The sequence below is a fragment of the Engystomops pustulosus genome, chromosome 1 (assembly GCF_040894005.1).
Source record: "Engystomops pustulosus chromosome 1, aEngPut4.maternal, whole genome shotgun sequence".
NCBI classification, from domain to species: domain Eukaryota; kingdom Metazoa; phylum Chordata; class Amphibia; order Anura; family Leptodactylidae; genus Engystomops; species Engystomops pustulosus.
Genome location: NC_092411.1, coordinates 135,558,029 through 135,702,207, shown reverse-complemented (window position 1 = coordinate 135,702,207; position 144,179 = coordinate 135,558,029). Strand labels below are relative to the sequence as shown.

At 40.6% G+C, this 144,179-nt stretch overlaps 2 protein-coding genes across 2 annotated transcripts; one reads left to right on the top strand and one right to left on the bottom strand.

Moving 5' to 3' along the window:
- Nucleotides 1-6,878: 6,878 nt before the first annotated feature.
- On the bottom strand, nucleotides 6,879-18,922 carry LOC140088201 (prostaglandin reductase 1-like). Its single transcript, XM_072126535.1, has 10 exons — nucleotides 18,785-18,922; nucleotides 16,637-16,750; nucleotides 16,115-16,160; nucleotides 14,009-14,068; nucleotides 13,734-13,901; nucleotides 13,328-13,445; nucleotides 12,987-13,142; nucleotides 12,144-12,249; nucleotides 10,440-10,564; nucleotides 6,879-7,069 (listed from the first exon to the last, which is right to left on the bottom strand). Exons 2-10 carry the CDS (start codon nucleotides 16,740-16,742, stop codon nucleotides 6,959-6,961), a joined length of 996 nt encoding a protein of 331 aa, XP_071982636.1. The 5' UTR covers nucleotides 16,743-16,750; nucleotides 18,785-18,922; the 3' UTR covers nucleotides 6,879-6,958.
- Nucleotides 18,923-47,493: 28,571 nt separating this feature from the next.
- Nucleotides 47,494-129,743, top strand: LOC140120064 (atrial natriuretic peptide receptor 1-like). Its single transcript, XM_072139427.1, has 24 exons — nucleotides 47,494-47,674; nucleotides 48,288-48,393; nucleotides 52,051-52,183; nucleotides 53,185-53,308; nucleotides 53,397-53,501; nucleotides 54,984-55,086; nucleotides 55,837-55,982; nucleotides 56,513-56,585; nucleotides 59,053-59,182; nucleotides 63,066-63,152; nucleotides 63,284-63,427; nucleotides 64,988-65,109; nucleotides 67,304-67,445; nucleotides 68,772-68,820; nucleotides 80,096-80,193; nucleotides 82,366-82,411; nucleotides 86,088-86,207; nucleotides 95,035-95,128; nucleotides 96,503-96,590; nucleotides 101,279-101,418; nucleotides 105,088-105,240; nucleotides 116,025-116,123; nucleotides 117,463-117,554; nucleotides 124,027-129,743. Exons 1-24 carry the CDS (start codon nucleotides 47,621-47,623, stop codon nucleotides 124,186-124,188), a joined length of 2,610 nt encoding a protein of 869 aa, XP_071995528.1. The 5' UTR covers nucleotides 47,494-47,620; the 3' UTR covers nucleotides 124,189-129,743.
- The last annotated feature ends 14,436 nt before the right edge of the window (nucleotides 129,744-144,179 follow it).

Sequence of the window (144,179 nt, the reverse complement as noted above, 5' to 3'; positions counted from 1 at the left end):
TGTGGTGGTAGGTGCCCTTTAAGGCCAAGTTGGTGAGAAGTAAATAAAGAAAAAAAAATAAGTTTAAAACATTAAAATAAACAAAGCAATAAATTAAATATAAGCCCCTAAAATAACACATTCCCATAAAAACACTTAATAAAGTATGAAAACCCCAAATACAGAAAAAACACATATTTGGTATTGCTACATCCCTAACAATCTGTATATTAAAACAGAATTGTTATTGGACCCTCAAGGTGAATGCTGTAAAAAAAAAACTAAGCCCTTAACCTGATTTGTCAGCCAAAAATAAAAAAGTTATGCCTCTTAAATTAACAAGATGTTATCCAAATTAGTTTTTATTCAGTAAAATTGGGGGGGGGGGTATTAAAAATCCATATACCATAGGTATTTTCTTGAACATGAGGACCCATAGAATAAAAATAACATTATATATTATGGTATGGTGAATGGCTAAAAAAAAGGCTAGAAGTTTTGTGCCTCAACCCTTCCCTCATGCACTTTAGCTTCCTACCTTATACTGCCGGTATAAGGTGAGGATACTATTTTTTTTTTTTTATAAACCCTTTGTTTTCCTTTTTTGTCTTTCAGATCCATGCCAATTTAGATCCAATTCATGGATTCAGTGAACTACTAGTTGACCAGGAATTATTTTTAATAAAATGGGTAGCCAGGTTGTTTAAGGGATATACTATCTATTGAGGGTTATGGCTGTATATACTGTTTATGAAGGGGGGGTGTATATACAATCTAGGTGGGGGTGCTGACTGTATATATTATCTTTGGGGGGATGCCGGCTTTAAATACTATTCTATGGGGTTGCAGGTTGTATATACTATGTATGGGGATGATGACTGTATATACTATCTATAGGGGGTGTTGGCTGTATATACTATCTATTGGGGTGCTGGCTGTATATACTATCTGTAGGGGGTTTCTGTATATAGTATTTATGGTGTTTTTGGCTGTATATAATGTCTAAGGGGGTGCTGACTCTATATACTATCTATGGAGGGTGCTGGCTGTATATACTATGTATGGGGGATACTGAATTATATACTATCTATGGAGAGGTTTGTCTGTATGCACTGTCTATAGGGGCTTGCTGGCTTTATATACTAGCTATGTGGAGGGTCTGGCAGTATATACTATTTATGTGGGTTCTTCTGGCTGTATATACAATCTAGGTGGGGGTGCTGACTGTATATATTATCTATGGGGGGATGCCGGCTTTAAATACTATTCTATGGGGTTGCAGGTTGTATATACTATGTATGGGGATGATGACTGTATATACTATCTATAGGGGGTGTTGGCTGTATATACTATCTATTGGGGTGCTGGCTGTATATACTATCTGTAGGGGGTTTCTGTATATATTATTTATGGTGTTTTTGGCTGTATATAATGTCTAAGGGGGTGCTGACTCTATATACTATCTATGGAGGGTGCTGGCTGTATATACTATGTATGGGGGATACTGGATTATATACTATCTATGGAGAGGGTTGTCTGTATGCACTGTCTATAGGGGCTTGCTGGCTTTATATACTAGCTATGTGGAGGGTCTGGCAGTATATACTATTTATGTGGGTTCTTCTGGCTGTATATACTATATATTGGGGAGGTACTAGAAGTATATATTATATATGGGGTTCTGGCTCTATATAGTATCTATGGGGGATGCTGCCTGTATATAATATCTATGGGGGGTCCGGCTGTCCCCAAGCCCAAAAAGGTTAGCCACAGTGGGGGATGTTGTCCATAGAAAGGCTGATGCTGGCAAAGGAGGCAAAGGTATATATATTTAGTATAGAATTCTTCTTTTCCATCCCCCTGACCTGAGGTCACCTCCTTTTCCATACATTGGTGGAACTTGATGCACCTGTCTTTATCTACTATACTCTGTAAAAAGCCTTAGTGTTATACTAAAACTACACTGTAATGCAGCGTGACTGACCTAAAAAAAAAACCTTTGTGTTTATCAACAGTCCTGTGTGAACTTTAGACAGCAGTACACACATCATGAGTTTTGCTGCTTCACATGACAAAATTATATTTCTTGCCTCTAGCCTTATACCTGACTGTTTATACCACCCCTCCCTCATATGCCCTATTACTGCACATGGTATCAGCTTTGTAACCTGAAGTCTTCATATATAGGTTTACTCATATCATTACTCACAAATATCCTTAAAAGATTAAATTGTTTTGTTCAATATGAAATGTTAAAGCAAAATATTAAAACTAAGCATATAAAGTTGTGCATTCATTCATATATGTAAATACAGTATATAAATGAAGAATCCAAAAAATGTTGTACACATGCATTTCTTGCTTCAATAAATACTGAATTAAATTTTTTTTTTATCTGAAGAATTTTTTCAGACATTGTAATCATTACACAGTAAATTGTTATTTTATGAATCTGCTACAGGCACCTATTTATAGCATTACCAATTTACACCAAGCACAGTTCATCCTATTTAGCCTATAACCTGAACCTATGATGCTACACATATGCAAGCAGGACACCCACCAGGACACCCAAGAAATGTCACATGATGCATAGGGGCCATTTACACATCACTCAAATAATGGAACAAGTAACACACACACATATTGGACACACAGGGGCAGATTTTCTCATAAAACATCACACAAAACAGTGTTGGGCTCTGGAGACAGGTGTGGCCCTACACTGTGGTGGGATCTGCAAGTTCACCAGCCTGGCTTTTATAATAACAAGTGGTTTAGGGATCCAGGGAAGTATAGGTTGAAGATTTCTGTCAACCCTTTGGTGTGACACTCTCCTCCTTCTTATGCTCTTGATCTACAGTATTGCCTGACATTGCCACACCAAGGGACAACGTTTTGAACTGGCTTTGTATTGAGGTCCTGTGCTGGGCTGAGCTAAGAGGGTGCACAACCCAGCACAGTCAGGTAAAGAAAAGTGGCAAGAATACAATGACAAGTGCAAAAGTGTGAACAATAACAATTACAAAAAAAGTTATAAACCCCTTAATCCCCCTTTTCTAGATGCATTAGAACTCGGGGAAACTCCTCTAAACTTCTTTTCCGCCTTCCTACACTCTATTAGGAATCCCATCAGCATGCTGGAGATGTGGAGATGCGGAGGGTTCCCTGTTTCACATGTGGTGGACAGCCAAATTATTAAATTATTTTGGAATAAAGTTGTATCAGAAATAAATGAGACCTGCTCAGTCTGTCTCCAAAAGACCCCTGGTCGTTGCTACTATGGCAACCATCTAGCACCTTTAGACCAAAAAAGCATGATCTGACCACACTCCTGATGGCAGCTAAACTGTTGATACCAAAGATCTGGAGACAATCACTGCTTCCAACAATCTCTCAATGGAGCTAAGGTTCACAATTATTTATAGACTTGACGAACTAGTTTATTGGAGTCAAGGGACCAGGTGTAGATTTCTGAAGCTTTGGGACAAATAGATAGTGCACACTAAAAAAGAAACTGAAGGTAGTTTGCAAAATTCAGAAGTAGTATAGCGCTTAATACCACCTCTTTGTCTGATTATCACTCACCCCTCCACCACCCATTCTTTGACCCCCCCCCCCCCCAATGTGGTTCCTGAGTTTCCAAAATCTGTCATCCTCCTATTGTATATTATAACATAATGGTCTCATCGAGAGCATAGTTTTAAAATATTAACTCCAATATATCGGACGCAAGTGCTTCCTGCTACTCTGACGTCTCGTGACAGGGTGACGAGTGTTAGGGGCAAGTGGGGATTACAAGTCAACGCCCACCCACTGACAACACAGGACCAATTTAGACTGCCCAGTTACAGTGATCTCTTTCATGACAGATCGTGTCATGTCTGATCTGACACACACGTGTCTCTGCATGCGGCACATTGTCTTTTTTTTGTGACTTTTGTTGGCACTATTCAAGTGCACCTCGGTTTGTACCTTTTGCAGTGTGCCTCATGTATCTTAACTTTCCACATGTTCAATGCGACATTTCACTTTTTTGCGACTTTTAGGTGCAAATCTGCATCTGGTCCATGGCAGGTGCAAAGGAAGTTTTTTTTTTTCATGGACCCAATTTTAACATGTAAATTGGAATTATTTCACATGCTTTAACTGTTTAACATTTTGCACAGTAACCTCTTTCGTCAAAATTCTTAAATTTTTGCATTTTTTTTATTGATTACTTCTAAGGGCGCGTTCACACGTTGCGTTTTGGTTGCGTTTTCATTGCGTTTGAAACGCATATACAACAGCTGATGTGAGGTAATTTGCCTAATTACATTACCGTTTACGTTTGTTAATGCAATGTTAACGCATGCGTTTTGTAAACGGAAATGTTAACAGCAATGTAGTTAGGCAAATCACCTCTCCACAGCTGTTGTATATGCGTTTCAAACGCAATGAAAACGCAGGTCAAAACGCAACGTGTGAACGCGCCCTAAGGGTGAGGTCACACACAATGCATTTTGAAACTAATTACAACAGCTGAGGGGAGGTGATTTGCCTTATTTCATTACTGTTAACATTTGTGTTTACAAAACGCAATATAAATGCCACGTTAACGCATGTGTTAACATTGTGTTTACTATGCGTTTTGTAAATTTAAATGTAAAAAGTAATGAAATAAGGCAAATCACCTCTCTTCAGCTGCTGTAATTAGTTTCAAAATGCATTAAAGGACACCTGTCATCAGGTCTTTGTCACTTGTCCTGTCACTACTACCTGTTGGAGCAGCTCACAAGGATCCCGTCCCAGCCTTTATCTAGTTATTTCATACATTAATCATTGTAAAATCATCTATTCTTTATCATGTAAATGAGGCTGGTCACATGGTCAGAGGCAGTGATGTCACCCCTGTTCCCCCTCCCCTCTCCTCCCCCTGCTCATGTCTGTGTGTAATGTATAGTAAAGTATGGCTAGTGTGTACTGTATCTGCTGACATGCTGCATCCTCCTAATATACAGGTGAGAGACACAGACATCAGCTACACATGAATCTGACATGTTCTGCTGTAACATGGCTGCCTGGAGCTGTTGTATCTCTCCTATACACACACACATGCACACACAGGCTGCAGGGGGTGTGGCCACCAGCACCAGCAAGCACATCATTATACAGCCTCACATCATTATACAGGCTGTCAGTCATGCACTGGGGGTGTGGCTGTGCCTCCCACTCATGAATAGAGTGGACAGCTTGAATATGCTAATGCTTCATTGGACATTTCACAGGTCGTTTGCATACAGCTTTAGGACCTCATTGCTTAGGTTTACAGGCATGTAGAGGGACAATGAAGGGATAGAGGCAATGCTCTCTAATGGCAGTTTATGAAAATATATTTAGTTTAGGGGGGTTATTTTGCATGACGGGTTCTCTTTAAAAATGAAACATGTTCAATCCCAAATTAACAATAGTGTCCACTCCTGCATATAACCCCCTCACATGGCTTGTATCCTTTCCTGTATATAACCCCCTCACATGGCATGTCTCCTCTCCTGTATATAACCCCCTCACATGGCTTGTATCCTTTCCTGTATATAACCCCCTCACATGGCTTGTATCCTCTCCTGTATATAACCCCCTCACATGACTTGTGTCCTCTCCTGTATATAACCCCCTCACATGGCTTGTATCCTCTCCTGTATATAATCCCCTCACATGGCTTGTGTCCACTCCTGTATATAACCCCCTCATGTAGCTTGTGTCCACTCCTGTATATAAACCCCTCACGTGGCTTGTATCCTCTCCTGTATATAACCCCCTCACATGACTTGTGTCCTCTCCTGTATATAACCCCCTCACATGGCTTGTGTCCACTCCTGTATATAACCCCTCACATGGCTTGTATCCACTCCTGTATATAACCCCTCACATGGCTTGTATCCTCTCCTGTATATAACCCCCTCACATGGCTGGTGTTCTCTCCTGTATATAACCCCCTCACATGACTTGTGTCCTCTCCTGTATATAACCCCCTCACATGGCTTGTATCCTCTCCTGTATATAACCCCCTCACATGGCTTGTATCCTCTCCTGTATATAACCCCCTCACATGGCTTGTATCCTCTCCTGTATATAACCCCCTCACATGGATTGTGTCCTCACCTGTATATAACCCCCTCACGTGGCTTGTATCCTCTCCTGTATATAACCGTCTTACGTGACTTGTGTCCATGTGGATTTGAAACATCTGCAACAAAAGTCTCAAAAAGAAGCCAAAATTTGCACCTGCCAGGATAGGAAAACTGAACATGTATCACAAGTAAAAAGACAGGATCATACATTAGGGGAAAAACTAGCCGCAAAAACTCTCTAAAATTCACCTCAGAGAGACCAAACTATGATACATGTGCCCCAATAACAATCATTTGGCCTAGATCACAAATATGTGTGGTGGATAAGTTGCAATGCTAGTGAGGCATATTGGAAATGATAACACGGAAAGGCCAAAGTCATAACCAACGTCTTATAATATGAAGCACTGGACAAACCTGAAAGAGTAGCAGTTATTCAATAACAGGAGCCATAATCATTTCATCCAAGCCAACTCTGTACAGGACTGTATTTGGTGGCGTGCCCCTGCATTGATTGTTTGTTTATGTATATAACTTGCCTGCCATGTCTTTTATTTACTATGCCGCATACAAAATAATAAACAGAGTTTAAACAAAGAAAAAATACTATCACTCTTTATGAACTATTCCTACCTGACCTTTAACATAAACCTTGTAAACACTTTGTTGTTGAGATCTTATGCAAAGCTTCCTGTATTAATTATGGTACATTGATAAAATTGCTATCTTGTTGCATTTAACATCCTGTCACTTTTGTCTTATAGAAAATAGCAAGAATCGAAAATGACAGATATTTAAAAGATGTGGTTTATTTCATAGAGTCAGGCAATACATGAGTCAGTTGATTACTGAAATATTTGTCCTGTAATCTAAGCTTTTATAATTGCTTTCCCTGTGTTCTCTCCGTTGAGCATTCCAATAAATCCAGCCGGCATGTTCTCAAAGCCATTGGTGATGTGTTCATGATATTTCACCTTACCCTATTATAAAACATAACAAGTTTAGGCATCATATAAATAGTTATAATATACTACTTCAAACGTCAAATACCCAAGAAGAACAAAAAAAGAGGAAAAGAAGATAAGGCTACAAATGTAACTAGTGAAAAAAGTCATATTTATTACAAATGGAAATAATAAAATATATTTATAAAATAAGTGCATCACAGGACGAGACACGCAATGTACGCCAGGTCCTGAATAAGCAAAATATAAAGAAAGTTGTATAAATAATGAAGTACAAAGTCAGAAGAGCCAACATAATATGGCCAGAAGCAGCACAATACAAAAACCAGTATACATGTAAATGCTGAAATAGCAATGATGTAAAAAATGTATGAATGCTATAAACAGATATAGGCCAAAAGTCACAGAAACACAAAACGACCAGTGATAAACAAATAAATGCCAAAAGGTGGCAAAGATAGAGTTAAAGTGACAGAAAAGGGGACAAATGATTACCTGGCGTGCATTGTGTGTTTTGTCCTGTGATGCACTTTTTTTATACATATATTTTATTAGTTCCATTAATAATAAAGATTACTTTTTTTTCACTAGTTACATTTGTAGCCTTGTCTTCTTTTTCCTCTTTTTTTGTTCTTCTTTTTATGTTATCTCTTAAAGAGGCTTTTTTTGGCTTTTCTGGTATATATTATTGTCACATGACCTAGAATATGTATTAATGTGTGACTTATTGTTTTTTAGCTTATGTACGGTACTTCAAACCTCTACTAGGAGGCCAGACCTTGACAATTAAAAAAGTAGGGCTAAGTTCACACCAACACTAGGGGTGTCCGTTAGTCTTTTCCATTATCCCTTCTCATGTTCTATCTTTCCCCGTTCATATGGCAGTGGTTATGGCCACTCCCTGGCCAGTGGTTATATTCTGTATTTTACTTATGTGTATATTATATACATAGGACACTGGACCAAAAATTAAGTTCAATTGTCCATGTTTAAAGGGCACCTACCACCCCGATTCTACCTATAAAGGTAGAAGGGGTGGTAGGTGGATGAATGGGACGTGAGGATAGCCCTTTTGTGGGCTAATCCTCACGTCCCGGCTATCTTTTAGAAAACTTTATTGCAGGCACATGAGGCTACAAGTCGCGGCTACTCCATGCCCCAGTAGCCACATCACTCCGCCTACCATTTAATCTTTGGCGCGCAGCTCCTCGTAGCTGCACACCCTCGTCCAAGTACTCCGGCATCTGCAGCCTTCTGCGCATGCACAGTAGCTCCGTCCACGGAGGCGGAGTAACGTAGCTACTGGGGCGTGGAGTAGCCGCTACTAGTAGCCTCATGTCCGCGTACTCCACGCCCCAGTAGCCGCATAAAAAAATTTACATATGCCTGCAATAAATTTTTCGAAAAGATAGCCGGGACGTGAGGATTAGCCCAAAAAAGGGCTATTCTCACGTCCCATTCATCCACCTACCACCCCTTCTACCTTTATAGGTAGAATCGAGGTGGTAGGTTCCTTTTGAACTCCATGAATGAAAGAAAATCTACCACCAAATTTAAGCATGATAAACGAGGGGCTACTTGCTCATAGATCCAGTGACTGTGGCAATCTTCTTATAATTGTTATAAATGACTTGCTTCGTTCTAGAATCAACTTTGAAATTTATGGTACTGAGCTTGAAGGGCTTTGGGGGTATTGTCAGAGACCATTAGTGCTGCAGATTTACAGGCTGTTACAATGAACAGAACATGTCTCACCCAATTTTGCAGCAGCAGGAAGTGCAGGTGGTTGGGAGGCTTGCTCTGCTCATTGTAACAGTCTGGTAACACCCCCCATACCCCTTCAGGCTCATTAGCATAAGTATATACAGTACAGACAAAAGTTTGGACACACTTTCTTATTCAAAGGGTTTTCTGTTTTCATGACTATAAAAATTGTAGATTCACACTGATGGCATCAAAATTATGAATTAACACATGTGGAATTATATACTTAACAAAAAAGTGTGAAACAACTGAAAATATGTCTTATATTCTAGGTTCTTCAAAGTAGCCACCTTTTGCTTTGATTACTGCTTTGCACACTCTTGGTAATCTCTTGATGAGCTTCAAGAGGTAGTCACCAGAAAAGGTTTTCACATTACAGGTGTTCCTTGTCAGGTGTAATAAACGGGAATTATTGCCTTATAAATGGGGTTAGGACCATCAGTTGTGTTGTGCAGAAGTCAGGTGGATAAATAGACTGTTATAATTTGTATTATGGCTAGAAAAAAGTAGCTAAGTAAATAAAAATAAGAGGCCATCATACTTTAAGAAATGAAGATCAGTCAGTCCGAAAATGTTGGAAAACTTTGAAAGTGTCCCCAAGTGTAGATACAAAAACCATTAAGGGCTATAAAGAAACTGGCACACATGAGGACCACCCCAGGAAAGGAAAACCAAGAGTCACCAGGATACTACCACACAGAGTTTTAGCCGCAGACACATCTCTACAACAACTGTTAGGAGGAGACTGTGTGCAGCAGCGTTCATGGTAAAATACCTGCTAGGAAACCACTGTTAAGGACAGGCAATAAACCTGCTCTTTGGACTGATGAGTCAAAATTGGAGATCTTTGGTTCCAACCACCGTGGCTTTGTGCAATGCAGAGAAGGTAACCAAATAGACTTTACATGACTGGTTCCCACTGTGAAGTATGGAGGATGAGGTGTGATGGTGCGGAGGTGCTTTTCTGGTGACACTGTTGGGGATACTAACATCGTTACCACAGCATATTGCAGGAGTAATCTATTTTATCTGGTTTGCACTTAGTTGGACCATCATTTATTTTTCAACAGGGCAACGACCCCAACACAGGTAGTGTAGAGTGATGGGGTGCTACGCCAGATGACCTGGAATCCACAGTCACCAGAACTGAACCCAATCGAGTTGGGGTGAGCTGGACCGCAGAGTGAAGGCAAAAGGGCCAACAAATGCTAAGCATCTCTGGGAACTCCTTCAAGACATACCTCTTGAAGCTCATCAAGAGAATGCCAAGAATGTGCAAGGCAGTAATCAAAGCAAGAGGTGGCTACTTTGAAGAACATATTTTCAATTGTTTCACACTTTTATGTTCAGTTTATAATTTCAAATGTTCCACATAGTTTTAATGCCTTCAGTGTGAATCTACAATTTTTATAGTAGAATTTTTCTGAAAATACAGAAAACTCTTTGAATGAAAAGGTGTGTCCAAACTTTTGGTCTGTACTGTATGTTGATTTTAGACAGAAGGATTCCATGGGTAACAAATATAAGATTACCACAGTCACAGTACCTGGATCTATGAGTAAGTGTCCTTGGTTTATCATGATGGATTTTGGTGGTCGATTTCCTCTAAGGCTATTTGTACCTCTAGTATCCACTCCAAGAGCTGCTTCTGTGCTTCTTCATAGATGGGCTTATCTTCATAGCGGAATATAAGAAACCCTTCCATGCGCAGTTGTTTAAATAGAAGAAGCGGCTGAATATAAGGTCCTAGAGGTAAATTATTACAGTTACTTTCTGGAAATAAGATGTGACTAAAATGTAAGCATTTTAATTGGGTCTGATTGATGTCCCCACCAATCAGCTACATGCAGTGGTTCCAGAGTGGCACTTCTTTCTGCTTTCTGCTTCCTTTATGTATCAGATTGGAGGAGGAGCAGACATTGCCAACACACCCATAGACAACTAATGTACTATCCTATGCATGGGTCTCTACTCCTTTGTGATTTCATATTAACCCCTTGTTTGGCATCTTTTAACACTGTGCAGGTGACAGATTCCAGAGGCAGAACCCATCTAATGGAGTCAGTGGAGTGCATTATTTTGTTTTTACTATTGGCTTTCATCACAAGAACCCCCTTTCTATGTACTGAACCACCAGCAATATACATGGTAACAGAATATGGCTCTCCAGATTAAAGCAATGTACTTATACTACAGCAATAACCCAAAAAGAAGCAAAACCAGTCATTGGATTTTACATAGCCTAAAAGGGCGTAAGATCCAACAGTGTCCTAAGTTGCCTCATATTGTATACACATGAGAATAATTTTTATATTCAGGTTTGTCATCTGTTTAACTGCAGCTGAAAAACTTGTAGCAAATAACAATGGAAGTATACATGGACCTTCTAGACATACCCTTTGTTTAATAGTAAAATTAACTTTTTGGGATCATGTTGCAAATCCTAACAATAATTATTTCACTCTCTCAATTGCCAGAAAATACAAGAATAGGTTATTGATCAATAAAAGTAAAACTGACCTCCCCTTGTGGCATTGCTTCCTGCTCCGATGCCATCTGCTAAAAGCCAACTTTGTTAATGTATAAATGTTATTGCGATTAGGTTGGAAATTGCAATTGAGGGAACAGAGTGAAAGCATTATGTGTTATGTAACATTATCCATTACATGACCCCAGTACATTCACTTTAATAATTGTGAAGGTTTGTCTGCAGTTTCACATTAACCTTGCAAGGGCAGTACAGCTGATAATGTCTGCAGGAAACAAAAGTATGGGGGAGATTAAAGGGGTTATCCGGGTTTAAAAATTTTTTTATGGCCGGGCTGGGGAGGGATAGTTAAACATAATAAACATGGACTTACCTCCTCAGGCGCCGCCGATGTCCCGCCCCGCCGTCACTTCGGGAGCTTCCGGTCCGCGTTGTGGACGGCTCCTCCCATCCGTCCCTATCTCTCAGCGTTGTAAGCGCTGGGAGATGGTGCGCATGGGAGCTTCCGGCCGGCCGGAAGCTCCCTGTGCGCCCTTGTACTGAAACCGGCGCACGAAGAAGACGGGCCGCGGCGCGGGACATCGGCAGCACCGGAGGAGGTAAGTACATGTTTATTATGTTTAAATAGCCCTCCCTAGCTCGGCCATAAAAAATTTTTAAACCCGGATAACCCCTTTAAGTCATATGTTAAGCCATTGTCCTTTCAACTTCCAGACATCCTTGCCAGAGAAGGGGAAAATTGGATCAGTATTTCTGAATACATATCAAGACATAGTACTGAGAGTTCTTTTACATAACATTAAAAATAAGCAGCTTATTGTTAAAAACTAGAGTCACCTGTTTGAGGAATGGTATCATTGTACATTGAGATGCATCCGCAAACTGCTATTCTGCCAAAGTCTTTCATTTGCTGATGGGCTGCATCCGCAAATTTTCCACCAACCTGTGGAATGACATTGAGAAATAATAGTTGTGGTAATAATATAGCATAGTAGTAACAGTAAATAATCAATTAAAAATAACAACGAATATATTTAATGTACAGTAAACTCACAAGTATGTAGGACCATACACTATACAATGTCTATGCTCCAGACAAAGCTGCATACAGTATATTACAGGCAGTCCCCGGCTTACGTACAGGATAGGTTCTGTAGGTTTGTTCTTAAGTCGAATTTGTGGGTAAGTCGGAACTGTATATTGTAACCACAGCCAGAATTTTTTTGGTCTCTTTGACAATTGGATTTTAAACATTTTGGATTGCCATAAGAACCAGGATTAACAATAACGCTTAGTTGCAGACACCTTTAATAACTGTTATAGATGTTTATTGTAGCCTGAGGCTAAAGTACAGTAAAGAGACATTAAGAGGTCTGTTTTTAACTAGGGGGTCATCTGTAAGTCAGGTGTTCTTAAGGAGGGGACCACCTGTACATAGACACAGCTCCATATATCAGCTATGCTTTGCACCTTTTAAGTTTTAGGATTGAGCTACAATATGCTGAATCAAAACTAGCCACCATGAAATTAATAGGAGTGTCCTTGGTAAATGACCAGGCCACCGGTGATTGGACACCTATTGGCTATTATGTAGTTGGCATATACTATATACATATTCTATATACTATATATACTGTATACTATACTAATGTGTCTGTTCAATATTAGTTTTTAACTTACATGCTCAAAATAGCAGTCATAACCTTCCGGAGATGCCTTCTTCAGAGCTTCTTCCAAAGAGCCCACCGTCTTGTAGTTAAAAGCTTCATCAAACCCAATGCCCTTTAAGTATGCAACTTTATCATCAGACCCAGCCGATCCAACTACTTTACAGCCCTGGCGATAAGTGTTTATACATTATATTTTAGGTTTATACAACATTATTTTTCACAAATAGGAAGTCAATGTACAATACATGATCATACAGTACCAGGATGACAACCCCTACATTCATATTCCATCTAAACATGTACTGTATGTAGAATAGTGTACACCATCTGTGTGCATATAATGTAACATACCTTAATTTTAGCAATTTGGCCAACTATTGTGCCAACAGCCCCAGCAGCAGAGTTCACAAGCAACACCTCCCCAGGTTTTGGATCACAGATTTGCTTTAATCCAATATATGCTGTTACTCTGTTCAGAGAAAGAATTTTAACTGGATTACATAGGCAAAAATGTAACCCTTATCCAAAAACTTGTGCCCCTGGATTTCTCTTTGCTGCTATGAGCACCTGTTTATAATTGGTATTTTACACGGTTGTGTTTTATCCCTTCCCTTACTTGTGAAATCTCCCTAGTAGAAATCTCTGCTTTTGTATATTGAAAGGATGGCCTTTATGGCTTTTGTTAAATCTGTTCAACATATAGGAGACATATTAGGGATGAGAGCATAAGGCACATTGATGAATTATTCAGGCTTACCCAGGCATGCCAACAGCTCCAAGTGCCAGCGATCTTGGGAGTGATTCAGGCCAATTTGATGGTAAAGCACGGAGTTTCTTGCCATCTGATATGAAATGTGTGGTCCAGCCAGACTGTGCAACATAATAATCGCCAACAGTAAAGGACGGATTTTTACTTTCTGTTACCCTACATAAAGAAATATAAGTGTATATTTGTGTTGAAGTTTTTGTTAAATGTACAGTGTTCATATACGGAGTACACATAGCAAAAAAAATGGTTGAAAAGGATCTTACCTGGCAACTTGAGTTCCCATCATGACATCACCTTCTTTCAATGCTGTCTTGCTATATGGTCTGAAAAGTGGAAGTTAGTTTAAGTACTATAAATGCCTTCTCTTCATAGCAAAACAATAACCATGGTCTCTCACCTCTTGCACAAAAGTAACCTACCAACCCTCCTGAGATGTCAGTTTTAAGAAAGACTACTATTCTCCATAAATTATTCTGCACTCAACACTCAACACTGTTTTGCCATATATGGAATGTATATACACTCACTGGCCACTTTATTAGGTACACCATGCTAGTAACGGGTTGGACCCCCTTTTGCCTTCAGAACTGCCTCAATTCTTCGTGGCATAGATTCAACAAGGTGCTGGAAGCATTTCTCAGAGATTTTGGTCCATATTGACATGATGGCATCACACAGTTGCCGCAGACTTGTCGGCTGCACATCCATGATGCGAATCTCCCGTTCCACCACATCCCAAAGATGCTCTATTGGATTGAGATCTGGTGACTGTGGAGGCCATTTGAGTACAGCGAACTCATTGTCATCAGATGTTGGGTAACAAAACACATTGAGCGTACCGCTCACTCACGTGAACCTTGAAGAGCCGCAGGAAACACTTGTGTAGTCCGGTGCACGAATCCACAGTGGGCTTGTCGGAACGCCCCGGTGTAATCAAAAAACAAAGGAAGGTAGGGGTCGGCACTCCAGGCTTTCTAAAACATGAATCTTCTTTATTCAAAATCCATTAAAATATAAGAAGTGATCATAGTGCATAGTCCATAGACCTACGCGTTTCGAATACTAACATTAGTTCTTACTCATGAGTAAGAACTAATGTTAATGTTCGAAACGCGTTGTTCAAAGTTCAGAGATGCTCTTCTGCCTACCTTGGTTGTAACGGGTGGCGATTTGAGTCACTGTTGCCTTTCTATCAGCTCGAACCAGTCTGCCCATTCTCCTCTGACCTCTGGCATCAACAAGGCATTTCCGCCCACAGAACTGCCGCTCACTGGATGTTTTTTCTTTTTCGGACCATTCTCTGTAAACCCTAGAGATGGTTGTGCGTGAAAATCCCAGTAGATCAGCAGTTTCTGAAATACTCAGACCAGCCCTTCTGGCACCAACAACCATGCCACGTTCAAAGGCACTCAAATCACCTTTCTTCCCCATACTGATGCTCGGTTTGAACTGCAGGAGATTGTCTTGACCATGTCTACATGCCTAAATGCACTGAGTTGCCGCCATGTGATTGGCTGATTAGAAATTAAGTGTTAACAAGCAGTTGGACAGGTGTACCTAATAAAGTGGCCGGTGAGTGTATAAATGCACAACATAGTGTTTCCATTATTTAATGGGTGTGTCTCAGCCTGTCAGCTCTGATTGGACAATTACAATATTTGAATGGACACACCGCAAATAATAAACACCCACTTGTCAATTTCAGACACTTCTAGAAGTAATTTCTAAAAGACTGTATCAACATAATATTACCTATGATTTTATCTGGTCATTAAAGGAAATCTACCACTTTTCTTAGTAGATCCAGATGTAGATTCCCAATGTCTTCCTCACCCTTACATCTTTTATCTTGTATCTATCGGTTTTTATACTTTGTGTTGATATGCAAATTACTTGCAGAGGCTACTTGGGGCATGAAGTACACTGTAGCCTCTGTGAGTATCCTTGCAGATTCGCCTCCTTGCACAGCCCACACAGGCACAGGCCCACACTGCGCAAGCACAGAAGCTCCTGGTCTCCTACCGGCTTTACTGAGCCGTGATGCATAGGGGACGCACCGTGCTTGTGCAAGCCGTGCAGACACATTCTCAGGCAGCATGGCCATGCAAGGAGGCAGATCTGCAGGGCGACTTGGGGCATAAAGTAGTCTTAGTCCCAGGAGCTCAAATGGGGCTACTGCATGCCCCTAATAGCCTCAGCAGGTAATTTGCATATCAGTACAATTTAGTTAGGCCAGTTTACAAGATACAATAAAAACTGTAGATGTGTAAGGCAAACATCGGGAATCTACCTCTGGATCTACTAAGAAAAGTAGATTCCAGACAGTAGATTTCCTTTAAGGTATATATTGTGCACATCTCATTTCTTACCTCATGTATGGATCTACACTCCAGAACACGGACTCCAGCAATACCTCTGCAAGTGAAGAATTACTTAATTATCAATAAACATACTAGGACCTTGTAAAGCTGCAGTAATTAAATATGTTTTGAGTATGTAATATTTGATTTTATATTGTAGAGATCCTAGAAATGAAAGCTGAACTCTAAATTCTATAGTATAGTTACTATAGACAATGGGAGAGTCTGACAGTTCATGTACATAAGGCATATTCTATTTACAGTAGAGGCTGTGGCTCTTCACATTTCTAGACAATTACTAGTGGTCTTTTTAAGTATAGGTTATGGAGCACATATAAATATATGTTAACACATTAGTTTGTTGACATTTTCTCTACAAGCAACTCCATATTGCTCCATATGAGTTTTGTACTGTGTAGTGTCTTATTTTATTTGTATATGTCCCCCATGATTTGTCTATATAAAGATTATTATTATTATTATTATTATTATTATTATTACATACTGTGTGTTTTAATAAAGGTACATTACCTCCATCTTCAAGTGGTGGCAACTCCTTTTCAATAAGTTTGAAGTCCTCCAATTTAGGAACACCATCGAAGTGTTTCACCATAGTCCATGATTTTGATACAACCATTTTAGACACTGTACAGGCAACAGATAGAGAAGACCTGGTGAATCAGGGTTAATAATGGCTGCACCTCCTTCTGATTACCTTTAATACTCAAGGATCTTATAAAAAAATGTTTAGTTAAAATGCAAGTCCCTTTAATAACAGGTTTCACCTTATCTGCTGGGTGTGTACAGCTGTAAAAACTGGCCGACACAACCAGGTCATGATTTAGAAATTAATCCAAATTATAGCAATAGCAATGTGCATTAGACACAGAAATTTTATTTGGTAAAACTTCTTCAAAGGTTTTTGTGGGACTTTTGCAGATTAGGTGGGCCCCATTACTGGCCATACATAGCCGGCATAGTTTTTATCATGTATATGGTAGCTATATGTGTCCCACAAACCCATTGGCTGGGGTTCATAGCTCGGAATTGCTGTAGAATCTCCACAGCGATTCCAACTGTGACCGTACCAAAACAGGTGGTTTCCACTTCAGTTTAAAATTTTTCTGCATTGTAAAGTAAAATTCTGTTAACCTGGACTATATTCGCATGAAGCAATTTAGGGTTCATGCGAATATACGGCCTTCTATTCTTGAGATTGTTGGGGTACTAGCAGTACTGGGAAAAGAACATAAGTATCTTGGGCCATACCAGAGTATACCCTGGGGATGAACTTCCCAGGCCATACCAAACCCCGGGGTGTAAAATAGCCTAGGTCAAATGATATCCCTCCAGGCCCTAAAGTTATCATTTCATTTTTGCCACATTTATAAGTTAAGGTTTCAAGATTTTATGACATTGATTATAGTTCTGGTTATACAAGTAATACCAATCCAATGGAGAACTTTATCATGGCTTGTGCGCCAGTTCCCTTTTTTTCCCCAATGCCACTCAAGTGGGCCTGGTTGACACATTTATTATAGCCTGTGCAGTGATTATAGCACAATTCTACACCAAATAGGACCTTGACTAGAATTAATTCAGGCCGGGACCTCTTAGTATATTGGGTACATCCTGCTTCAGTGGGACTGGAGGAAGATGTGCCCAGTCATGATGAATTCCTCCTATATGTTTGAAGTTTTAAAACTAATTGTATGTAATGTAGTCAGGCACTAGGCTTCTTGCATAAACAAAATGTAAATGAAATGTGACTGTGGCAGAAGCCTTTTAATTGCATTTCAAAACCCAATAAAAACCCCACATGTAAAAGTGAGCCCTGTCTACACATGCGCAGTAACTTCTTCGTCTTTTTGACCATGAGCTGAGTAACTGCATATGCATTGGCATGGCGGAATAGCTGAAGAGCATTGCTGGGACGCACATGGCTGTAACCCCCAGCACTCGGCCAAGGCTATTCCACGCCCCAGTAGCCTTTGAAGTTAATCTGCATAAAGAATAGATTAAGTTTTAAGTTAGTTTGATATGGTTAAAAGTTTAGGTAAAAGCAGTGTAGGAATTAGTAGACAGAAAGGATTCTACCATTAGGATACCTCATTTAGTGTATTTCTGATGGTAGGTTTCCTTTTAAGTTTAGTTATGCATTAAGCTTTTTCATGAATGCATGTGAAAAACGGAAAAAACAAAGACACAAAGCACAAATATGTATATAAAACAATAGATTAACCAAACGAGCCTTAAAGGTTAAATTCAACTACAATAATATCAATTAGGTTCTGGGGTGCACACATATCTCACCATATAATATTTATCAAGAGGAACAGAATTACAGCAGCTCCTCTGAGATCGGATAAGCATAATCTTTTTGTTCAAAAGGTGACATCAGACCTGCACTAAATTTACTATATTATGTCACTGAAATTATGCATGCGCTGTACATATACCTGCAATCCCCCAATATCCATCCACCACATGCCTATTGTGACCAGGACCTTGCCTAAGGTGTTGTGTAGTTTTCATTACTTTCTACCTAATGTGATTATCCAAACAGACATGAAAAGATGAGTTTCCATCATGCAGTTATATCAAACAGGATGCTCCAAGATTATCAGAAAGTACCAGGAGATTAGTAGTTGGTTAAGACCCAAATACTGGGTGATTTACCTTTCCAGAACGACTTCAGGAGGATTACAGTTTTTTCCTTTATTGACTAGTCTGTGTTTCCGTGTGTACAATCCTTTTACTTGGTCTTGTCTCCCCTCCCCCTCCTATTCTATCATCTCACTGTTTTGAACACTGGTGGAACCAAGAAAAGAATGTGGGGTGGAGGGACAGAGAAAAGATTTTCTTCAAAACATAACTTAACTCTTTGTGTCACAGGAAAAACATGGTTATTTTTGATCATTGATGTGAAAATAACATGGCATTAAGAAATATTTAACTTCTATTTGATTATATGAGAGAATTGTTCAAAGCTGACAGGCAGTAGCACTGGCTTTGAACGTGAACATTGTAACATTTGGCACACCTTGTTCTAAGGAACATACTCCTATAAAAAGCCTAAGGAAATAATTATGTATAATCATAGAGAAACAAATTGTATTCTGTTGAGAACAGTTTTATGAAATAAATCATCAGCTATCCAGCACTGGCTCCACCAGTGCATGAGGATGGAGGCAGATGGTTCTGTTCATGATTCACTTACTGCAGCTTAGTTCCCATTCACTTCAAATACCATCTAAGCCCTAAGTGTATTTGTGCCATGTTCTGTATTATAGCAACTATAAGGTTTCCTTGTTTATTATTTTATAGGATACAGTCACATCCAGGGTGGATTAAAGGTGGTGGAGACCCCAGGGCAAAAACAGGTGAGGGCCCTTTCCACATTTTTTTCAATAAAATAAATAATGTTCCCGTCAAATAATAATGCTTCTCCAGATAAAAGAAGAAGAGTAAGAATTTACATTTATATTTATATTTCAAACTTCCTAATTACCTAGTGTTTAGCCCAAGGCAATCCGGGGGAACAGTTATGACTTACTTGCTTTGCACAGTGGCACGTAGGACTGACTAGACTCCAGGCTTCCATGCGAGTAATATGCTGCTCATTATTCAGACATAATTTTTTTTGGGGGGGGGGGGATGGGCAGAGTGATTTGTGATCAAACATACCCATTCTATCCTATTTGCTAAAAAACACAATCACACTGCTGGCTAGGAATATATCCTGCTTTATTCTGCTCACTGAATTAACTACAACCAGATAAAAAAATACTGACACTAATACCAATACTTGATGACATTCTCACTGGCTAACAACCAGAAGGCAATGGCTCACTGACTCCACACATGCTGATGCTAACTCACACACAACTATGGAACTCTGTTCCATCAGAGACTTAATTATTTATTCTCCCTGGCCATGGCTTATCTGCTGCCAGATTCACCAGATGTCTCCTGCTCCCTGCAGTACAGCTCTCATACTGCGCCCATAAAAACATGACAGTCACTTACACTATAAGGTCAACTGGATAACAATGCTAATAAATAATATATTCCTTTCACATCACAACCACAATATGTAATAAAATATATTCTAGAACCACCATGAATAAATCACCTGGTAGTACCTCCAGTAGATTATTAGTAATAATGCCCCACATATGTTTCTAAGTACACAACACATGATGCATTTACAATGTGTTGCAGACGTCATTTGACCCTACTCCTTTATTCTTAATTATTCTTAATTTACATACAACACCATTTATTCTTAATTTACATACAACACCCTATGTACAGTGCACCTCTGGATAATGTGTTTAAATAATTAATTAATTTATATTTGGCCCTCGTGAAAATACCTCAAATACCATTTAAATGATTGAATTAATTAAAATATAGCCCCTATAATTCCTCCAAAGTTTAATAATATACACCATATAGACACTATTAAAATTACATAACACCCTCAGTTTAACAGCATTTTACCAAAAACAGATCCTTGAATTTAATTATATACAACCCCCCCCCCCCAGATTAATCCTGCCTCCATATACAGATACTCCTCCAGTCTAATTAGACAGAGCAGCATTTATCATGCCCACATATTCAGAGAGTACCCTGTGGTACAATTATATAAATTCCTTAATATACAGCTCCCCCAGTGTAATAATATGCAGATCCCATATACAGCTCCCCTCTGAATCAATTTATGTATATACAGCCCTCTCCAGTTTTATTAAAAGTTTGCCCCCATATAGACATTACCACATGTAAAGTTGTACACGGCCCTTTATAGTTTAATTAAAGTTCTGCCCTCTACACCTGCTTCCTATAGACCTCAAGTAATTTTATGTGGACAGTAGCAAAATAATAAAAGTTTATACTCTCCTCACCTTCTAGTGCTCCCATGCCACTGCAGATATCTTCTCCCTACGGGCAGCAGCCGCAGGCCTCAGTGAAGGGGCGTGATGTCCTCACATACTGCTGGTGTCCCACAGAGGATACAGATGGGACCGTGCTACGGACAGGCGGAATGTGAGTCAATGGCTGTCTGAAACTGTTGGAGGCCCATTTATGTGTAAATTGGGGAGTAACATAAAATACATATCATTCATTATTTAGCTATATATTTTGCAGCATGGATATAGAAGTTACTTCTCTTGTTTATCTTCATGCTGCACACTAAACTTACATTATAGTTATATGGATACCTAGTAAATCCAGTTTATTTATTTTTTTAATAAAGTATAAAAGATCTCAAAATGGCACTATAGATCATTTCAATTTTAAGACACTACTGTAAATTGCCATTTTCCAAATGTTTGCTATATTTTCGAAGTAGTAGGCTACGTTTCTAACCTCTGTTCCTTACCTCAGTTAAAAAAGTAAAGAATGGAGGTTTAACATATCAAATAAAAATCAAACAGTATTTGAACAGTAGTGTGAACATAGCTTTACTATGCCCTGGACTTATTTACTTATATGTAACATATTTACTGAATATTCACACCAGGGGTATAACTAGGAGAGGCAGGCCTCCATGTTAGGATCAGTGAATCCTCTGGACCACCGCGGGAGATGTAACTAGCCAACACCCGGAACCGGAGCCTAGCGGCACCTGGTTTTCACCTGAGCCCGCCGCAAAGCGGGTTGGACTTGCTGCGGCAGGATACCACTAGGTCGTTCCCAGGTGTGACTAGCCCACGGTGGCAGCCGAGGTCGAGGTACCTTAGCGGATGACAAACTCGTAGTCGGGTCCAGGCACAGGGTCAGGGCAGGCGGCAGAGATGCATCGTCAGGTTCAAGTCCGGGGTCAGCAACAGGAGGTCCAGGCAGGTGGGAACGGGAACACAGGCACACAGCAACAGGGAGGAACACAGGTAACACGGCAACACAGGACTCAGGAACGGGAACACACAGGAATACACTGGAACGCAGGAATACAGGAATACGTAGGAACACAGGAATACTTGCTAGGAAGCTTTCTCTAAGGCTAAGAGGCACAAAGATCCGGCAGGGAATGATGGGAAACAAAGGGTTATATACAAAACAGGAAATGACCAATACTAATCACCTGTGCGCTGGCCCTTTAAATCTTGAGACAGTGCCGCGCGCCCGCCCTAGGGAGCGGGGCCGGAGGCAAGGGTGCACCCGCGATCCGTGGTATGGATCGCGGGGGTGCCAGTGACAGTACCCCCCCCCTTCGGCCTCCCCCTCTTCTTCTTGGTCCCAAGGATCTCTCCTCAGGCCCGAACCCCTTCCAATCTACAAGGAAGAACCGCTTACCCCTTACGAACTTCATGTCCAGAACCTCCTTGACTTCATATACATCTGGAGAATCAGCCTCAGGAGCCGGAGGAGGGGGTTGCTGGGTGAAGCGGTTCAAGACGACTGGCTTCAGGAGGGATACATGAAAGGAGTTCGGGATGCGCATAGATGGAGGAAGGCGGAGCTTGTATGCCACTTAATTAATGCGCTTGATTACCTCAAAGGGGCCAAGGAACCGGGCCCAAGTTTATATCTGGGTATCTTAAGCCGGACGTATCTGGAGGATAGCCATACTTTGTCACCAGGAGAGAAGACAGGAGGAGCTCGACGTCTTTTATCAGCCTGGGTCTTGGTATGGTCTGAAGCTCGTAGAAGGGACTGGCGGGTCTGGTCCCAAACAGCCTTGAGATCCTGCACCAGATCCTCCACCGCAGGGACAACAGAGGGAGTAGACAGCGGGAGAGGTGGACGAGGTCTATGGTGGGCGAGTCCATAGACCACGAAGAACGGAGCCGAACCAGTAGATCCCGAGTCCAGTGAATTGTAAGAGAACTCAGCCCAAGGTAGAAGGTCAGTCCAATTGTCTTGACGGGCTGAGACGAAGTGGCGCAAGTAGCAGCCCAAAGTCTGGTTCACCCTCTCTACTTGACCATTCGACTGAGGGTGGTAAGCAGAAGAAAAGTCAAGGATGACCTGCAGTTGGTTACATAAAGAACGCCAGAATTTTGACACAAACTGGACTCCTCGATCGGACACAATGTGAAGTGGAAGGCCATGCAGATGGAAGATATGTTTGAAGAACAAACTGGCAAGCTGTGGTGAAGACGGAAGACCTGGAAGGGGAACAAAATGGGACATTTTGGAAAACCGGTCTGTCACCACCCTGATGACAGTATTGCCCGAGGAGACAGGCAGATCAGTAACAAAGTCCATTGCCACGTGAGACCACGGGCGACTGGGTATCGGCAACGGGAGTAACAGTCCAGCCGGTTTGAGACGAGAGGCTTTATTGCGGGCACAGGAGGAGCAGGATCCCACAAACTCCCGAACATCTTTGACCAGGTCTGGCCACCAGTAATAGCGGGAGATGAGGGCCAAGGAGCGTTGCACCCCAGGGTGCCCAGCCAGACGAGAAGAATGTCCCCAAGACAGAATCCTCTTCCTGAGAGCAGGTCTAACATACGTCTTGCCAGGAGGCAGCTGCCGTAGGTCCACCGGAGCTGCAACAACAAGCTGATCAGGAGAAATTATGTGCCGAGGAACTGGTTCATCTCCAACAACATCTGAAGAAAGGGACAGAGCATCAGCCTTGACATTCTTGTCTGCCGGACGAAAATGAATCAGCAAGTCAAAGCGGGAGAAGAACAAAGACCACCGGGCTTGCCTGGGATTCAGGCACTGGGCTGTCTGGAGGTACAGAAGATTCTTGTGGTCAGTGTACACACAAACAGGATGGAGAGCTCCCTCCAGAAGATACCACCATTCTTCAAGAGCAAGTTTGATGGCTAATAGTTCTCTCCAATGGAATAATTTCTCTCAGCTGGGGATAAAGTCTTGGAAAAGAAACCGCAAGTCAAAGTTCGGCCCTTGGGCCCTTTCTGAGTGAGCACCGCTCCAGCTCCTATGGAGGATGCGTCCACCTCCAGAAGAAAGGGTTTGTCCGTATCTGGCCTAGAGAGTACGGGAGCCGAGGAGAAAGCAGACTTTAACTTGGAGAAGGCCATTTCAGCAGCTGGAGACCAGGCACGTGGATTGGCACCCTTCTTGGTGAGCGCCACGATGGGGGACACCAGAGTGGAGAAATGGGGAATAAACTGACGGTAATAGTTCGCAAACCCCAGGAACCTCTGTATGGCTCGGAGACCCTCTGGACGTGGCCACTGAAGAACTGCAGACAGCTTCGCGGGGTCCATCTGGAGGCCTCTGTCGGAAATTATGTAACCGAGGAAAGGAAGGCAGTGCTGGTGAAACAGGCATTTTTCTAACTTGGCATAGAGGTGATTGTCACGAAGTCGACCTAGAACTTGTCGTACGTGTGCCTGGTGGGACTCAAGGTCTGGAGAGTACACCAAGATGTCATCGAGGTAGACCACGACACAAGTATAAAGAAGGTTCCGAAAAATGTCGTTTACAAACTCCTGAAAAACAGCAGGGGCATTACACAGTCCAAAGGGCATTACTAGATACTCAAAGTGCCCGTCACGGGTGTTAAACGCCGTCTTCCACTCATCACCTTTGCGGATCCGGATGAGATTGTAAGCACCACGGAGGTCCAGCTTGGAGAACACCTTGGAACCACGTAGGCGATCAAAGAGTTCTGTAATCAACGGCAGGGGGTAACGTTTTTTTACCGTGATCTTATTCAGCCCACGATAGTCTATACAGGGACGTAGGGAGCCGTCCTTCTTGGTAACGAAGAAGAAACCTGCGCCAGCCGGAGAGGAGGACTTGCGTATAAAACCCCTCTGCAGATTCTCCTTGATGTAGTCGGACATGGCTAGAGACTCAGGTACAGAAAGAGGATAGACACGACCTCTGGGAGGAGTGGCGCCAGGAAGAAGATCCACAGGGCAATCATAGGGACGATGTGGTGGTAGAATCTCCGCCTGCTTCTTGGAGAAAACATCCGAAAAGTCCCGATAACAAGCTGGCAGACCCTCCAGAGACTTGGGAGCCAGAGTCGGAGTCCTCACAGGTAGCGGACGGGGAATCTGCATACAACGTGAAGCACAGTTCGGTCCCCAACGGAGGATATGCCCGGAGGACCAGTCCAGTACAGGGGCATGAAGCTGCAACCAGGGGAGACCCAGCAGTAGAGCAGATGTGCTCTGGGGCAGCACAAAAAAAGAAAGTCTCTCTTGATGTAGGGCACCAACTTGCAGAAGCAGGGGCTCTGTGCGAAACCAGATGGGCACGGAGAGAATCTGACCATTGACCGAGGCAATAGACAATGGCTTCTCGAGAAGAACCACCGGGAAGTGATGCCGAGAGACCAAGGCTGCATCCACGAAGTTCGCTGTAGAGCCCGAGTCCAGGAAGGCAGTAACCTGGATCTGGGTACCGGTGCCAACGCGGAGGAGCACGGGAAGAGTCAGACGTGGAGAAGCTGTACTTACACCTAGGGACGCTTCTCCCAAGAAGCCTAGGTGCTGGCGTTTCCCGGACGTTGAGGACGGACAGGACAGGAACCGATGAAGTGCTCTGGGCTGGCACAGTACAGACAGAGGTTCTCCTGTCGGCGTCTTGAACGCTCTTGTAAAGTGAGCCGGGTTCGGTCAACCTGCATGGGTTCCTCAGCAGAAGATTCAGGCGGGACCTGGAGCGGCCTTTGGAAGACTGGCGCCAGGCGAGGAATGCGTCTGACACGGCCTTGGGGATACTCGGAGCGTAGTTCCTCAGCTCGCTCCTTAAACCGAACATCAATTCGAGTGGCCAAGGTGATGAGGTCACTCAGAGTAGATGGAAGATCCCGAGCTGCCAGTGCGTCCTTGACCTGCGCAGAGAGCCCTTTCTTAAATGTAGCGATGAGGGCTGCATCGTTCCACGCAAGTTCAGAAGCCAGGATGCGGAATTGAACTGCGTACTCTCCCACCGATGAGTTGCCCTGACGCAAGTTCAACAATGCAGACTCCGCAGAGGAGGCTCTTGCTGGTTCCTCGAAGACTGACCGGAACTCTGACAGAAACGCAGTGAGGCTAGACACAACCGGGTCATCTCTGTCCCAAAGCGGAGTAGCCCAGGCAAGACCTAGTCCGGACGGGAGCGGGAGCCAGGAGAGGTGAGTGCACAGGAGCGGGACCGGGGCAGCGGAGGGAGGCGATCCGCGATATGGAGCGCGGGGGTGCCCGCAACGGAGGCACGGGTGCACCCGCGATCCGTGGTATGGATCGCGGGGGTGCCCGTGACACTCCATAGAAAATTTCTGAATAAACACACACATTTCAATACCTATATACATAAACATACAGTTCTTCACTCATACACACACATTTATACACACATATGCACACAAATAGAGCATATACACATCACATATACATACATATATAGTTCCATATACAGACGTACCACATATATACACACATACACTCCATTCTTTAGTAAGACAGGTCGGATGATGGGACCCACACGCTAGCTAGTTCAGCTCTGAGTACTGTAGTACTGTAATATATTTGCTTCAGATCTTTCCTCAGTCCCAGGCATGAGTCTCTCTCTCCTCTGTTCTTATGATAGGTTCCAGTCTTTTTCTTGTTCTATGCAGCAGATCTTAATTGTTTCCTTCCATATACAGTTTATGGCATAAGTTGCCTAATGTCTGCAGTGAATACAGCTCCTGCCCTTGTATTAAGTCTTGAGATATATCAGTGACATGAAGTAACATCCCCAACGCCATAATGTAGCTACAGTATGCAGGGAGGTCCGTGATGGAAGCAACAGGCTAGGGGGGCACATACATACAACAAGAGGAGTTCTTGAATCAAGTCACTTGTCCCCCCACTTACACCAGACAGAAATGTCACTGACTCTCTGCTGGGAGCAGGGGCAGTGTGAGGTGGCCAGCCTCATACTGAAGGAGTGAATAAATTTAAACACAGCAGAGCATGGAGGAGCTCTGTTGATGCCCAGAAAGCCCCTCATACTTATTAGCATACTCTTTTTTTTAACAAATTCCAGTTTATAAAAAACACACTACAGGAGTGCACTGGATGAGACTAACAAGTAAGTGTTAGTGGGCTACCTCCAGCAATTCTGATGGTATGTCTCCTTTATTGAGGACAATGGCTTTTAAAGGGGTGATCCAGCCTTAAAGGAGCTATGAGTATGAAGGGGGAATGGGAGAGCTGGCCAAACTCTCTTCAGCCAATCATAGGAACCTAAATGATTGTAGAATTTAGTAAAGGACCATCCACCAGGATGTTACAAAGGAAGGACATTATCAATGACGGTGGTCACTGGTTAGAAAATGAATTGGTCCCATTACACATAAGTTCTAGAAAATTTGGTCTGTATAGAGAGTCCTCAAAGAGTTGGTAATTAAGGAAAGTTTAACTACAGCGTCGCTAACACGTGTATTGTTATGCTGTAACCTTTCCTCCAAAGCAGTGGCGTAACTAGGAGAAGCAGGGCCCCATAGCAGGCTTCTGCATGGGGCCCCCCTTCTCACTAAAGAAATATACATATTTGCATACTCACACATGCAAGTTATAATCACACATTTATACACACATATAGAGCATATATACATCACAAATATGTTATATACATGTTATGCTGTGCAATGTACAGCATAATACGTATATAATGGTGCACATCCTCCACTCTTTAGTATGTCAGGTAGGATGACGGGGCCCCCTGACACTGATTTAGTGGCTACTATGACTGCTACCACCGTAGTTACCCCCCTGATATACACATATATACAGACACATATACACACACCATATACACATATATACAGACACACACATATACACATATTCACACACACCATATACACATACACACACCATAAACACATATATACAGACACATACACACACACACCATATACACATATACACAGACACACCATATACACATATATACAGACACATACACACACACACCATATACACATAAATACAGACACATACACACACCATATACACATATACAGACACATACACACACACACACCATATACACATAAATGCAGACACATACACACACCATATACACATATATACAGACACACACACCATATACACATATATACAGACACACACACCATATACACATATATACAGACACACACACCATATACACATATATACACACACATACACACATATACACACGCACCATATACACATATATACAGACACATACACACACAGGATATACACATATACACACACACACACACCATATACACATATATACAGACACATACACACACAGGATATACACATATACACACACACACACACACACACACACCATATACACATATATACAGACACATACACACACACCATATACAGACACATACACACACACCATATACACATATACACACACCATATACAGACACATACACACACACACACCGTATACACATATACACACACACATACACACCATATACACATATATACAGACACATACACACATATACAGACACATACACACATATACAGACACATACACACATATACAGACACATACACACACACCATATACACATATACACACACACATACACACCATATACACATATATACAGACACATACCCACATATACAGACACATACACACACCATATACACATATATACAGACACATACACACACACACACACACACACACCATATACACAAACATATACACACACACACACACCATATACACATATATACAGACACATACACACACCATATACACATATATACAGACACATACACACACACCATATACACATATATACAAATATACATAAACAAATACAGATAACATTACTTACGTTTTTGGTCCTGGTGGGCTGGTCGTGCCTCCTTCAAAATCAGCAGGCTGTGTAGGGAAGGGAGTATGCATCGGCCGGCTGGCGGGGGGAAGTGCAGGCCGGCGAGAAGAAGTGCAGGGCGGCAAGAGGACGAGTCGGCCAGCAGGTGGGAGGAACGTGACCATGAGTGGAAGGCAGTGCCGGCCGGCGGGAGGACGCATCGACCGGTGGGCGGGAGGAAGACCAGGAGATATTGCCAACTGCCGAGTGGATGGAAGTTCCAGCCAGCGGGTGAATGTGTCAGACAGCAGGTGGGGGGAACTGCCGCACAGTGGGAGGACATGTCGGGCAGGCAGGTGGGAGGAACGTGCCGGAAAGCGCGTGGGAGGGAAGACCGCAGGGAGGAAGGATGAAGAGGGAAGAGGACGTACCGGCAGGCTGGAGGGCGGGTCATGAGTTTGGGGTGGGTAGGAGAGTCCGGGCCACCACAAGTGGGCAGCTCTCTGTTCAGCACAGCAGACGGGGCCCGGGAGAACGGCAGTAATACATTTTGGTATTGCCGTCCTTCCCGGGCCCATGTGCAGCACGGGCCCCGTAGCAACCGCTACGGCTGCTACGGCGGTAGTTACGCCACTGCTCCAAAGCTCAGGGCAGTTAAGACTGGAAAACTGCTGAGTCACAGTGATCTAGAACTGTCAGTGATATCATATCTCCAGCTCCCATAATATTTCTCCTTTATGATAAAAAACAAATTCATTTTTCATAAAAATATTGGATCTATATTGTTGATTTTATATTTTTGCATGGATTTAATTGCATTCTGTGCAAGGTATTTGTAATATGCCCATATTTTAATGACATATCTCATTTTTTAAAAAGAAAATATATACTTTTTGTGAAGTTCTGCAACACATAACAGTGGCCGGTGAGTGTACATTCCCCGTACGTTCTTGTGAGTGTACCCCTACACGGACATATTTCTACAAGTACACAAATTTATACACTGATACATACACACCTTTATATACACATAAAGTTCTACACGTATATATACATCACACCCATATACATACAAGTATACACCTATACACACACATTTATGCACTCATATACATTTATACACTAATATAGAGTGTAAACAAACTCACACAGTATATACACTGACCATATAAACACATACATACAGTATAAAAGACCAAATACACACATTCAGTATATACAGCATTTATACATACTGGGGGTCATTTACTAAGGGCCCGATTCGCGTTTTCCCGACGTGTTACCCGAATATTTCCGATTTGCGCCGATTGTACCTGAATTGCCCCGGGATTTTGGCGCACGCGATCGGATTGTGGCGCATCGGCGCCGGCATGCGAGCGACGGAAATCGGGGGGCGTGACCGAACGAAAACCCGACGTATTCGGAAAAACCGCCGCATTTAAGAACCGAAAATGTGTCGCTCGGGACCCGCTTACCTTCACTCAGACGGCCTCGGTGAATTCCGGCGCGTTAAAATGCTTTTCAGCGCAGCAGCGCCACCTGGTGGACGGCGGAGGAACTACCTTATTAAATCCCGGCCGGACCCGAATCCAGTGCAGAGAACGCGCCGCTGGATCGCGACTGGACCGGGTAAGTAAATGTGCCCCACTATGTACACAATATACACAGTATATGCATATATACACAATATACACAGTATACGCATATATACACAGTATACGCATATATACACCATATTCACCGTATACGCATATATACACACCATATACACCGTATACGCATATATACACCATATACACCGTATACACAGTATATACACCATATACACAGTATATACACTATATACTGTACACAGTATATACACCATATACTGTGCACAGTATATACACCATATACTGTACACAGTATATACGCAATATACACAGAATATATACGCAATATACACAGAATATACATATATATACATATACGCAGTTTACACACTATATACGCAGTTTATACACTAAATACACAGTTTACACACTATATACGCAGTTTATTCACTTTTGTGTGCCTAAGTGTAGTAGTTGCGCCTAAATTCTGGCGCACTTATTTGCCAGAATTATCACAAGCTACAACCATCTGTGATAAGTATATTTTCTGCCTCTTATTAATCACTTTACTTTAACCCCTTAACGCTCTGCGCAGAGGTATAAGGGATGTATGAAGAGGGCTCACGGGCTGAGTCCTCTTCATACAGAGGTGGGGGTTTTTGCATTTTGCAAAAAAACCCCACCGCTAATAACCGCGGTTGGTGCTTGCACCGATCGCGGCTATTAACCCTCTCAACGCCGCCGGCAAAGTCGCCGATCGCCGCGCCCCCGAACGTCATCGGTTACCATGGTAGACTCGGGTCTTCTTTTGACACGAGGCTACATGGCTTATGCAGGTTCGTTACAATGAGTCAGTGGCTCATTGTAATGTATGACCTGCAAAAATGCCATATATTGCAATACTGTAGCATTGCAGTATATGGTAGGAGCGATCTGACCATCCAGGGTTAATGTACCCTAGATGGTCTAAAAAATAGTGAAAAAAAAAAGAAAAAAAAAGTTTAAAAAATAAAATAAAATAAATAAAATATTAAAAGTTCAAATCACCCCCCTTTCCCTAGAACGGATATAAAACATAATAAACAGTAAAAATCACAAACATATTAGGTATCGCCACGTCCCAAAATGCCCGATCTATCAAAATATAAAGACGGTTACGGGCGGCGGTGAGCTCCGAGGCGGGAAATGGCGCCCAAATGTCCGAAATGCGACTTTTACACCTTTTTACATAACATAAAAAATTAAATAAAAAATGATCAAAATGTCGCACAGACCTCAAAATGGTAGCAATGAAAACGTTGCCTCATTTAGCAAAAAATGACCCCTCACACATGCGTGCTCACACTCCGTGCGCCAAAGTATGAAAAAGTTATTAGTTAAAAATCTTTTTCTTTTTTGTACACATTCGTTTAATTTTTGAAAATGTATTAAAACACTATAAAACCTACATAAATTTGGTATCACCGCGATCGCACCGAACCAAAAAATAAAGTATGTGTGTTATTTGGAGCGAAGAGTGAAAGTCGTACAAACTGAGCCCACAAGAACGTCACGTGCGTTTTTTTTTTTCAATTTTTCCACATTTGGAATTTTTTTTCAGCTTCGCAGTACACGGCATGTTAAAATAAATAACATTACGGGAAAGTAAAATTTGTTACGCACAAAATAAGCCCTCACACAAGTCTGTACACGTAAAAATGAAAAAGTTATGGATTTTTGAAGTTGGAGAGCGAGAAATGAGCCGAAAAACCCTGCGTCCTTAAGGGGTTAACTAGCCGAAACCCTTCTTTTAGCTAAAAATCATTTCCTTTACAAGGGCCCGCACTGGCATGGGTATACCTGGGCAAGTTTCAGGGCCCAGAGCTTTGGGGGGGGGGGGCATAAGACTATATGTTAGGAATCCATTGGTAAGGGGGGGGGCTGTATCTAATGAATCCATGGGGTGTTATTGATGGTTATATAAAATAACCATGAGGCGGCTGTTTATAAAATAACCATGAATAGGGAACAGGAGACTGTTTTAGTTTCAGAATTTTTAATGCAGCCATGTGAGTTCACTGCAAAGGGGCCTACTGAAACCTTGAGCCATCCCTGCCTTCACATCCCCATAAATCAACTTTTCGGCAGGCCCCTCCCATCTCCTCCTCCTCATGGATTATGCTCTTCAGCAGTTCATGTCATGTGACCAGGGTGATGTCGTCGAAGGTCCTGTACCGGTTACATTGTACCCCATGTATGTATCCATTGACATGAAATCACAGCAGCCTCCATGGATTTCTACTCCTTCCCATCTTCCATGGAGGCTTCTGTGATTTCATGTCAAAAAATACATACAGTACAGTACTAGTTCAGTTTGCTAATGTTAGGAGGCTAGAGGACCTGAGATGATGTCACTCTGCCCCCCTCCCACTGTAGCCACACTGCCTCCCTCCCAATGTAGCCACTCTGCCCCCTCCCAATGTAGCCACACTACCCCCTCCCCCTGTAGCCATACTGCCCCCTCCCCTTGTAGCCACATTGCCCCCTCCCCCTGTAGCCACACTACCCCCTCCCTTTGTAGCCATACTGCCCCCTCCCCCTGTAGCCACACTACCCCCTCCCCCTTTAGCCACATTGCCCCCTCCCTTTGTAGCCATACTCCCCCCTCCCTTGTAGCCACACTGCCCCCCTCCCCCTGTAGCTACACTGCCCCGATCCGACTGTAGCCACACTGCCCACCTCCCCCTGTAGCTACACTGCCCCCTTCCCACTGTAGCTACATTTCTCCCTGTGAAGGAAACCGCAACGTTCTGGACCCCTGAAGGGTACGTAAGGTCACTCAGTTATCCTTTTACAGACACTCCCAGAACGCACGGGCTCTGAGAGGCGCAGGAAGTGATTTAAAGTTGTCCACACAATTTCCGGATATGGCACAACCCTAAATCAAATCCCTGAATGGCTATAAGATCCCTCTCACTAGCCGCAGTGAGACAGAATATTATCAGCCTTATGCTGCCACCAGTTCTCCTTTAATATAAGCCCGGTCCGTAACGGGATTATATAGGGTGAGGAACCAACCCGGTAGCATGTATATAAGCGAGAAACCCGGACGTAAGATTCGTGATCGAGATAAAAGAGCAACACAGATTAGATTTTATATTTAATTGCCTTAAGGGCACACTAGACAATACAGTACACACAATAGATATATACAGTAAACAGAGTACAAATTACACAGGTAGCACCACAAGTCTAAGCAGTTTAGTTAGTTAGTTACCTTTGTGTGTGGCCTAATGGGGATGGATAGTCCACACCTTTAGATCCTCCCTGCGCTTAGTTGATGTTAGTTTCCCCCAGGGCAAAGACAACCGGCCCCTTCAATGGTGCCCGATTATATCAGGTGTGGACACACCTCTGTCCACCCTAATGGTGTGGTCAATGGTCACTCCTACCTGATATTACATCCAGAGCCCTGGAGAAGCCACAGCTACCCCAGGGGAAGTCCTAGGGTCATGGTTCTGGTATCATTGGATCCGGGTGAATCCTAGGATCGCATTGATACCAAACCTGACCCATTTGCTATGGTCCTATCCAGAGATATTGATATCTCGGGATCTGAGTATCCTAGAGCAATGAACAATGGGTTGTTATGATGTACGGAGAATAACCAATCCAAAAATGTATTTGGTGTTCTGGTGAGATGGACCATAACTTCATAACGGTCTCTATTCAACCTGGTGATTCAAAAGTTTTAATGGCTCTTTGTTTGACGAGTGGGGGTGATGCCTGGAGTCGGTTTGTCTGTATAGGTCTTTGAAGCCTGGCCACATGCTGGTTTTGTCAACAAACTGGCTCATTTAGGTTAATTTACTGAGGCTGGGGGATGGGGGGGGCTTGATGACCAAGACAATACCTGCAGGTTCCTCACACCTCCCTCCTATAGAGGGCGCTAAGGGGTAATACCTTTGTGTTTCCCCATGCGCCCACTCACTACCTCTCTATGCCTGAGAGATACCCAGCTTCAGCATCACGTCAGTCACCCAGCTGTGGCGCTGTTGCACCTCAGGAGGCACCCGGTATGCTGAAAACTGGGATGGGGTTTGGTCCCCGGGGTCCATGTGATGGACTGCCAACGGGTTCCTCCCAGGTTGGTTGCTGAGCAACTCCCGGAAGGGGTGAAGGGTTGCCCACAGCTGGGACCTTTGGTCCGCCCGGAGCTGCTGGCAAGCCTCTACATCCGCAATGGGTTCCTCTGCCCAAACTGGACAGGGTACCATTGCATGTGGGTCACTGGGCCATACCTCTGGTGTACCCTGCTGAATTGTCCTCTGGTACAGTCGCCCATGGTCCCAGGCCCGCTTGGAGTCGGAGTCCAAGGGAGACTCTACCACCTGCTTCTCCTTAATTTTCAGGCAAGCGTCAGCGGCTAACGCTGCCGGAAACTCCTGGCTGGACGTGGCAAGAATTGGTGCAACTGCCCCATCTTCTGCTGGCTTCCCAGGATCGATCTCCTGGCCTCTGTCTGACTTGGCAGCCAATTGGTCGGAAGGGAGGAAGGCAGTGGACCCCCAAAGGGCCTCGACGCTACGCCTGCACGTCACCGCTGCGATGGTCGCCGTGACTGCAGGTAGTGTCTGCTTCCTCTCAGCTTCCAACCCAGTCTCCAAGGCAGACAGACTGACCTGGTGCTGTGACATTCCAGTTGGGGATGGGCCATGTAGCGAGTCCTTGCCGTGAAGACCTACCTCTACCGGCACTTTCCCGTCCTCGCTGACAGGCCCTCCCTCCTGAGACCACTGACTCGACGTGGTGAGAGTAGAAGAAACCCCCACGCCTTCTGCCAGTTCCTCCGGATCTGTCTCCTGGCCTCCATCTGACCTGGCAGCCACTTGATCAGAAGGGAGGAAGTCGGCGAGCCCCCGAGGGGCTTCAACGCTCCAGCTGCGCAGCCCAGCGGCGATGGTCGCTGTGACCGCAGGTAGCGTCCGATTCCTCACTGCCTCTGACCCAGTCGCCAGGGCAGACAGGTGGGCCCTGTCCTGAGACAGTTCAGTTGGGGATGGGCCATGTAGCGAGTCCTTGCCGTGAATACCTACCTCTCCCGGCACTTTCCCGTCCTCGCTGTCAGGCCCTCCTTCCTGAGACCACTGACTCGATGCGGGGAGAGTAGAAGAAACCCCCACATCTTCTGCCAGCTTCCCCGGATCTGTCTCCTGGCCTCCATCTGACCTGGCAGCCACTTGATCAGAAGGGAGGAAGTCGGCGAGCCCCTGAGGGGCTACAACGCTCCGACTGCGTGTCCCAGCGGCAAATGTCGCTGTGACCGCAGGTAGCGTCCGCTTCCTCTCATGCCCCTCCCTGCACCCCAGTCCAAATACACCTTGGCAATGGGCAGTGCCGGTTCTATTCCTCCAATTCCAGAAACCGTGAGGGCTTTCCCAGGTATCAAATCCTGTGGTGACACCAGTTCAGGCCGTACAAGGGTCAATCCAGCACCAGTGTCTCTCAGTCCCATGGCCCTAGCCTGGCCTATGGTGACGGGTTGCAAATTATCAGGGGACCTCCCACCACCCCCACCCACAAACAAAACAGGAGATGGTGTCAGGGACGGTCCTGGGCCTCTCTGGCGCTGTGGACACATGGCCTTGAAGTGTCCTGGTTGTCTGCAGAAATTACACAGATGGTTCTCGCCCACTGATGTGAAGAGGGGAGCATGGGCAGGTGCCCCCTTGGGTGCAGGGGCAGGGGTAACAGGGATGGTGTTCGTCTTACCCCCTCTCCAGCTAGCAGGTCTCCTGGCCTCCAGAGTCCGGTTGTTGCTGTATTCATCTGCCAGGCCAGCTGTTTCCAAAGCATCTTTGGGTTTCCGGTCACGAAGGTGCTGCTGTAATTCCTCCGGGCAATTCCACAAAAACTGCTCGATGGCGATTAGCTGCTTCAGCTGCTGGAAGGTGGTAAGTCCCAGTCCTGAGGTCCACTGGTCCACTGCTCGGAGAAGAGCCCTCATGTGATCAGTCCAGCTGTCAGCAGACCCCCGCTGCAAACTCCGGAGCTTCTTCCGGTAAGTCTCAGGGGTCAGGTTGTACTGACGGACCAGAGCCTGCTTGATATCATCATAGGTGAGGGTGGTCTCACTGGACAAATAGCCAAATATCTCCAGGGCCTTCCCTCTGAGACGAGGGGTAAGGTACCGAACCCACTGGTCCGCAGGCACATGGTACTGTTGGCAAGTTTTTTCAAAAGCCAGCAAAAAAGTGTCCAAGTCAGTACCTTTATCCAAAAGGGGAAAGTCCTCAGTCCGCAGCTTTGGGACATGGTTCTCCGGCAACACTGGACTAGCAGGAGCAGACTGTTGTAGCTGGAGCATCTGTAGCTGGTGTTCACGCTCCCGTTGCCTTTCTGTGGCCTCTGCTTCCACTCGCTCCCGCCGTTCTGTAGCCTCTGCTCGCTCTCGCCTTTCTGCCGCCTCTGCTTCCATTCGCTCTCGCCGCTCTGCAGCAGCCATGAGGGTCTCGTATGCAGCATGGTTCCCCGCCTGTAAACTGGACAAGGCAGCTTGCAAGATGGCCGCCAAGCCCATCAGACCATGTGGGTGGGCGGGCAGTGGGCGGTCCAATGTGGGACTGACCACTGGCGACTGGCACCTTGGGGAGTCTGGGCAGAGCTCCCCCTCGCCTTGAACAATAGCGCCCCCCACCTCCTCCTGGTCCAACTGCGGTACTGCATCGTCCTCTGTAATGTCCACAGCACTGGCAGCATTCTTCCTGCCTTTGTTCCTACCGGCCATTATCACAGCTCTTGGTAACTAACAAAGAACTGCAACTTGATGTACCTCACACCTTACTGTAATTGCACTCTGCTTGTGTCTAGTGCTGAATTGGTCTTAAGATCCCAACACAAAAGCTGCTGTTGGCAATCTTTAGTATTTGAGAGTATGGATTACACAATCAAACACTATTATCTCGATTATCCCACCGCTTGCCACCAATGTGAAGGAAACCGCAACGTTCCGGACCCCTGAAGGGTACGTAAGGTCACTCAGTTATCCTTTTACAGACACTCCCAGAACGCACGGGCTCTGAGAGGCGCAGGAAGTGATTTAAAGTTGTCCACACAATTTCCGGATATGGCACAACCCTAAATCAAATCCCTGAATGGCTATAAGATCCCTCTCACTAGCCGCAGTGAGACAGAATATTATCAGCCTTATGCTGCCACCAGTTCTCCTTTAATATAAGCCCGGTCCGTAACGGGATTATATAGGGTGAGGAACCAACCCAGTAGCATGTATATAAGCGACAAACCCGGACGTAAGATTCGTGATCGAGATAAAAGAGCAACACAGATTAGATTTTATATTTAATTGCCTTAAGGGCACACTAGACAATACAGTACACACAATAGATATATACAGTAAACAGAGTACAAATTACACAGGTAGCACCACAAGTCTAAGCAGTTTAGTTAGTTAGTTACCTTTGTGTGTGGCCTAATGGGGATGGATAGTCCACACCTTTAGATCCTCCCTGCGCTTAGTTGATGTTAGTTTCCCCCAGGGCAAAGACAACCGGCCCCTTCAATGGTGCCCGATTATATCAGGTGTGGACACACCTCTGTCCACCCTAATGGTGTGGTCAATGGTCACTCCTACCTGATATTACATCCAGAGCCCTGGAGAAGCCACAGCTACCCCAGGGGAAGTCCTAGGGTCATGGTTCTGGTATCATTGGATCCGGGTGAATCCTAGGATCGCATTGATACCAAACCTGACCCATTTGCTATGGTCCTATCCAGAGATATTGATATCTCGGGATCTGAGTATCCTAGAGCAATGAACAATGGGTTGTTATGATGTACGGAGAATAACCAATCCAAAAATGTATTTGGTGTTCTGGTGAGATGGACCATAACTTCATAACGGTCTCTATTCAACCTGGTGATTCAAAAGTTTTAATGGCTCTTTGTTTGACGAGTGGGGGTGATGCCTGGAGTCGGTTTGTCTGTATAGGTCTTTGAAGCCTGGCCACATGCTGGTTTTGTCAACAAACTGGCTCATTTAGGTTAATTTACTGAGGCTGGGGGATGGGGGGGCTTGATGACCAAGACAATACCTGCAGGTTCCTCACACTCCCCCAAACCCGGGAAAGAAAAAATCCTCACCTTTCCTCGTTTTCCCCGATGCAGCACCTGGAACCACCTTCTTTCTTCCGCATAGTTTGGAGCTCTGCTTCAGGGAAACGAGGAAAGGTGAGTTTAGGTTTCTGCCTCTATGCTGCGCTCTTAAAGCGACACTGGTACAATTGATCTGGGGCCCGCGTGGGCCAAATACGGCCAAAATATGGTCCATTTCGCTAATATCTTCTGGATATCTTCAGCCACTTTCAAATAGGGGGATTTGTTGTTCTCTCCATATTTCCATAGGTTTCCTCCGGGTCCTTTGTTTTTCTCCCACACTCCAAGACAAGGACCAATTTGGCAAGCTCTGTGCAGTGCTGCGTAATCTGTGTGCCCTATATAAATAAAGGAAATAATATTATTTGTTGCATTCATGTGTATTAAACTGAACCCCCTCTATATAAATGTCTTCAACAAATCTAAAACAAAACATTTCTCGTGGAAATAACATACACCACTAAAACCATAGCTACAAACACATATATATATATATGCAACATCCCTGCCAAAGCGCATGGCAGAGGAGTAGTTGTGAATAAGCCCCTTGTACCATACAGTACATACAGAGGTAATTATGCAGCGGTAGATACTGCCTGGATAGGCAAGGGTTAATCTTATTTAATGTTATCATCCAATAATGTTCCAATAGTAGTAACTAAAGAATAAATGCAGAATTAGCCAAGATGGAAGGGGATGTGTCTCTTCATGCATTCATGCATTTAGCCACTAGATGGCAATCTTAGACATTGAATAATGAATTCTTTACTTTTTGATTCACTATAGAGAGAGGTTTAGACCTGCATGTCCAGATGATAACGACAAGCAAGTACAATAAGCAGTCAGAGATCCATACTCACTTTTCTTAGAGCTTTTATTGAATATTTTTAGTTTCAACAAAATGTTATTGAAGGAAAACAGAATGGTACCTTACAATAGGTCATGGCAAAACACATACCCCTCGCAGGGGGAATTCACAGAGTTTGGTATGATACTATACCAGCTATATTTTTGAGTTACAGATTGGAAAGGTGTGCTGTATGCAGGTAGTTTCCGCATCAAAAAACATGTGGGAAAACAACAGGCACAATTATAAGTAATGTAATCTAGTTGGACTCTCCAAGTATCAGATGGCAATTACAGAAATTGTAAAGTGATTAGGAAAAATCAAGGAGACTAAACTAAATGGAACAAGTTCATACCTCAGAGTCCCAACCATCATGGATCCATCAAGACATTCCCAGAGTCCCAGAGCGGGATGCATTGCTATGGTGATACAGAGAGCCATCATCTCTCTGTATCACTGCTGGGTCTCTGTATACAGGTACAGTCTTTCAGGTGATTACAACGTGCCTGCTAGGCGCTGCTGCAGCACAGATGTGGAGAAGGAGAAGGCACAACAGCAGCGGGGGTACAAGGAAAGGTGAGTACAGTCTAATATTTTTTAATATGTAATTTTATGTAACATTATGTAATATTTTTTAATATGTAATTTTAATGTAACAAAAGAGGTGCCATAGAGAAGGGGGCACAATAAGATGGGGAAGCAGAAATGGGGGCATAATATGGAATGAGAGGGAAGGGGGAGGAGAGAGGGAGTTCATAGTAAGAGGGGGAGCAGAGAAATGGACCACAATAATAGGGTTGTGGGAATGGAGTATCGTTCAAGTTGGTGACATGTTAAAATATGTGTGGACCACAGAATAGTGGGCATTATATAATGTAAGGGTCATTAATCCAGGGATTATACTGTGTGGGAAAAATAAGGTGGAATAAGGGGTCGGGGCAAGAGGGCATTATGCAAAAAAGCACTCTTTTTGTCCCTCTTTGTCCAATTGAGTTACGCAAGTTTTTCTGTAGTTACTTGTACTACAGATTTTTACAAAGTTTGTTGAAAAGTTCCTGACCATTCAAATGGGAGCTAAGCAGCAGATATTGGGTTCAGCTAGTACATTGTATGCCTGCTTCATGTTCTATTCTGGGTTGATTCAGGGGAGTAGAGAATTGTTAGTTTTGGAACCCTATCAGTTTATTACTGAGAAACTTCATAGGTCCTTAAAGGAAACCTACCAATTTAAAATTGTACATATAAGCATCAAATACCTTGCACCAGCTCAGGGTGAACTGGTTCCGGAGCATATCTTCATTATTTCCATAAAGTGCTGTAATGCTTTTAAACAATTTTTACATTTTTATATTCGAAACACCTTCGGCGCAGGAAGTTGCGGAGAGCTGGTGATGTTACGCGCACACGGCCGTGCGCATGGTGCGCCGAGCTTGTATCACCGTGTGCCGAAGCTGCTTCAAATATAAAGATTATAAAATTGTTTAAAAGCATTACAGCGCATTATGGAAATAATGAAGACCCTGAGCTGGTGCACGGTATTACAGTGGTAGTTTTCTTTTAATACTTGTAGTTTTACTACTTAACAGCTGATTGACTTCATATACTAAATCTGTAGCAATGACTTTGCTTTAGCACACTTATTATCTTGTTATCTTTACACTTTTTTCTCCTTTGTCTCTTTACCAAGTAGAATAATGTAGTCAGACAACATGTTTGGAGCACTATGTAGTGACACAAAGGGGGTCATTTACTAAGGGCACGAATCGCGATTTACCGGCGGGTTACGCAAACTTTTCCGTTTTGCACCGATTTTCCCTGTATTGCCCCGCGATTTTGGCGTACGCGAACGGATTGTGGCGCATCGGCACCGGCATGCACACAACGGAAATCGGGGGGTGGCCGAACGAAAACCCGATGGATTCGGAGAAACCGCCGCATTTGAAAAAAAAAGTGTCGCGGGATACGCGATTACCTTCACCAAGTATAGGATCGTGCACTCCGGCGGGCCTCGGCGGACTTCAGCGCAGCAGCGACACCTGGTGGACGTCGGAGGAACTGCCTTAGTGAATCGCCGGAAGACCCGAATCCTCCGCAGAGAACGCGCAGCTGGATCGCGAATGGATCGGGTAAGTAAATGTGCCCCAAAGTTCCTTATTTATGAATAGTGAGTTGACTACAGCCACAGCCAACAGCAGTATGAATTCTTGGGGGTGAAATTTATCTCAAGTGGTTGAATAGTGCGCCAGTTGTGATACAGCACACAATCCTCCAAATATTGTCTGACTTCTAGGTATATCAATTCAGACTAGAATAATAAAATAGCCTGCTCCAGAAGAAATTCACCTGGCTGGAGCATTGCCATTCCGGCCCATTCACCACCACTGCCCTCCCCACCAACTTGGCATAAGAAGTAGGGGGGAAAAAGTTGCAATTCCTGGCCATGCACCAGAATTGCGAGTTTTTCATGGCTTGTACGCCATGTTAAATTCCCCCCAATTTATCTTTCATGAAACAGTTGTCTATTGGTTTTTTGCTTATCTGTCAATAGAAAATTGGTGACAATAACAATATGTATTAACGGCTGTGCACCAGTTTTCTGGTAGACTTTGCATGTTCTTCTAGGTGCAAACTGCTTGCACAGGTATTTTTGTCACAAATAACTGTTTTGTGGCGCGGCTGCATTATTTTTCATGCAACACAAATTTCTGCACTGAAATAAGCGTTCCAGTGCTCAGTGTTCAAGCGCCACATTTCAAAAGCAAAAGTCTGACAGAAATGTGTTGCATGCCCTATGTTAAAGGTGCACCACAAAAAAAGGGTTGCATTCTGTCGGGGCAGTGCAGAGAGCGCTAGATTCATGAAGAACAGGCGACCTCTGCACACTACACAGGCAAACTGCATTTAGTGCAGTTTTTACTGATTTAGTAAATGTGGGCCGTTGTCTTCCGGCATTGGAGGCAAACACTGCATCTTCCACTTCCAGGTATATAGAGGTCAAATAAGTAAACAGGTCAATCCTGTCTGTTTGGATTCCTAGAATAAAAAAAATACAATCCTAAATGTACTTGTGATGTTTTCATTCCTGTCATATGTTACCGCTCATAAGTATTTTCCCTTTTGTTTCTCAAATAAAAGGGCCTCCTGGACTGTGGACATTTAGTATATACCGTATATACTCAAATATAAGCCTACCCATGTATAAGCCAAGGCACCTAATTTTACCACCAAAAACTGGGAAAACCTATTGACTCGCGTATAAGGCTAGGGTGGGAAATGCATTGGTCACAGCCTCCCCAGTATGTATCCAGCCAGCCCCCAGAAGTATATAGCCAGCCAGTCCCCAGAAGTATATAGCTAGCCCCCTGTAGTACATATCCAGCCAGCCCCCTTTAGTAGATAAAATCCCCCTTTAATATATACCCAGCCATCTCCCTTTAATATATACCCAGCCAGCCTCCTTTAGTATATAGCCAGCTACCCCCCTTTAATATATAGCCAGCCGGCCCCCTTTAGTATATAGCCAGCCCCCTTTAGTATATAGCCAGCCAGATCCCAGAAGTATATAGCTAGCCCCCTGTAGTATATAGCCAGCCCCCTGTAGTATATTGCCAGTCAACCTCCTTTAGTATATTGCAAGCACCCTTTAATATATAGCCAGCCAGCCCCCTTAAGTATATAGTCAGCCCCATGTAGTATATAGCCAGCTGCCAGTGGTGTGTAGCCAGCCAGCCCCCAGTGGTATATATAATATATAGCCAGACACTTTTAATATGCAGGCAGCCAGCTTCCTTCAATGTATAGTCAGCCAGACCCCTTTAATATATAGCCAGCAAGTCCCCTTTAATATTTAGCCAGCCCCCTATAGTATAAAGTATACTGCCAGCCCCCTTTAGTATATAGCCTGCCCGCCAGCCCCCTTTAGTATAAAGCCTGCCAGCCCCATGTAGTATTTAGCCAGCCAGCGCCCTTTAATATATAGCCAGCCAGGTCCCTTTAATTTATAGCCAGATACTTTTAATATATAACCAGCCAGCCAGCATCCCCATAGATAGTATATACAGCCAGCACCCCAATTGATAATATATACAGTATATACTATGTAGGCATGCTGGCTGTATATACTATCTATGTAGAAGGTATAGTACCTTCCCCTATATGTAGTATATACATCCAGAACAAGCACCATAAATACTATATGCTGCCAGAACCATTTCCATACATAGTATATACAGCCATACCCTTCTCATAGTGTATACAGCCAACATACCCCATAGATAATGTATACAGCCAGCACCCCGCATAGATAGTGTATACAGCCAGCATACCCTATAGATAGTATATACAGCCAGCATATTCCTATACATTGTACTGTATATACAGCCAGCACCCCCTCCTCATAACCCCTGATAGATAGTATATACAGTTATCTTCCCTCCACAGATAGTATATAGAGCCAGTACCCCCATAAAAAGTATATACAGCCAGCACCATCCTATTGGTAGTATATAGAGCCAGTACCCTCCCCCCCATGGATAGTAAATACATGCAGCACCAAATAAAAGCATGCACCCGCTTTAGTTTTCCTTAAGTGCTGTTTGACTTTATCTTTTTCTCTATATATATATATATATATATATATATATATATATATATATATCCAGAAAAATGAAACACGGCAGCACTCCAATGTTGTGAACAAACAACATTTTACAACACTTTATTCCACCTCCAGCAACGTTTCAGCTGTTAGCTCAGCCTTAGCTAACAGCCGAAACATTGCTGTTATATATACGTTGGAAATGTATATTTGTCACGGGTGCTCCCGCGATCTCGGATCGGATCGCGGGTTCAACCGTGCTCTGCTGCCTGCCGGTCCCCGTCCCCCTGCCCTCACTTACCTCTCCTGGCTCCTGTCTGTGCTTCATGTCCTGGCATGCAGGCTGCACGCCTCCTGCCTCCAGGCTGCGCGCTCCCGCTGCTAGGGCGCGCGCGCTCACTTCCCTGAACTTTAAGCACCCTTCCCATTGGCGCTGGTCACTTCCGGGTTTCCTATATAACCCGGTGGCTTCCTTGACTCCTGGCAGGATCTTCAAGTCTTCCCACTGAAGTGAAAGCCACCTGTGTGTATCCAGACGTCCTGTTCCTGTGTGTTTCCCGAGGTCCCGTTTCCTGTTCCTTTTCAGATGCTTCCCTGTTCCTGTTCATTTCCAGATGCCTACGTCTGTGCTGTCTCTTCCTAAGAGTTTTTTTTTCTTTGACAGCCTAACTTTTTTGACATTTACAATGTCCCTAGACAAAGGCGCATACATGCAATACATACAAAAGTAATTGTTGCATATAGTATTATTATTCCAACAGTATCCTGTGCTCCGTGTCCTGTGGTTCATATCCTGTGGTCCGTGTCAGTTGGTCTGTAGCCTGTGGTCCGTTTCCGGTGGTCTGTATCGTGTGGTCCGTGTCCAGTGGTCCGTATCCTGTGGTCTGTGTCCTGTGGTCCATATCCTGAGATTCGTGTCCGGTGGTCCTTATCCTGTGGTCCTTATCCTGTGGTCCATAGCCTGTGGTCCTTGTCCAGTGCTCCGTATACTGTGCTCAGTATCCTGTGGTCCATGTCCTGTTGTCCGTTCCCGTACGACTGTGCTCCTACTGTGCCATTCAGGGTTCCAGCCCAGTGTTGACCTCCTGCCTTCCTGTGCTTCTGCTGTGCCTTCCAGGGTTCCAGCCCAGCGGTGTCTTCACTCTGTACCAGCGTTACCAGTGCTCCTCTGCGTTCCTGCTGTGATCTCAAGTTGTGACTATTTCCCGCAATGCATTGCCTTGGCTGCCACCGCGGTTCTCATACCTACCCCCGCAGTGGTCCAGAGGGTCCACAGACTCTGCCCTCAGAGACTATCAGATGGTACGTTCCTATAATTGTAACTCCAGACAAATTTTTTTGGTCTCTGTGACAATTGGATTTTAAAACTGTTGGATTGTCATCAGAACCAGGATTAATAATAAAGCTTAATTGCAGACACCTTTAATAACTGTTACAGCTCTTTATTGTAGCCTGGGACTAAAGTACAGTAAATTACTAATTACCAGAGGTCTGTTTGTTACTAGGGGTGCTTTGTAAGTCGGGTGTTCTGTATAAGTGCTTTTCAGCACAAGATGCTGCACTACATGCTATAAACTTAGACTACAGAGTCTAAAAATGCACCAATTTTATCATCAGTCAATGTAATATATCTGGGACATTTTCAGACTGCATTGTCCAAGTATGTACTGTTTTTTTGAAAGTAAGAGCAGATTATGCACTGATCATCTCACTGGTATAATAAGGATTACATTGTTTAAATATATACTGTAGTATGATGATTGTGAACTACAGGCGGTCCCCTTCTTAAGAACGACCCCTAGTTACAAACGGACCTCTGGATATTGTTAAATTACTGTACTTTAGCCTTAGGCTACAATAAACAGCTATAACAGTTATCAGAAGTGCCTGCAATTAAGATTTATTATTAATCCTGGTTCTCATGACAACCCAACATTTTTAAAATCCATTTGTCACAGAGACCAAAAAAATTCTGGCTGGGGTTACAATTATAAACTATACACTTCCAACTTACATACAAATTCAACTTAAGAACAAACCTCCAGAACCTATCTTGCATGTAACCCGGGGACTGCCTGTATAAGCATCATACACACATGGATCCAATAAGTTTTGGGCAGATCCCAATACCCAGAGTTCACATCCCTCATCTGGTTGATGTAGCTTGGAATATCCAATTCACGGAAGATCAACAGCTGCAGATAAATAGTTATTGCATAAGGATACAGAATGTGAATAACTGTATTCACAAAACAAGGCCAAAATATGGCCTCACTGAAACCCATTTGTCAAATTATTATCATTTGTATAAAACTTTAACCTTTATTTCATTATATTAAAAACTGGTAATCAATTGTATGATACAGCATTTGTCCTACATTGAATTAAAAATCTACAACCTTTATAGGACTACGTGAGGACTGTTATTATGTATATAAATTTATTATGTGTTCATTAGGAGTGGTATAGGGTGGTGAGATACACATTTCTCAAATTTAATAATTTGCATAACCTGGCACAGTTTTATATGGAGTGGTTCACATACTACAAGTAGCTGTTGTGTAATACCTATTGAAATTAATAACCGCTTATTACAGGCATTCCCTGGGTTACATACAAGATAATTTCAATAGGTGTTACACAACAGCTACATGTAGTATGTGAACCACTCCACACACAAAAAAACTGCCAGGTCTCACCACCCTATACCACTCCTAACAAACACATAATACATTTATATACATAATAACACCCCACATACAGTCCAATAGAGGATGTAGATTTTTTATTCAATGTAGGACAAATGCAGTATCATACAATTGATTACCAGTTTTTAATCTGATGAAATAAAGGTTAAAGTTTATACAAATGTTAATAATTTGACAAATGGGTTTCAGTGAATAAAGTTTTGTCAAATATGGACCCAGTCATGAAATATCCACATTTGTGTAGTGAAGAATGAGAATAAGTCCCCATCCAGACCACTTCGCCATGCGTTTCCTTTCCTTGCAGTGCTGTCTAGCAAGTGTATGCATGCAGGATTGTTATGCGAGTTTTTATTTTAAGATGGAAATGTGAGTACAATAAAAAAAAGAATTTTATCTGATTTACTGTAGGGCTACATTGTATGCATTCATTCTTTTCTATAGAAAGGACAGCAAGGAGCTATATAAAATATCTCATTCTTTGTCTGCAATTTTGCTAGTTGGCTATATATTTAATCAAGTTTTATTGTTGGAGAATTCCAGTTAAGACTTTATAGCCGCTAGCAGTGACACACAGTTCCATGCATCTACATATTTGTCCACTAGATGGAGATCATGTTGAATAATATACACAATGCAATAATTCCTTGAAAGTAAATTGATTTTCCAGCTGAGCACATCCAAGTTTCCCCTCTAACCATCCAACAGTCAGTCCTAGGGGAGAAATTACAGCAGCAACAGCAAGAACAGCATCACATCTGGCTGTGTATCGCAGGCACAGCACCATTTCTAAAGAGCTCCCTTGAGACCATTAAGTAAATACCTAGAACTTGGATGTAATAATCTGCTCTCCTATGAAAGGCTTCAAATCATTTCTTTTTCAGGTGCATCTCATTGGAAGTTTAATGGTAGGTGCATATATTATGTGGACTAAACTTTGTTTGATGTATATAAACTATAACAAATTGGTATATACTTTTGTAACTTACAGATAGACAAACAACAAAAAATAAGACCACAGTAATGGAATTTCCTAACATATTGTAAGATGTTATAAAAATTTTGCTCTTTTTTTAATTATTTCTAAATAAAGTGCGGAAACCTGTCATATCCTCTTGCACAGTTGTAAAGCTTTCAGGTGTTGCCAATATTTCCTTCATAAAAAATATTATATATTTTTACACAGCTAAATCACTTCATTCAAAGTAAACTGCTCCATTTTTCTTAGGGCAGAAATCATCATTTTTGGAATATAGTTTATTTTGTTTATAATTACATCGTACATACAGTTATAATTTTGGTCACTAATATAAAACAATATAAAATGATATACAGTATATTGCAGGGAGCAATGAAGTCTATTGCATCTGCACATGACGAATTATTGATACATTTTTCAAAACAGATTTAATCCACAATTAAGAAATAATATAGTATACCGTTACTTTAAGTTTGGCATGATTGGCATTAGGCCATTATTTCTATTATTTAATTCAATTACTTAGAATTTCTGTTGTTTAGGTGATGATATCGAATTTAACACATGCTTGGCATGACTTGGACAACACAGAATATGACTGCTGGCCACTGGAAAAGCCTGATGAAGTTAATATGATTGACTGTGGGGGTAAGGTCACCTTAAAAAGCAATGATCTGAATCTATAAAAACTGCAAATTTGCAAATTTCCCACGAATGTAGAACTGGTCACAATGTTATTCTGTTTCTCAATGCCTGGAACTGCACTTTGTTTTATTATTTGCAGGTTTTTCATCCCCAGGCATATACCTCTTTATACCATTATATTTTAGGACTATATTTTCACTGCAATTAATGTAAGGTAATGTAAGCATCAGAATAGCCTCTTTTACAGTGGATGAAGTCTGGTAAAATCCCTGCATGGCTGTAGGGAATAAAAATATCTGTCATCAGCACAATACCAGGGAAAAGTTACACAGCTGTGAAAGAAATATTTGCCCCCTCCCTGATGTCTGCTTCTATTGCTTTATCGTAATGATTCATTATTTCTTGTTTCTTAATAAATAGATACAAATAAATAGATACAAATAGGCACAAAGTTACCTAACAAAGTAAATTATCCTTCACCCATGTGAAACTATTAAAATAACTTGAACAACTTTTAGGTGCAAGAATGTGAATTATCAGTACTAATAGTTCAATAAAAGTCTTTCAGACCAGTGGTGTCTTTTGCAGGACCGCATTCCCATTTCAACAAATAAATGTTATTGTTTCAATAATGAAAATGTACACAATTTTCCAATATACTTTCTGTACCAATTTCTCACAGCTTTCTAGATCTCTGCTTGCTGTCCTGCTATAGAAATATTCTATGTTTACTTTCAGTGGATCTTAATCTGTCCAATGGCTTGTGCACATGTGTGACATGACCATGGACAGATTTCTATCCACTGAAAGTAAGCATAGAAGCTTCCTACAGCAGGACAATAAGCAGAGATCTAGAAAACTTTGAAGAATTAATGCATAAAGTATATTGGAAAATTGTACAACTTTTCATTACACAAACAATATCAAATATTTGCTGAAAATGGATGACCCCCTTTAAGTTTAGGCACATTACTATGTTTTAATAAGCAAGTATGCCTCATTACCCCAAATAAAAGAATATGTAGGGAAGGGAAAGGGTAGTAAGTGGTAGTAATGTCTATAAAGTGTTTCAGATATCATGTAACAGTTTCAATATATTAGAGCAGATAAGAACATGTAAGAGTTATGTGTTATTTGCTTCTCTTTAACCCCTAGGGGACACAGCCTATTTTGGCCTTAAGGACGCGGCCCCATTCTTCAAATCTGACCTGTGTCACTATAAGTGGTTATAGTTTTGGAACGCTATGAGATATCCATGGGATTTTTAGATTGTTTTCTCGTGACACATTGTACTTCAAACTAGTTTAAAAATTTGGATGATATCTTTTGTGTTTAGTTATGAAAAAAAACAAAATTTGGAAAAAATTTGGAAAAATTCTTTATTTTCAACGTTCTAAATTCTCTACTTTTGATGCAGATAGTCATAGCTCCCAAATAAATTCATAACTTACATTTCCCAAATGTCTGCTTTATGTTGGCATGGTTTTTTAAGATTCCACATATTTTACTAGAATGTTATGAGGCTCAGAATTTAGGTATCATTTTTCACATTTTTTGTAAAATCACCAAAACCTGTATTAGATGGACCTGCTCAACTTCTAATTGACACTGAGAGGCCTAAATAATAGCGAGACTCGTAAATTACGCCATTGTGGAAACTACACACCTCAACGTATGAAAAACCACTTTTAAGAAGTTTGTTAACGCTTTACGTGTTTTATAGGGGTTAAAACAAAATGGAGGTGCAGTCTGCAAATTGTAATATTTTTTCACAATACACCCATTTTGGGTGGAAAATTAAACATTTACAATGGATTAAATAAAAAAAGGCTCCACAAAGTTTGATACCCAATTCCTCCCGAATGCACCGATACCCCAAATGTGGTGGTAACCTGTTGTATGGGCGCACGGCCGGGCATAGAAGGGAAGGAGGCGCCATCCAGATCAGATTTTCTATGTCACATTGTACAGGCTATAATTTTTTTCTTTTTTTTAATGTGGACCTATAGGGGCTTATTTCTTTTGCCACATGAGATGCACTTTTCTGGTACGTAATTTAGGGGAATCTATAGGCTAATTGGTGAGATTTTATTAACTCTTTGTTGGTGGAGGAAATGAAAATCATCACTTTTCAGGAAGATTTTTATGGGTTTTTTTTTTTGCCCGTTTACCATACCATAAAAATAGTATATTATTTTTATTCTATGAGTCGCCACGATTACAAAAAGACCTCATTTATATAGATTTTTTATTTTTTTCCCATTTTTACTACATAAAAAGTAATTTGGCAAAAATGTTGTTAATTTTAGCATCACCGTCTTTCATATGCATAACTTTTTTATTTTTTGCCTCACAAATCTGTTTAAGGGCTTATTTTTTGCGAGAAGGATTGTTCTTTTTAGTGGTCTTATTTTAGAGTGCATAACATTTTTTAAATCCCTTTTTAGAGCATTTTTATAGGGTATTAATTGAAAATGATCTTTTTTATGGAGCTTTTTTTGGTTTTGTTTTTTACGGGGTTCACTTTGCGGAACTAATAACGATTGTGTTTTATTATGCAGATTGTTACGGACGCAGGGATACCAAATATGTGGGGGTTTTGTGTATTTTATTCAATTGTACTGAATAAAAACCAATTTGGAGAAAATCTTGTTCATTTTAGCATCACCATCTTTTCATATGCATAACTTTTTTATTTTTCGGCTGACAAATCTGGTTAGGGGCTTATTTTTTGCGAGAAGAGTTGTTCTTTTTAGTGGGCTTATTTTGGAGTGCATAACATTTTTTAAATTACTTTTTAGAGCATTTTTTGATAAGGTATTAATTAAAAATTATCTTTTTTCGGAACGTTTTTGCGTTTTTTTTCTACGGCGTGTACCGTGCGGGTCCAGTAATGATTCTGTTTTATTATACAGATTGTTACGGACGCGGCAATACCAAATATGCGGGGTTTTTTGTGTTTTTGTGTTTTTTATACTTTATTAAGTGTTTTTATGGGAAAGTGACATTTTAGGGGCTTATATTTTTATGTATTTATTTTTTATTTATTATAATGTGTAGTGTTAAGTGTTTTTGCATATTTTTACTTCTACATACTTGAACTTAAACTAGTGATGCTCTGATCACTGGTTTAAGTTCAATACACTGCTCTACAATACTATTTTATTGTAGAGCAGTGTAAACTGTCTGAGCAAGCTTGCGCATGCTCAGACAGTTTACAGCCAGACCCGGAAGGGGTCTGGCTGCCATGGAGACCGGGCAGCTCCGGGGCACATGCCAGTCCTCGGAGCTGCCCAGAAGTGGATCGGATCCCCCGGTAAGCGGCACGGGGGATCCGATCCACAGCGCAAACACCCTTACACGGCGCGGTCATGTTTGACCGCGGCGAGTAAGGGGTTAACACCCGCGATCGGAGTTGGCTCCGATCGCGGGTGTTAGCGCAGGCTGTCAGCTGTACTAGACAGCTGACAGCCGCTGCTTCTGGTACCGGCTCCGTTCGTGAGCCGGTGCCAGAAGCAGGACGTTATAGAACGTCCCCGTGCGCTAAGCATCTAGCGCCGGGGACGTACTATAACGTCCTGGTGCGCCTAGGGGTTAATATATGTAATTGATATTACTTTGGATTGTTTTTTAGTTGTTTATTTATTTCTCATTTTCAAGGTCTGGAAATGGCATGGGTGCTCCGGCCACCTGCCAAGGTGTCTACAGGAGAAACTTTTGATGTCATCTATTCTGTGACAGCTTCTGATGACTTTTATCAGTATGCTGTGACTAATGGCATCCTATCACACAGGTAGATGATACAACTATATAATCTGTGTATTTTATTCAATATTATTTCATATGTAAGAGGTTAAACCTTTTAACGCCTTTCACTTAGGGATCTTTCACATTGGTGTTGGTGCTCAGCTTGCATTGCAATTTGTCTTCATTGTGTCTGTTTTTCTTCTGTTTTGTCTCCATGTTCGCAAAAGAAACTGAAGGTTTCACATTGCTTTGAAAACATCATACCTAGGTTTTCAGCCTCAGTGCAAAAAGCGGATACTTCATCAGTTTTTTTCAGTTTTTTTTGCGGACCCATAGCCCTCTATTCCTTCCATGATCCACACCCATGAAAAAAATAGGACATGTTTCATATTTTTTTCCACAGGCAACAGATCAATGAAAATACAAGACTTTGTGAAAACACCCGTTGAAAACAAAGGCTTTGTTAGGCATTCATGACCATTTGTCAGAGATAATGACATCCTCTTGATACATTGAGCGCCAGGGCCCTCTCAGCTCTAGGAGCCAGTTTTATATCAGCAAGATGCAACAAGATGATTGGTGATCGGGGTCTGTAATATGATTGAGATTGTGGAGTCCAGGAGGAATTATGTTGATTGGGTAGATGCTATATTTAGATGTCAGCCAAGTCTCAAATATTATGAAAAAATTGTCATGATATATAAAGTTGGTCCAAAGATATAAGATATTCAAAGAGGAGCATAATGTAACTGCAAAAATTTTGTGCCTCAGGATGCAGATTACATTAAATCTTATACAATTTAAATTGAAAGGCAGGGGACATGCAAAACCACTCTGCTATTCCAACCTTACCTTATTGAGAGCACATGGAATAGAGGGGACTTAGGACCCACATTTTATTGATCAATGGGCTTTCAGTGGTGGGGATCCCAGGGATGAAGGAACATACTGGATGTCAATGTCAATTTTACTGATGAGGAATTAGTAGTCAGCTAACATAAGTATAACACAAGATTACCATATTTTATATTTTTATACATTTATAAGAAATGCTGAGTCTGCAAAAAGATTTTGTGAGGAGCAAGTATGCCCAGCAAATTGGAAAGATGTGAATGGGGAAAACTGCTGCATCCATCATGCTAACATCCATTCTTGCCCTATGTCTTTTATGGTAAGTAGAACTAGATTTGTTCCATATACTTCTAACACAAGCAAATGCTAAAATATGTTTACATCTTTTTATTAATTCATACATTCAGGGAAAAGGTGGAATCTGTGGTCCGTGGATTCCAGACGATGGACAGATATTCACACACACCTTATCTACCTCAGGAAAAATAACACAAGGGAACTGGTCCGCTAAGGTACATTGTTGAACATTGCATATTATTACTTTCATATTCCTATAGTCAATTATTGTACCATGATGGGAAATGATTATTTGTGTAATTTTCAGACCCCTTTAAATTTTTCACTCTTTTTTTATTGCAGCCAATTGGTACGATCAAAACATTATTGTACACTCTATATCCCATTTTGACACAAAAAAAACATAAATGTAGATATTTTTGCTAATTTATTAAACAAGAAAAACTAAAATATCACATGGTCATGAGTATTCAGACAATTTGCTCAGGATTGAGTATTCGGTACTGTATTGACTGTACTAGTATTGAATTTGTACATTCATGAGTCTTCTTGGGAAAGATACAAGTTTTTCACACCATGATTCGGGATCCCCTTCCATTCTTCCTTGTAGATCCTCTCCAGTTCCCTCAGGTTGGATGGTGAACATTGGTGGACTCTCCCAGAGATGCTCAATTGGGTTTAAGTCAGGGCTCTGGCTGGGCCAGTCAAAAATGGTCACAGAGTTGTTCTGAAGCCACTGTTAGTTATTTGAGCTGTGTTTGGCTGGATGGCCAGCAGGAGGAAGAGTTGTGGCTGCCCCAAACTTCTTTAATTTAATGATTATGGAGGCCACTGTATTCTTAGGAACCTTGAGAACTTTAGAAATTCTTTTGTAACCTTGGCCGCAGTTTTTGATACATGGAGAAATGCCAGAGAACCCCCACTGTACACCTCACCTGTCTTGTCATGTCTTGTCTAGTTGAATAAAGGGGCATTCCCATTTCAGCAAATAAATGTTATTGTTTGAATAATGAAAAGTTATGCAATTCTCCAATAGACCTTCTGTATCAATTCCTAACGGTTTTATAGATCTCTGCTTGCTATCATTCTATAGAAAGCTTCATTGTTTATTTCGAGAGGACAGACATCTGACCGTGGTCACACAGGTGTACAGAACGTTATCGCAAATGGCTCTGATTACTATCTATGAAACTAACGAGCTGTGCACCTGTGTAACCAGTCATTCTCCTGTTTAATTTGATACCAATTGAATTGTGCTTCTAGATGCCAGAGTTCTGGAGATATAGCCATTTGAAGTTGGCTACTGTCAAGACGTAAATAAACAGCCTTTCTATCATAGTAAAAGCTGATGTATATTTATGTGGAGCGGTCGTGAGAGGTTAATAATGGATACTAATTTATAACTCCGGCTACAGTTGCAGTGTACAAGAGTGTATACATCACTTTGTACTCTGTACTCCAGACCTGCTTTGAGAGGCCTGTAGAATTCTCATGGACATCCTTCATTTTCCCAGATGCAAAAGTAGAAGTGCTTTTAACTATCATCCAATGTGCTTTAGTAATGTTTGTGTGTTTTTCATTATTGTTATAAGGTTATTTTATGTTTTTTTTATTGTAAATGTTTTTTTCTTTAAATTGATACATTTGAGATATGAGAAATTCTTCATTCTAAAGTTTTGTTTTCTTTCATTGTTCAGGTGGTTTTAGTTCATGCTGGTGTGACATCTCTTATTGCCCATATAAGGATTGGCAAAATGCAAGTTGCTCTTGAGGCAAAAACTTTGGTGGTACCTTTAGTAGGTATGAAATACATTTATATATGTAGTATTCATCATTATCTGGAAACAGTATACTTCTCATTCTGTACCTCTAGATGTAGGAGTCTACAGATGATTTTCCAGCACTTATTTAGTTCATTAAAGATTCCAATCTTTATTGCTAAAATACCATATCCACAAAACATTTCAGGGTACATAAACCAGCATAGCGATTAATGTCTTTCGGTTAGAACCCAGTCTTAGTCATGACCTAGATGTAGTAGTGCAATGTCCCTACCAACCATGTGTGCAATACCAGCTTTAAGCACTGGTCAACAGCAGCTTGCACTGTGTACCTCACCACACCATGAGTGTGCAAAAAAAGACCTCAACTGGGGCCATGAACTAGCTGCAAATTGCGGCTAGCTTGCAGCCTAAAAATACGGTTGTGGCCTTAATCTGTACAGTGCATTTAACATATTCTATATAGAGCTGAACTTTTGGTTTAGTAGTTTGATCTATTTTTGATTTTTTTAAATATTCACATTTTATGGTATAAAGTCTGTCTAGCAGTATTCATATCCACTCGGGATTTTAGATTAGATACGTAGAGGGGTTTTCCAATATTAAGGATAAAAACCCTAAGAGGACAGTATTTGGATTAAAATAGCAAAAAAACACATACTAAACTCTTTAGAGAGCTATCTGGCCTCCAGTTTCTGGTGAGTAGGGTATTTGTTTTTCTAATTTTACACTAATGTTAGCAGAATGCTAAAATATCTTTCTTTTGCAGTATGTGGTAATGGTATGTGTGAGGAAGAAGAGGCATGCGCTACGTGCCCAGTAGACTGTGGGGAGTGCAGCCTCCCATCTGACATTCGAATGGCAATAGCAATCCCTGTGGCAGTTATAATAGCAGGCCTCATTCTGTTTGTTGTGGTAAATATCTATTTTGTGATATTTGTCTATATATCTATATTTGATATATTTCTAATTTTAATGTGCTGGTTATTAGAATCGCCACCACAACTTCACCTCCAAGTTCCCTTTAATATGTGCCACTCCAGTGTTTATTTTTAGATCTATATCGTCATATCGTCAGATTGGCAGTGTCAGGCTGCCTTATTCTGGTCAGGCCCACCAATTTGACAGAGCATTAGGTTTTCTACAATAACATGGGTAGTTCTGAGCTAGAAAAGCCTAATGCACCTCTGACAGTAGATATTCAACAATAATACAAACATACATAAACATAAAAGAAAGAATATTGACAGAGCTTTTACAATTATGGTGTGTGTTAGTTTGGTACTATATCTATAAAATAGCAGTACCCAAATCTATTACATGGATGGGAATTTTTTGTGCAGCAGCAACCCGCTTCTGTTTGATTTTAGATGTATTTTCATTTCTTATTGATTACTTTATAGGACTTTTAAATTTCCTTAAATTTCTTATTGATTCTTTTATAGGGGTTTCAATATCAAAGACAAAGATTGTTTTGGGATGAAAGCTGGATCATCAAGTATAGCGATATTAAACAAGGTAAAGACAAGTAAAGCCTGTGAGGCAATGTAGTTTTCTTTGAAACAATTGACATTTCCAATGTTTTTGGAGTAGAAAAGACTGCATGATGGTGATATAGAATATATGGTGTATACACTGGCAAAGGAAATTTAGTCCGTGGGTGAGATTAATGTGCTGCATGTGTGGCAGATCTACAAAGCATGTCCACTTGTTGACATCTGTTCACACAGTTCTTACTAACAATCTTACCCATCAAATTTGAACCGAGACAAGACCTACATTGTAATAGAACTTGGCATAAGGCATAACATGGATTTGTTTAGTATGTTGGCTATAGAAGTACCATGTTAGCCAAAAAATTATACTGTGATCTCAAATACTTTTGGCCCCTTCATTAGGATTGTTATCATCAACTTCAATTATCCAGTTTTTCAGAGAGTAAAAATTCCTTGAAATTCAGCTTGATAACTTTAAGTGTCAATAACATATAGGACTCATCACATGGACACACTTCAAACTCCCCAGAAGGCTGACAAATTCTGCAATCCTGACCAGTCAACCTTATTGCTCTTCTTTGTGTAACAAAAATCAGATTTAACTCGATCTTAGTAATGTCTCACCTCATGTAGAACAGGGAAGAAACTAAACTATTTACAGGCTGGTGTCCACTCCTTTTGGAAAATACCTGGTGTGACTATATCCCACCACAATATTACTAAGCTTCATGTTTAGTAAATAAGTCATGCCTAAAGAGAACCTGTCACCAGCGGGTCCCCATCCCTACAAATCTCACAAAGTTTATTTATACGTCTTCATGCAAGTTCCACTGATGCCTCTATCCGTAGGATTAGAGCAACCATTCTTCCAAAATAGACTTTCATATGTCGTCTGTTCCAGTCATCGTGGTGGGTAGCTCTAGTGTACAGTCAAGCTACCCAGCTATACTCACTGATGGTGACACTGCTAAACCCACTGAAGAGAATTTCTGAGGGAGAGGTAAAGAGGACAGTTGATTTCTCTTCACATAGCCAGTGTCAGTCTTACTGCCCTTCCTGAGGGAGTGGTTAATGGTGTAACAGAGCTTAGTCACATACAACCACTGTCTCTCTCACCCATCCCACAGAGGTCTCTCTTTTAAGGTTCCAACAAGACAATTAATAGAATATCAATTCCCATAAGGAGCCTATTCCTTTTTGGAAATACATATTAATCTGGATAAAAAACACCATCATTTTAATAAGCATTTTATAAGTCATGCTTAAAGCATAATTTTTATATTGTGTGTAAAGGGATGTTGCAAATCTTTTTCTAATATACTTCCAATTCTGCTTAATTTGTCAAAAAAATTCAAGCTACTGCCTCCCATATAGATGCGTATTCCAGTCGAAGAAGTGCTGTGTACAGCTTGGAGTCTGTTCCTTCTTAAATAGATATACTGGTTTTGTTTTAATCCCAAATAATGTAAGGCTTCCTGAACGTCATGCTTGATTTCAAGGGAGCTAAACGAGGCATGGTTTTCCTTATCCCATCCTGAACAACTTGGCATATTGTGCCTGAAATATGGCAGACTTGTACCAAATATCTAAACCAATAGATTCACACATCTCTAAAAAGTTTCCATCCTTTAACATTTTTGTATTTTTTTACACAAAAGTATTTAACATCACAGAATATATAACGTGAAGTAATGGAAGCCCATATTGGCTCTGTCCGATTTATACAGTGCCATAAAATTGTCATGTGGATAGCAAGTTATACTAACCTAACTGCGGTACATTGTTTGATCAGTGCAGCGTATATCACTGTTGAATAATGCAGAAACATGTGCTATTGCAGTGTGAGAGGACATACTTTATACAGGGTTAATGCCAACTTTGTCTCAGAATGTTATAAACAACTAGCCATCACTCCATGTTGTTCAGTGAAAAAAGGGAGATCCTTTATTCACTTATGTTATGGATCTTGGGTAGAGATGAGTGGACCCGATGGTCCACTTGGCCAATCGTAGTCATTGGCGTCAATTTGGCTGTTTGCCCGCCAATCCGGAAATATGTCTGAGTCAGACGGCCAAACCCCAACCACGAACCCGATCATTGGGTCCACTCGTCTTCTCTAATCCTTAGTAAATGAAGAAGCAATTTTCTTGAATAATAAAATATACCACAGCATTTCTTGTTTTAACTGGCACTTTTCATTTATAAAAAGTAATTTTGTTATTGAATCTTATTTTATTTATATCTTTAACTATCTACTATTTTTCACAATATTCAAGTTTCATGATGAATGTACTAAGAAAACCTACACTGCTACATCTATAGTTTTATGTTTTTTGTGTATGTAACACACAATTGTGAAACAGCATTATGCTGTGTACCTCTTGTTCCATAGTTATAATTATGAATTTACAGAAATGGGTATATTGTGTTAAAGTGAACCCTGTGATGTTGTTATGAGATTACATTCCTATCTTCGGATCATTCCACAGCTGGGAATCTTACAGGAAGCATACTCCAAGCTGCCAGCACATCCAATGCCAGTTGTATCACTACCCTGAGCTCCTGCACAGCGGCTGTCAGCACATCCAGAAAGCAATTCTTCACCAAGACTGGCAGATAGTATGTCTTTATCAATCTTATTTTCTTCTCTCTAATTCGCTGCAGTAATTCAATTGAAATCCTTTTCTTTGCTGCACAGTCATCAATCTTATTAAATCTGATATACCCTTCTTTCCTTGTAGGTTTGGGCTTTAATAATATCGGAATAATTCAATACCAGTTTAAATTAACATACGCTGGGAATAAAATGTTTACACAAAATAGAGCTAAATAAGTCTAGATGGAAACATTAAGAAACTAAAAGGTGTTTAACTGAAATAGTAATAGTATTAATAGTATTAAAAACGCAACGCTAAGCTCATGAATCTGTATCTGCTCCATTCCGAGTTCTGCACAGTCCTCCACACTCTGCATTTTTTAATCTATAATTTTAGTCTAGGTGAGTGAGTGGCTATACTGATGTTCTATATGGGTAAATTCAAATATTATTTCATTTCAGTTGAACGCCCCTTTAATGTATATACTTGTCACAATTCATATTGGAAATAAATATTTCAGATTATGTCAGTAAAATTTGTAATATACTAACTTTAAAAAAACGGACGGGAAGGTAGACATAGTTAAGGGGGTTGCCCACTGTAAACACGTTCCAGCAAATAAATTAAGTTAGTGCTGTGCAGGGGCCCGCCATCCCCGTCATCCAACCTGACACATGTCGGATGTTCACCACTATATACGTATTTATACGTAAATCTTATCCTGCATTGATGTAAAGTGCACAAATCCATTCCAAACAGCATGCAAAAGACAACACGATCTGCACAACTCATGATTTCCTGGATACTGAAAGTGCCGACCGTGTTGTCTTTTGTATATTATATACATGGTGTATGGTGTTTATATACTGTATATGTATATATATGTTGTATGCTGTATGCGACAGCCTGGATTGCGATAGTTGGGATCCCTGATGCAGGCGACGTGGCGTCTATAGAGCTTCCTCACCTGCCCCTACCTCGGTCACCACCCCCTTCTAAAGGGGACTGTATCTGTGTATTTTCTCTACATGTGGGCACATGAGTGTATAAATGTGTGTGAGTGAATAACTGTATGTGTATGGATATAAGTGTGCCTGATGGTAATTTGCATGTGTAAGTATACAAATATGTATATCTTTAAGTGGGAAGGATGGCCCCATTCAGAAGCCTGCTCTGGGGCCCTGCCACTCCTAATTATGCCCCTGCTGCTGTGTAAACCACCCAATAACCCGTTCTATTTTTCAGATCAGCATTGAAGACAGGGAACTTTTCATACGCTTTAAGGGATGCCATAAAAAAGTACAATCCCAATTCAGGGCAGATTTACACATGCTCCATTACTTATCTAACTTCATGCTTCTGATGATTGATTATTACCCCCATGGAGTCTATTACAGCTAACCAGCAAGAATTACTTCCCATGTGGAACACACCTTACGAAAAAAGACAAGCTGTTTTTTTTTAAGTAGTGTTATCCCTGTGCCTGTTACTGCATTATTACAATACTAGACAGGGATGATGTTGTGTCTGAAAAATGAATCTTGGAAAGAAACTATATTGTCAGCATTACAGGGTCAGCGTCTAGCATATGTGTATGGATAGTATTCACAGTACAACATTTATTATGTATATATAAGAATAGAGCACTTAAAAATAGACGGATTGCCTACAGCAACCATTCAGATGGCTGGTAGCTATTATTTTGAAATTGGAGGTCGAGGCAATTGAGAATCCAATGAAGCTGTGTTTACAGTCTTTAATTCTTGTTGGGATGTAAGGATGGACACAAAGACACAAATAATGGCATGCCAAATGCCAATAGTCACCACCATTCCACAATTAATTTTTTATCTTTAAAAAATAAGATGTCTGTTATAATGATTTCTCAAAATGCTAAAAAAAATATTTTTGTTACAATTTCTGCAGTAAAATGTTATCAGGGTGCCCAATGACCTTGTCCATGACATGTTATAGCCTGTATATAGCCTGCTAGCCCCTAGTATATAGCTTGACATCCCCTAGTATATTGCCAGCCAGCCCCCATTATATAGCCTGCCAGCCCCCAGTATATTGCTAACCAGCCCACAAATGCCCCTGTAAATAGTCAGCCCATGCCCCAGTATATAGCCAAGTATATAGCCATCCCATGCCCTAGAATATAGTCACCCATGTTCCATTATATAACTAACCCATTTCCCAGTACAGGCAGTCCCCGGGTTACATACAAGATAGGGTCTGTAGGTTTGTTCTTAAGTTGAGTTTGTATGTAAGTCGGAACTGTATACTTTATTATTGTAACCCTGGTCAAAATTTTTTTGGTCTCTGTGACAATTGGATTTTAAAAATGTTGGGTTGTCATAAGAACCAAGATTAACAATAAATATTAATTACAGACACATTTGATAACTGTTATAGCTGTTTATTGTAGCCTAGGACTAAAGTACAGCAAATTACTAAAATCCAGAGGTCCGTTTGTAACTAGGGGTCATCTGTAAGTCAGGTGTTCTTAAGTAGGGGACCGCCTGTATATAGGCTGCCAGCGCATGCCCCAGTATATAGCCTACAACCTCATGCCCCAGTTTAAAGCCTGTCAGTCCCTAGTATACAGCCAGCCCATGCCCCAGTATATAGCCTGCCAGCCCCCAGTATATAGCCTGCCAGCCCCCAGTATATAGTCAGTCAACCCCTAGTATATAGCCAGCCTGCCCCCACAATATAGCCTGCCAGCTCCCAGTGTATAGCCAGCCAGGCCCCAGTATATAGACAGCCATTTCCCAGTAATGTGCAAAAGATTCATAACTTGGGACTTTTTCAAAAAGTCCTTTAAGAAGTCACATAGTTACCCAGTCCCCTGCCGGTGTATGTGCTGGAACTTTTTATGCATTTTAAGGCTTTTTTGGGACTTTTAGAAAAAAAAACAGAGACAGAAAAAGACCATAGAAAAATGTATTAAAAGTCCAAATCCACTTTAATGAATTTGATGGACAGCAGAGCTCCAAAAACAGACATAGAACTGTCCCAAGGAGCCTGCCTAATGATAAATAACCCCCAGAGGTTGCATGTACTTTTGTAAAGTGTCTTCTGTTGCTCCATCTGCATTCTGCATTCAGCTGACAGGCTGAATTCAAATTATCATATCTCCAGAGCTCTGGCATCTAGAAACACAATTCTGTTGATAAATTAAAGAGTATTTACCCTGTAATATTATATGTGTTTCTAGGTGAAACACAAACAGAGTTATCCACTGTTAAAGTAACAGTGAAAATTAATATCTGTAATTAAAATTATTTTTTATTTATTTATGACATATATTTATTGTATATATATATAGCTGTATAGCAGTCATGATGTGGTAAAACATTTGATCAAAAGCATACAAATAAATCCAAAAATATTTTTTTTTCCAAGTCTCAAAATTAAAATGATAAAAGACTAGCCAAATATAGTAAAAATAACCTTGAAAAAAAGCAACCTTGACAGCACAAAAAAATTAGAAAATAATTTTTGTCTATTCTCCCACAGAAAGGGATTTTAAAAGTTATTCAATAAGTTTCATTGAACAAAGGAAGACTCTGACACAGATGTAACAGCTAGGATGCAGAGCTGACTGTACTCAATGTCTACACTGAAGACTAGTATGGTCTCCTTCTATTTTACAAAAAATGGTACCAAATACATCCTACCACCCGAAACTCCCTGCCTGCCAAGCAGTGCATTCAGTCCATAGAAATACAATATGAGTTAGTACTATGTGGGGGAGGAAAGGGCAAAAAAGTCTTCATTTTTGTTGATTTTTGTAATGGAATGGGGGATGGGACTTAGTCCTTGCTACTTTGATCCAAAGACATCTTGTAGATATTTCATTGCTTTCTGCTTATTATTGAATCTTCAATATCATTTCTTAGTGATGGGAGAATAGTGGCTATTAAGAAAATCCCAAAGAAGACATTTACACTCTCCAAAACAGTACGGAGGGAAGTAAAGCAAATTCGGTAAATGTTACTCCAAGCAGTAGATTAGAAATTGACGTTCTTGTTGTTTTATGTGTTCAGTTGGTGTTTGTTGTCAAACAGTATTCCTTTTGTGCCTTACATTGACACTTACTTAAACAATAACACCTCAGGGACCTTGATCATCCGAATATTTGCAAATTTATTGGAGGTTGCATTGAAGTTCCAAATGTGGCCATAATAACAGAGTACTGTCCCAAGGGAAGCTTGAATGATGTTTTGCTGAATGAAGATGTTCCCCTGAACTGGGGTTTCAGGTAATTCTATTGTTTACCTTATATTTTTTTATTTATCTAGTAAATTACAAAATATTTAGAAATATTATACATTAAAATGAATTATTACAGTGGAAAGCATACTGACAGTGGGCCACGGGCAAAATACTAATGCACATTCAGTTACACAGTTTGCTCACGACAAGCTAATACAATGTTCCAAAAATGCAAGCACAACACAACACAATTTACATTACACATTCCTAAGTGCCACTGATATTTTGGTAAGTCCCTTAGAGAATCAGTACAACAGTTAACGCTAAAATGCTCCTTATACCCTCTGACGTGCAGTTTGGGCCTTAAATTCTCCCTTATGCTACATGTTTACGATTACGGTGGTAACATTAGATTCCCGTTTTTCTCCAGCACTCTTTGCAGCATCTTTTTTATAATTTGTTTTTATTGGTAGCCGGAATACAAGAAGAAAACAGAAATGCAGTCCTTGTCACATTAATAATATGCTTGAAAAAGGTAGAGAGCAGTCCAACAGTAGGTCATACGTTATTCATAAATGATGGTAGTCTTTGCAGCCTCTGTCCTGCTTTTCTATCCACATTTTAAGTCTTAGGCCAGAGCCACATTTGATAGAATTCTTTCCTTGGTAGTACACAGTCCTCCAGAGCTTTATGCTCTATGGAGAGATTTTAGTGCAAAATAAGACCACTTTTACATTTATTTTCGGATCCACTTTAAGCTCTCAATCTGCCTCTCTTTATGGTAATAGATATTTTTAGCTCTGATGTGACATTCATAGGGCAAGCAGATGGCTAATATTGTTCAAAGAGCCATAGGGGACACATCCACATATCACCACATTTGGCTAGTCTACATGGTATATGCATGTACACACAGTTTCTACCAGTCTTACGGTATATCACATGCATTTAGGTATGGGATACATTTAGGCAGACATCTATTGCTTGCAACAGACCTGTATATACAAATTTTAAGCAGTATCTAATGAGATCGAGTAAAATGGCTACCCCCTGTGGCCTCGCTACTGTGAACTTGCTTATTTTAGCAGTGTTGTAGTAAAAAATTGCAACTATGCATTAAGATGAATAATGATGACTGGAAACAGCGAACATTTGAAATAAGTCATATAAGCGACTCATTATGTATAGACAGAAATATATAGTAATTGTATGATGTTCACCTCTGTCTAGAAAATGCAAAATATATGAAAGTTTAACTTTTGTTTAAAGATAAAAAGTCCTAGATCAAAATATCCTTGGACTTGCACTTTGTGTTGACACATCATACCACTGTCTCTAAAGAGAGTTTGCAATTGCTTACTTAGGGGTCCATTAATGACCTATGCTTCAAAGGGAGTCTTTCAGTATTGCTTTGCATAGCAAAAGGTGTGAGGATCGTCCTTGTAATAAATTGGTAACTTCTTCTACCCACATAAGTCTGTCTCAAATCATATGTGAACCTATTTTACAAAGGAGTTTGGGACATGTTCTCTTGCTTTTGAAATAGTTCTTTACATATATTAGAGGTAACGTCTCATTACATCTCCATTTTATCATGTGTCTTTAGGTTTTCTTTTGCTACTGACATAGCACACGGCATGGCATATCTGCATCAACATAAAATGTACCATTCAAGGCTTAAATCCACAAATTGTGTTATTGATGATCGATGGGTTTGCAAAATTACAGGTAAATCTTGACATTAACTGTCTACTTTGATGGAGTCAGTTGACACCCACTTTGATTTTTCCCATGATTCCCATGTTCTTCATGTTATTTTTCTTCAATTACATTGGCTTATATTTGTCTAGAATGATCACTTTAAAGGGGTTGGTTACTTTACCTTATGTTTTAGAAATGTGCATGTAAGTGGGAGGGGCAAGATACTAGGTAATTTAACAAAGAAGATGGAGGGTAATTTGATCTCTATTTGTCCATGAACAATCACCCTACCAGGACCTTATGAGTATTCACGTTGTTCATGTGTTCTGTTGTAAAAAATATAAATATTTAATGGGGTTTGTTAGTATCCTGGAATATTTCACTGTACAGAAGCTTATAACCCAGCATCAGCATGGGTTTATGAGGGATCGGTCTTGTCAGACTAATCTGTGTGGCTTCTATGAGGAGCTAAGTTCTAGACTGGACCTGTGGGAGGCTATGCATGTTGTGTATCTGGACTTTTGAAGGCGTATGATACAGTGCCACATAAACGATTGGTACATAAAATGAGACTGCTGGGACTAGGGGGATATCTGTGCATTTGGGTTTGAAATTGGCTTAGTGATTGAAAACAGAGGGTCGTCATTCATGGTACATTATCAGATTGGGTTGAAGTTACCAGTGGGGTGCCACATGGGTCAGTATTGGGCACCCTTCTTAATATTTTTATGAATGACCTTATAGAGGGTTAAGGCTGCAGAGTCTTATTATTTGCAGATGATACTAAGCTGTGTAAAGTAATTAATACCAAGGCGATTGTATAGCATTACAGAGGGATTTGTAGAATGTGCAGGAATGGGTGGATAAATGGCTGATGAGGTTTAATGTAGATAAAAGTAAGGTTATGCACTTGGGGCATGTAAACAAAAAGTACAATTACTTGTTAAAACTTCATCAGAAAAGGACTTGGGGGTATTGGTGGATGGTAAACTTCATTTTATTGATCAGAGCCAGACACCTGCTAATAAAGCAAATAAAGTTATGGGATGTATTAAGAGAGGAATAAACTCTCACGATAAGGACACAGTTTTGCCCTTATACAAATTCCTGGTCAGACCACACATGGAATATTGTCCCTCATTTATCAAAAACATGTCGGACAGAATTGTGGTGTACGTCCTTTTTTGTGCAAAGTTTTTCTGTCTTGTCGGACACAGTTCAGCCGAGACACAAAACTGACGCAGACACTTTATAAATACATGTGCAAGCAGTTTGCAAGTTCTTTCTAGTGCAAAGTGAGACAGAAAACTGGCGCAAGCACTTTAATAAATGTGGACAATTGCATCACTGTTGAGGTTACCAGTGTATAAAAAGGACATAGAAGAACTGGAACGGGTGCAGAGGAGAGCAACCAAGATTATAAGGGGTATGAGGGGACTAGAATACAATGTCAGATTATACAACTTGGGGTTATCTAGCTTAGAAAAAAGATGACTGAGAGGATACCTCATTACTATGTACAAATACCTGAACGGACAGAACAAGGATCTTTCCAAAGATCTTTTTATACCTAGGCCTGTGACCAGGACAAGGGGGCATCCTCTATGCCTAGAGGAGAGGCGATTCTACCATAACCATAGACAAAGGTTATTTACTGTAAGAGCAGTGAGACTATGGAACTCTCTGCTGCAGGAGGTTGTTATGGCGGACTCTATGTAGATAATCAAGAAAGGTCTGGCCTTTCTTGAAATCAAAAATATCACAGATTATGGGGAAAAAACATTTGTTTAATCTTATAGGTTGGAATTGATGGACCTACATCTTTTAATGTCTTTAAACTACTATGTTATGATACTATGATGAATGTGGGATCAAGGTCCTGCCAGGTGATTGTTCATGGACAGATAGAGATCACATGACCCTCCATCTATGGCCATTTCATAGTCATATATGTCTGGCTGATGAGGTAAAAGACAAGAGGCTTCAATTAATAAAGCGTTGCAGAAATTTTAATATATGTATGTTGGTAAATTACCCAATATCCTGCCCCGCACACTTACACACACATTACAAAAAAATATGAGGTAAAGTGGCCAACCCCTTTAAATGTTATGTCCACAAAGGTAGGATAACAAAAAGGATTTCACTACTATACTCCATCAAAGGCTATAATTTATCTCATATCCATCCATGTATATACTGTAAGTTTATTTCCTTGCAGATTATGGTTTGAACTTTTTCCGCAAACCTGTTTCTTTGGGAGATTATGATGCTTTTCAAGGTAATCCTGCTCAGGTATACATACCCCCAGAGACCCAATCTGTGTCCTGTCATGAAAAATCTGCAGCTGCTGACATGTCCAGGTAAAGTATCTGCTTTCTCATTTTCTGGAAAGCTAAAGCTCCTGTTCAGTTTTAACGGCTGTATAAACTTTAATAAGCAGTTATTCTGTTGTAGGGTTTCCTGCCTGAAAAATAAAAGGGAAACCTAAGGGAGATTGATATCATTGATAGGAACTTTACTTAAAGGAAACTATTCATCAAGAACAGGATAATAAACCTTACTCACCCCACCTATGTGCCTTTGTTGAAAAGTCCAGTGCAGGCATACCGGCTTAAATCTTCCTCCTCCCACCTCTCCAAGCTTTTTATGCCTTTTTTCTATGTTGACTCCGTCCGTTATCAGGTCCCTGAAATAGTGGCAAGATCTGCAGATACCCACAGAGTGCTCACTGCTAAATTCATCATGCAGTGAAAGGGACAGCATTCTGGTCAGGACAAGGAGAGGACTTTCTGTCTCCTGACAGCCTGGAGAAAGGGTGACTCTCCTATTCAGAAGGGACTTTTTGTCTGCCATTTGCATATCAGAAAAAAGTCTGTAATTAACCCATTCCCGACACACGCCTTAATAGTACGGCGTGCGTCGGGTGCATGGAGAGGGCTCACGGACTGAGCCCTCTTCATAGCCGGTAAGTCTTTGCTGCATATTGCCATCTTGGCGAAGATCGTCGCTCCCTGTCTTTGGGTCTCATTTTAACCCCTTCATTACAATGTGAGATTTGCAATGTGCAAGGTTTTTTTATGTTTCTGTATACATGACTGCTTGTTTGAAATAAACACAGTGATTTGAGTGCAGCTTATGACTGTGTATTGTGTCATTCTCTGTGCCTCTTTCCCAGTGCTAGGAACAATGATCTATAAATTTGGCAATCACCTTAACATTGTAGAAGGTCTGTTTGAGCATTAGATAAAGCTCTTTAACAGAAGAACTTGAATATACTTATGATAATAGTATTCAACCCTAGAACCCTCCATAGTTTGCTGGTGAGCATTAAGGTCAACAACATTTCCAAGCACAGGTGGAGACAAGTCCAAGCACTCTTCTAGCGCACACACTATGATGTGGTCAAGTGGCTTCATAGTGTGTCCGTTTTTGTCTACCCACATTGTTACACATGAAGAAGAGAGTAAAGAGGTGCTTCAGGGAGTGTCGGAGGTAAGTACTAGGTTTATTATTTTATATATTCTAGTATAAGTCAAGTGGGGCTTTGCAGCACAAAAAAATGTGCTGAAAAACTCACCTTATACTCGTGTATATATGGTAACTAGATATTTTGATGTTTACAATCCCAAATATTTAACCAAACATAAATTATGTCAATTAATTTTTTTTTTTAATTTCCTTTTCAGTTATGCCATTATTTTATTAGAAATAGCTATCAGGAATGATCCTGCTTCGGTAAGAAATAATTCTTACAATTTTGTTAATATGATATCTATCAAAATGTACCAAAGTTATAGCAGAAAGCTCTTATTTTAAATGCAATGGTTTTACTTTTAAAGGGAACCTGACATTTAAATTAACCCAGACAAAATAAGTACTTCTTAAAAAACTATGACTAAAAAGCATTGCCCTTATCCCTAAATAGTTCTTTTCTATGGCTGCAATGTTACTAAATCAGTTTGTAAACTTATATGCTGCACACCAGAGTCCAATGATATTAATGGAGTCCTATATATTCAATTTTAATTGTATTACCCTGCTTCCTTGTTACTGATTGACAGGTCTCACTGCTAGGACATGCCACTGTATGGAACTGGTACTTAGGGAGCATCTTTACCAATATTCAACTACAGACATATAAACCTCTGTTTACTTATCATTAGGTGTAGAAAAGTTTTGTCAAATGTTTTATACAGTGCCTTGCCGGAATGTTGAGAGAGAGTTCTGTTAAGCACTTCATGTTATGTGACCGAGTTGATGTCATCTAAGGTCCTTTTCTTTACCAAGTAACATTTGCAAAATCTACCCCATGTATATATCCTATCACATAAAATCATAGCATTTCTTTATGGAGGATGGAGAGGAGTATAAGTCCATGCAGGCATGCTGTAATTTCATGTGATCAGATAAATACATGGGGTAAACATTGGGTCCTTGGTGAGGAGGCATATGGCATGGGAAGGGATAGATGGGAGGGGTCAGCTGATGCCAGGTTAGATAACATAATGTTGATGTTATGAGAATGTGAGGGAAACATTTTAGCTAATAGAAAGGTGTAGGTTTAAAATGGGTTCTATGGGAACTTCATTCTTTAAAATAGATCGAGAAGACCAAGCATGTATAATCCAAAATCTTTATATTTTTCATAAAACGTGTGAACTGCTCCATGGACTTTGGCAACACACTCTGAAATTTGGTGATGTACTTTTGCCCTTATGTCTTTGTTATGAAAAATATAAAGATTTTGGATTATACATGCTCGGTCTTCTCGATCTATTTTAAAGAATGATGTTATGTTGCAAGAATTGAGAGACTTGCTGAGGGGGGGCGTGGCTTGGCCGCTGACTTACATGGCCGCATGAAGTGAGTGCTCCGGTCCAGTCTCCGCTATACAGCGACAAACGCCAGCTCCGACAGGACAAAATGCCCAGCAAAGCAACCGGCCCGACTCCTAGTACCACTGGGAGGAAAAGAGGAGCAAGGGAATCGGCAGGTAAGCCGATAGCACACTATTTTAACGAAGCCGCATGCCGCGTCCAAGATGGCGCCGACCCGCATGGAGCGGCCGCGCCGCGCAAAAAAACTGAAGCGGTCCCCGCTTCCAAACAGACACCCCCAACCAGGAATGGGGCAAAGTTACCCCCAATCTCTTATAAACCCCCAGGAAGAAGGGGAAATGACTCACCGGCATCTCGGTCCCCTCTGCTCCTCTCTCCGGCATACACAGAGGATGAAATTAGCATGCCACCCCTAGCTCTGCAAACGAGCAGCAACACTGACTCCTCATGCTCACCCTCACAGCAGCACTCATCTGATGACACTCGTTCTGCATCCAGCAGCCCTGCTAAGCAGAGAGCAAAACACCACAATTCACCCCAGGGTAACATGCCTGCTACCTCAGCTCCGGAAGGGCAAGAAATAAGTAACCAAGAACTTGATGGTTTTGCTGCATTCCAGGCCACAGAAAAACTGGTCTCTGAACATACTCTTAAAAATATGCTAGAAATACTACGTAATTCCTTACAAAAGGATATTATATCAATAGTGAAACCAATGCAAGTATCCATTCAAGAACTAGGAGATAGGGTATCACAATCAGAAGACAAACTAACGTCATTTGTACAGGCGCATAATGAGTGGACTCGCATAATTCACTAGAAGACTCAATCTCAGCAATCCAAGCGAAAATTATTGATTCAGAGGACAGAGACAGACGCAATAATATTAAATTCCGTGGTATTCTCGAGACTGTCCCTAACACCTACCTGAAAAACTACATCCAACAACTGACAAAAACCCTTCTCCCTAATCTGGCAGAATATGAGCTCTGCATCGATAGAGCACACAGAGTGCCTAAACCAAGCAACCTCCCAGACACAGTCCCAAGAGACGTCCTGGCTAGATATACATTTTATCACGTCAAGGAACAACTTTTGTCAGAGTCAAGAAAGCTCCAAGCTCTCCCAGCCCCATATGACTCTATCAAACTCTTTATGGACTTATCTGCAGCAACATTGCAGGCCAGAAAAAAGATGTACCCGATTACGTCACTGCTCAGAGAAAAAGAAATTCCCCATAGATGGGGCTTCCCTACAAAAATTTTGGTGAAGAGAGACAACGCCATAGTGGCCATCAAGTCAGTAGAAGAGGGCCTGGAACTGATGGACAAATGGGGACTATCTAGCGACGATTCCAGGCATAACCCAAACCCACAGCGCCAAAACCGCCTTGATCCGGAATGGAAAACCAAGTGAACACCAACTACTTTCTATCAATCCTGAAGGAACTTTCCTAAACAAGGAGACCACCGGCCTCTGAACATGCTTCCACTGGACTCACTTCCCCACATGAAGTACTCGTTCACACCGGTACCTAAAATTATGTTAAGGAACACGTTATTTGTTCTTATGTTTATGTTGTTTAAGTTGACTGATTGCTTAGGCCTACTGAGCTATAGCCTTATTCATATATGTACCTTTATACACCCTAGGGTAATCAATTTAGCTGTCAACACAGATCTAACTAGACTAAACCTAACTCATGCTTATATCTGGGTATTCATAACTGTCACTGATATAGCTGTTGATGATACATCTACTATTATATATAGCATTCACTCAATAAAATTCCGATGGGATTGACAGTATTGTCACTCAATGTCAAAGGACTGAACAGCCCATTCAAAAGGTCGCTCCTCTGGAAAGAGGCCCGAGAGGAAAAATGCGACATTCTGTGCATCCAAGAAACGCACGTAAGCTCGCAGAACCCACCAAAAATAACTAATACTCAATTCCCGCATATCTTTTTGTCCACATTCTCTCAAAAAAAAAGAGGGGTTCTCATAGCGCTCAAAGCATCCCTAGCTGTAAACGTTTCGTTCCTGGAAATTGATCCTGAGAGCCGTTATATAATATTAGTATGTGACATCAACAGCGTAACATATACCATTGTTAATTTATATGCCCCCAACAGTGGCCAAATCTCATTTATAAGAAAATTACTAAAAAAGGTGAACAAAGTTAAGAAAGGTTATCTTATGTTATGCGGGGACTTTAATACAACCTTACATCCCTATGAAGATACTACATCCACCAGAAATTATAGGTCCCCCACTTTTAGCAACCTCCTCTGGGAAAATGATTTACATGACATATGGAGAATACAACACACCTCGGAAAAAGATTTCACATATTTCTCACCCAGACATAAAACGTACTCTCGAATTGACATGTTTATAATTAATAAGAACCTGATAGACCAAGTGCAATCCTCATCTATTGGATTGATCAAATGGTCGGATCATGCCCCCGTGAAAATTATAATCTCAGAACAGTTCTCGGGACAAAACGACTACATCTGGAAAGCAGATATGTCAATTATTGCCCACCCCCTTAACTATGCCAAAATAGAACTAGCACTTAGGGAGTTCCTAACATTTAACGATAACGGTGAAGCAGACATTTTCTCTATATGGCTCATGCATAAAGGGTACATACAAGATGATCTCAAAAAATTGGCAAATAAAATAAACAAAAATAGGCAAAAAGAAATTAATAAAACACTAGAGAAAATCCAATTACTAGAAAATATCAATAAAAAAACAATATCACAGATATCATTAGAAGCATTAAACAAGGAAAGAGACCACCTGCGCAATCTCTTGCTTCATAACCATGCTCGCATGCTTAATAGACTTAAAATTAAATACTATTCCCAGGACCAAAAAGCAGGCTCTCTCCTCGCTAACAAACTTAAAAAAAGGAGACTAAAAGCCAACATCCCACATATAAAACATCCCCTTACAGGAGATAAAATAATGAACCCAAGAGATATAGCAAACTCACTCATGGGTTTCTATGAAAAGTTATATAACTTAAATCAGGACAACCAAACATCCATACCCACAATTGACAATATTCAAAAATACTTAGACTCTATCACTCTACCAAAACTTTCCCTTGAGCAACTATCCAAACTTAACTCTCCCATTCTAATAGAGGAAGTACTGAAAACCATAAAACTTTCACCCTCTAACAAGTCCCCAGGCCCAGACGGCCTCCCAGGGGCATACTACAAAAAATTTTCAACCATAATTGCACCTTACCTAAAGAGAGTTTTCGACGCGGCCTCCACCAGAGGAGAATTCCCCGAATCTATGCTATCCTCAATCATAGTGACGCTCCCGAAACCAAACAAACCCACAGATAGCCCAGCAAATTTCCGTCCCATATCTTTACTAAACGAAGACATCAAGATATATGCCCGAATTTTAGCAAACAGACTAAAAAATATTCTCCCCACAATTATAACATATGACCAAACAGGATTCACCCCTGGCAGACAAGCCTCAGACAACACTAGAAAGGTAATCGATCTCCTGCAAATATGTGAACTCAAATCAACCCCAGCGGCTTTCCTAACCATAGATGCCGAAAAAGCATTCGACAGGGTGAACTGGGACTACCTTTTTGCCACACTTAAAAAATTCGGACTTACAGGTCCTATACTGAATGCCATTAAAGCTTTATACTCTAATCCCTCGGCAAGAGTACTTGTTAATGGCAGACTGTCTCAAAAGTTCACCCTGTCGAATGGCACAAGACAGGGGTGTCCCCTATCACCCATTATCTTCGTTTTATCCATAGAACCCCTAGCGGAATCTATCCGAAGTAACCAATTGATTTCAGGCATTAAAGTTGGAAGGCAAGAATATAAAATCTCACTCTTTGCAGACGACATAATTTTATCATTAACAAATCCGAAATCGTCTATCCCACACGCAATAAATACTTTACAAGAATTCGGGCAAATTTCATACTACAAAGTTAATAACTCTAAATCCCAAGCCCTCCTAGTTAATGTAAACTCAGAGACAACTAAGGAACTGAAACAGGATTTTGCACTAGACTGGCAACCAGAACATATAACATACCTTGGGATCGAACTAGCTTTCCCAACTAGGAACCTCTATAAATTCAATTATATCCCCCTACTACATAAAACGGACAAAGAACTATTGGAATATGCTAAACTACCTTTATCTTGGTGCGGGCGTATAGCGTCATATAAAATGATGACCCTACCAAAATATTTATATATCTTTAGAACAATCCCCATCCAAATCCCAGAGACCTTCTTTAGGCTAGCAAGAACACAATTAAGAAAGTTTATCTGGCAGGGAAAGAGCCCAAGAATAGCGTTGCACACACTTTGTAAACCCAAATCAACTGGAGGACTAGGGGTTCCGGAATTAAAAGACTATTACAAAGCATCTATCTTAAGTCAACTCAGCTCCTGGTGGAATAAGGACCCAAACAATACTTGGTGTAACATAGAAAAGCATTATAATAACAATTCCCCCCTACAAACCAGACTTATAAACCCAATATGGAACATACACAGCCCAACTTCTAAACTGGACACCATGATAGCTACTGATCAAATCTGGCAGGAACTAATTTCCTCTAATACCCAAGACCTAACCCAAATACAACTCAACAATATACCTATTTCCATATTCGAACTTAATATTCAAAATATTAACCTTCATTTCTGGCGTTCAAATAATATTACAACTTTGGCAGATATATGGAACAATAAAAAACTAGACTCTTTCTCAAATTTAACAATCAAATACAATCTCCCTGCAGGAGAAATCTTTAACTATCTGAAAATTCGCAAATTTATGTTGAACCTTAATCCAGACACTCTACAAATAAACAAGCAAGTGCTTAATTTCTTACAGAATAAAACAAACCAGAAAAAAGGGATCTCTTTTTTCTATCTACTCCTAAACAATAAAACGGTAATGTCCAAACTGCCGTACATGTACGCCTGGGAGAAAGACTTAGGTTTGACTTTTAATAATAACCAATGGAAGAAAGCCTTGGCACTAGCCCATACCTCATTTCAGAGTGTCTCCCACCTTGAAGCAATAATTAAGACACATATGCGGTGGTATTTTACTCCCGCACGTCTCCACAATATATTTAGTTCCTCACCTCCAGGGTGTTGGAGACTATGTGGCCAAAAGGGTACTCTAACTCACATTTTGTGGTCATGTCCTAAAATCAAACCCTTATGGCTAGAAGCATTTAACCTAATAAATAGTTTGGGTATCTACAACACTCCATTCTCCCCAGCTACAGCACTACTATTAATGAACATGGAAGTAATTCCACTAAAAGCCCGTAATATAGTAGCACACATTCTTATGTCCACAAAGTTGGCAATAACAAGATATTGGAAAGACATAAAGAGTCCATCTATTAAAGAGATTATAGCACAAATAAATACTACATGTTCCTATGAGAAGGCTATATCTTTACAAAATAACAACTACAAAACCTTCAACACCCAATGGGAAGTATGGATACACAGCACTTATTTCAAAGAGTAAATCTTGGGCGACTATTAGCTCTTGGCCTCACATATCAATATACGACCTGTAGACTAACTGTCAGTAATCAGTCTTGTTGTTTTCTGTTTATTCCCCTGTTTTTCTTTTATTGGAGGTTATTTTTAACTCTACATAAGTCCTAGGGTATCCTATATTTTCACAAGATAGAGACGGTATTTTATATTATAATATCATTACATTACTCTCATGTAAATGACTAGAATTAAATATGCAAGTAGTCGTATTATAGGTAAATGCTATTATATACTACAATATGTCTGGTCATGTGTCCTATGAGGTGATGTATTTGGTGCCCAAAGGGCACTTATTGTATGTCAGTTACTTTTACTGTTTGGATAAAACTTTTCTCAAAACCCAATAAAAACTGTTTTAAAAAAAAAAAAAAGAGAGACTTGCTGAGAATAGACCGGTGTTCACATGCTCAACTGATATTTAGAGCACTAACGCACCTTTTTGACTGGATTCTATGGGAACTTGTTACTAGCTGTATTTGTGAAAAATGTGATGACAGGTTCCCTTTAAGCTCACATCATGTTGGATACAAGTGTTATATTTGGTTTTACTGTTTATAATGGTCCAACATAATATATGCCCCAAATTCATTTTTATTGTATTTCTTTATAGCTACATACATTTGATATTAACCATATAAAAATGTATACTGTTTGTTAAAAGTAACGTAAGTGTTTGGAATTCCCACCAGTCATGCCGTTGCTGCTGACACTGAAGTTGGAGGGAATACAGAGAACAGAACTTGTGCATCTCTATTTTTTGTTGTATTGGCTGATCTGTGTGACTGCAGCTACCAATCACTTCAAGGCCGGACGTAACTCTGAGAACAGAGTTGTTCTCCCTGTGCTGGTAATTGTGTTGATTCCAATGCAAGTGGCAACTGGAAACAGTTGATTGGTCGAGGTCTCAAGTTTTGTGCACCATGATCTGATATTGAAGACATATTTTTGGTTATAAGGTTTTCGTCTCAATTTAGACCTAAAGTGCTGGTTCTTTCTTTGAATGTACTGTATATCTGCTTTATCTACATACTGTGGATATTCATGTGTCTTTCTACCTATGAAACTGATATCCAAGCTCTCACAATTTAGTGCAAAGTACAGTATATAGAAGCTGAGTTCTCCTTTAACTGATTTGGTATAAAGGAAACAGGTTCAGGTTTGTATCTTGATAGCAGTATGAGGAACTATAAAGAACAGGCAAAACTTTGTTTTTCAATACACTTTTGGTTTTGGCTTGTATAAAGAAATCTGAATGTATGTTAATACAAATGTATGTCCAAATAACAATTTGCTACTTTAGTGTCAAAGGGGTTTTCCCATGAAAGAAAGTTCTCAAATTTGAATCCCCTAGTTAAAGATAATTTTTAACTCCTTACTTTGCAATTTTAGTCAGTTTTATTGCTGTTTTTGTCCAACAACTCTCTAAGCAGACACTTCATGATTCCTCTAGTGCTATGAGTTGCTGTGTGCTGACAAAGTGGTTAGATTATCAGGATCCAGGTTTATATACACTGTTATTTAGCTTATGAATATTCCACTAGCATCTGACACATAGAAAAAGAGAGATGAAACAGATCAGAGATGAGAGATGATGAGATCCTCTCAGCTCTTCTCCCATACCTAATCAATAAAACAAACAGTCAGCTCTGCTATAAAGACCTTATTTTGTCTGTAGCTAGTAGATTAAAGGGGTATTCCCATCTGGGCATTTACATTTAATTTAATTCATTTGCCATATGTAAACATTTCTTCAATTGGATGTTATTAAACAAAAATGTTCCTGCGTGAAGATAATTTCTCATAAATGTAGCCATGTTGCCCCTTAGAAACAAGATCCGCTTCCTCGGATACGACCACCTCACATTTTGGCAACAGTGGTCAGACATGCGCTATTGAGTCCTGCCTGACTTCCTGGATTCAGCGTTCTTTACCACAGGACGGCTGTAGGCAGGGACGTAACTTCAGTGGTAGCAGCCATAGCAGCCGCTATCGGGCCCGCAGTGTCAGGGGGCCCCCTCATCCGACCTGACACAATAAAGAATAGAGAAAGTGAACCATTATATCTATGTTGTACTGCACATTTTCCAGCTTAATATGCATATAACATATACTGTGATGTATATATGCAGTATTTGTGATGTATATAAGGTGTCTGTATACACTGCATGTGAGTATGTTGCATATGGCACTGTATGTGTGTGTATATGCTGTGTGTGCACATGAGTGATTTTATATGTAATTGTAACTTGCATTTGTGAGTATACTAATATGTATATTTTTTAGGTGGGAAGGGGGGCCCCATGCAGTAGCCTGCTAGGGGGCCCTGTCTCTCCTAGTTATGCCACTGGCTGTAGGATATGCAGTAACTCCTCGGACATTTCATGTACCAAAACTTTGTGCAATCCCTCCAGCAGAGGTGGCCGTAACCGAGGACTCAGTCTTGTTTCTAAGGGACCATATGACTACATTTCTGAGAAATTATCTTCACTTAGGAACATTTTTGTTAATAACATCTAATTGAAGAAATGTTTATATATGATTATATTAGATTAATGAAACAGAATGTGAATGCCCAGACGAGAATACCCCTCTAAGTCTCTGCACATTGCTGCTTGCAGAGAGGAAGTGCCTGTGTCTGAGCTGGTCTTGTAAAGCAGGGGGGGGGGCAGGAACATAGTCAGAAGATTTACTGTCATCTGTGAAATGATGTACTTTTGTTAATAAATTAGAGAATGTGTTCTCTTCGTGGGAATATCCCTTTAAGTTAAAACTAGATGTAGCTGATGTGCTGCAGTATTTATTTGGTCCACAAAGTAATTCCCTGCATTATCTTAGTGCATTTACAGTAGTGTTGAAGGTATTGTTAAGCAATTCCATTCTACTTTATTGGTCAAAAAAGGTTATCAAACAAGGGATACATTTCTCTTCAGATCGATATTATTGTTGTGGTGTAGAATATAAATAGATGACAGACCATTTCCTATGTGGTTTCTAAGTCTTCTTATATAGTATAGAAGACAATACAAATGGTTTTTATTGTAGTGACTATCTCATAGCTTTCTCCAGAACAACATGTGGATATGCTAAACAGATAAGACCACCATTATCTTGGTTAGGACTTCAGTTACTCATGAAACTAAAAACAATATTGTATGCTTGACCATTAGCACTCTACACACCTGCAAAAGGGGTGTGCAGTTCTGTAATTGAAGTATATCATAGTATATATTATAGTAGGTTCGAAAAAAAAGCTTTTTCTGTGAAGCGTAGAGGTGAGGTGCTTCTACCATTGCCATAGACAGGGATTCTTTACTGTAATAGCAGTGAGACTATGGAACTCTCTGTCGCAGGAGGTTGGTATGGTGAATACTTTATACATGGTCAAAAATGGATGCCTTTCTTGAGAAAATATGACAGACTATGGGGACCAAAAATTGTGTTAAAGTGATGAATATCCAGGGAGTTATTCTGCATGCCATATTTGGATTTGGAGAGAACTGGGCCAATAGCTTTTTTCTGGATCAACACTGTAGGACTATAGGTTTGTGGTTGATGTACATCTTTCCTTTTCCCACCATAGAACTCTTACTAGCAAATTCCTTTAAAAGCATGTTTAGCATTTAAGGCTCTTGCAAAGGTAATCTAGAAAGGGGAGTAGGAGCTAATGTAACCCTTCCTGTAAAATGCTGATTAAAGCCTTGAAAGACTGCAATTTACAACACAACCTCTGAATGGTAGCCCATTGACACACATCTAGCATATCACACTGTCACAATAGCATTAAACAATACCGACTTCAAACAAGAATAACAATTTGTCAAGAAAAACAAGAACAACATTTAGACATAACTCAGTGAATGATGATGAAGGGTGTTTTGGAGGGGATTCCCCCATGCTTAAATGTTAGAGGTTGTTGACCATCTACAAGCATATTAAATTAATCTTACAAACAGTGGAGCAGTAAAGAGATGTTGACCTTGATCTGATATCCAAAGAGTAGAAAGACGATGCTTTGAGTACAGTTATGATACTTACATTCTAGATTACATGCAAAAAAGTGTTTGGATGATGGATACATCTTTAACAAGCAGGGCAAATAAGTTACAGATGATACTAGTCAGTGACATAACATATTCTCACCGGAAACCAAGTTTAAAGGGTTTGTAATTCTAAGAGCTCAGTGTTTTACTATGAACTGTTCCTGATGTGAGGTGCAGAGCTGCTATACCAGAAATAACCAATGGACAATAGTGAACAAGAACTTGTATATTTCCTTTAGTTAAGTATCTGTATATAATTTGGAGGAAAAAATGTTATGATTAGTAATTTTCATGAAATAACAGTACTATTTACAGAATAAATATAGAATAAAGATAAAACTGTTGAAAAGCAGAAAATTAATACAATAATATATAATAATAACATATGTATTATAAATTCTTGATACAATATTATATAAGTAAAATGACAAAACTCTTAACACAAATAGTAATAACATGAGTAGATATCTTGACTAGTATGGTTTTATGCTGCTTATCTATGTTATTTTTCTTTTCTTTTTTACTTTGTTGTATAGAAAGATGACACTAGCTCCACTGAGTACTGCTGCCTCCCTTTACCAGAGTTAATTAAAGGCAAAGCTGACAATGCCTGTCCATGTCCATCTGCAGGGGCGCACCTGCCATGAGGCGAGTTGAGCATCTCGCCTCAGGCGGCGCGCCTCCTGCTGAACGAGGGGGCGGCACCGGGCAGCTCCCACACATCGGACCGGACCGCGTTGCAGCCCTCCATCGGGCACCTTGCTCCCCGACGCCGCCGGCACCTTGCACCCGCCCCCTGACGCCGCCGGCACCGAGCTTTCGCCCCCCTGCCAGCCTGCATCAAACCCTTGCCGGCCGGCCAGCACCACTTTCCAGTGCTCTGTCTGGCACCATGCTCCCGGCCGCCGGCTGACAATGTGCTGCCGCCCCCTACTCCCAGCATACTTTCAATCTCCCGGCTCCCCCTCCACTCCCGTCTCAACCCCGCTCACGTGTCGGCTCTCCGCTCCTCCCGCCCCCGCTCAAGCTCCAGGCTCCTACCCGCTCTCGGCTCTGCGCTCCCGGCTCCCCCTCCACTCCCGTGTCAACCCCGCTCCGCTAACGCCCCCCCCCCCCTCCAGGCTCTCGGCTCCCTGTTCCTCCCGCCCCCGCTCAAGCTCGAGGCCGCCCCCCCCCCCTCCTGGCTCCCGGCTTTCGACCTACCCGCTCTCGGCTCTACGGTCCCGGCTCACCCTCCAATCCCGTCTCAACCGAGCTCCGCTACCCCCCCCCCCCTTCCAGGCTCTCGGCTCCCTGCCCCCGCTCCCTCTGCCAGCACCCCGCTCCCGGCTCTCTACCTACCCGCCCCCGGCTCTCTACCTACCCGCTCCCGGCTCTTGACCTACCCGCTCCCGGCTTACTCACCGCGCCACCGCCGCTGCAGGACAAGGCACCGAACTTTACAAGAACATAACAGAGGTAAGGTTACTTTATCTTTGCATATATATATATGTATGTATGGATTATGTGTGTATACATGTAATATGTGTGTGTGTATATATGTAATATGTGTGTGTATATATGTATTTGTGTGTGTATATATGTATGTGTATATATGTATGTGTATATATGTATGTGTATATATGTGTATATATGTATGTGTATATATGTGTATATATGTATGTGTATATATGTGTATATATGTATGTGTATGTATGTGTATATATGTATGTGTATATATGTGTATATATGTATGTGTATATATGTATGTGTATATATGTGTGTGTATATATGTATGTGTGTATATGTGTGTGTATATATGTATGTGTGTATATGTGTGTGTATATGTGTGTGTATATGTGTGTATATATGTGTGTGTATATGTGTGTATATATGTATGTGTATATGTGTGTATATATGTATGTGTATATGTGTGTATATATGTATGTGTATATGTGTGTATATATGTGTGTGTATATGTGTGTATATATGTGTGTGTATATGTGTGTATATATGTGTGTGTATATGTGTGTATATATGTGTGTGTATATGTGTGTATATATGTATGTGTATATGTGTGTATATATGTATGTGTATATGTGTGTATATATGTATGTGTATATGTGTGTATATATGTATGTGTGATTGTATATATGTGTATAAATGTATATGTGTGTTTGTATATATGTGTATATGTACATATGTGTGTATATTTGTTTGTGTGTGTATATGCTGTATCTACTGTTTGTTTATTTCTATATATGCTGTATGTATATGCAGCATTTGTGATATTTATCAGGGCTTCTATTTTGTACTACATGGCAGTACGCTGTATGCATTTTATAATATATGGTGGTATGCTGTATGCATTTTATACTTTATGGTGGTATGCTGTATGCATTTTATACTACATTGCGGTACGCTGTATGCATTTTATACTACATGGCAGTATGCTGTATGCATTTTATACTACATGGCAGTATGCTGTATGCATTTTATACTACATGGCAGTATGCTGTATGCATTTTATACTATACGGTGGTACGCTGTATGCATTTTATACTACATGGCAGTATGCTATATGCATTTTATACTACATGGCGGTATACTGTATGCATTTTATACTATATGGTGGTATGCTGTATGCATTTTATACTACATCGCGGTACGCTGTATGCATTTTATACTACATCGCGGTGCGTTGTATGCATTTTGCATTGCTTTATTTTTACACCAAACCAATATGATGGATCTGGTCCTGACACTCCCTGATATATTACGTATATGGGCGGGGGGGGGGGGGGCGTCTCTCTATGGCTCGCCTCAGGCAGCAGACAGGCTTGGTGCACCCCTGTCCATCTGAATATGTTGATGTAAGTCAAAAAAATCATTGTAAGCCACATCAGCTTAATCATAACTCACTGTGCCTAAGCTATAATGGGATGATATACTATATACAGCTGGGCGTAACCAGCAGAGGCTGAGTCTCCCCTTCCTCTTAAAAAATATATACATATTTGTGCACACTTTTATGCAATCACAATCATGTATACACTCATACACGTGTCTACAAATTCATACATTTATACACATCATATAAACACAAACAGTATGTACACATAAAATTTGCACAAATGCTATATAGCACATACACATTATATACACACATATAGTATATACACATCACATACTTAGACATATACACCATATGCGCACACATATACTGCATACACACAGATAAATAGCATATATACACACACATCCAGTGCATACAACATACACACATATACAGCATATACACACACCCAGTATATATAACATACACACATATACACCATATATACACACATATCTAATATATACAACATACACACATATACATCATATACGCATACATTCAGTATATACAGCATATACACACATCCAGTATATACAACACACACACATATACAGCATACATACACACACATCCAGTATATACGCCATATACAAAGACATACACAGCATATATACACACATCCAGTATATATACGGCATATACACACATACAGTATACAGCATATATACACACACATATCCAGTATATACTACATACACACACATATACAGCATATATACACATCCAGGATATACAGCATACACACACATATACAGCATATATACACACACATCCAGTATATGCAACATACACACACAAACACACATACATATACAGCATATATACACAATTTAAGTATATAGAGCATATAGGCAGATATACAGCATATATACCCACACATCCAGTATATGCAACATATACACACATATTCAGCATATACAGCATATATACCCACACATCCAATATATTCAACATACACAAAGATATATATATATAAACACACATCCAGCATATACAACATACACACACATATACAGCATATACACACACATATTCAGTATATACAGCATATTTACACACACATCCAGTACATGCAACATACAAAGATATATACAATATATACAAACACACATCCAGAATATAAAACATACAGACAGATAAACAGCATATAAACATACATGTCCAATATATAAAATATACACACACATATACAGCATATATACACAAACCAATGCATACATCTCCATATGTAATATTAATTATATACACTTCAAATGACGGAAGAGTTCCAATGAGGAAACGTGCGATTCTGACGTGGTGTTGGGGGTTGTGTAACGTGACCTGAGCATGAAGGAGGAAGTATTAGAGAAGGCAAGCAGGCCGAGCTGGACAGCTGCAGTCAGAAGAGATTGTGGGATGGGCCGTAATGGACAGCCAAATTATAATTTGTTAATGATGTGTCCGCTGGCCCATCCCATTGTCTCTCCTGACTGCAGCTTACCAGCCCAACCTGGCCTGCCTACCTCATATGCAGCTTGCAGTCAGGAGAGGTAGTGGGATGGGCCCATGGGTGCATGATTAACAATTTATATCTCAGCTGCATGTCCAAGGCCTGGGAGGCTCCTTAAATCAGGGTTATGGTATGCTCTGGCATCCTGCCGGCAGGGACATATGGGGCAGACTGGGAGCACATCAATCAATTATGTTTTGCCCGTCCATCTCAGGCCCCTGTGCGCCCAGGCCCCATAGTAGCTTACGTTGTTACGTCCCTGATATACAGTCTTTACTCATTTTTCTCAATTCTGTGGAAACTGAGTTCCTTACCCAGGACAGGTTTAGAATTTTGCCTTATGAGTGAGTACTTTTTCTTGGTGCCTCGGTGTTCATATTATGGATATATTTGATTTGTAAAGCGCTACGGAATTTGATGGCGCTATATAAATAAAGATTATTATCATTATTATTACATTACACAATGTACATATTACAATACTATAAAGTACCGAACATACTATATAATTTTCAGTAACATACAGGGGCATATGTATCATAGTTTCAGCTAGACAAATTGCCATTTTTGCAACTTTTAACGCTGTTCTTTTTCAAGTACACCTTGTGCAGTGTGCCTTATGTATCTTTGTTTTCCAGATGTTCCGTGAGACATTTTGACATATTTGCGCCAATTTTGTCGCAATTCTGCACCTGGTCCAGGGCAGGTGCAAAAGAATATTTTTTTCATGGACCCAATTTTAACATGTAAATTGGAATTATTTCACATGCTTTAACTGTTTAACATTTTGCACAGTAACCTCTTTTGTCAAAATTGTTTAATTTTTGCATTTTTTTTTCTTTTGGTTACATCTAAGGGTGAGGTCACACGTAGGAGTTCAATTGTGTTTATAATGCATTCTGAAACCAATTACAACAGCTGAGGAGATTGATTTGCCTTATTTCATTACTGTTAACATTTGTGTTTACAAAACGCTATATAAATTCCATGTTAACGTATGTGTTAACGTTGTGTTTACTATGCGTTTTGTAAATTCAAATGTTAACAGTAATGTGATTAGGGAAATCCACTCTCCTCAGCTGTTGTAATAGGTTTAAAAATGCAAATGCAAAATCCCAAATTATCAGTAGTGTCCACTCCTGTATATAACCCCCTCACATGGCTTGTGTCCATGTGTATTTGAGACATTTGCAACAAAAAGTCTCAAAAAGAAGCCAAAATTTGCACCTGCCAGGATAGGAAAAACTGAACATGTATCACAAGTAAAAAGACGGGATTATACATAAGGTGCAAAAACTAGCCGCCAATAGTCTCTAAAATTCACCTCAGAGAGACAAAACTGTGATACATGTGCCCCACAAAGTCTTATTAAACTATAGGGTTCATAAAGATTGATGGCCACTAGCCTCGGGTTAAAAAAGCCATCTGTAGCAGCCCCTTCATCACGAGTAGGTAATTGACCCTGCATGAACGTCTGCCTTGTTAGTACTTTACCATCAGCAAACCTCTTACGGTATATTATGTTAATAATAAAACACTTTCCACAGTTTCTAGATTGTAGCATACTGTTACCATAACTTATATTAAATGTAAAATACATATCGCTCACCTCCACCGATTGTTCTATGTTTAGTATCTCATGAGGGAGCATTCACACGTTCAGTTTTCCAGAAGCCAAAAGCAGCTTTGGATCACAATAAGTGAGAAAATATAACGCAGCGGTCCGTTTTTTTTCATATTAATGGATATTAAGTATCCATTTCTACACGTAAACCACATATAAATGTTCTAAATGCCTTTAATAAAATAATACTGTCAATACATAGCATTACTAAAAATTAGCATGCAGTAATTTAGTAGTATGTGTAAAAATAGTAAAATGGAGAGAAGTGTTCTCTTATTATGTACTATACAGCAATGTGTAGTATAGATATAGGAAAACAGAAGGCCACGGTGTGGAAGCACTTGTGTTGTCTAATACTTAGATCACTTTATGCCTGTGTATTAAGTTAATCCAAGGTGACCTCTCTCTGTGATATCAGAGCAGGCAGTGCCCTGTACACATGGATGCTGTAATGTATCTGTATTGTGAATCTGCCATTGATACATTTCTTGTGCGGAAAAGACCCTGGATTTCCTCTACATCTTATTTCACCTACAGCTGATCAGACAGTGCCGAAGTCAGAACCCTGCTCAGAGGCCAACATTTGATCAAGTAAAGAAACTGCTGTACAAAATGAATCCAAATAAAGTAAGCCCAGTGGACATGATGATGACTCTGGTAAGTTTAAGGATGAAAACCTGAGTTGTACCCGCATGACTTTTTGGAGAATTAGCATAATATCTTCTATTTGTGTTCTAGAACTTTATATCACATTCAGGAAGGTATATTAGGCAAGGCACATTACATGTATTACTATTGATGGGACTAGATTTTATTTATCTTAAAGGGGTATTCACATCTGGGACATCCACCTTTAATTTTATTTATCTGCCAAGTATATACATATCTTCAATCGCATGTTATAAAAAATATGTAGCCATGAATGTAGCCATGTTGTCCCTTAGAAATGAGATAGCGGTCCTTAGATAAGACCACCCCATACTCACACTGGCAGAGGTGGACATGCAAACACTATTGAGAATTCAGAGTTCATGAAGTAACTCCCAGACTTTTTATATGCAAAAACTATTTGTTTTCTTTGTGCTATCCCTCCAGCAGAGGTGATCGTATCTCATTTTTAAGGTGGTCAATTTAACTAAATGTGACCCATGATCCCATTATGGAGCCACACATTACATTTAGTTGAGGAAGCAATAAGGGATAAACATCTTCATTAATGGATGATATTGTACAATCTGTTGTCCCTTCATATATTTTTTGGCCAGGATTTGGGTTTACTCTCTGTAGAAAAGTAAAATGCTATGTTTGTTGCTGTCAAAATATGTATATATTTCTTGCATGGTTTCTTAATAACGAAGGAAACCACTGTGCTAATAGCCATTAGGGTAGACATATTTTTTTCTGGGCCCTAGAAAGGCAAGGTATAAGGTGTCCCTGCCTCTTCCTCCATATATTCAATTCTCTGCAATTGTAACTGAGAGTGTCTAAGAAATTGTTCTCCAAATCATAACCATTTCTCTATTAGATGTATTTACCTGGTTGTTTCCATAACTCAGCTGGACATTAATGGAGTTTAATGGAGTATGTATATCTCTATAATGTATAGTTACTGCACAATCTGCAATGAGCGAAAAGACCATAAGCCTCCCATGTTTTTATGTAAGTGGCAGTATGATGTATGTGGCAGTTTATGGCTTTAGTTATTGAAAATCAGTGGAAGAAATGGGAAACAACATGATGACTTATCATGTACGCTGTGAGGACAATGTGAAAACAAGAGCTTAGAATGTTCACCGACGAGGGATCGACTCAATGGCCATGTACAGGTAAGTAAGTCATTTTTTCATTTCCTTTGTCTAATAGAAGAGGGTGAGACAGCAGTGAGATGCCCAATAGGATCAGTTAAAGAAGTCAGGGAGCTTGTAGCTGCCAGTCCTTGTAGCTTGGTATAAGATGAGTAATGGCGAAACTTTTATAGACTAAGTGCCCAAACTACAACCAAAATCCACTTATTTACCATGAAGTGCCAACATGGCATTTCAAGCTGTAACTTATTGCTACCAGTTCTTCAACATCATTCAACTGTATTGGCTCTCCTAAGGCAACCAATACAGTTGAATGAAGGTGGGCAAATAAGTTCAGACCATCATTGTAGCTTCACTCCAGGAAGAATGGTGCGTTCAACAGTAGGACCTCCAAAGATAATGCAGTTCTTTCAACACCTCACATTTCCCGCAGTTTCAAACAGCCAATGAATTGTCGCTATAAAAAAATAGCACTGAGAGCAGCATCCCTTAAGTTGCTTGGGACTGCAGGTAGATTTGGTGGATTTGGTCCTGTTTGGTGAAATTGGGACAATGGCCTGAGTGCCCACAGAAAGGGATCTGAGTGCCACCTCTTGCACCCGTGCCATAGGTTCGCCACCACTGGTATAGATCTATGGTCTTGGACCTTCATTGAGCAATCCCATTGCACCCATCAGTAAAAGAACACATTGCCACAGTGAACTTCATTAGGTTCCTGACACAGTCTGAGGAAGGCACTGTTGTCATGTAATACTCATTAAAGGATTTAGTTTAACCAGTTTGTTCCATTACACTATATCCATTAGAGTCAAAAACTGAAGATGTAGGTCCTGTTTTATGAAATGGACATACCATCCAATGAAGCACCATGTGCACTTTTACCATTAAAACTTTCAAAGAGCATTTGCTAAATGTAAATGACTGTGACTCCTGCCCTATTTTTGCCCTAGAAAATGTGACTGCACCCTCTATAGACATATGCTTTTTATTTTTGTAAACTGTACTAAAAGTGTATAGGTGCTTTATTGCATTGTAAATGTAGTTTTTTAGGCTGCATAACTCCTACTGAACAATCCCTAAAATAGGTAATTAGTGATTGCCATTATCATGGTCAATCAGTGGACTGCAGAAGTGCCAGCACTCCCCTACCCTAAATTCTGAGCAGGAAGTAGCTCCACTATTGTGTACAGACAAGGTGGCAGAACTGCAGGCCCAGAATTGAATAAGCTTTCTACTCCAACTACTATGTAGTGGCATGCTGGTACTGCATGAAAGATTCTTAGTGGATATATGACCCAGAAAACCCCTTTAATACAATTTACTTGCAGCTTTCAGGGCTGACCACAGACAACATTAGTATTTGTAATTGATGAATGCATCAATTGACATTAAAATACAAGAGGTTCATTTTATTATATATAACATCAATGTATGACGGGATAAATTATATTAACTCTTATTGTGGAATAAATTTTTTACCATAAGAATTTATTTCAGCATTAAAATTTGTTTTTTCCTTTGATGCATTTCTAGCTCGGAGCTGAAAGTCTTACAGCATGAAATTTACAGAACAAGTCCTTTGTTTTATGAAGCACAGATGGTGCTGATTGTCTTATGGCATTTATGTACCAGTTATAATGTAGTATTTATGGCACCAATGAAATGTGGGAAAAGCAGATGGCTCTGTCACATTACACTGTATGAATTATACAACTTAGTCTTTCACTCTGTATTAGATGGAGGCTGATTTATTTCCTAAAAGACTTACGCCTCACAAATGTACTTTGACTGATAATTCAAGCACACTTACTGGGGACAAACATTGATGTTTATTTCTCTCTATTTGCTAACAAATATGTTCAGGTGTTGCTCAGTAATATCTGAAACTAGGAAAGATGGATGATCTAATGTTTTTTTACCGATTTAGTTGTTGGTAGGATTGGCTTTCCCACTACAGGCGGTCCCCTACTTAAGAACACTCGACTTACATACAACTCCTAGTTACAAACCGACCTCTGGATATTGGTAATTTATTGTGCTTTAGTCCTAGGCTACAATGATCAGCTGTAACAGTTATCACAGGTGTCTGTAATGAAGCTTTATTGTTACTATTACAATGATAAAATATACAGTTCCGACTTACATACACATTCAACTTAAGAACAAACCTACAGACCCTATCTTGTATGTAACCCGGGGACTGCCTGTATATTAAGCAGTAGATAAGCTGTTTTCTTAGGGTCTATTCCTGCCCATGACTGAGGCTAAGACAGTTTCTCGCAATAGTGCATAAGTGGCTTTCGTGTGCAGGACCATATTGGCCCAGATTTATTAAATGCTTTGCACCAGTTTTCTTTCTGACTTTGCACATTCTTCTTAGTGCAAACTGTTTGCAAATGTATTTATAACGTTTGTTACATAAGACACATTTGTGTCGCAGCTGCACTATTCCCAATGCAATACAAAATCCTATATATATAGGATAAAAAAGCTGTCAATCAGTGCTGGGTAGGGACGGTTAGCCAACTTTTTATTAATAAGGATGACTTTTAATCATGCGTACAACACCAAGAGGGTTTACAGTATTCAGCTTAAAGGGGTATACCCTCCACTCTGGCAGCAGCGACCGCACACATGCTACCACACCCTACCTGACCACCTGGATTCAGTGTTCATTAACTGGATGGCTGTGGGACGTGCAGTAACTCCTGGTCACTTTATATGAGAAAACAACCTGCTCTAGTAGAGCAAGTTGGCAATGGGTGTGTGGCGTCATACGGGAGCGGTACAGTGCAGCACACATGGGGCACCTTACCGTTCTGTAGCCGTGAAAAGGTAGGACATGTCCTATCTTTTCTCGGCATACGGCGCCGTGCACCATGTATCCCTATGGAGAGGGGCAGGGGTGAGCGGCGCCATCTCCCTGGTGCTGACGTGTGCCCGCCATGCTACAGTAGGGCCTGAATGTAGCCTTAAACAGTTATATATTTTAATAACATCCAACTGAAAAAATGTATATATAGATAAATTAAAATAGTTCACAATTAATTCTTACAGTGTAGTATACACTACAGACTTAGGCCTCAAGAATATTTAATCGTCTTTTTCTTTGAAGCTAATGCACATTCCCATTACTTTCTTTTGCTTTATGCCCATCAAGCTGACTGCCACATAGAGCAGGTCCTATTCCTGCTTGTCTTTGCCCATCAAATTCCCCTGCTTGCTGCCTGCAAAGTGCACACATTTGTATGCATGAGGCCTTATACAAAATTGACCATTAAAAGAACAACACACTAGGAAACCTAGTTGAATTTAATACATAAAAATGACACAAATAACAGTATGACATATACAGGGGTTTACAGCTACTGGTTGACATGTAATCCCTCAAATATGGGCTGTGTAATTATCCTGAATTAGGTTTGTCAGGTTTGTGGCTTTAAAATAACATATTCTCTAAGGGGGTGGCATACATATTTGTACAATATAACCTATAAAATAGTAATTTCATCACTAATGAATACTTAGACAGCCATAGGGAATTAATAATCCCCCAGGCTATCCTCCTGTATTCTTGTACCTAATAGTAAAAGTTTAGGAATATTATTTTAGGGAATTACTACTAACATACAGGCAGCAGTTTTTCAGAGACAACTTCATGTATACTGTACTGACAATCTGTGCAATACAGAAAATCGTCTGTCATTGTTTTGGAGGTCCAATATTCACTTACATATCAATTTTTCTGTCAATAACAGTATTGACTAAAATTAAATCCCAAAAGGGAACAGTAATGGTAACACAGATGGTTTATTTTAAAAAAAATTAAGACCTTCTCAACTGCCCCTGGTGCTGCTTTCCAAGTGCTACCCCCATTCCTTCTGTTTCTAGCTCATAGAGAGGAAGCAGTAAGGCTCCCTTGATCACTGAAGGCTAATCACTATTTTTGCACACATGATTGGCTCATGCCTGTTATTGGACTATAGGAGTAAAGAATCCGGGGTTGTACCACTGGTTACATTTTTGTTTAATTTTACACCTCTTTTAATAAGCATTGTATTTTCAGGTTAGTGAAGAAAACCTCATGCACACATTGCAGATTCATGTGCAAATTTTACATCATGATACAGTAGCATTAAAGGGGCTGTCCATTTCCCACAAATAAATCCTATGGTTTGTATGATGAAATATTATACAGTTTGCTGTTATTATATAAGAACTAGAGATGAGCGAGTATACTCGTCCGAGCTTGATGCTTGGACGAGTATTTCCCATGCTCGAGATCGAGCATTTAATTAAAAAAACACAATGAAGAACAATGAAGAATAGAATAAAAACAGTTAACACAGGATCATTTAAGTGAAAAACACAGTGAAAAACACAGTGCAGAATAGATTACAGATGTTCGGCACATCTGCTTACTTGTCGGAAGATACGCGCGAAACGGTGCGGACGAAATGGCATGTGAAGAACAATATATATATGTGTGAAGAACACATTGAAGAACACGGTGAGCAGCACAGAGACACCGGGGAGCAGCACAGAGACACTGGGGAGCCAGAACGGAGACATCGGGGAGCCAGAACAGAGACATCGGGGAGCCAGAACGGAGACATCGGGGAGCCAGGACATAGACATCGGGGAGCCAGGACATAGACATCGGGGAGCCAGGACATAGACATCGGGGAGCCAGGACATAGACATCGGGGAGCAAGGACATAGACATCGGGGAGCCAGAACGGAGACACTGGGGAGCCAGAACGGAGACACTGGGGAGCCAGAACGGAGACACCGGGGAACCAGAACGGAGACATCGTGGAGCCAGAACGGAGACATCGGGGAGCCAGGACAGAGACATCGGGGAGCCAGGACAAAGACATCGGGGAGCCAGGACAGAGACATTGTGGATCCAGGACAGAGACATCGGGGAGCCAGGACATAGACATCAGGAAGGGCAGAGAGATCGGGGAGACTTCAGTGGAAGAAGAGGAGCGGATCCCGGGACAGCGTATCTCCCGACAAGTAAGCAGATGTGCCGAACATCTGCAATCTATTCTTCACTGTGTTTTTCACTGCGTTTTTCACTTAAATGATCCTGTGTTCACTGTGTTCACTGTTTTTATTCTATTCTTCACTGTTCTTCACATCTCCTAACTTGTCGAGAGATAATATACGCGCGGAACAGTGAAGAATAGATTGCAGATGTTTGCATACATCTGCAAACTTATGAGAAGACATTCTTTTTCAATTAAATAACACATTTTATTCCCGAACCATGGTCCCTTTGAAAAATGAGCACTCGAGCATCAGGAAAAGTTTGTCTCGAATAACGAGCACTCGAGAATTTTAGTGCTCGCTCATCTCTAATAAGAACCTTTATGGTTTATAACCAGTGGATCAGAAAATCAAAGCTCAGCCTTGTAACAAGCCGTTCACTTGGGTAGCTTTACATGAGCTTGAACTTGTTTTTTATCCACATAAAATAAATAATAAAGTTTCCTTTTGAATTACATCAAGCAAAGATCTAAAAAAGGAATTGATACTGAAAGTATATTGGTAAAATGTTATGATTATTGAGTATACAAACAAGAATATTTATTTGCTAAAACAGGACAGCTTCTTTACAGCTACAAAAATGTACCAATATACCAAAATTAGATTGTTCTAGTAATGTTTTAATCTTTTAACCAAAAAATAATATGTTGTGTAACATCTGGGCAGGACAAGCTGAACTTTTAATTTTAAGTCCAACCTTTTAATAACTTTTAATTTAAATATTTCTGGGTATTGAAATGCAGAAAAATCATTAAATCAGACATTGGACATTCTTTTTGGTTATGGGGTTCACTGTATGGGATAATTATTTGAATATTTCAGACATTTTATGATGCAAGGATAGCTATTGGTGCACATTTACTAAGAACATTGCTAACTGCACTTTGTGCAGTTTGCCTGTGTATAGTGCAGATAGCACCATATTTAAGACTTCTGGCACACGTTCTGCATGAATATGCGCTCTCTACATTGCCCCTAGAGAGTGCACCACTTTTTTTGGGTGCACCTTTAACATAGGGCGTGTAACACATTTCTGTCGGACTTTGCTTGTTAAATCTGGTGCACGGTCCGACTTCAGTGCAGAAATTTGTGTCGCATGAAGAATAGCGCAGCTTTGCCACAAAACGAGTGCGTGTGACACAAATTTGGCACAGTTTGCATCTGAAAGAATGTGCAAAGTCTGACAGAAAACTGGCGCACAGCCCTAACTGTGTTTATGGTTTACTTTATTTTTATGCTTTCTACAAAAATGGGAGTGATTTGAATTTTAGATCTTTTTTTAATGAAAAAAACAAACTGTTATTATTTTTGGCCTCTAGGGTGTTTGAACACTGTTGGAGTTTAAGCTCTTATACCCAAAGGGGTGCTAGCCTTTATTTTTCTATAATAAAATGTAATTATAATTTTCTATAAACCTATGTTAGTTTTTCAGGAATATATAATCTGCAGTAAGACATTAGTCTAAACTGCACCATCATTTCCTCTTAGTCAAAAATACTTCTATGACTACATTACTTTGATTCCTGAATGCTGAAGCTCTATTTCAGTCTATGCAGTATTCCCATCACTAGTTCACCAGAGCTTTAGTCTGCTCCTAATGCAACGGTTTGTCTTACTTTGCAGTTTTAGATAAGACTGAATTGCATCTTCACTATGTGACTACATCCCTACGGTCAAGGTGTAAGAAGATTAATTGCTTGGTCTTGACCCTGCATTGGGGAACTGCCTAATACATCATATAATTTAATTTCCTCTGCTAAGTGGGATCTTTCCATAAGACATGTCTACTGAACACCTATTTAATTTGCAAAAATAAATATGACACTCTAATAATTTAAAGCCAAATTCAAACGCAAGATGGTAATCTCTTCCTTCTTTTTGGGTATTTAGTTGGTTTTCCAAGTTAAAAGCTAAATAAGAGGTAATTCAAAAATGATTAGATCCATTCTGTAGATTCCCCCAACCTCACTAAGTATAACAAAATCCATCTGTTGAGTGAGGATAAGAACAAACAATAATTTAAACATAAGCATAGGCATCAACTGAAACTCTAAAAAAAGCAAAGGTGGATGATTAGAAATGCAGGGACATTCGTCATTTGGAAATTCCAATATACCATGTAAATATCCTCAAATTGGAAATACAACAAAATGCCAAAATCAGAAGAAAAAAAAACTGAACACAAAGAACAATGTAAAACAGATTAAAACATAAATAAATAACTTAACAATAAATCACAGGTTATTCTTCAGTCCCCTTTACACTAGCCACTGGTCATTATACTTTAAACCATTTGAATAACAGTCACTCACATAATTGAATAAAATCGAAAAATAATGGTGTTCAAAAATAAGTAATATTAATTATAATAAAATGATATTTTAGATAAATCAGACAGTAAAATGTTTTTTAATATGTATGGTTATTGTTAAATGTTATGGAAATATGGCTAGCCTATGCAAACAGTCCTTGGTTTGTAAGCTGAAGAGCCTTTTTCTTCTAAAAGGAGATGATGCATTGTTCCCTTAAATGTCACACAACGTTGCTGTTAAAGTGGCTGTATTATTGTACCATGTATACAGGGACAGTTCTGGATAATGAATGAATGTTATTCTTTACATTAGATGGAAAAATATAGTAAACATCTGGAGCTATTAGTTGCAGAGCGAACTCAAGATCTAATGCATGAAAAACAAAAAACTGACCGTCTTTTATACAGTAAGTCAATTTTCCTTTCCTTCAATGTTTACTGAATGTATAATACTACAACTACAGTATTTCTATGTTGATTTTAGGATATGTAGTAAAAACATTTTCAGTTAGATTCTGGTGACATCAATCCCACCAATCAGCAGAACTTCTCTAAATCTATGATGGCAGATCAGTTTTAATCTGTTCTAATTATTAATAGCCATGGGGGTCATCTATTTTATAGACTTTTTTTGGGGTGGGGGCTAGGGCTTTTTTGATTTATCTTTGTGGGTGTATAATCTGGCAAAGAAGTTTTTGCAACTTTTTTTTTCTTGCAAATTTTCCCTATGCCAACACAGGAGTGCAAACATTTTTGGCACCAAAAAGTGCAACATTTTCAAACGACAATATCTGGATTCTAAAGAAAAAATTAGGTGCAATATTGCATCATTGCAAAACTCAGTTGCTACAAACTTTGCTGAGCAGGTGGAAAATGTAGATGATCCAACAGAAATACACTAGCAGTGTCGGACTTCAGGAAAGGAAGCAGCGGTAGGCATATATTAGATGGAGCCGTGGATGATATACTATGTATCATCTAATGGTGTTCAACATTATACAAAAAGTCCTTTGAAGTATTCCACAATATAGTAGAGAGAGGCGGTACTCACCGATGTAGATACAAAGTTAGGTTCCTGATAGTGGGTTCGCCCTTACTAGGGTGGTTTATCCCAGTCTGACAGCTAGCGCCAAGCCTGGTTGTGGTTGCGCTTTTGCTGGACAGGTGCTGACAATAACAGAGTAAAAGCTATGTCTTAGCAGTCATGTTTATAAGTGATCCAACATGACAAATACCAACATTTCTATCTTATCTAGCGTAGACCTCGTAACCAATGAATGATCAAAATGGACAGGAAAAGAAAACATAAAAGGAAGTAGATGGAAACTCATAGAAAAACATGTAAATCATTCAAATCATTGACAGGTTGCTGTTCACCTGCCAAGTACTGCACGTATAGTATCGATACATGTAGGCGTCAATGGCTCTAAAAAGAAAGTGCTTAGACCATGCTCTGCACTTATGTGCTACATCTTTCAATAAAGGAAGTTTATATCTACATCGGTGAGTGCCACCTCTACTATATTCTGGAAAATGTACATAACTTACCTCCCATAGGTATGCAGGTGACTGGCCTGCACAAACTATGGAAGGAAGTGATTGTGAGGGTGAAAAAATGACAGTGGCAATAATGACAAATTGATCACTAGTTTTTTTTTAGAGAGCAACATAAATTAGATTAAAGTTCACAAAGTTCCATTGTGAAAATAGATTTCTATAGTTTTTCTAATATTGATAATTTGTAGCAGTATATAATACTGTTGATTTTTTTTTTCATCAAGGCATGCTACCGAAACAGGTTGCAGATGATCTAAGACAAGGGAAACCTTCACAAGCTCAGAGTTATAGCAGCGCAACTGTGTTTTTCAGGTAGGATTTTAAAAATAAATATCAACTATAAAACTATGACCAAAACTACAATCCTATTGGTGATTTATATCTATTGACTTTAGAAGACATCCTACGCTTAAAGGGGTATTCCCACTAAGACAAGTTAATTATAGGTACTCAGGATAACAAAATAACACATTCATTAATTCACTGTTATTAACAAAAATACAGCATTTTACAGATATAATTCCATCTTGATTAAAATTGTAAAGTAAGGGGTAAAAATAATCTTTATTGCGTAAACATCACAAGGGGATTTAAATTTGAGAATTTTCTTTGGTGGGCAACCCCCTTTAAAATGATTTTCCCCTAAATGTCATCTATTGCCGGCCTGCTGAGATCCCCAGTGAGCACAACAACAGGAGCCACAATAGGGGCTGCCATCTTGTCTGTACTTTTTCTCTCCAAATGCGAAAAAAGGTCACGGTCCAGCCAAAAATCCAATTCAACAAGACTTTATTCTACACGCATCATAAAAGGTTCCAATACATTTTTTGCGTCTTGGTGTCTACGCGTTTCGAGCGGAGGCTCCGCTCTTAATCATGACAAACATGAGCTGGTAATTTTCCGTTTTAAAGTACTACAAGTCTGCTGTGAGCTGGTAATTTTCCGTTTTAATGTACTTTTTCTCTGCCATGTTATAAGTATTTAGCAATATGCATAACAGTTTCATGGCCAGTAATATTCCTCATTGTGGTCCAGGGAGAGTTTTCTAGGCATACTCTGTGCAGATGAAAGGTAGTAGAAAAGCAGGGCCATCGTGTTTTGTCATTAGGGGATTCAGTGATGCTGTTTCTGCTGAGTAGTTATCTTCTATTGCTGTCCTGTCTTATCTGTGGTGTAAATGAGAGGACTGCTGAAAAAGAAACACTCACAGATTTTACAAACGTCAATGATTAAACTTTGTGGCTAGGGTGAAATGTGCATTACATAATTATATAATATGTTTCTTGCATATAAAAAGAGAGATAGAGAATTTAAAAAATTTTCATTATAAATTCCAAAAAAATATAGTATAGTTTTATAGTGAAAGAAAGGGTTCATGTGTTGGTGACACATTTGGTAAGAAATGGTTTAGACCTACTACAATATTTTTTAATAAACGTTAATGTAACTTTTTGTATATAAACATGACAATTAGTTTGTGTCAATGGGGGCCGGGATATAAAGTAACAATAGGGGGATGTGGGTTTGTGGCAACATTACTTTTTATACAGATTTGGGTTTTTATTTATTCATTTATTTATTCTAGGCAGGGGGGGGTAATAAACCATTCCTGGCTTATCTTTGGGATTTCCTACTGTCACTGACAGCCATCCCTCCATCTTGTGCAGTTGCAGACTTTCTAAGCAAATACAACCACCAGGTTTTTTTCTGCTTTGATACTACATTTTATTTTTAAACAGTTACAGCTAAAGGGGTTTTTCCATTAAAGAAAGTTTTCAAATTTGAATCCTCTAATGATCAATAAAGATCATTTTTATCCCCTTACTTTGCAATTTTAGTCAGTTTTATTGCAGTTTTTGGCCCTAACACTCCACAGACAGGTCAATGTAAGATTTCAGAGTGTGGGCAGGGAATTTCTAAGCAGACACATTATGATTCCTCTATGCTATGAGATGCTGTGTGCTGACAATGTGCTTAGATTATCAGGGTACAGGTTTTATCTGCACTTTCATTTAGCTTCTGAACATTCTACTAGTTTTGACACAGAAAAAGAAAGATGAGACAGGACAGATGAGAGATGATGAGATCAATAAGATGGATATAAAGCACAATAGCACACATCTTTTAGAATTAGTGCAACTGCACTTTGCGCAGTTTGCCTATGGAGTGTGCAAGATTAATCAAAAATGGTGCATAGTCTTCATTAATCTGGCGCCCCTTGCACTGCTCTGGAAGTGTGCGCATTTTTTTTTTCGTGTATTTTGCTCATGCGCAGACAGAATTGTGACGCACGTCAGTAATTAATGTGCCGCAAACTCCGACTAAGATCTAACACGCCCCTTTAGGTGCGCATTTTTTCTGTTTTGTCAGACACAGTGCAGCCGTAGCACAAAACTGGCCCAGACACTTTATAAATACATGTGCAAGCAGTTTGCACATTCTTTTCATTGCAAAGCCAGACAGAAAAGTGGTGCAAACTCCTTAGTAAATGTGGGCTAAGAACACTCTCAACTCTGCTAACTCACCTAATCAATAAAATGCAGAGTCAGCTCTACTATAAAGACCTTATCTATCTGTAGCTTTTAGAGTAATTCTCTACACTGCTGCCACTGCTGCTTGCTAACAGGAAATGCCTGTGCCTAAGCTGGTCTTGTATTGTGGGGTGATGGGCAGGAGGCAGAGAGCACTGCAGTGTGCAGATAAGAGAAACTATTTATGAGAAGAATCTGACCATAGTCAGAAGATTTACCATTGGATCCTGTTGCAAACAAATGTGTAAACACCAGGACTGTTAGAGACGGGTTGGAATTATATTTATGAAATGCTGTATTTTTGTTAATAACAGTGAATTAGAGAATGTGTTATTTTGTTATCCTGATATATTTAAGAATCTTGTCTTCGTGGGAATACCCCTTTAAGGATACATTAGATAAAAAGTAATATGTTTTTAACCCAGGTCACATAGGCACATTTTACAAGGACACATCCTTTCATCTGTGAATATTATAAGATTGATTAACCTTTAGGTAGTTGCTCTGGAGATATTTCATACTTACAGCCATTAATAATCCCACATAACTACTGTGGATCTCCAGTCCGGTCACTGACACAAAAATAATGTTAGGAGTTATATATTTTAAGCATGATCTTCACAGAGGGCTCCTTTAGTGTGGGAGCTAGCACTTCCACAGATATGTAGAAAATATAGTAGAGCATTTTTAAATTATGTGACATAATGTAATATTTGAATGCAAGAATAGGAGCATTTCTATTTTGTTGTTTTTATTAGAGATGAGCGAGTATATTCATCTGAGCTTGATGCTTGTTTGAGTATTAGAGTACTCGAAACGGCTCGTTGCTCGGACGAGAATTTCGCCTGCTCGAGATCGAGCATTTACTTAAGAAAACACAGTGAAGAACAGTGAAGAATACAATGAAAACAGTGAACACTGGGAACACAGGATCATTTAAGTGAAGAACACAGTGAAGAACACATTGCAGATGTATACGGAAACATCTGCAATGTGTTCTTCACACATATTGTTCTTCACTTACTATTGTGAAGAACACCGTTCTGCATGCGTGTCTTCGGATAAGTTAGCAGATGTACGGCAACATCTGCAATTTGTTCTTCAGTGTTCTTTCAATGTGTTTTTCCAATGAAAAGATCTGCAAACATCTGCAATGTGTTCTTTAATGTTCTTTCAATGTGTTCTTTCAGTGAAAAATGCTCGAGTCTCCCATTGATTTCAATGGGGTTCGTTATTCAATACCAGCATCGGGGAAAAGTTTGACTCGAGTAACAAGCACTCGAGCATTTTAGTGCTCACTCATCTCTAGTTTTTATTAATTGTTTTATAGTTTTTTTTGTGAAATTAGGACATACTTTACATATGGGCAGTACAGAACTAAGGAAAGTCATCATGTAGTAGTCTGTTAATTACAATAGGACATAAAACAAAAATAACAGTAATGTCCTTATATATGTATCCAGGTGTCTAAGCTTTTTGTTTACATATTACATTGGTGGTCAATTATTTATTTTAACTTTTCTATGTTTTCAGAGTAGGAGTCATTCTGCCTCATAGAAGGTGCTCCTGTTTGTGTTTGTCTTTATAAACTCATTGCTACAAAATTTGGCACAGTGAACCAGAGCAGCTAGTAGATTGTGCAAAAGAAAACTCAACAATCTTCAGCTATTCCATGATTTCTCATCCAGTATCAGACACCGTTATAAATCTATTGGGCTAGCAGAAGACTATCTAGTCCTACTCTACCATGGTCTAATGTGAGACACTGATAAATGTTCCCCTGTATCTCCCTTCCAAAATACTGCAGAATAAAAATACTATACCATGGTTAAATGAAATTTTAGAAGAGATAATGCTAAAATGCAGCCACTTAGGAAGGATATAACCCATCTCTAAAGGTCACAAAAAATATCTGAACCTACCAATTTCAGGGGTTTCAGACAACCATCTTAGAGTGTAGTGAGCCTCTGACAAGTTGGAATTGGTAGATAGCAGCCCCTTTTCTCAGTACTGTATAACACCGTTTAGTACATGTGATGCATTGTCAGCAACAGGGTAAGTTTGACAAACAATACCAAAAACCAAAATTCAACAACTAAATATATGAAATGTTCAATAATTCTATATAATCATTCTTAAATGTACAACGGGTTGGTGCTAAGCAATATCTTAAAGGTGTATTCCCTTAAATATACTTAGGATAACAAAATAACACATTCTCTCATTCATTTTTTTAATTTTCTTATTGTAATTGTTCAGTATTCTAGTGTACCTAGGATAGCAACGTTGCACATTTTGCTATATCCCTTAATCCGTGACGCCCCATTAGGTATAATTATAAAACCCCCTAACAAATGTCCACTGAATTGACAGGTGAATATGTGGAGCTAGGTTTGCCTTTTTATACAATACGTCATGATGCAATAAGTTTTTTAACAAATGCATTATGTGCTTGTTGTATCTTTCTAGTGACATTGTTGGTTTTACTCATTTATCAAGCACCAGTACCCCTTACCAGGTGGTAGATTTCCTTAACAAACTCTACACTACCTTTGATGACATCATTGACAACTATGATGTGTATAAAGTGGAGACAATAGGTGATGCCTGTAAGTAACTTTTATAATAAAAATAAGTTGTGCAGAAACAATTACTTTTCTTATCTACACATAAAAAGGTGAAAGAAGATCTCCACCCAAAACTAAAATGTACATCTCATTAGCTACTGTACTTGTCAACATACCCTTAAAGTGAATATCCACCCTTCAACACCATTTTTTTTAAACCAAAAGAAGGGGTAAATTTTTTATGCATAAAAGATATATATATATATATATATATATATATATATATATATACACTATATTGAGACTATATACACTCACCGGCCACTTTATTAGGTACACCATGCTAGTAACGGGTTGGACCCCCTTTTGCCTTCAGAACTGCCTCAATTCTTCGTGGCATACATTCAACAAGGTGCTGGAAGCATTCCTCAGAGATTTTGGTCCATATTGACATGATGGCATCACACAGTTGCTGCAGATTTGTCGGCTGCACATCCATGATGCGAATCTCCCGTTCCACCACATCCCAAAGATGCTCTATTGGATTGAGATCTGGTGACTGTGGAGGCCATTTGAGTACAGTGAACTCATTGTCATGTTCAAGAAACCAGTCTGAGATGATTCCAGCTTTATGACATGGCGCATTATCCTGCTGAAAGTAGCCATCAGATGTTGGGTACATTGTGGTCATAAAGGGATGGACATGGTCAGCAACAATACTCAGGTAGGCTGTGGCATTGCAACGATGCTCAATTGGTACCAAGGGGCCCAAAGAGTGCCAAGAAAGTATTCCCCACACCATGACACCACCACCACCAGCCTGAACCGTTGATACAAGGCAGGGTGGATCCATGCTTTCATGTTGTTGACGCCAAATTCTGACCCTACCATCCGAATGTCGCAGCAGAAATCGAGACTCATCAGACCAGGCAACGTTTTTCCAATCTTCTACTGTCCAATTTCGATGAGCTTGTGCAAATTGTAGCCTCAGTTTCCTGTTCTTAGCTGAAAGGAGTGGCACCCGGTGTGGTCTTCTGCTGCTGTAGCCCATCTGCCTCAAAGTTCGACGTACTGTGCGTTCAGAGATGCTCTTCTGCCTACCTTGGTTGTAACGGGTGGCGATTTGAGTCACTGTTGCCTTTCTATCAGCTTGAACCAGTCTGTCCATTCTTCTCTGACCTCTGGCATCAACAAGGCATTTCCGCCCACAGAACTGCCACTCACTGGATGTTTTTTCTTTTTCAGACCATTCTCTGTGAACCCTAGAGATGGTTGTGCATGAAAATCCCAGTAGATCAGCAGTTTCTGAAATACTTAGACCAGCCCTTCTGGCACCAACAACCATGCCACGTTCAAAGGCACTCAAATCACCTTTCTTCCCCATACTGATGCTCGGTTTGAACTGCAGGAGATTGTCTTGACCATGTCCACATGCCTAAATGCAGTCTGAGTTGCCGCCATGTGATTGGCTGATTAGAAATTAAGTGTTAACGAGCAGTTGGACAGGTGTATCTAATAAAGTGGCCGGTGAGTGTATATTTGTATAAATAGAGTTGATCAGTGTGACATTATATTAGATCACATTATTTATTTTTAAGGCACCTTAATATTGCTTGTAATGGTTTCAGTGTTTTAGCTTGCCGTTCCAACATTTCCTTGGCAAGCTCTGCAAACGGCGCAGATATGTTATCTTTATTTTCTGTATCTTTTCTGTAAATGAGGTAGTAGGAAGACTGTGGTTGACACTTTTATACCACATTTATCAAGCCTAAAGTACTATAATAAATTTGACCTACAAAATACAGAAGAGTGTCCAAAGCACACCCAAAGAAGCTGAGATGAGAAAATTAGGCAACATATATAATGCCTTGAAGGGAACCTGTCATCAGCAATTGGCTTAATAAACCACTACCAGTGTAATGTCAAACAGTGTAATACCTCCTAGTTTTTGTTTCTTTCATGGTCCAGTGGGGTGGCATCATCTAGAAAATCAACTTTGAAGTGAGATGTAAAATGGTTGTATAAAGTCAAGGAGGTGGAGAGTTTAACACTGAAATTAAAGTTAGGAGCTCTGAACCCCTCCGCGCCTTCATTAAAGTTAAGAGGGCTTTCTGAGGAAGAGAGAGCATCACTACAGTGTTAAAACTCTGCCTCCTTGACTTACAACAAATTCACATCTCACTTCAAAATTGATTTTCTGGATGAGACCACCACACTGGGTCATGAAAGAAACACAATCTGGAAGGTGTTCAGCTCCTTGGCAACATACTGGTAGTGGCTTATTAGGTCACTTTGGGGGCTGCAGTGGGCTGAGCATGAGGCAGGTGGAAGCGTGAATACCCAACACACAATATTTACTATAGCCTTCACCAGAAAACTTGCGGAGACTATAGCTCAACCCTAGTGGAGATGCCTTCTGGATACACATATAGGCCACAGTCTATAAGTAGATCTGGGACACTAGCGGGGGAATATAAAGACTGGCATGCAAACCGCCGGTCTTAATAAATTCCCTCCGCACAAAAACACATGTTGTTAAATATATGAAGCCTTGTAAGATATTTCTTCTGCTTAAAGAAAGATTGCTGAAAATCACAGCAGATTTCTATCGTCAGGTTCTTTTTAATACATACTTTTTAGCACATGCAAATACAAGACAGCTTGTTATTTATTGTATTAGAGAAAAATGCCTCTACCTCCATTTTTATTTTATCCCTGCTGTTTACCCCTCTTAAACTTACCGCTCTTAATCTTATTACTAGAACACAATGAATAGTGGGTCACAAAGGCATCAGATATGGGAATAGTGAGAGACATGAAAGATATAGACACACACAGAAATCCTTGAAGGGAACCTGTCACCAGGGACCTCATTTTCACTAAAGACAGATTGCAAAAGCCCATGACACCTGCAGTGCAAAAATGCCTCTCTGCCTTTTCTAAGCATTTGCATTACAATATAATTGTGTGTTATAACTTACTCTTGCATCCTGACAAAATCCTGGGGTAGTCACATGGGCTGGACTTTGGTTTGGATGCATTTCCAAAAACAACATGTGTGACTTGTCTGAGCTGCAGACAGCCTCCATCTTTGTGCTCCTGTACAGCTTGTCCATCCCCCACTGATGTCAGGCTGACCAAGCTGTGAGCTCTGAGAAGGAGCAGGAGGTGGAGCTGTACAGGAGCACAAAGGTGGGGGCTATGCTCTGAGGAGTGAGTAACACAGACAAGGCACATGTTTTGAAATGCATCCAAACCAAAGTACAGCCCCTGTGACTACCCCAGTCAGGATTTTGTCAGGGTGCAAGGGTGAGTAATAACACACAATTATATTGTAATGCAAATGCTTAGAAAAGGCAGAGAGGCATTTTTGCACTGCAGGTGTCATGGACTTTAACAATCTGCCTTTAGTGAAAATGAGGTCCCCGGTGACAGGTTCCCTTTAATGTCCAGCAACTTGTTTGTAAATAAAATACAAACACTTTTTTATTGAAGATATACATTTATTGAATATACTGTACTGTATGAAAGATACAAATGCTTAGATTTAGTCCTATTATACTGCACTTCATTTAAAGGGGAGGGGGAGGATTTATCACAACTCTGACATGTTTATTCTGCTGCTTTTTGTGCCTAAAAAGTTATATAACAGTACTATATAACCTGTTCTTTAATTATTCCAGAGTACATGTATTTATTTATTCTATGTAGATATGGTTGTTTCTGGAGTTCCCAAAGAGAATGGTATTTACCACGCGAGTGAGATTGCAAGTATGGCATTAGACTTAGTTGCTGTGTGCAAAACTTTTCGAATACCACATAAGCCCAACACTCAGCTAAGAATACGTGCTGGAATTCATTCAGGTACGTGTATGTATAAAATATATAATGCTGGGGATAGTCCCCTTTAAAATCTGCACACATAATATCAAGTTTTGGAAAAATATATATCTAGTAGAGATTATTTACATATATATATATATATATATATATATATATATATATATATATATATGTTGTCAGAGACTATTAGAATGTCTACACACATAGTAGAATAACTGCAGAATTTACCAAATACAAATTCTGTAGCCATTCCTTAAAGATTAGAGATGAGCGAACATACTCGTCCGAGCTTGATGCTCGATCGAGCATTAGTGTACTTGTAACTGCTCGTTGCTCGGACGAGTATTTCGCCCGCTCGAGAAAATGGCAGCTCCCGCCGTTTTGCTTTTTGGCGGCCAGAAACAGAGCCAATCACAAGCCAGGAGACTCTGCACTCCACCCAGCATGACGTGGTACCCTTACACGTAGATAGCAGTGGTTGGCTGGCCAGATCAGGTGACCCTGGGATAGACTAGCCGCTGCCCGCGCTGCTCGGATCATTCTCTGTCTGGATGCCGCTAGGGAGAGAGCTGCTGCTGGTCAGGGAAAGCGTTAGGGTGTTCTATTAGCTTACTGTTAGGCAGGAGTGATTCTACAACAACCCAACAGCCCTTCTTAGGGCTACAATAACGTTATAATTTTTTATTTTTTTTATTTGCAGCTAGTACCATATTGTGAGGAATTAGCAGGGGGACTTGCTACCGTTGTGTTTAGCTCTTAGTGACACACATATCCACCTCAAACACCAAAGTGGGAAAATTTATTAGGGGTTTGAGTAGAATTAGGCACAGTCTGCCAGTTTCTTTTTATTTTACGTTTATTGTTTTAATAACTCAGTGTCATCTCATCTTGCATAGTAGTGTGCTGTAATACTTGGCTAGAAAATAGCCATAGGAGAATACAAACGGCTTAATTACGCCTACAGTAGCGTTATATATATTTGTTTTCTGGTTGATCTGCTGGTGGCTGTAGTTGTTGCAGTGCATCTACTAGTAAATTGTGAGCAATTTGGAGTCAGACTTGCGACCACTGTGTTTTAGTGACGCACATATCCATCGCAAAGACCGAAGTGGGAAAATTTATTAGGGCCCGGGGTTGTATTTCAATTAGGCACAGTCTGCCATTTCCTTTTTTATTTTACGTTTATTTTTTTCATAACTCAGCGTCATCTCATCTGGCATAGTAGTGTGCTGTAATACTTGGCTAGAAAATAGCCATAGGAGAATACAAACGGCTTAATTACGCCTACAGTAGCGTTATATATATTTGATTTCTGGTTGATCTGCTGGTGGCTGTAGTTGTTGCAGTGCATCTACTAGTAAATTGTGAGCAATTTGGAGTCAGACTTGCGACCACTGTGTTTTAGTGACGCACATATCCATCGCAAAGACCGAAGTGGGAAAATTTATTAGGGCCCGGGGTTGTATTTCAATTAGGCACAGTCTGCCATTTCCTTTTTTATTTTACGTTTATTTTTTTCATAACTCAGCGTCATCTCATCTGGCATAGTAGTGTGCTGTAATACTTGGCTAGAAAATAGCCATAGGAGAATACAAACGGCTTAATTACGCCTACAGTAGCGTTATATATATTTGATTTCTGGTTGATCTGCTGGTGGCTGTAGTTGTTGCAGTGCATCTACTAGTAAATTGTGAGCAATTTGGAGTCAGACTTGCGACCACTGTGTTTTAATGACGCACATATCCATCGCAAAGACCGAAGTGGGAAAATTTATTAGGGCCCGGGGTTGTATTTCAATTAGGCACAGTCTGCCATTTCCTTTTTTATTTTACGTTTATTTTTTTCATAACTCAGCGTCATCTCATCTGGCATAGTAGTGTGCTGTAATACTTGGCTAGAAAATAGCCATAGGAGAATACAAACGGCTTAATTACGCCTACAGTAGCGTTATATATATTTGATTTCTGGTTGATCTGCTGGTGGCTGTAGTTGTTGCAGTGCATCTACTAGTAAATTGTGAGCAATTTGGAGTCAGACTTGTGACCACTGTGTTTTAGTGACGCACATATCCATCGCAAAGACCGAAGTGGGAAAATTTATTAGGGCCCGGTGTTGGATTTCAATTAGGCACAGTCTGCCATTTCCTTTTTTATTTTACGTTTATTTTTTTCATAACTCAGCGTCATCTCATCTGGCATAGTAGTGTGCTGTAATACTTGGCTAGAAAATAGCCATAGGAGAATACAAACGGCTTAATTACGCCTACAGTAGCGTTATATATATTTGATTTCTGGTTGATCTGCTGGTGGCTGTAGTTGTTGCAGTGCATCTACTAGCAAATTGTGAGCAATTTGGAGTCAGACTTGCGACCACTGTGTTTTGCGCTTAGTGACGCACATATCCATCGCAAAGACCGAAGTGGGAAAATTTATTAGGGGCCGGGGTTGTATTTCAATTAGGCACAGTCTGCCATTTCCTTTTTTATTTTACGTTTATTTTTTTCATAACTCAGCGTCATCTCATCTGGCATAGCAGTGTGCTTTCATACTTGGCTATAAAATAGCCATAGCAATAGGATAGCATCGTTTGGTTTTAAAAACTAAAAAAACACAAAAAAAAACAAAAAACAAAAAAAAAGTAAAAAAAAAAATTCAAGTTATAACTCTCATTTTCAAAATGTTTAACCCGAGGGCTAGGGGTAGAGGACGAGGGCGGGGACGTGGGCGTCCAACTACTGCAGGGGTCAGAGGCCGTGGTCCTGGCCGGGGTGAGACACCACCTGCTTATGAGGGAGCAGGGGAACGCCGCAGAGCTACACTCCCTAGGTTCATGTCTGAAGTTACTGGGAATCGTGGTAGAGCACTGTTGAGGCCAGAACAGTGCGAACAGGTGATGTCGTGGATTGCCGACAATGCTTCGAGCAATTTGTCCACCAGTCAGTCTTCCACGCAGTCCACCCATGTCACCGAAATCGGCACTCCTCCAGCTCCTGCACCTCAGCCTCCTCCCCCCCAGTCTGCCCCCTCCCAGCAAAATTTGCCATTTGAACCGGCATACTCTGAGGAACTGTTTTCTGGACCATTCCCACAGTCACAAACCACTTGTCCGGTTGCTGATGAGCAATTTTCCGATGCCCAGGTTTTCCACCAGTCGCAGTCTGTGGGTGATGATGACCTTGTTGACGTACTGGAAGAAGTGTGTAAAGAGGTGTCCGACGATGAGGAGACACGGTTGTCAGACAGTGGGGAAGTTGTTGTCAGGGCAGGAAGTCCGAGGGGGGAGCAGACTGAGGGATCGGAGGATGATGAGGTGACAGACCCAAGCTGGGTTGAGAGGCCGGGTGAACACAGTGCTTCTGAGACGGAGGAGAGTCCTCGACCAGAACAGGTTGGAAGAGGCAGTGGTGGGGCCAGACGGAGAGGCAGGGCCAGAGCTGGTGCATCAGCGCCAAATGTGTCAACTAGTGAAGCTCCCGTGGCAAGGGCTCCTGCGGCGAGGGCTAGATTTTCAGAAGTCTGGAGGTTCTTTAAGGAAACACCGGATGACCGACGGACTGTGGTGTGCCACATTTGCCAAACCAGGATCAGCAGGGGTTCCACCACTACTAGCTTAACTACCACCAGTATGCGCAGGCATATGAATGCTAAACACCCCACTCAGTGGCAACAAGCGCGTTCACCTCCGGCCGTGCACACCACTGCTCCTTCCCCTGTGTCAGCTGATAGTCAGCCCCCTGCCCAGGACCCTGCCACAAAAACCCCATCGTCGCCTCCACGATCCTCCACAGCATCCACCAGCGTTCAGCTCTCCATACCCCAGACGCTGGAGCGGAAACGCAAATATAGTGCAACCCACCCGCACGCCCAAGCCCTTAATGTGCACATCTCCAGATTGCTAAGCCTGGAGATGCTGCCCTATAGGCTAGTAGAGACCGAGGCCTTTCGCAGCCTCATGGCGGCGGCCGCCCCTCGGTATTCGGTCCCCAGCCGCCACTACTTTTCCCGATGTGCCGTCCCAGCCCTGCACCAGCACGTGTCAGACAACATAATCCGTGCCCTGACCAACGCCGTTTCTGACAAGGTCCACCTGACCACGGACACGTGGACGAGTGCTGCCGGGCAGGGCCACTATATATCTCTGACGGCACATTGGGTTAACTTGGTGGAGGCTGGGACCGAGTGTGACCCTGCGGCTGGTCATATACTGCCGACGCCGAGGATTGCGGGGCTTACCTCGGTCCAGGTGTTTGAGGCCTACTATGCCTCCTCCTCCTCCCACCCCTCCTCCACTTCCTCCTCCGAACGACCATCCGTGGGCATGGCGCCATCAGTCGGTAGCTCTAGGCACAGCAGCAGTGCCGTCGCTAAGCGACAGCAGGCGGTGCTCAAACTGCTGAGCCTAGGCGATAAAAGGCACACCGCCCAAGAAGTATTACAGGGCATCACGGCGCAGACTGATCTGTGGCTGGCACCGCTGAACCTGAAGCCAGGCATGGTTGTGTGTGACAACGGCCGTAACCTGGTGGCGGCTCTGCAACTCGGCAGACTGACACATGTGCCATGCCTGGCCCATGTGTTAAATCTGATAGTTCAGCGTTTCCTCAAGACATACCCCAATCTGTCTGATTTGCTCACGAAGGTGCGCCGCATCTGTGTGCATTTCAGGAAGTCCAGCACAGATGCTGCCACTCTCAGGGCAGCGCAGCGCCGCCTCCAACTGCCCGCTCACCGACTGTTGTGCGACGTGCCCACGAGGTGGAATTCAACACTGACCATGTTATCCAGAGTTTACCAGCAGCGCCGAGCGATTGTAGACTGCCAGATGTCAACTTCCACCAGAACTGGTAGTCAGGTCAGTCAGCTTCCTCAAGTCTACAATGAGGAGTGGACGTGGATGTCTGATATCTGTCAGGTGCTGAGTAACTTTGAGGAGTCAACACAGATGGTCAGTGGCGATGCCGCCATCATCAGCCTCACCATCCCGCTGCTTGGCCTGTTGAAAAACTCTCTGGTCAGCATGAAGTCGGAAGCTTTGCGCTCCTCACAAGAGACGGGGGAAGAAGATTCCCTTGTTGATAGCCAAAGCACCCTTAGGTCTGTTTCTCAGCGCATATCGGAGGAGGTGGAGGTGGAGGAGGATGAGGAGGAAGAGGAGGAGAATGTTGGCGAGACACAAGAGGGGACCATTGTTGAGTCCTTCACTGTTGAGCGTGTATGGGCAGAAGAAGAGGAATTGGAGGAGTTGGAGGAGGAGGAAATGGCCAGTCAGGCCAGTGAGGGGAGCGAATTCTTACGCGTTGGTACTCTGGCGCATATGGCAGATTTCATGCTAGGCTGCCTATCCCGTGACCCTCGCGTTCAAAGAATTTATTCCAGCACCGATTACTGGGTGTTCACTCTCCTGGACCCACGGTACAAGCAAAATCTTTCCACTCTCATCCCTGGAGAGGAAAGGAGTGTGAGAATGCATGAATACCAGCAGGCCCTGGTGCACAAGCTGAAACAGTATTTCCCTTCGGACAGCGCTAGCGGCAGAGTGCGTAGTTCTGCGGGACAAGTAGCGAGGGAGAGTAGGCGAGCAGGCAGCTTGTCCAGCACTGGCAAGGGTACGCTTTACAAGGCTTTTGCCAGCTTTATGTCACCCCAGCAAGACACTGTCACCTGTCCCCAGTCTCGGCAGAGTAGGGCTGATCTTTACAGAAAGATGGTGAGGGAGTACGTAGCTGACCATACCATCGTCCTAAATGATCACACAGCTCCCTACAACTACTGGGTTTCAAAGCTGGACATGTGGCACGAACTGGCGCTGTACGCCTTGGAGGTTCTTGCCTGCCCTGCCGCTAGCGTCTTGTCCGAGCGGGTTTTCAGTGCAGCTGGTGGCATCATCACCGATAAGCGTACACGCCTGACAGCGCTGACAGGCTGACGCTTATCAAGATGAATAAAGCATGGATTTCTCCTAATTTCCAATCTCCAGCAGGTGAAGGAAGCTCAACCTGAATAATTTATCCACTCCTCCTCCTCCTCCTCCTCATTTTCCTCCTTCTCCTGCTCTTTGTACAGTAAAGCAGAGGAAACTGGCTATTTTTTGACAGGGCCCACTGGCTCTACCTATAGTACTTTATGCATTTAATTTTTCTGGAGGGCCACCGACCCGGTCCTCTGTTTTAAACAATTTTTGGGAGTGCCACATACAGGCACTCAATCTATTCAATTTTTCTGGAGCTCCACCTACCTGCTCCTCTGGTTTGAAAACTTTTTTGGACTGCCACATACAGGCACTCAATCTATTCCATTTTTCTGGAGGGCCACCTACCTGCTCCTCTGGTTTGAAAACTTTTTTGGACTGCCACATACAGGCACTCAATCTATTCAATTTTTCTGGAGGGCCACCTACCTGCTCCTCTGGTTTAAAAACTTTTTTGGACTGCCACATACAGGCACTCAATCTATTCCATTTTTCTGGAGGGCCACCTACCTGCTCCTCTGGTTTAAAAACTTTTTTGGACTGCCACATACAGGCACTCAATCTATTCAATTTTTCTGGAGGGCCACCTACCTGCTCCTCTGGTTTAAAAACTTTTTTGGACTGCCACATACAGGCACTCAATCTATTCAATTTTTCTGGAGGGCCACCTACCTGCTCCTCTGGTTTAAAAACTTTTTTGGACTGCCACATACAGGCACTCAATCTATTCCATTTTTCTGGAGGGCCACCTACCTGCTCCTCTGGTTTAAAAACTTTTTTGGACTGCCACATACAGGCACTCAATCTATTCAATTTTTCTGGAGGGCCACCTACCTGCTCCTCTGGTTTAAAAACTTTTTTGGACTGCCACATACAGGCACTATCCAAATTGAATTGTCTCCATAGCAGCCTCCACACGTTGTCTCCATTGCTACCTCCAAAAGTCGTCCATATAGTTGCCTCCATACATCGTCCCTTTATCAAACGAGGTTTGTCAGGCCGAAATTTGGGTTGTTTTCATGGATTCCACATCAAAGTTGTTAACTTTGTCGCCACCCTGCTGTGTTATCCACAAAATACACTGGCAAACTTTTACCATTTACGGATATTATTTCAGCGCTTCTTGCGCATCTGTTTACATTCCCCTCACCCGCCATATCCCAAACTTATAAGAACGCTACTACACTTGATCTTATACAAAAGGTTCTTAGAAGTGCTGTTTGGGGAGTAGCCTAGAGACAGGGGCTTGGATTGGCGAAAGCTCGCCTGGCAGCGGAGCGGCAGCTCCATGCCAAGAACCAACTAACATAGTTTTAACTGCAGCACCTTTAATCTACTACTAGTTCACTGCCTCCATACATGCCCGCCTTATCAAACGTGCTGTGTCAGGCAGAATTTTGGGTTGTTTTCATGGCTTCCACAACAAACTTGTTAACTTTGTCGCCACCCTGCTGTGTAATCCACAAAATATACTGGCAAACTTTTACCATTTACGGATATTATTTCAGCGCTTCTTGCGCATCTGTTTACATTCCCCTCACCCGCCATATCCTAAACTTATAAGAACGCTACTACACTTGATCTTATACAAAAGGTTCTTAGAAGTGCTGTTTGGGGAGTAGCCTAGAGACAGGGGCTTGGATTGGCGAAAGGTCGCCTGGCAGCGGAGCGCCAGCTCCATGCCAAGAAACAACTAACATAGTTTTAACTGCAGCACCTTTAATCTACTACTAGTTCACTGTCAGGCAGAATTTTGGATTGTTTTCATGGCTTCCATGTTAACTTTGTCGCCACCCTGCTGTGTAATCCACAAAATATACTGGCAAACTTTTATCATGTACCGATATTATTTGAGCGCTTCTTGCTCACCTCCTTTGGTTCCTCTCTGCTACCCATTGGTTTGAAGCCTGAGTCCATTTAGGGTATGTCGCCATGCCACTCTCTAGCCTTCCGCTGCTGCCGCTGCCTCTGCATGCCGTCCCCTATAGTGTCAGGGTCAATTATTGGATGTTTTAGATGCTATCTAGCTTCATTCTGTCACTCTGTCATGGCCATGCTGTTGCCCATAATTTTGGCATAATGGTGCATTTAAGCAGCCTCAGAGGCATCCATGCATGCTGCCCCTGCTGTTTCCTGTCCATTTCCGTGGTGTTTCCATCCTTTTCTGAGGTTCCCAGGTGTTTGGCCAAGCTTCCCTGTGCAGAGCCTTGGTCCCCTTGAAAAATGCTCGAGTCTCCCATTGACTTCAATGGGGCTCGTTACTCGAAACGAGCACTCGAGCATCGGGAAAAGTTCGTCTCGAATAACGAGTACCCGAGCATTTTAGTGCTCGCTCATCTCTATTAAAGATCAATAACCATATGAAATCAGAAGCTTTCTGATGAATTTTCATGCCAAGGAGATCATAGCTAAGGTTGAATTCTGCACCGGGATCCATAGCAGATAAATGATATGCTGCCAATCATAAATTGCATAGTGCGTGTATGGAATTAGGGTAAATCCTGTACACTGCACTGCTCCTGTATTACAGGGTAGATTTTCCACATGGAAATTTCATATGTAATATGCAACATGTTTGCATGCCCTTAGCATTATAGTACAATAAGTTATATGAACCAAAACTGCATAAAAAGCAGAACTGGAAAACGGTTTGGGATTCTTGATCAGGCTGGGGTTCAGGGTTCAGGGTACCAACTCAGGCTGAATACATGCTCAGGTACAAGTTTAGGGTTTAAAATACTGCAAAACAGAAACAGACAGGAGTACTGTAGGTCACAGGAGAAAATATAACTAGCCCTGAGTGAACTCTCTCTATCAAGATCCTAGACTCTATCCTAGCAGCTGACTGACTAGTGCCTGCATCACTCAGCACACAGCTGAGAACAACACTGAGCTGCAGAATAACCATACCAGATACTGAAAGGCAGCTGTCAATTAGCTCCCAGCACAGCAGATCTGGCTTCGGCTCAGAAGCTCTGAACTCAGCAGCCAGAGTCCATTTAGAAGATTCTGTTGATAACCCTTCCCTTTAAGCAGGGGCCACTGGACCCTCAGTACGGGTTGTAATCCAGACGAACCTGAAGTGTGAGGGAGGCGCTGTCCTTGCAGCTGCAAAAGTTCAGCCAGGTCCAGCATCTGCAACTGAAAAAGATCTTTCATTTTTTACAAAACAGAGTTTGTTGATAACTGGTTATTCTGTAATGGAAGCAGAAATATGTAGACCAGTGATGGCCAACCTATGACACGCGTGTCAGTGCTGACACGCATAGCCATTTTCAGTGACACGCGGCCGCCGGAGAGTTAAGTTTCATCCTCTGCTCCTACACGGCCAGGTGCAGTAGCCGGGAGGCTGAGAGATTGTCCAGCACATTGTAATAAATAGATGTAGTATGGCAGTACATGGTAGGATCAACCACACAACCTAGGATTAAAGTACCCTAGAAGTTAAATAATTATACATATTTGTTATTTAAACTATAAATATCACAAAATTATGTTTTTTTTTGTCAAGGTGACACACCACCCGAGTTATGCTTGTTTTTTTGGCGAATTTTGACACACCAAGCTCATAAGGTTGCCCATCACTGATGTAGACAATAGTATAAAAAAACTGGCTTGGGATCAGAATACAGGATCAAGGTACAGGGTTTGGAATGGGGCTCTAGATCAGGCAGGATACAAGGTTTGGGGTTGCAGTTCAGGCAGGATACAGGGTTCCAGGTCAGGCCCACAGCTGAGACCAACACTGAGCTGTAGAATGAACCACCCAACTTTCCAGGGATCAAATACTGCAAAGCAACTGTCAATCAGTTCACAGAAAGGCAGCCAGCCCTGTGTGTAGCTCACAAAGCTCTGAACTCAGTTGTCAGAATCCTCTAAAAAGGAATTTTATGCATAAATAAGTAACTTTATGGACCGTGCATCGTAAACAGCAATATGCACTCAGATTTAGAATTTTCTTATACATTTATAAAATTGGCCTCCATAGAAATAGATGGGCATAGACATACTGGGGATCATTTATAATTTGGCAGACTCCTTGGGCCAGTTATACGTCTATTTTTGGATTTCGGATTTTTTTTTTCAAAAAGTCCCTAAAAAGTCTCAAAATGCATTAAAAGTCAAGCACATACACCAGCAGTGGACTGGAGTAACTATGAGACTTTTTATGGGACTTTTTGCAAAAGTCCCAAGTCATGAATTTGGCTTTGCACTAGCAGTAGCACTATAATGAAAAGGTGGAAACAGTCCTGTAAGACTTTTTAGCAGTAAAAAGTCCCAAAAAACCTCAATATGACTTTTTAAAGATTTTTTTAATGCCAAAAAGCCCAGGAAAACCAATGATAAATGCAAACACCACTGTATATAAATTATTCATATTCTATGTTGATTCAATTTAAGATCACCTCTAGCATTTCCACCAAAATATATCAGGTTTTTCTAATACACAGGCAATCGGGAGCACATTTTGATAGCCAGGAAGTGACTTTCTTGGAATATTTTTTGTGTGCCACCTAGACGTTAACCTAGCTATGCATCAACAGATTCCCATAGATTTTTTTCTATAGACAAAAAGGCCTCTTGCACATGACCATGTGCTTAACCCGGGTGTGTGCTCACTGCACTCTGACCTAGTGTAATATACCTCTAATGGGGTCGTTTGAGGGTAGCTTTTGTGACCAAATTAAGCCCCCCCCCCCCATACGGTCATGCATGTATATGCGGAAATACTGAGATGTTTCCTCCAGAGTTGTATCATTACCTCCAAGCAGAATACACGTTTTGTAATAAGAAGAATATTCGCTACTGTACAACTGAATAAATTGTATCATCTACAGGACCTGTAGTTGCTGGTGTTGTTGGGACAAAAATGCCCAGATACTGCTTGTTTGGAGACACGGTGAACACTGCTTCAAGAATGGAATCCACAAGTGAAGGTGACATTTATATTTTTTTCTTCCAATTGACAGACTACCCTTTCTTAAAAAATAAAAGACATTGCTATAAATCATTTCTTTATGTCACCACATAATGTGGAAACAATTTTGTAACATCTATGAAGGTTGTTTACTCAAACTAAAGAGGGTGAAGATAGAGTATCTGGGACAATGTGTAAAGATATAAGACACTTATTGTTTTCTTGACAACATTTTCTTACACCATCAGACTAAACATAACTTCAAAGCAATCAGGAGTGCAGGAAGAAGTGACAAGTGACTACTGACAAGCCATTGAGGCCTCTCTGTGTACACAGTCTAAAAATGTGCATTGTGTGACTGCTTATACAGAATACTGTATAGGATATGGGTCCGGTGGTGTTATTTTCAGAAATACTTTTTAATAACTATAACATAATACCTAAAGAGGACATACCTGGGCGGAATGACTAACCTTACAGTAGTATTCTTTGCGGTAGATATAAATCCCCTGTCACCGAACCAGTTTTACTTCTGGTCACTTCTAATGGATTCCCCTGCAGGGGACCCCTTCACTGCAGGGGACAATGCTTATTCCTCTTGAAGTAGTTTTGCCGTTAGTGACAGCCGATCCAAGCAGCACAGTGTTTGTTGGTGGAAAGCATTAAGAGGAAAGGCAGAGAGCATGATCAGAGAGAAGGCCCATAAAAGGGCAAACAATTCAGGGGTAGAATCAACGCTCAAGTTCTGACCTGAAAAGGAAAAAGGACAAGGAGATTTTGGTGCAAAGCATAAAAAAAGAAAGACAACACGGTTAGAAAGCATGTCCACACCAGGGAAGGTCATTGTTCAGGTTCTGACCCGAATAGACAGCAGGACAAAGGAATGTTGTTGCACAGCATCAAAAGGAAAGGCAAAAAAACATGGTTAGAAAGCAGGTCCAGAACAGGACAGAGTCAATGTTCAGGCTCCGATCCTATCAGACAGCAGGACACGATTGCCAATTACGCTAACTATACCAGGATTCTAGCTTACTTTCTGCAAAAATAAAACTGTTTGTAGGTTGTGCACTACATTTATTATGTGATTTTGACACATTGACAACTTGTTTGACAAGCAAATGGGGGTTATCAAACTGGGGCAGTCTTACCAGAAATGAGCAGACTTAAGATTTGACAACAGATGCCAAAATTGTTGTGCTAAGCCAACTAATAGAAGATATAAACTTAGATCAAGTCTAAATCAAAAGCCATATAAATGTCCTGTTTCTGCCATCCATAAACAGGGCAATCAATTGAATTTGGTGGGAATTTAAATTTTTAATCAATTTTTTCAATTTTTGTAAATGTATATTTTCCAGCACTCAAAATCCAGTGCAGCTCCAGTGCACATGATTTATTGAAGCAAATTGGTGGATATAAACTTGTATGCCGAGGAACATTATCAATTAAGGTATTTACATAGAAATTTTAGCCCATGTCAATTATTAAAAATGTTTGTTCTGACTATGTTAATGTTAATTTTTGGTGGTCTTTACCCATAGACACATTTTAAAAAGAGGTTGATCAATTTACCAATTATGTTTTGTGTAATGTGTGTGTTGTAATGTGTGTGTGTGTACATGTGGCGGGCAAAATATTAGGTAAATTACCAATATACATCTACATCACCGACCAGAAATTTCTGACCATAAAATGGCTGCAGATAGAGGGTCATAAGATTGCTATCATGTGATCATCCAGCCAGGACCTTGAACTTATATACATAAATACTATCCTAGCCGGGTTAATGTACATGACCCTCCATCTGCGGCCACTTTATGGTCAGGACTGTTTGGCTAATGAGGTAAAGACCAGGAGGCTTCACTTTACATTTAATGAAAGCGGTGCAGAACTTTTCCTATATTTGTATTGGTAAAATTCCTAATATTCTGCTCTCCACACTTACACACATTACATAATACATAACATAAAGTGGCCTTTTGAATGACTTGGTTGCAGAACAAGTATCTACTGGTGTGTTTTTTTTAATGGAAATTGATCTTTCGAATTGATTCCTCAAAATTGACTGCTTTTTATCATCAAGCTTATTAAATATTTGTAATATTGGTGTAGAATAGTTCCTATGTATGAATGATGATGAAGGTGATTGGTGGCTAGATCTGATTATTTACTGGCATACCCATTTACTATAGTATGTGCAATTAGAATACATACAATGACTTGTGAAAGTATTCGACCCCCTTGAAATTGTCTTCCTTTTGCCACATTTTAGGCTTCAAACATATAAAATATAAAGCTAACCAACTTTGCACAGCCCTCTCTGTGACTCAGGAAACATCATAGACTGGGTTTTGAGCCTAACCATGATTGGTTGCTGTTTTGCCACAGGTCATTAATATGAGCTCTGAGCTTTTATTGGTTACCATAGGTAATGAGTGTAAGACATCTTATGTGTGAGGTAAGATAAATAGAGAAAGATAGAAAGACAGAGACAGAGAGATAGTGTCAGAGACAGGCACAGAGAGTGAGAGACAGGCAGAGAGAGTGGGAGAGTGAGGGACAGGCAGAGAGAATGGGAGAGTGAGAGTCAGGCAGAAAGAGTGAGAGTCAGGCAGAGAGAGTGAGTGACAGAGAGACAGGCAGAAAGAGTGAGTGACAGAGAGGCAGTGAGTTTAGAGCATCTTTTTATCAAGGACTTATTTATTTTATAGTTAAGAGGTGTCGTAGCAACAAGTTAGATGTACAGTGTATGTTATCAGTAAGATTTAATAGTATGTTCTCTTCTCATTTAGTGGGTATGGTGTTTTTGTGAAAAAATCTCTGTGCATATCTATAGGGATTGTTTGCAATGCATTTAAGATCTTAGGCAAAGTGATCATGTTTCTTCCAAAGACGAAACATCGGGGGACATGTATTATCGTAGGGATCTTTTTTTGGGCGCAGAATTGTTGCGGATTATTTATTATGAGTTTGCGCCAGAAAGAACAGATGTTTCCTACTATCCCGACTCCTTCAGCTTTTTTTGGCGCAAGTGGGTGTGGCCTAACTTTTCCACATATTCCGTCACATTTATGTGTATTTGTCGGCATTTTTAGGCGCAATTTTGGGCGCACAATAGACCAGGAAAAAATGGTCAAAGAGCAAAATTAAGGCGCAGTCAAAATGTAATATTTTGGCACACATCTCATTGATGTCGGCATTTTAACGTCTACCCATTATTTACTTACAGTCGTAAGTAATACAATTAATAAATTCCCCCCATTATATTATAATACTGAGTGGGATGAAATTTAATTTGCCTAAAATTAGCAACACCCTGCAAATCTAACTCCTAAGTAAGTAATGGAAGTGCTGTCCTTTTTAAAGGAGGAGTCCTCGATCAGATCTTTCCATTCGTATTTGCAGTGACATTTGTATTTAGCAGGTCGATTTAGCAAAGTAACAAGTCCTCTTGTAATGAAACTATGTATCTTGACTTTTTCAAGTACAAACTTTAGGGACTCCTTGGGGTTGGTCAGAATAAGAATAACATATCTGCAGAAGCAGCTGTTTTTTAACAAGGTCTCGGTTCATGTGCCATAGATCTTTCTCTTTTTTTTCCTTAAAGAAAATCTATCAACAAAATCAAGCATGGATAAACCAGGAATACGTATTCATAGATCAATGCACCTTGACTGTGATAATCTTCTTATATTTGCTATCCGTTGCCTCCCTCTTTCTAAAATCAACTTTTAAAATTAAGCTAACAAGCCTGAAGGGTCCTGGGACCGCTACCAAAGTCCCACAGTGCTGCAGATTCACAGACTATTACAATGAGCAGAACATGTCTCACCCAACCCCTCAAAAGCAGGATGTAATAATAGGTGCCAAAAGCGGGATTTAATAATAGGGCTTGGGTTGGGAAGTTGCCTCGGCCCACGCAGTACTAGTATGTCCAGAGTTGGGAAGGGTTTAAATATATTGTCATATTTCTTGCATTTCTGCAAGAAGAAAAAAGGTCCTTGGACCAATATTTTAAAAATTAACTTTTATTGTTCCTTATTAATATGAACAAATTAATGTTTTTCTTGGTATTTGTTCAGAAATTGTGTGCTAGCCAACATTGAAGTCAGTTAAAAAATGTAACGTGGTGGGAGTGGGTACAGGCAGTCCCCGGGTTACATACAAGATAGGGTCCGGAGGTTTGTTCTTAAGTTGAATTTGTATGTAAGTCGAAGCTGTATATTTTATAATTGTAGATCCAGACACAAAAAAAAATTGGGCCCCAGTGACGAATGGAGTTTAAACATTTTTTGCTGTAATGGGCCAAGGATTATCAATAAAGCTTCATTACAGACACCTTACAGCTGATCATTGCAGTCTGGGACTATAGTAACATCCAGAGAGCTTCACCAGAGGTCAGAGGGGTCTGTCTGTAACTATGGGTTGTCTGTAAGTCGGGTGTCCTTAAGTAGGGGACCGCCTGTACTGTGTTCTAATGGGATTGGGAGATAGGAATTTGGGTAATTGCAAGAGTAGGTATATGTTCACACTAATGCGCACTATTACAAGGATGGCTCCTTAAATCCACTCTTACACTACAGCATTCACTGCACTGTTACTATGCGGCTTGTTTGATTACCGCTATTAATTAGCTACTCCGCTAACCCAAAAGATCCCTATAAACTCTCTCCTAGATTGGTCCCTAGTTGTAGTATATCGCTGCAGTTCGACACACTGCTACACTGGATTTGTCCCACTTCTTATCACCACTATTAAAATTGTAGGCGCTCATACAGCCCCCCCCCCCCCCCCGACATGTTTCGCCATATTTATGGCGTCCTCAGGGGGTATCAGTGCTGGGAAGGGGTTAAAGGCCCTCTGGGTGTTCAGACCCAGTTATTTGAATGTGGAAGTCCGATTAATCTGGAATCGAATTTAAAGCTCCATTAATCCAGAATCGAAAAATAATCGAATTTAGAGATCCATTAATACAGAATCGAAAAATAATTGAATTTGAAGTTCCATTAATCCGGATTTAGATTTAAAATTACATTAATCTGGAATTGATGTGGCAGTTTTGGATAGACGTGTTCCTGTGCACTACTCTGTGACAACAAAACTTTTCAGATAGACTTGTTCCTGTGTGCTATTCTGTGACAACAAAACTTTTCAGATAGACTTGTTCCCGTGCACTAATTTTGTGACAACAAAACGTTTTACGTGTTTTACGTGTATTAACGCGGTGGAAAAGTGGAAGAAGAGAAGGCAGCTGTGAGGGAGCAGGAAAGGTAAATATTGGAGTTTATTATTTTTTTTTATAGAGTTTGGCCCAGCCCAGGACCAGGTGCTCCACAGACGGGTCTTGAACAGCTCGGCAGTTGAGGTCCACTGCTATACAGGTACATGAGCTTCAAAGTCTTGCTAATAAATGTTGCAGTGAATGCCAATAATCCAATATGATTATTAAGAAACTCCCCGTAGTGATGCAATTCTTCTAAGTGCCTTTATAAGGGCAATTATTTCAGGTTTTCCCTAATAATAGGAGCCTCTTCTATACACCTTAGTACCCTAACCACAGCAATTGCTGCTGTGTTCACAAGTCCTTGCCTAGCTCACTGACCCTTTGACGAGTAGCATGCTCTCCCTGGCTGTCTCCTGTGTGTAATGGCATCTGGACATGTGACCTAAAAGGCAGGAAGCTGCTTGATCGGCTGCTTTAGCAGTCAATCAAGCACCTTTGTGCTTTTTCCCAAAAGCAGACCCAGATCCCGGATAATGATATAACGATATTTCAGCAAAGACCCAAACTTTGCATTCCGCTCATCACTTTAAATTAGTTCTTATTTAAAATGTTGATTCCCTTACAGAAATGTTGTTATGAAGAATTAAAATGCTACTGGCTCTTTAATCAGTCCTGCACCTGCCCGAGCAGTTCATGTGATCATCACTGCGTTTGGTTTTAGTTGGTTGCTTGCAATGGGTTTAATTTTACTGAGGGGCTAGGACCTATCATGATGAGGGGGCGGCGCCATCATCAAGGAGCTGAGGGGTCAGTTCATGGAGGAGAAAAGTGAAGGTGTGTAAAGCAGGGCAGCACTGGATATGTAGGGGCAATGGACAATAGTGATATCATTTATAGAAGCTGAAGAGACAAGAAAGCTATATTTACATGGGACTGCATGTTAAGTGCTGAAGCAATGTCGTTACATGGCACTGCAGTTAGAAAACTGGAGGAATGCATTTACTTGTGACTGCATTTAGGAGGCCAGGGGGTCAGGAGGGATGCATTTACATGGGACTGCATATTAGGAGGCTGGTTTACTCTGTTGAATGCCTTTTCAGTATATATCTTGACAAAAGGGCTACTGGAATTTCTTTTCACAGTGAATTAATTTTAGAATCTTGGTTGTGTTGTCTTGGTCTTCTTTGGCCTGGATTTCTTTGTTTTGAATTTCACATATAGTTTACAGTTATATAAGCCTATGACACTTATCAACAATGATATTTAAGGGATGTATCTAACCATCCTTTTATAAAATGGTAATATGCGCATTTAAAATTTTTAAAAGCGATTCCTGTCATATATAAAATTAAAGGGGTTGTCCACTTTCAGCAAATAGTTGATATGGTTTGGGTAAGGAAAAGTTATACAATTTTCCAATATACTTTCTGTATCAATTCCTCACAGTTTTTGGAATCTCTGCTTGCTGTCCTTTTATAGCAATTTTCAAGGTTTACTTCCAGTGGATAGAAAAATGTCCATGGTCACACAGGTGCAAGGCTCATTAGTATCATAGAGAGTAACCACAGCTGTGTGATATAACGAGCCATGCACCTGTGTGACCACGGACAGATTTCTATCCACTGTGTCAGGATTCGGGATAAGTGGACCCTCTGGACCACCGTGGGAGGTGGTACTAGCCGACACCCAGGACCCGAATCTAGTTGGCACCTGGTCTTTACCAGAGCCCGCCACAAAGCGGTATGGTCTTGCTGCAGCGGGGTACCACTCCAGGGGAGCAACTAGCCCGCGCTGGCAGTCGAGGTACCTTAGCAGGAGACAGTCTCGTAGTCAGGTTCAGGCACAGGGTCAGGGCAGGCAGCAGAGATGCAAGGTCAAGTCCAATCCGGGGTCAGCAACAGGAGGTCAAGGCAGATGGGAACAGGAGCGCAGAAACGCAGGAACTCGGGAACACAGGAACTCAGGAGCAGGAACACACAGGAATGCAGGAACACGGGAACATAGGGGCAGGAACACACAGGAACGCAGGAACACGGGAACACAGGGGCAGGAACACACAGGAACGCAGGAACACGGGAACATAGGGGCAGGAACACACAGGAACGCAGGAACACGGGAACATAGGGGCAGGAACACACAAGAACGCAGGAACACGGGAACACAGGAGTAGGAAAGCAGGAACATGGGAACACACGAGCAGGAACACACACGAACACGGGAACACGGGAAATCAGGAGCAGAAACACACAGGAATGCAGGAATATCGCTGGAGAGCTTTCTCTAGGGCGTAGGCACAGGTCAGACCTTTTCTGGATATAGGAATTTGGATAACCCAAATCTATTTATGACTTGTTTGTGATAGAAGTCTCCTAAATGCCTTGGAACACATTTATTGAGGGTATTAGACAGTTTTAAAGACACCTTTACACCTTGTAGAACATTCGAGGAAAATGATGCAATCAAAGTTGCTTCAAAACTTTTTTTGGTGGACTAAACCAATAAACATGACGCATAGATTTGGATTAGATTATTTAACTAAACCATATATTTATCATTCAGCATAAGATAAACCTTGTGCCTAACTTTGTTCTGCCTAATATTTAGATATTTTTAATAAATTCATGTTTTTATTTGTAGGTGGCTATATTTCCACCAATGATGTGTTTTGCAGCTGTTTAATGTCCACTTTTTTACACAGGGCAAAGGAGATATGACAACATATTGGCTTGAGGGGAAGACTGGCACATCGACACAGAATATCCTTGCTGATACATCAGCAGTCATGCAAAAAAAAGAAAGAGAGTCATTTAATCTGATACCGGGAGTGTTATCTACTGAGGCTCTGTCTACCTCCTTTTGAGAGAACTTGACCACTGCAAAATATCTGACAGAATGACTTGATAAAAATAATGTCCTAAAGCAGATCAGAAATTTACAAGGGACTATACAACAGTAAAGAAAAGTGCATTTGTGTTACGTTAAGGAAGTTTTGGAAAAGTCTTACTGAGGACCCAAGTAAATTGCCTCATAACTGTTGTTTCCCACAATAAAACCTAAATTCAAAGTGGTTACTATGGGACAGGTTTGATAAATGACACTCACTGCTGAGAAGGTTCTGGACACATCCATTACTCAATGTCAGCCTTATCATTTTCAAAGTGGAACCTTTAAACCTAACTTACAACAGTGAAACTAAATCAAGTATTCTGTACCAAGTTGTGCTTAGGTCATTGTTCCCCACTTCACAAATCTGCTATCCTAATCACCCCTCTAGATATAATTATGTGTTTTAAACCTTGTCTACATTGTATATAAATACACAAACATGTTATTCTTCTAAGCCCAAGATATCCCAAAATGTAATGACCAGCTTTGGAAAAAACATAGTCTTTTGGATGAGTAAACTAAAAAGATTTTTATTTTATCTCATTTAAAGTTGGTCATCTCATGCCACTAATTTTGGGACAAATTGAAGGTAAGTAATAACACAAAAAGTTTAAAGTACACTATGGAAATATGAAAATACTTACCTTTATTTCTACATGATGCTAATTACAATGTGATTGGATGTGGCTAACTTAGGGTTATTGTATCATGTGAGTTTTGATATAAAGTATACAAACTAAATGTGATATCAGCTATAAAAACTGCCTATAAAAACCTAAGAAAAATATTTTAAATGTGCTCTGGTAACAGATTTTACTCCACATTAAATACTAGCCCCTTCAGATAGGGGATAAAAAGTCATTTCAAGAATTCTCTCTTTCATTTGAAATCTTGCCTGTAAAACTCTTCTCAAAATTCAAGTGCAAATGAGTAGAGGGATCATATTTTTCCTGAATATTATATGAATCTGATATTTTCCCCTATCATTAATTCTATAGTAACTAGGGCTATACTTTGTTTGTCTTTTTAAGTTTCGAACTTCTTTCAGAACTTGCAAGGGTAGTGGTTCTGTGAGCTCTGGAGATCTGGTGACACAGGCAAATAAAGAAATAGGTGGGTATTAGATCTTTATCTACAGTTTGCATTCCAAACTATGTATTTAACTGCCTGATTTCCTGTTCGGTAAAACTCACGACAACAAGCCAGCTGTTATCTGAAAGATGAGATCCTCATCTTTAATATGACACCAAAGGTACTATAGAACTAAAGATGGGGGCATCTGAATTGACACTCCCGCTCCAGCCTCTAATGCCTCATCCCTTGACCTTTGTTAAAGGGGTATTCCAGGAATATGAATGTCTGATACAAAAACCCATGATGCTATAAATAAATGAATATAACAAAACTCAATGTCTGTCACGAAATAGAGCTTAAATAGTTTGATTTTATGATTCATAAAATTTTATGGCCTCTCTAAAGTATGCGGAATTATCACCAAGATGGCCGACACTGGAAACTACAAGTCCCATGCTCCTTTAGTTCTCAGTAACTTCTCCTATCACTTGTGCCCTGCTTCCGGTGATGATCTTACAGGTTTTCTTACCATAGTAATGATGTGTAACTTCCATCAGCAAAACACTGGCCATACTGGCCATACTGGATGCACTGCAACCAACTAACTACAGCCAAACAGTGGTGCAGTACAGCCAGCCAGGTAGGTGCAGGCCATGTGATATGGACATGTGACCACACGGCCATCTTCTGTCCTGTGTCTGCTCCATGTGGAGGAAATTAACGGACTGATTAAAGGGCCAGTAGCATTTTAATTCTTCATTACATTGTATATCAACAGCATTTTTTTGATAAGGAGAGCAAAATTTTAAAGAACAACTAATTACATATAAGCTTATATTTTAAGGACCCATTTGTATATGAATTATGTTGATTCCTAGAATACCCCTTTAATTGTCAGAGGACTTTAAAGGAAATTTTTTATAGCTAGACCGCTGAGATTTCACGTAAATGAGACAATGCTAGAAAGGACATTTCATATCCTACCTGAGGGGGCTTGTAGTTTAATATGTTAAAATCTGGATACAGGGTCCTTTAAGGGAATTTGGTCTTTTCTGTAAAACACCATAAAAGCATGTCTGGTTATTCAGGATGCTGTGTATAAATCTTGTAGTTTACGACCATTTTTACCCTAGACTGCACTGGATCAATCACTGCATTAAATTCAACATAAATAGCAAATAGATGAGAAAAGTATGAAGGCATGAGGAGATAGCAGGGACTCATTGTTATTAGATATACTTCACAGTTTGGTAACTGTGACTAAAGTATAGCTCCATTGGCATGGCTACTTCCTGGATCTGGCTGCAAGAATATTGGAGCCAGAATTCTAGAGTCACAACCATGAGCATAGCTAAATACAAAAAACTCTCTATTTATAACACCTAGTGCAAAGTTCATTTTTGTGTCTTAAAAGTTATCCTAGATTTTTTTTAGCTTACAAGAATCTGAAGCTGAAAAAGTTGGGATCCCCTCCAATGCAATAGATATTACATATTAAAATAACCGTAGGTGGCCCGGATTTAGAAATATTATCTACTTAAAAATGTAACAGATGAAAGATACCAGCGCCGAAAATAATGAAATGCAATATAGAAAGCAATGTGAGATCTGAAATGTGAGGACATTTATTAACAAGCTCTTAATAATGACTTGTTTATGCATGAAAGAGAGTTATCCGGCTGTATATGAAGTGCCCATGGAAGGAGTACATTACTACAAAATGTTTTGTGCCTCTGGATGCACTTTATGTTTATGCTTAATGACTTGCTATTTTAGCACTTCTTGTTTAATGTTAAGCTTTTTCAAGGAACATTGCAGATGTTCTACAATTAAGCATTTGTCCTTATAATAATACAGGAACAAAACGTTGCGTGACACAACTTGAGAGAATAGGTGACACATTTTCAAGCATTTTTTTTTTGTTGCTACATTTTATAATGAAGTCAGCAGTGCTTCACATATAAATGGTACGCGTATATCATCATGGGGACGTATTATGTGTATGTCTGCAGTGTGTCGAGTTAGCTTTCTGTAAGGAAATGAGGAAAAGTGCTGTAATCGCAAGTATTTGGACAGATATTAAAGTTGGTTTTATACACTAAGGAAACGATATAAATAAGCATTATTGCATGGCATAACAGGTATAAATACTGACAAATAACATGAAATAAAATCATTAGGAGAATACATTATTAGTCCTCTGGACTAAGAGATATTCTGATTCTGCATTCAGAGGTAGGATCAGTACGTTTTGGTTAATTTCCTTGTAAGAGTGACATCACTGTGTTCATTAAGCAGATATCCTGAGGATCCATCCTTCATCTATACACAACATGTATCATTTATACATACAGTTACATTTCTCAGGTCTAAATAATGTTCACAGTTGGCCCCATAGACAGATTCAAATTAGTGTTGTCTTCTCCTGGGCCTAAGGGACATATCATTGTGTCTGAAAAAGAGCTAACCAATGTCTGTTCTAGTGCTCCTGTCTAATCCTGGGTGTTGCTAGAGAGCAGATAGACACTAAAGTGTTGGGTGGTTTAGGCTGGTGGATTTTGAGCCAAAACTGTTAGCCTAGTAATGCAAATTGCAGCAGTTTTGCAATGTTTGTGATTTATGTCTGTGTGGGTTTAACAGATGAAATATATTTTTTCACCTTTAGAAAAACCTACACAACCAATGTGTTTCAAAAAATGACAGCACTATTTCTCAACATGTAGCCCCACTTTAAGGGTTCTTACACAAATTGGAATTGATAGCCTATCCCCAGGATAGATACATGGGTAGAGATGTCCTATAAATGAATATGAATATGAATGAATATGTAGTGCTTATGATAAACCTTGTGATGAACCTGTCTATTAGATATGTGACCCGGCAGTAATATATAAAACCAGGATACAACAACAACAGATCTTAATCAGCTGGATCTGTAGTAATGTATTCTATGGAATGCAATGTCTTTCCAGGATTTCCTAGATTCATATAGCATTACACTATAACACTGCTGCTTTCCTCATGAAAGGCCATCAATATCTATATGATTGGTAAAGAGCCCACACGTATACCTTGTACATGTGCAGAGCGCTGTAACTGCAGGCTCAGCTTCCACTGCCAATACACAGTGCAAGGAGTCAATGGCCTCAACCTCAGTCCACTGTTTTTTTGAGATTAGGAAAGATATTAAATTGTTTTAATATATTTGGGGGCTAGTAAAAATGGTGAAACATGGGCAACGTATTTAAATGAAATAGAAATCTGATTATATACATAAATTAACTGCTGGCCACGATTGATTTCAGAAATCAGTCAAATCAGCCAAAACTACTGATGAATTCCACTGGTAAAGCTGATGACTATGATGCCTTTGTTTATCTGTCAACTGTCTTGGGTGTGTATCTAGTAGGTTACCATTTTCTGAAGAAATCTTCTTATTTGCTTCAGTTCTTTTAGTCATTTGTGGGAATACGACTAGAATCCATAGTTTGTTGGGATGGTGGTCCCCTGAAACCTAGTATTGTCATAAGAAGCAATAACTAAAGGCATGGATTATTGTGCCATATATCAGACAATCCACATATTAGTAGTAAATAGGCAAAGTAAAACTACCAGTAAGGATTACACAAAATGAACTACACATACTCACCTAAGGTCCTCTTCATCCCTATCCCGGCGGTGGTCTTTTTTAATATTAACACACGGGGATCATCTGGAAAAAGGAGTTAGAACAAGCAGGCCAACATTAAAGAAGATCACCGGTGGGATCTGGATGAAGAGGACCTTAGGTGAGTATGTGTAGTTTGTTTGGTTTTATCTTAACTGGCAGTTTTCCCTTAAGCCATTAACCTATTGTTCACTACAATGTGGGTGCATTGTGATGGGCCTCCTCATTTTCTTGCATCATAGTACTTGCTACATGTATACTTACCGTCATAATAATTAGCATTGGAGCTCATAAATATCAAGATAACCAGCCCTGAGCAATATGGTAAAGCCTATACAATTGATATGACATATTAATGTGCTGATACTGTAAATGAAGTGTAATATTATGTGTACTAAATCTCTAGAAAATGGAAATGCTTTGAGGTGTTCCCCAACCATCGAAGGTTTGGTGTCAGATTCCACAATATAACCAGCTACCACAAATAAGCCTGGCCTTTATTTTCTCTTTGAAATATATTTTGAGCAGAAATTGATGTATTGGGGCTATGTACTGATGGATTATGCCTTTTGCTGATAGAGCATTTTAAAGCTTAGTATTAAGTAATGGCTATGGAAGAAACAAATACGCCTACAACTTCTCCTGAACAATAGAGTGACCTAAATCTGAGGCTGAAGTGAAAACACTGTATCAGGGCTTAATAACAGAGTATCTACTAACAGCAACATTGCTGATATGCTCATATTCTTCATGCCCCTATTTTGTTGTGTAGTACTTTACTGTTATAAGTGCAATTTGTATTGTTAATAAATATCTTTTTGCTATGTGTATGTGCACCGCTTTTTTTTTCTTCATCTTCTTCAATAATAACACTGTAGAAGGCAGTCACTGGCAAAAGGGAAGTAACAAAACTTTAAAAATAATTTGCCATGGACAAGTAAATACAAGCTGGAGGTATTGGAGCTTGTTTTTGTATTTTTGTGCTCATGTAATTTTTTTTTTAAATCCATGCCTTATATGTATTTTTGAAGTTTATTTTTTAAAACACAACAAGGCTCCAAGAGATTATTTTTTTTAAGAGCAGCCCCAGAATGGACACACAATAATAATTAAAGGAGATGTCCAGTTTCCACAAATAAATTGTTATTGATGTATGACAATGTTCTGATATATTTTCAGAGAGATTTTTAGAGATCTTTTCTAGATTTTATCTTGCTGTCATTCTTTTGGAAGTTTTATTGTTTACTTCCTGTGGATAAAGACTGATCCATGGTCATGTGACATTTCACAGGTGAGCTGATCATTGTAATCTCACTCTGATTACTCTCTGTTGTATTAACAAGCTGTGCACCTGTGTGACAACACAAGATTATAGACTCATTTCTATCCACTGGAAGTAAACAGAATCTTACCTTAGATCTACAAAACTGTGAGGAATTGATACAGAAAATGTATTGTATAATGATGTGTAAATCAGAGAACTTTCATTATTCAAACTTTTATTTGCTAAAACTGGACAGCCCCTTTAAGATGAATTAAGTGGAAGATAATCTGCCAAACTGTAGACTATCAAGATATTTGCAGTATCAATAAATTTAATCCAGAATAATTTGTGACATTTGGAACAAGCCCTTCTAGTGTTTAATGGAGGGATTTCTGGATAAACACCAACACCTTTGGCCTCTGTATTTTGGCATGATGGCCGTCAAACAGTTTTTGTTGTAATATTCCTTTGCCACCCTCCTCCCCTTGTCCACCAATCCTTAGCATTCTAAATAAATATTTTCCCCATTTATCCCTTCTCCCACCTTGCTGATATATCTTCTTAAGTTGCATCTCACCTTGTATTCCATTCCTTAATCCATCTTCCCCCAAATAAATATTGTTGATGGATAAAAATTCAGAGCACCACAATGAAACCAAATGTTACACTGTTGGGTTCTAGCCACAAACCTCCAGTAGTATGCAAATGAACATGGATCACAAGCTCTACCTTTTCCATTATTATTGGAGCACTGCCTGTTCCTATATGGATGGATATATACATAGATAGATAGATTTTTAGACTTTCCTATAGACATGAAAAAGGAGCATCACAGTTACTGATCCATTCGGGTCCATTGGGGTCATAAACATTAAAGCTGCAAATACTCATTTAATGCTTTTTCAAGGTTTGACACCTTGTTACTATGTCACTAAAATAATTTGAAAGATTTTCTACACATATAAGAACATGCATTTCATATATATAAACTTTTGGATTTTGGGAACTTATAAAACACTCACACAAGGTCAGGATAGGACAAATCAACCTACCATTTTTCTTTAACTATTCTGACATCAAGCTGACACTGTAATGCTAAAACAGAACAAGATGATTTATAATGATCTGTCTGTGAGTCTGACAACTATGTAAATGACCCACCTCTCAGCAGTAGCATGGGAACTATATGTACGTGCCATACTGATAATATACCTGAAGCCTAGTTTTAAAGTCTACATTCTCTATCCGTTTTGCTCTAAAGTTGACCCTATTACATGAATTATTGCACCTTCCACTGATACAAATGTAAAATGTCACGATTGCGTATCCTAGAAATAATTACTAGAACCTGCATTTGTCATGTAGTATCATAGCATTTGTCTTCTCTTTTCTTAGAAAAAGTAGAGTATGAATCTTGTAACTTCTACAGATACAGTGGGACAGAAATGAGGTCAATTAAAATTTTGGGAGCTCTCTCTATACTTAAAATATCATTGATTTAAACAGACCTAAGGGTAAAGGAGTTTGAGGTGAATTTTTGAATATATAACCCGTCACAAATTCTGCAATATGTATTACTTTTTAGCTGACCTATACATTTAGCTGTGCAATGATCAATATAATTAGCAAATCAAGAGCAGTGGAGCCATATCAGTCTTCCAGCCTGCAGGCAGGTGTCTGACCAAAGGTACAGTAATGTTACAGAGCACCTACTACGAGGAGGCTTTCATGGGACTAAAAGTCATCAATCAAAAGCTATTACATGCCAGCAGCCTCCCACCATAGACTCCCTAACTCAATTGTTGTAATGTTCTCCCTTCTCTATATCAGAGGCGCATTTAATCATTTGATCTATTTTTTGCTGTACATTTTAGCTCCACCACAGGGACTTTACAGCTCACTGAGAAGTGTCAGATTCCTGGTAAGAGAAAGAAGTGATGATTTCCTAAAATATAGTTAAGTACTAGATGTAATGATAGTTATTGTGAAATAATTTAGCTAGGTTAAAATTTGTTAGTGAGCAGATTCACACTGCCGTTGTCTGTCCATGAACCACGGAGCATGAAGAGTCCTGTGGCATGGGCCAACATCAATGCTGGGGACAGAACTCCTTACATGATAGCGATCTATGGTGTAAGGAGTTCCTGCTGCTTCACTAAACAGAAGTGATGAGACATTAATCCGTTTAATCCTGAAATGCTATTTAGTGAAGTAGGAACTCCTTACACCATTGATCGCTATCATGTAAGGAGTCCCATCCTCAACAGTGATATCGGTCCATGCCAAAACACTTTAGACAGACAACAGCCATGTGAATCCATCCTAAGGCTGACACAGGCTTTTCAACACAGGTTTGGCTCAGGGGCGTAACTAGGGGAGACTGGGCCTCATAGTAAACTTCTGAATGGAGTCTCCCTTACCCTTACAGAAAATATACATATCCGTGAAGTCACACATGTTTCTACAAAAACACTTATTATAAATTTAGACTCCTTAAAATTTTTACTCTGTTTCATTGCAGCTAATTAGTAAGATCAAAAAAGTTCTTTTTTCATCATTAATGTACACTGTTCTCTCCATCTTGATAGAAAAAAACAGAATTGTATATATTTCTGATAATTTATTAAGAATGAAAAGCCAAAATATTAAATGGTCATATGCATTCAGACCCTTTGGGGTGAGACTGATATTTAATTCACGTGCTGTCCATTTCCTTCTGATCCTCCTTGAGATGGTTCTACTCCATCATTGGCTGTGTTTAATTAAACTGATTGGACTTGATTAGGAAAGGCACACACATGTCTATATAAGACTGCACAGCTCACAACTTATGTCAGAGAACATGAGGTTTAAGGACCTGTCCAATGAGCTCAGACAAGGAATTGTAGCAAGGCACAGATCTGGCCAAGGTATAGTAGAATTTCTGCAGCACACAAGGTTCCAAAGAGCACAGTGGCCTCCATAATCCTTAAATGAAAGAAGTCTGTGATGATCACACATGTTCCTCAATCTGGCTGTCCAGCCAAACTAAGCAATCGTGAGAGAAGAGCCTTGGTGAGAAAGGTGAAGAAGAACCACAAGATCACTGTGGCTGAGCTCCAGAAATGCAGTAGGGAAATGGGAGAAAGTTCCAGTTTGTGGCGGCAAAGTTGCGCGTGTGTTATTCTTGCGCAGCTGCACTTCTCTCCTGGTGGATGCGCAAGAAAAATAGTCTCCGCGCATGTGCAAGTTTGACATCACCGGCTGTCTGCAGCGCTTTCTGCTGGCACCGAAGATGTATATAGATGAGAGGGTGTGCATAAATTATGTTCTAATGGAGCATAAAGTTTATAACTGTATATTTCGGTATAGAAGACAGCTTGGAGCATGCCAGCATAAAGTTCTCATCACCCCTAAGGTAAGAAGCATATGGTTGGGGACAGTCTACCATCCCTAAGTGTAGTGGTAGATGTCCTTTAAGTCCAGTTGCTCTTGATCTTGTGGTTGTATCCTCTCTATTCTGCAATTGCTGCCATCATCCTGACTCTGCTTGTGTCTGTCTATCTGTTTTTCTATCTCTCTCTGCTTGTTTGTCTCCTGTTCTAAGCACTTACTCAGAGTAGTGATTGTTGTCCAGTTATCCTCTATGAGTAAGTGCAGTGTGGGCAAGTAGACATGTGGGTTAGATCAAGGCCTGCATCTTTTTCTCTGTCTTGACAAAAATGCAAGAAAAAGAAGGAAAAAGGGGGAAGGAGAAAAGTGAAGGGAAAGAAGAATAGGGGGAGATTGGCCCTTACTTTGTAATCTAGAGCAACTACGAAACTGTAACCAGGAGAAAAAAGTTTTCATTCTCGAAACTGAAACCACCTGCATGAAATTAGCTGAAGATAAAAAAGTAGCAGTTTTTGCACTAGTGGACCACAGAAACTTTAAAGACTGAAGCAACAAAACTGATGGTCTGATGGAATAGAGTAAAATAATAGTCTTTACATTGAAAGAGTAAATAAAAGGACTGCATAAATGTGGCAGTAAAGTAAAGAGAGGAAAATAGGAGAAAGGTGGGAGGAAAGGTATTTAATTATTGCTATTTGCAAGAGGAAATTTAAAACAAGGGCCTTGAGAAGAGGAGACTCTATTGATTTCATACATTTTAATGTAGTCCATATTCCATGGTTAGGCATTTGTTTTCATAAACATTTGTTCTTATCCATGAAGGGATAAGGCCCTAGGTTCTTGTTATATATCTAGGCATTGAATATTGTTGGGGCCCGATTGCGACTTCAACTCAGCTCCTACTTTTCTGGCACACATATCACTGATGAGACATATGATAAATGAACAAATGAGTAAACTGTAAGAAATATTTTGCATTATAAGACCCAAATAACTTATCCTGCCTGTTTTATACTATTAGAACTTGTTAAACCAATTTAACCAAATACACTGTAATGAATATACAATAATGCAGAAAATCAGAAAGCAGTCTTTATAAGGAACAGTCCTTTAAGTGGCGCAATGAAAAGTGGTTTAAAAATCAATTTCTTTGCACTTGGCTATGCACTTCCCTGTCTCTGGAGCTCATCAGAAATGTAATCAATGCTGGCACACTTCAGAAAACTTTCCAGCTGTAGTGAGCGGCACATCATTAAGGTAAACTGTAATTCCCAGTATTATTGAATTAAAACTTCATTACACTCTACCCACCACGAATAAAAATCATTTATGACTTGTTTTTACATACAACACCCCATTGAGAATGCATCAGAGGATGAAACACATAAAAAATGAGTGTTAATACCTGCCTGACAATCCGTCCCTTGTTACCATGGATCGACAGAAAAAGATTTGGTTAGTAAATTAATCCCTTTTAATCTCTATCGCTGTGTAAATTGCTGACAGCAGCAAATGCAAAAATAATGCCAAGGTTGTTCAATATGTGCTTAGCGCAAGTGTCCTCCTCATTTTGTTGGTTAATGGGTTTATCTACAAGGATAGTAGCTAGGGGGGCAGACAATTAAGATGCAAATGGAAGATGTAGTTAGTAATGACTATGAGCAATTACATAATCCATGTATCCATTTTCCCCTGTATGCAGAAGATTAGACATTTCTAGGGGGGCTGCTAATGCACAAATGCACAGTCTTGTGGAGGACTGACATAGGTCTGAGAATATTGGCTGCATCAGAATACTGATCTTTGTGCCCACAAGCAATTGTTTGGGTTGCATTATGGGTAAATCCAACACTGCCTGCATGATGACATTACTATATTCAGCACAATGGAAAGGAGGAGGCAGCATAGGGGGAAGAGTATTGCACATTTACAGATTTTGTTTGTGATGATGTTGTATGGTATGGTCATTACCTGAATGATATCATTATTGTTTGGCCTTCTAATGTGAAAGTTACACAAAACCCCATACACATTACATGAATAATAAATAATCCTTTTACTTTGTTCCTTACCTATAACTGAGATAAAGAGAAAAATGTTTTATGTGTTATCTGAATCCTATGGAATGTGTGTAAAAGGGCTTTTTCAGACACGTAAATGTGTAATGGCCTGCATGACAAGTCATTACGAAAGGTTAGTTCCAGTTAGCCTTCTGGCCAGTTATACCTCTTAGCACTGGAAATGTTACTAATCTGTTATCTTTTGCTGTCTCCTAATGACACAATGTGGTATTTTACCTGCAATATCTTGTGCCTGGAACATTTTAAAGCTCATTTCAAGGCTCTGGGTTCAGCCTGATCAGTCTTTCTGCAGAGGTCTTCCACTGAGCTTCTGTCTGGAGACAGGAGGAGGGTTGTTCCTCAGTTCACTTTTCTATCACCTCTTGTCAGGAGAAAGGACCTGGTCTTTGCAACTACAAGCCAGACCCTAACCACTGGACCATGGATGAAGTGCACTCCAAAAGCCGACCAATCCATTGCCTCTTGGGAGTTTTCAGAGAGGAAAGTTTACAGCTTGTTACCTGCTGCTTCATTGGACTGGGTATCATTAAAGAAACTGTGAGTCTTGGTTCTATTTTTGTCCCCACGTATGGCCTGCTGCTTTTAACATTACGTGCTTCTCCTTCATCACTTGCCCGAGAATCTATTACCACACACAACGGGAGTGTGCAAGGGGGATCCCTTCATTACACTGTGACCTCCCCCCCTGGTAAAATTAGGGGACTCGGCTTATACTCGGGTCGGCTTATACTCGAGTATATACGGTAACTATATAAATATGGTATCACTGCGATTGTACTGATTCCAGTAATAAAGGAGAGATGTCATCTCAACTACACAAAAGCTGTAAAGACAACGCTCATCAGAATATAGCACAACTGTGTTTTATGACAATTCCACAACATTTGGAATTTTTTTCCAGATTCCCAGTCCCTTAAACAGCTGAAAACACCCCTTTAATTATGGGTACGGAAGCCAAAAACCAAAGACAAACACCACTATCTGTTAAATCCTTTATTTTTTTTTATCAAAAAGCAAATTATATTTACTCTACTAAATAATGGATCCTTATAGAGTGTAGTAAGCTTTGATTTGTAGACAGTTTACATTATGAGATGCCCTCACTGTCTGTGTATATCAGTGTCTTGCTTTTGTAAATTGAATCCTGTACATAGTTGTTTAGACGGCTATCTAGTCAGCACAAGTGTCAGCCGGAATGTAACAATGACATTTCAGAGTAATGATCCTGCTTCTGTTTAACAAAGTCATCCATGAAGATTCCAAGGAGATCACAGCAGAAATAAATCGACAACATCCTTTATCAAAGAGATTCCTAATTGGATCAAATGGTTAATTTTGATGTGGATAGATATAAACTATACAAGATATAAGGGGAGAATAATTTTCTCAAAGCAGACAGGAACTGCAGGCAAGCAACCAGACCCTGGCAAAAAATGGCAATATTTAGTTGAATGTAGGTCAATCATTGAGAGTATATATACAGTACAGTACGGGTGCTGTTTGAATTTATATAAAATATCTGCTCATATTTGACAATTCTCCTTGTCAAATGGGAGATGCTGATCCCTTGTTGTCCTGGGAAATCCAGCTATTAGCTATAATGCCTAAAACAACCCTTGAGAATTTTAAAATGTGGAGGGTTAAATAGCGGTTACAACAGTATGTAAAGTAATTATCAGGAATTTCTAAAAATGTATAGGTGACAATGACAATAACACTGACCTCAAGAGATCCAGAAATCTTAGATTGTCATTCCTTTCCAGACAATGAAGAAATTTTGAGACAGACTTGAGCGCCGAAGATAAAATCACTTTTAACTTCTTTAATTAAAAATCTGTAAAAAAAATCTAATATTCGTTCAGCTTAAAGGACATCTACCACCAGTATGAAATACTGTATGCAAATGAGCCTGTGGGACTCCAGGTTTCAATAACACCTTTGGAGCCTGGAGCTCTTCAGGCTCAATTGCATACAGTCTTTCATTCTGGTGGAAACCTACCATCTTGGATCTACCTATTAAGGTAGATCCGGCGGCAGGTTCCTCTAATAAATGCCATTAGGAAAGAGGCTACCGGGGCGTGGATTAGCCGCACCGTGTAGCTTCAGCTCCATCTACTCCAGGCCCCAGTTGCCTCTTTCACTAATTTGCATATTAGGGCAATAAAAGAATTACAAACTTATCGGTCACTGAAGGATTAGCCCTAAAAAGGGCTCCAATGGCATTTATCAGAGGAACCTGCCACCTGATCTATCTTAATAGGTAGATGCGGGATGGTAGGTTTCCCAGCTGATGCAGGGAACTGGTTTGGCTTTCAAGGCTTTTTTGAAAACTTATTTGCATATTTTCCAACAATCGCCTAGTGGAACTCTTACTCCCCATACTAGATTCTTTATAACATTAAGCAGGTGCAAGGGAGGAGTTGTAATTGTGTGGGAGCATGAAAGACATATTGGCCCAGATATATTATTATTATTGTCAACAATGCACATTACAAAAAAGGTTGAATCTGCTCGCACATGTATTTATAAAATGTCTGCTCTAGTTTTGTGTCGCGGTTGCACTGTGTGTGACTAAACACTAAGGGCACTAAGGCAGTTTGCCTCACTTTTGATAAATCTTGGCCACTGTAGACATGCTTCTTAGCTCCTCTTTTCCTATTATTACTGAGCAGAGGCTCGGAAGCAAGAACATTGCATATACCTGCTGCTTCACCCTCTGCTCACCCTTCCTGTTATCTCCTGTTGCCTTCTCTATGGATTCATCTTGACAACCTGAGTGCAGAGTTGAAGGAAGACAGGCTGAAATACACAGTAATGAGAGGATTAGAAAGCAAACGGCTACAGCTATGGAAAAAACATAATGAACTTTACAGTTATGCTTCAAGCACCAATCTGCATATTCTTTTTTAGTCATGAATAATAATAATAAAAATACAGTAGTTGATTTATTTCATAAAGTTTCTTGCTTTTAGTCAGTTTTGTAAAAATCTCCCACCCTTTTTAAGGCTGAATTAAGGCTTGGATTTTACGGATTTCACTGTACGCCCCAAATGACATGTCTACTTTATTCTTTGGGTCAGTACGATTACAGGGAAACCAAATTTGTATAGGTTTTATAATGTTTTCATTTACAAAAATTAAAACCTCCCGTACAAATTTTTTTTTTATTTTGCCATCTTCTGGCACTAATAACTTTTTAATACTTTGGTGAATGGAGCTGTGGGTTGTGTTATTTTTTTTAAGGGTAGTCACTTTTGATGATGATGATGCTAGATGATGCGGATGTTACCGGTAAGCCTTTGCTGCAGTATGCAGCAAAGACTTACCGTCTATGGAGAGGGCTCAGCCCATGAGCCCTCTTCATGCACCCACACCCGACATGTGACGTAAAACTACATCACATATCAGTAAGGGGTTAAAGTACAACTTCAAAGAAAACCTACTATTGGATTTGATGCATTATAAATCAAAGATACCTTAAGAATGCTGTAGCTACACTGATGCGGGATCATATCTTGGTTAATTCCTGAGTTTAGTGGTTTTACTGAAAAAAACAATTATAATATTCATACCTTAGGAAAGCTGGATTGCATGATTGAACTAGTTCCACAGAGTTTGTATTACAGCTTGTATTACACACAGGGCTTAGACCAGACATGACTAATAAACCTGAGCTGGATCACTCATGCACAGCAGATGGGGGATGGTACAGCAACTGATTATTCTGCCTTCAGGCGCAACCCATCCTGTGAAGCAGTGCATAACTAATGTGCTAGGAGAAGCGCTGAGCCCAGCCACAGAAGCGACACAGCTTCCTTATCATAATTTTATAATTGTATTATCAGCAAAACCACTCAGCACAGGGATTAAACACGATATGATTCTGCATCATTGTAGCTTCAGCATTCTCAAGGTATGTCTTCTTCATAATGCATCAAATGATAGGTTTCCTTTAAAGTATAGAAACTTTTGACTAACTCTGCACTATGCAAAATAAGCAATTCTCTAATTTACTCTAGTTAGCTATCTGCAGGTGTTTGGCAGCTAGCAGAGGCTTTATCATATCCCCCCAGCCTACTCTCTATTTGCCATACTTTTCGCTAACCATGGGAAACTGTATAGAACAGCCAGAGATGAGAGGAGGCTTGTTGGGAGTGGCTGTAGGACCTGTATAGATGTAACAAGCATGTTATTCATTACATGCTTCAGGTCGTCCAATTACAAACATACTGTCCTGATTCCTATAAATGCTGATGTCACAACCTGTAAGTCCTGTCCACTTCTGGGAATGTTCAGTGGATTTTACAAATAGCCTCATATATTTATTAACCCTTATATTTTAGTCTAGGAAGAAGTGGGCCGCAGGGCACAGGTATTGCTGGAATTGTTGTCAAAGTCGCTCTCTAGCTGTGCTAAAAATATGTTTTGTCAGTAACTTTACAGTTAGGCTTTAATGATGAAAAAATGGGAGACCCAGTAATAAAACTAATGTGCTTAAACTAATGTGGGTGGATGGAAGATCTTTCATGGCCATCAATAATCTACTCATAATGCATATAAAACATTTTACTATTTCTAAAAAGAGCATTGCCGCTATTTTACTTTGTGATGTGTGACTATGTAAGCATGACCTTTTGAAAGGAGTTGTAGCTTTCAAGGAAAGGATCTGTGAACATTATTCCCAAAAATTATGTATTGTTAGTGCATTTTTCTAATATAAACCAAGGTAATAAATAGGATAATATGACCATCTTAAAATGAGTTAAATTATCTTTCACCATTAAACACTGGCTCAGAACATGCACAATCTTGGGCTTCTGAGGTCTGTTCACACGCCTATGACCGTAGAAAAGATCGCCCAAGCTGCAAACACAGACAAAGGACTTGCTCTATTATTTGTAACCTGGACAGTTGGCTTATACAAGGGCCCTTAAAACCATGTACATGAATGTGAACCAATCGAAAAGCATTTGTCTGTGTCATTAAATCAGAGGATAGCACACAGACAAATTCTATGGGGGAGATTTATCACTGATCCTACACCAGTTTTCTGGCATAGAAGCAGTGAAAGGAGCGCAAATTCTTGAATAGTGCAAGAATTTGCAATTTTTACAACAACTACGTCATGTGGGCGTAGAGGGGGCTTAGAAGGGAACCAATGCCGGTAGGGTGGGCAGACAAGCAGAAGTCAAGACCTGGTCGACCTGGCATAGCTTTGCCCAGCGGTTGCTCCGCATGCCAGATACATAAAGAGGCCTAAGCCTCTTGATGTATCCAGCGGGACATGGGGGGCCATGGCGCCGGCGTATGATACATCTCCCCCCATGTTCATGTGCAAGTATGAGATCATCTCATGTGGAGTGATGCAGTGCCTTTGGGCAACTTTCTGAATTTTACAAAAAAGACAGTGGTGCAAATTTTATAAATGTCCTTTCTCCTTTACTCAGTTTTATACACGTTTTTTAAACTTCCACCACTGTCTTTTATATACACTCATTTATTAAGTGTACCACTTTATTAGGTACACCATGCTAGTAACTGGTTGGACCCCCTTTTGCCTTCAGAACTGCCTCAATTCTTCGTGGCATAGATTCAACAAGGTGCTGGAAGCATTCCTCTGAGATTTTGGTCCATATTGACATGATGGCATCACACAGTTGCCGCAGATTTGTCGGCTGCTCATCCATGATGTGAATCTCCCGTTCCACCACATCCCAAAGATGCTCTATTGGATTGAGATCTGGTGACTGTGGAGGCCATTTGAGTACAGTGAACTCATTGTCATGTTCAAGAGACCAGTCTGAGATGATTCCAGCTTTATGACATGGTGCATTATCCTGCTAAAAGTAGCCATCAGATGTTGGGTACATTGTGGTCATGAAGGGATGGACATGGTCAGCAACAATACTCAGGTAGGCTGTGGCATTGCAACGATGCTCAATTGGTACCAAGGGGCCCAAAGAGTGCCAAGAATATATTCCCCACACCATGACACCACCACCACCAGCCTGAATCGTTGATACAAGGCAGGATGGATCCATGCTTTCATGTTGTTGACGCCAAATTCTGACCCTACCATCCGAATGTCGCAGCCGAAATCGAGACTTATCAGACCAGGCAACGTTTTTCCAATCTTCTACTGTCCAATTTCGATGAGCTTGTGCAAATTGTAGCCTCAGTTTCCTGTTCTTAGCTGAAAGGAGTGGCACCCGATGTGGTCTTCTGCTGCTGTAGCCCATCTGCCTCAAAGGTCGACATACTGTGTGTTCAGAGATGCTCTTCTGCCTACCTTGGTTGTAACGGGTGGCGATTTGAGTCACTGTTGCCTTTCTATCAGCTCGAACCAGTCTGCCCATTCTCATCTGACCTCCGCATCAACAAGGCATTTCCGCCCACAGAACTGCCACTCACTGGATTTTTTTTCTTTTTCGGACCATTCTCTGTAAACCCTAGAGATGGTTGTGCGTGAAAATCCCAGTAGATCAGCAGTTTCTGAAATACTCAGACCAGCCCTTCTGGCACCAACAACCATGCCACGTTCAAAGGCACTGAAATCACCTTTCTTCCCCATACTGATGCTCGGTTTGAACTGCAGGAGATTATCTTGACCATGTCTACATGCCTAAATGCACTAAGTTGCTGCCATGTGATTGGCTGATTAGAAATTAAGTGTTAACGAGCAGTTTGACAGGTGTACCTAATAAAGTGGCCGGTGAGTGTAGAACATAACAAAATGCCAAAGGACAGGTTCCCATTAAAATACATCTTGTCTATTAAGTGAGACATTCAACATGAATTGATCTTTCCACTTTTTCACTATATCATACAAAAGCAAAACAAGCACAATAATTAAAGTTCTCCCATAGTCAAAATGAGCTGCTGGGAATTATATGGAAGCAATTTTGGTTCTAGAAACCATCTCTAAAATAGTACTGTTAATAACCATGCTTCTCAGCAAATGCAAAGGAGGGATTTATGTTTATAATGTGCATGAGAGTGTCATATTGATTTACATCTAGTAAACAGAGAGAAAGTGGGTTACATTCATCAAGCTGCACATACTGCTGGTGAATTCCTCTGCCGTAGCTACAATCCGTTCACAGGATGCAAGAGAAAAGGCAATTTGCTATGTACTCTAGTATAAGCAACCTATATACTCAGATACATTCCCCAGCAGAATATTTTTTTCACCTGATATTATACAATAGATTATATGAAAAAATATATAAGAAGTAGGTATCACTAGAAAATAATGTTAAACATATTTTTCTTAGAAATGTATTAAAACACTTACCGTGCTGAAAAATCTCACCTCGGCTTATACTCCAGTCAACAAAAAGCACACTGTATACACACCTTCCGAAGCCCCCCGGTAGGTCCTCTTCTATACAGTGAGGCTCTGTGTTCCCGCACTATCCGCTGCAGGGATCATGACGTCAGCTGCTCGCTGACATTCTACTATGTGCGCCGGCATAGGCACACACTCTAGCAAGTGGCTGACATAATGGTGCCTGCGACAGACAGCGTGGGGACACAGAGCCGATGCCAGAGCATCGCTGTATAGAAGAGGACCTGCCAGGGGGCATCGGAAGTTGAGTACACTGTTTGTTTTTTTCTTACAGGCATTATATTGGGGGCAGGGGCTGCAGGCTATATACTGGGGGGCTGGCAGGCTATGTACTACAGGGAGTGGCAGTCTTTATACTACAGGGGCTGGCAGGCTATATACTACAGGGGCTGGCGGCCATTAACTACAGGGGGCTGACTGGCTATATACTACAGGAGGCTTGCTGGCTATATACTGGGGAGGCTGTGACCAATGCATTTCCCACCCTCAACTTATACTTCAATATCCATAGGTTTTTCCAGTTTTTTTTGTGTTAAAATTAGGGGTCTCGGCTTATACTCGAGTATACAGTAATTATTATAGATGATGTTACAACTTTTTTACATCTCCTATCTGCAATACATGTCTAGCTCTTGTCTTTCAAAATGTTAACCAAAAAACACAATAACCTCTTTCCTCCATGGCCTTCCCTCTCTGAATCTTGTGGACTTGTAGTGGCACTTAGAAAAGATGCACTGTCAAGATGGCGCCATTTTAGGTGGCTACCTGAGCATTGGCTCAAGCTCTTGACCCCCCTTATTCTCCCCACCGCACTCTGTGGCACCAACTTGGCCTCTCACTCTATCATGCCACACTAAGCGGATCATGAGCAGCAGGGGTTGTATGTCGCACAACTTTTGCAAAAGAACACTGGAACCGGATCCTGACAACCAAGAGCACCAGTAGTAGCCTCATCAGAGCTCCTGAAGTGTAAGTGATTACAACCAGAGCCTAACTGCAAGTCAGGAGAAAAGCTACACCAAGGCTCCAGTGACAGCCACAACCAGGCAGCTTGAGCACTGGTACTTGGCAAAAGTAGAGCTACGGGCCGTGTCTCTTCCGCCAAACCATCTGCAGCAACACCCCACTAGTTCAACACAAAGCTCTTATCGCAGCCCTG

What these genes read in the sequence shown, in the direction of transcription:
- LOC140088201 (XM_072126535.1), bottom strand. Translation starts at nt 16,742, where the DNA reads ATGGTTGTATCAAAATCATGGACTATGGTGAAACACTTCGATGGTGTT. An exon ending in GCCAAATTGCTAAAATTAAG is followed by an intron (nt 13,143 to 13,327) that starts GTATGTTACATT and finishes ACTTATCGCCAG; the next exon opens with GGCTGTAAAGTAGTTGGATC. An exon ending in TCTTGGAGTGGATACTAGAG is followed by an intron (nt 7,070 to 10,439) that starts GTACAAATAGCC and finishes GTTTTATAATAG; the next exon opens with GGTAAGGTGAAATATCATGA.
- LOC140120064 (XM_072139427.1), top strand. Translation starts at nt 47,621, where the DNA reads ATGAAAGGCTTCAAATCATTTCTTTTTCAGGTGCATCTCATTGGAAGT. An exon ending in AATGGCATCCTATCACACAG is followed by an intron (nt 52,184 to 53,184) that starts GTAGATGATACA and finishes TACATTTATAAG; the next exon opens with AAATGCTGAGTCTGCAAAAA. An exon ending in CTTGCCCTATGTCTTTTATG is followed by an intron (nt 53,309 to 53,396) that starts GTAAGTAGAACT and finishes TCATACATTCAG; the next exon opens with GGAAAAGGTGGAATCTGTGG.